At 43.5% G+C, this 106885-nt stretch overlaps 2 protein-coding genes across 7 annotated transcripts; both read left to right on the forward strand.

Moving 5' to 3' along the window:
* The first annotated feature begins 5448 nt into the window (after nucleotides 1–5448).
* Nucleotides 5449–71307, forward strand: FBXW11 (F-box and WD repeat domain containing 11). 5 transcript variants are annotated; one of them, XM_090151141.1, is made up of 16 exons: nucleotides 5449–5557; nucleotides 13311–13384; nucleotides 15817–15925; nucleotides 20561–20662; nucleotides 37807–37869; nucleotides 38922–39147; nucleotides 48200–48386; nucleotides 48913–49003; nucleotides 58802–58939; nucleotides 59538–59656; nucleotides 60636–60885; nucleotides 62035–62153; nucleotides 62756–62866; nucleotides 63818–63896; nucleotides 65351–65539; nucleotides 68855–71307. In XM_090151141.1, exons 4-15 carry the CDS (start codon nucleotides 20612–20614, stop codon nucleotides 65510–65512), a joined length of 1596 nt encoding a protein of 531 aa, XP_090007267.1. In that variant the 5' UTR covers nucleotides 5449–5557; nucleotides 13311–13384; nucleotides 15817–15925; nucleotides 20561–20611; the 3' UTR covers nucleotides 65513–65539; nucleotides 68855–71307. The 5 variants fall into 5 exon arrangements, with proteins under 5 accessions (XP_090007267.1, XP_090007268.1, XP_031453862.1 ...); XM_090151142.1 differs by lacking the exon at nucleotides 15817–15925; XM_031598002.2 differs by lacking the exons at nucleotides 15817–15925; nucleotides 20561–20662.
* A 5514-nt stretch (nucleotides 71308–76821) lies between these two features.
* On the forward strand, nucleotides 76822–93174 carry LOC149915876 (uncharacterized). 2 transcript variants are annotated; one of them, XR_016471444.1, is made up of 6 exons: nucleotides 76822–77181; nucleotides 89535–89673; nucleotides 89751–89891; nucleotides 90403–90544; nucleotides 92648–92804; nucleotides 93055–93174. XR_016471444.1 is itself a non-coding variant. In XM_090151128.1 (4 exons), exons 1-4 carry the CDS (start codon nucleotides 77072–77074, stop codon nucleotides 93084–93086), a joined length of 441 nt encoding a protein of 146 aa, XP_090007254.1. In that variant the 5' UTR covers nucleotides 76822–77071; the 3' UTR covers nucleotides 93087–93174. The 2 variants fall into 2 exon arrangements, 1 of the variants encoding a protein (XP_090007254.1); XM_090151128.1 differs by lacking the exons at nucleotides 89535–89673; nucleotides 89751–89891.
* The last annotated feature ends 13711 nt before the right edge of the window (nucleotides 93175–106885 follow it).

Consider the following 106885-nt stretch of genomic DNA (forward strand, 5'->3'; position numbering starts at 1 on the left):
CTACCCTTCAAATAGAGGGAAATTTCCCTCGATTCCTGGGGTGCCATGCCTGCAGGCTGGCTCCTGGAGCAGCCGTGGTCACCCCATGGATGTGGCAGCTCTGAAATCCAGGACCTGGAGAGCAGAGCTCCTGAAGGATGCTGTGTTTGAGTCTGGGCTGCTGAACTGTTTGGCAAGTGTTGGATTATTCTTTTCAACCCCTCGCCTCTAAAGCTGCAAGGCAAAACCTGTTTCTAACCCATGGTTTCTCTCTTTCAATATCAGGACAGGTTTCTCTGCAAAGCTGCTTCACTTCTTGGGCCACCTAGTTTCTGCACTGGCACAAAATTAAAGCATTCTCTAGCAAAGGGATCCCTGCAGCTGGGTTTCCTTGTTTTGCAGCCCTTGCTGTGTGCCCAGGACTGCTCTGCTGCTCTGACCCTGCACACCCCATAGCCTCTATGTGCTGACAGATGCTGCCCAGACTCTGGCAGCTCCGTGCAGGTAGGGCAGGGCTGAGCGTTAGGGCTCCTGGTGGTGAGGGTGCTCACAGAGACCCTAGCTGTGCAGGGCCACCAAAAACTGGCAGTCAGTTCTGGGCCTGATCCTGTTCTCAGGGACTGTCCAGACTGAGATCTTGGGGGAGGTGAAAACCAGGCTGTGAGCTGGGAATGCTGCTGGCTGAAGCCACAGCACTGCAGGTGAGAGATGGACAAGGCCTTTGGTTTCCATCATGCTGTGCTGCTCATGTTGGCATGGGGAAAATCCTCCAAAGATTTTGGGGTTCTCCTGAGCCACGTGCATCCCCAGGCAGCTGCTGCTTAAAGGGGGGCAGCTGGCACAGGGGCCACACACAGGCTTACAGAATCCTGCGTTTCTTGCCTGTATTTGGGGAGCTGCTTTCAGCCCAGATGGCCATAAGAAAAGCTCACGGGTGTCCCATGCCTGTGTGGTACCCACTGCTGGTGGAGGGCTGTTCAGGAGGGATGGACTCAGCACAGATCTCTGGGTTTCCCATAATGGGGTATCCCTGGGTGCTAGGGGCTGGATTTACCCAAATAAGAATGTATTCTTTGTGGACAGGAGGGCAGGAGGCAGGCAACTCACCTAAGAGCTAAAAGCGTGTGAGAAGTTGTTTTTCTATTAAGGAGAATGGAAAACAGAGAAGGGAAAGTGGCAGTAAAGCAAGGCAGGGAGAGCCATCCTCTGGATGCTGTTCTTGAGGAAAAACAGGCTTTGAATGGCCATAGGCAGCCTGGAACTGTGAGTCCTGCAAGTTGTGCTCCTGGGGCTCATCACACTGTGACACAACCATGTGGCCCCATGCCACAGTGCTCTGGGGCTGTCCCCAGGCAGGGAGTGATGCTCTCACTTTCTTCCCACTGTGCCTATGGCCTTGCTGTCCCTCAGATGATGCAGCCCTTGTGGAAGGCTTTGCTGCTGCTGCAGTTCTGCCTTTTCTTTGTGAAGTGTCTGACCTGGAGGATAGAAAGCAAGAAAGGAAACATTTGCTTAGAGATTGTCTCTGTTTATAGAAGGGCTTTTCTTATCTGTTTAAGGCTTTTGAAGTTGCTGAGCTGAGATGCTTGTATAGGAGCCCATCGTGGGGCTGGGCACACACCTGTATGTGGCTGCTTCTCATGAGGAGAAATCTCCCTTGGTGCCCCAAGCATGCCATCAGCCTGAGCAAGCTGCTGTTGACTCGCCATGGGAGGGCACAACTTCAGCCCTTTGCACATGAGATAAAGCATTCCAGGTGAGATGAGAGCAGTGGAGTCCATCTCTGCCCAGGTGTGCTCAGAAGCCAGGAACATGCTTTGGGAGGGCGGGACATGAGGATGCCTCAATCCTGCACCTAGGCTTCGTTGTCACCGCTGTTTCGTTACATGCCAACACACCCCGTCTCTTCCTTGTCACTCTTCCCTCTTTCACCACAACGATGTCTTATCTCTACTAAATTTTCTTATTTTATTACACCAGGGTGGATTTTGTTTGCTGCCTAGGCAGCTGTTCACAGCCCAGAGGAATTGCAGAGACCTTTGTAAAGCCGTGGGGTGCAGAGGTAGCACTCCTCTAGGCCCACCTCTGCACTTCCAGGTGCCTGCTAGGAGCTAGGACTGCCTCCTGTGGAGAAAATCAAGACATGTCTGGAAAGATGTGACAGCATGTCTACAGAGGTGTAAAAACAAATATATTCCAGGGATCCAAGTTACAAAATAATGAGGAGGGTGCGTGGTTTTGACTGTAATGGAGCTGGGAACAACCCTGAGCACTGCAGGGTACAGAGCAACACTGCTGAGACAGCTGGGTCACAGCCCTTCCGACTGGTTTGATGAGGGTTGACCACAGGTCTGCACGAGGTCAACTCTGCTCCAGCTTTGAGGTGATTCTCACTGCCCCTTGTCTGTACCATGCAGTTGCAGTGGAGCTGTGTGTGCAGCAGAGGTACAACCCCAGGGCTGCTCCAGCACACCCCACCCAGCCATGAGTCATGGGATCCGGGCACTGCAGCTGGGCACAGCCTCATTTCCCACACCTGATTTCCATTTCCTTCCCTGATCTGTTATCTCCACCTCTGTATTCAACAAACAAGACTACAGGAGGAGCAGGCACAGTTCTGAGCCTGTGTCTGGGGCAGGTGGGTGCCCGGAAGCCCATTCAGCAGCACTTCTGCCTCTGACAAAAGCCACGTGCAGTGTTCTTGTGCCAAGCAGCCCAGCAGCCAATGCAGATTTTGTTGCTCCAACCCTGCAGGTCCTGCTGTACAGACCCTTTCTGCAGCCTGAGCTCAGGGCTCTGTGCTGACCGGGGTTTCTGCATCCGCCTTAAAGCAGGTGCAGGAGTTGTTACACATTCAGCTCTTTATCAAAATTAATAATAAATCATCAAACCTTGTGTCATCCATTTTGGATATAAAATATTTATTTGAAGGAGGAAGAAACATTTTCATACTTGGAGTGTGCTTGTCCCTGCCCTAAAGAGAACATTTGCTTGTATCCTGCTCCTACCAGCTGTAAGTGAAGTAACATTGTTCTACCAGCAGGGGCATTTGAATTGTATCTGCCCTTGGTCCCCTGCACTGCAGTGCATTACTGATCATTGAGCAGCCTGCCATCCCTATCCAGCAGCTGAGCTCTTGATTTAGAGCACGCACCCACAAACGTGCTTTTCAAATTGTTGCAGTGATTCACCAGAGCAAAGTGCTTGACTTTCCCAGAGCCAAGTGACTTGGCAGAGTATTCTTTGTATCTTGGACTAAATTTATCTAAGCCTTGGTTCTTCATCCACCTCGTTAGGCCTTAGGTTGGAGGAATCTCTTTGTCTTGAGAAGCTTGCCAAGTGCCTCCGAAACAATTTTAAGTTACAAATACAAGGCTGTATGTCATGTAGTCTCAACCTTCCAGCACAAAAACCCCAAATCTGATTTTTATAACGCTTACTTTAATTACTGCTAGTACTTCTTTCTTCTTTTTTTTTTTTTCTCTCTTTTTTTTTTTCTTCCTGCCAGTGATTAAGCAAGTTACAGCTTTTTGCCCAGGCTTCCTCCAACAGCTTCTGCTGCAGTGCTCGAGTTCTGCAAGTCCTCCTGTAGTGCCTGTCACTGAGATGCATTAACCACGGTGCCATTCAGGCTGCCAGGTCATGAATTTACCTCCCTTCAAATCCCTGGAGGAATGTTTGCCTGTTTCTTTTCTTACATGTTCAGCAATGCTTTGCACTTTCAGAAAACAATACAGCAGTGCCTAGGTGTACAGTGGTGCTTTGTAGGTGGCTCTGTGACATGGCATTGTCCCGGTCAGCAAGGCTCTTCCCTGCATGTAATTTGAATTAGACCTACTGAATTTTTGCTTTGATGTCTCAAATATCTACTGGCTTGTTTGGTCCCTGGAGTGAACAATGAGAGCGAGCAGATCGGGATCTGCACAGCAACCAGGGAACAACTGCATTTGTGAGTCCTTAATTGTAGGCCATGGTGTGAAGGTGGAAAGAATCCAGCCCAGCCCTCAGTCCCCAGGTGTGGCAGGAGGGGTCTTGGGACATGGGTGCCATGGGGATGGAGAGTGTTGGGGTGAGGACTAGGGTCAGTGTGAGGCTGTGAGGATCCCAGGGCAGGCACACAGCCACGGCTGTGCTGAGCAAGTTTTGGCTGCAGCCGTGTAAATGTGGCAGCTCCTGGGGCACATCAGTCCCACTTCGTTCGCAGGGTGCTGGGCAGCAGCAGGGAAACGGGGTTTGGTGGGCAGGGAGACCTGCTGGGCTCTGATTGCGTTCAAATTGTTGTGTTCCCAGGCAGCAAATAGGACCCAAGGAAATGGCCAGAAGTTGTACCAGAGGAGCTTTAGGTTAGACATAAGGAAGAAGTTTTTCTCTCAGTGGTCAGGCACTGGAATGGCTGCCCAGGGAGGTGGTGGAGTCGCTGTGCCTGGCAGTGTTCAAGAGGCATCTGGATGAGGACCTATGAGATGTGGTTTAGTGCCTATGGTAACAGTGGTAGTGGGAGGATGGTTGGACTAGATGATTTTGCAGGTCCAACCTTGTGATTCTATGATTCTAAATTGTACAAGAAGCGTGTAGTTCTGATGGGAAGAATTCTTTATAGCATTATTACGAATAAAGTACACTTCTGCTGACAGAAATGCACCACAAAGCAGGTGTCGTGTCAATAACAAAGGACTCTATGTCATTTCCATCTGCTCTACTCCACGTTTTTTAACACTTGGCTCAGGTTCTAACAAGTAAAACGTGCTGAGGAGGAGAGCTACCGTGTGCACTTCCATCAGAAGCATGGCACCGTAGTGCTGCGCTGTTACACCAGATCCCTGCTGATGACATTTTTGCTTCCAATTTTCAACGCCTACCACTGCATTCAGTGCCTGCCGCATCGTCGGCTTGACCGTGCTGTCCCCGTAACACTGCGCAGCCGCTGGCGGGCATGTGGGGTACCGGCAGGCCTCAGCGGCAGGCGGGCACGCGGCTCGGGAGCGCTCCGGGAGCCGGAGGTGCCGCTGAGGGCCGCAGGAGGGCCGGGCCACCCCGCGCCAAGCCCAGGGCTTCACCTCAGCGCCTCTGAGGAAGGAGGAAACTAAGCGGGGCCGACTCCGAGCTAAGGAGAAAACCAGGCTCAAAAAGCGGAACGCAGCGAGAGCTGACCGCGGGCCGAGGCGGCACGGAGCCCCGCCGTCTCCCGGCCCGGCGCCATTTTCTCTCCCCACAGCGCTCACACGGCGGGACGCGGCCCGCCGCCACCGCCGAGCGCGGCCCGTCAGGCGGCGCGGCGCCTTCCCGGCAACCCCCGCGCGGCCGCGAAGCGCGCCGGGCGCCCCCCGCAACCAATAGGAGCGCGGCGCCGCGGGGGCCGCCGGGAGTTGTGGTCCGCTTCCAGGAGAGCGGGAGGCGGCGGGCGCCGCTTTTCTTCTGGGCGTCGTGACGTCACGTACGTGCGTGTGCGCGCGCGAGCGGGGGGGGGCGGGCGAGCGGCGGCGGGGCCTGGCGGGCGCGGGGCGGGCGGGCGCCGCGCGGAGCTGCCGCCGCTATGGAGCCCGACTCGGTGATCGAGGACAAGACTATCGAGCTGATGGTGAGTCACGGCCGCCCCTCCCCCTCCGCAGCCTCCCGCTGGGCCCGGCGCCGCGCTGTGGGCCCGATGGGCCCGGCGCTGCTCGGAGGTTCGTGCGGGCCGGGCCCGGCCGCGCGCCGCTCCTCCCGCCGCCTTCCTCGTTTGGGGGCCGCTGAGGAAAAAACGTTAAAACAAACAAACAAACAAACAAACAGCTAATTAAAGAAATAGAGAAACTAACGGGAAAAAAACAAACAAACAAACAAACGAAAAAAAAAAAAAAGAAACGCGCATCCGAATGATCGCTGTGTGAATGGTTGCGGGTTGGAGGCGGGCTGTGCGCCCGGTGCGCGGCTCCGGTCCGGAACTCCGGGCCCGGGGGGAGCTGCCCTTCCGCCAGCCCTGCAGGGAGCGGCCGAACCGCGGCCCGGCGGGAAGGACCCGCATCGCCGCCGCTGGGGGTGAGCGGCGCCGGGAGCTGAGAGAAAGAGTGAGAATTAGCGGTACTGCGACGGTTTCTATTTTGTGTCGCTGTACGCGTGATTTGCTGCTGCATACGGAATTGAGCACGACGCAATGGAGTTGGGTGGTAAAAGAAGCTGAGATGGGCTGTTACTGCGCTGCGAGGGGGAGCTGGGCGTTGTGGAGGCACCGAATGGTTGGGGTTTGTTAGCTAGCTTAGCGCCCGCTCACGCGGCAGCTCTGGAAAACGCCAGCTTCCCTCTGGTGTTGCCTGCTGTGGGTAAGGACGGATGGAAAGCCAAAAGGAAACGGCCCCGATGGCGTTTCAGTGCTCGCTGCCCGTCAGTGAGGCCAGCAGCTTGAAGGCCATCTCGGTGATCCCGCTGTCCCAGTGGATCTGGTGAGCTCCCTCTCATTGTCAGCGACATCAGAGCGGCTGCGGTGCAGCTGTGTGTTCCAGCAGCAGCCCCCTGCGGAAAGCTGCCTTCTGCATTTCCAACACAGCCACTGCATCCCAGCAGTGCTTTCCTAACTGTGCCAGAGGGTGCAAGTACCACCTGGCCTTGGGGTGCGTGAGGTGCTCTGATGGGGCTGGGAGGGACGGTGGCCTCACTCGGGTTTCTTGCTTGCCCTTTGTTAACACCTCTCCTGTTTGAGAAGCCTTCCCTGGCTTTGGCCAAATTGCCAATGGGCAGAAGCAAATGTAATTTCTGATAGCAGCCCTGTCTCCTTGTTACAGCAGCATCTTGGAGATGTGCTAAGGGAAAGGCAAATATGGATGGATATTAAAATTTTCATTACTTAGGAGGCTTAGGAAACAAATTTTTTCCTTTTTCAAAACAGTGTAAAATTTTAGTACGATGAACAATTAATTCTGTAGTTCCCGATAGAAATTGATATTTCATAAAGCATAGTTTGTAGTTTAATTTTCCTCCCAGCAAAGACTTGCAGAGAACCACTTGTGTCTGAGCAGAAATGTTTTACTGGAGTCGCCAAAAGCCCATTGAAATGGAGCCCTGGCACAAAGGTTCTGTGCTCTGCTGTTGTGGCAGATGAGATTCTCTGGAAGGTTTGCTGAAACAAACAGAGCAGAAGTAGAAGTTGTATTGACAGAGCTTTCAGTCAGCAGTTACAGTGTTTTATGCACTCTTGTATCAGTTGATAACAGCAGCAGTAAACATTGCAAAGCCAGAAATGATCTGAAGGTGCAAGACCTGATGGGATGCTCCTCTGTTCAAGAGTGTTATTGTCAGAAAGAAGAATGGGTGCTCGCTTATTTCAGGCAAGAAGTTGCAGCCTCCCACTGATCCAGGAGGCTGTATTTGCAGCACTTTGGGTGCTTGCTCACTGCCTTCCAATGCCAGGGCTGATTCCCCAGTACTGCAGCTGCAGATGGATGATGCAGGAGTTCTGAGAAGCAAACACAAAGCAGTTCTGAGTGGCTGATAAACAAGAGATAATGTGTTAACGTGTTGCATAAAGTCAGAGAACAGGGTGTTCTAGCCCTCAACTTTTCCTGCACTGGATGGATCATTTGCATTTATTTAAAGAAAAATCAGTCATAGAAATAATACTGGTCTATTTTTAAAGCTGAAATCTAAGAGAAATATTTTAGGGTTTCACAGTGACAACTTCTGTTTGCTGTCTGAAGTTCTAGCTAGTGTTCTGGAGTTGCCATCTTAGGACAGCTGGAGGCTTTAGCTATGATGTTCTAGCTATGGAAATCATGTCGTTAGCCTTCTAACAGTGATGAGCAGGTGATTTAGTGAGGACTTTCCGTGGCTTTCAGTTGTACATGGGATGGCATTTGGCCCACAGGCCTGTGCTGGCACTGGGGGGATGCAGGGCTGCAGTTGGGCTCGGGGAGCACTGTGTCCATTGGATGCACTGTGAGTGGGTGAACGATTGGCAGTGAGGAGTAAGGAGGTAATCCAGAACAGATGGAGGGCATGCCAAAATGATGCAAAGGGCTCTTTCTTTGCAAGGTTTCGGTTTTCTCTGTGACATCAGATAACAGGAACCTTTTTGCTCTTCTAAGGGATCAAACTTTCTGAAGGTGAAATACTGACAACAAATGATTTGTGAAATGTGGTTTTTTTTTTTTACCAACACTTTCTGAGCTGTTTATAAAATCTGAGTTCAGTTGCATCAAACCCATTACACGTGTTCGCCTTGAATACCTGCTAAAAACCCCATGGTTCTCCTTCCCTCTGAAAGCTGCACTGAGCCACGCTTTTGTTTCCTCAGCAGACTTTAAGGCAGGGGATAGTTTCTTAGTCTGCGTTAATGTGGTGGTACAAGAATGTAGAGGTATGGAAAATACATCTGTATACAGGTTAAAAAGTGACACAGGTAGGGGTGGAACTGCCCACATTGTAACATGTGGTTCACAAAAAAAATATATCCTTTTCTCCCAGAATCTTGTGCCTGCTGGGCACCCATGGGGCGTGGTTACTGGGCAGGAAGGCAGAGAGTGGCAGTGCTCCCACTCACTGAGCTGCCATCAGCTCTTCCCGCTGTGCCCCTGATGCGCTGTGCTGTGCTGCCAGTGCTCACCTCCTGCTGCAGAGCTGGTGGTTGGAGCTCTGCACAGCACTGCTCGATGTGGGGAGTGTGGAAGGGCGCTGGGAAGGAGGGCCGTGCTCAGCAGTACCACCAACATGTGCTTGTTTGGAATTTGTATCTTTTACATATGTGGAAAATATTCTTAGTGTGGCACCCTTGTTGTCTAGAATGTCTCTCTCATTATTGTCCAGTGTTTAAGTGCCTCTGTAAATAATAAATGAAGAACTATAATTCAATATGTTGCCAAAAGTCTTTCAGTTTCTCCTGGCAGAGCTTTGATGGGAGCTGCAAGTCTTCAAATTCACGAGGTAACATCTCAGAACAAAGCATTTCTCACAGGACAGCTTTGCCAGCAGCAACTTGTGTAGATCGTGCTGGTGCTACCTGGAGTTCCCTGGGTCACTGCAGCTGGATGTGGGGTGCCCCCAAACGGTGTGAAGCTTTACAGTGCAAAACAAATCTGAGCGTTCTGTTTGGAAACTCACGTGCAACAGCTGGATGTGTCTCGATAGGCCTATAACGTTCTGCCTTGTTTCTTCCCTCCCTGTCTGTATCAGTGCACGCCAAGCAGGCAGTTGCATTTTGTTCAGTTTTTTCCAAATGTTCTCAGATGAATCCTTCAAAGAGTTTGCTCTTGTGGTGATAGAGATAGTGATGGACTGGGCGATGGTCGTATTTGCATCTGGAACAAAGGAGGCACTGTTCTGGCTCCAGTGTCGCTGTTTTACTCTTAATCAAAGCCTGGGAGTAGATGGAGAGCCAGCAGGACCTTTGGAGACCTGTGTATTAACTAGTTACTGTGCTTTCTTTGCTAGGATAGCAGGCTATGCTTTACAGTTATCTTTATTTATTAGCTAAATGAGCAGTGTTCTGAGCTGTGTGTCAGACATGTGAGCGTGCAGCCAGCAGCATGCTGGGCTGCTTCATCAGTTAGGGGCAGAAAGGGAAATGGTGAGGGCAGGTGTCTGACATGGTGAGGTTGTTTGCTGGCTGCTTGAGAGGCACAGAAGAGCATTTGGGGCAGCAGATGTAAGATCTGTGCTGCTGCAGAGGTCATTAGACTGACAGTCACATTTCATAGTGCCCGTAAGAGGAAGGATGAAAATGTAAAGTGAATAGATTACTGTGACTTTGGCAGCAGTACAGAAAAATGGGAAGGAGGAGCTTAAGAAAATGAATTAGAGCTGGCTAACTGAATTTAAAGCCAGCAGAGCTATGGTGAAATGAGGGAAGTAGCCAGAGAAGTGTGGAAAGCTGTATCTTTTGGGAAGGGCTTGGTGGAACAGTAGGCTGAGTGGGGAACTGATTACCAAGGGAAAAAGGGCTGTGGTGAGTACAAAGATGCTCAGTGCAGGTAACGGGTGAGAAAAGCCAGCTGAAGTACTGCTTTGGATGGCAGCAGTTACTGGTCTGTTCAGATGGAGGAGAACTGCAGATGCTCCATTTGTAGGGAAAATTCTGAACCTAAGTATCTTTAAATTCTTTCCAAGGGAAGCTTGCAATTTTTTCAGGAAGCTCAATGCTGGCGTTTCACCAAAGGCTTTTTAAATCTCATTTGGGATTATTTTTGCCTCATTTCAGTTAAATTATCTAACATGACTCGATTTGCCAGCCTCTGCAACAGCACTGAGCACATAAGGAGCAGCAGCCAGAGTTGCCTTGGTGCCTGAGAAGCACGTGTGACCTCCAGCCCTTGTGAGCATCCCCAGGGAGCTCCAGGGCACTGCACTGAAATTGCACAGGCCCTGAATCACGCTGAGAAACCCAGTGTGCTAATGGCAGTGTGGGATGGGATCAGACCCACAGGCAGGTGCGTGCCAGCCTAGCCCTCTGACCTGCTCCTTGGTGCTCCTGTAGGAACTGTTAGGGTGCATGAATGGCGTTGGTGTGTTTCAGGCCGTGCTGGCTGTATCTGTCTGTCCCTTGGGGAGAGTTGTTGGATGTTAAGAATTTGGATCACCAACATCTCAGCAAAACAAACAGAGCTGTCTTCTTCCAAGCTGTACCCTGAGAGAGGCTTGGGGACATTCTCTGAAGGATGGATGTACCTTTTCATTTTGTGTGTGTTTCCTAAAACACCTTCACTGCTTGTTAAATCAACTTGATGTATGGCTTTTGATGCGTTACGTTTTATTGCGGTGCAGTTTAGAGGTCACTCTTACTTTGGCATTTTCAGTTTCATCTTCCTGTGCTGCTTTGAGTGCTTGTGTGGCAGGGTGAAAAGTGAGATGAGCTTCATAGGAAATGGATGGTGCAGCAAATGTGCCAGTGAGACAGGAATGGCGTGTGGGAGAGAATGAGAGACCACGGCTGTAAGAGGGCTGCTCTGAAATGAGCTGCTGTTATTGCAAGGGAGAAGAGAAATGGAAGGGAAACGAGGATATGTACTGAGTTGTTTAAACTAATGCTGATTAATAACAGTACTTACATTCTAGCTTTTTTTCTCTGGTGATGTTTTCTTTATACTAATGCCACTGTTTATTACATAATCTGATTTCACAGCTTGATTTCCATGGTACTGATAGTACTTCGTTAGTCACAGCAAATCCAGTTTTTCTGGAAAATCCCTTCTCCAGTTTCTTGGTGTGTTTATGAGCTCAGTGGGGTGACATCTGACAGCCTGCTCCATTTTCCTGTGTTACTTCCATGCATTTCCCAGTATGAGTGGTGCGTGACCGAGACCAAATAATGCAGAATTATTGCAATACCTTTTGTGCTTTAATAATAAAAAAGAGAGAAAGGAAATTAATTCCTTTCTCAAAGAGGCTAACTTAACAATGGGTGTGTTTGGAGGGAGGTGTGATGGTTCTTCATTGCTTTGCTGAAACAGGTCTCTGTAGGAGTTGCATCCCTGTACTTGTAACCTGCAACCCCAAAGTGTTTAGAGGTAAGCACAGAGTAGTTCCATATCCTGGGCCCACTCCTATACAAATGCAGACAGATTTCTAAGATCTAGGTAAATACCTGCTTGCTAGGAATAGGGGCGACCAGTGTGCTTTCTGTGTAAACTGGCATAAAGCTTTTGGGATCAATTCTTGGCTGTGCAGCGTGGCAAAGTTTGTTTCCTTCACTGGCCTGGCTGAGGCAGTGAGCTGTGCGTGGTCTGGCCCGGCTGCATTCTGTTTTGTGCTGCTGAGGGGTTCCAGAGTGTGGAATTTTGGCACAAATTTGTACAGCCTGCACTGTGTAACCCCTGGGGAGGTGTGTGTACGTCAGGATGGCTTGCACACTGATGTGCTGTTTAAATCTTCTGTCTTTTTAAGTCGCACCGATTGAAACATTTCAGACAAAAACGCACACAGCTCTTGGAAAGCCTATACTCAGAATCTGTTTGCAAAACTTAAGCTCCCATTACAGCTTGTATTTGATAGGAGATCTTTGAAGCAATTCTGTCTTGGCACCAAAGGACTAGCCAGGGAAACTCGATATTCTTGTTGTCTCCATCGCTCCTCCATGGAGAGGAGCTTCCAAGAGAAAAATCAGACCTGTGTTTTCACACTCACATTCATGCCTTTGTGTCTCTGCTGCTGACATCCTGCAGGCTCTGTTGTGACTTAGCAAATCAGTACATTTATATAATTTTGATAGCTGGCTGAGCTATATTGTACTCTTAAAGTTCTGAGTCATATGCCATGACATCTTATTGCTTTACTTGGCAGCATTAAGGTTCATGTATTGGATGTGGTATTAGACTTACAGCTCCGCTTCGCCCTTGAAACCTATGTTGCCCTATGGTTGATGCTTTACAAAGGGTCGAAAAGCAAAAAATCATCCCACGCTGAAGATGCTCCTTTCCTGGTGTACAAGGATTGGATTGGAAGGGTCAGTGTGAGAGATGGTGCTAGCTAATTGCTCTGTGGGCAGTGCAGCAATGTGTTCTAGAAAATGCTTCTGCTGTTTCTGGCTGTCTCAGACTTGCAGAAAGGTCTGGCTAGGAGTCGCACAGCCTGGTCTGTTCAGGGTAGGCTTTCATTATTCTGTTACATCTGTAGTTGGAACTTCCGCAGGCTCGGTTTTCTCTTAGGTTACAGTTAAAGCTACTTCAAAGGCTTTGTCTCCTACTGTAAGCATGCTGCTGGAGGTTCTGGATGAAGTCCTTTACCATCTTGCTCTCGGAGGGGTGCCCTTCCTCTCGGTCAGAATAGCGTGCCTTGTTTTGCTCTCTCCCAGCTCTGGGTTTTTCTGGAGGTGCAGCAGTACTGAGTGCTCTCATGCGGATGGATGGCTCCATTTGTGCTGCTGGTGCGTGAGGAAAGCTGGATCATTTTGAGTCTGGAAAAGGAAAAAAAAACAAAACCCAAACAAACGTGGCAATGAAATGCTTTGGAGCTTGTTTGTGGAAAAGTGAGGAGAGCTACTGCAGTGTTTTGCAAAGCCACAAACTCCCAGCCTGGCAGTGCTCGCAGCGTGTTGGTCAGGTGTAAGCTGGTGGATGAAGCTGTAGTAGTTACTTCACCGTAGGCAGCGCAGTTTCTTCTCATCTTCCTTGATCTTTGCAAAGTGAGCTGTTGCCCCAAAACAATTTGTTTAGGATTCATTCATTTAGAACGTGGGAAAAAACAATTTCTTGTCTGTGAGTCCATTTCTTTGTCTTAGATCCACCAATCCGATACCCCCACTAACGCAGGTGTTACTGGTAAGGTGTATTGGCCCTGTCTAACAGTGCTAGCAGTGCTTAATTGGGATTTCATTCAAGCAAGAAGTAGATACACCAAGCTGAAGATGATTGGCTGCTCTCTTTTAACAGAAAAGAAGGAAAGCCCATTCGAATCCCCTTTCATTCTGGATTGGTGGATCTGAAGCGCAGAAACAAAGTTTCAGGTAAGCAGTCACCCTGTACTATATCCTGCTGCTTCTGCTTAGATGAGTTTGTCCGCAAATTCAGTATCTGCTTTAACTGCTCCATGTCCCTCAGATAGCAGAACACACCAAGCTGCCAGTGTGAGATCAGAGTGAGGAGTGTATTCAGGGAAGACAGCTGTGCTTTGTTAGGATGCTGCTGATCTCCTCTGAAGGCAAGGCCTAGGAATGTGGGGTAGATGTACCATCTGCAGAGCTAGACAGCAGTACCTACAGATAAAGGGCCATTAAGCAAACACATCCCAGATCTTGCTTCTGGAAGGAGGAGGCAGCCTTATCAACGACTTGAAACTCTTCTGTTGAGTTCAGAAATTAACGGCTATCTGCTCTGATTTCTGGCTGTATTTTCTCATGAGTTCATTGGAAATGTAGAGAACTTCTCCACTCGTTTGTGTTACAAATTGCAGTGGCTTTGTCCTGCTGAAATACCATTTGAAGTTCTGTTCTGGGCAGCACTTGGAATCAGCATTTTAAATCCTTAGGGAGATTTCAGGTTCTGTTAGTGATGGTCCTCAAAGCGGTGCTGAGGAGGTGCTGCAGAGCTGCAGCAGGTTTGTTTCAGAGTAGCACTGTGGGTGTGTTTTGAGTCCTGTCGCTCTGAGACTTTGAAATGACTGCAAAAGGCTGCAGTATGGTGTCTCAGATAAGTTTGGGAGGTATGTGTGTGTGTTAGGAGGGAAAAGTCAGATCCCTGGCTGATAGAGAAGAATGTTACGTGCCTTGAATGTCTGGTGGGAAGGTGAGCCCCTCTCCTAAGGCCCAGCTCTGTTGTGAGTTAGTGCTTTAATGAACTTGTCAACTCATTTCTAAAGCGAGAGTGAAGCAGGTATGCCTCAATTCCTTTTGATATTAATAGCAATTACCCTAAGCTTTGAGTGCTCTTCTCTGTAGACAGCTATTAAAACAAATGTTATGGCCTCAATATTTAATATACCACAGAAGAAACTCTTGTAGGTGCAGCTGATACCTTGTATTATTTTAGCTGTGTGTTTCATTTGCTGGTATGGTATTTTCTGCAAAAATCATACTTGCATTTAATTGATGAACACATACATAATGAATTGCTTGTGCACAGGATACTGCTGTTTCCACGCTTGAGTTTTTGAATACTTGAGTGATTAAGTTAGGGTGAAGAAGTCCTGGGCATGCTTTTTAGTACAGTCTAAAAAATCCCACCAACTCTGAGGGTTAATCCTTAGTCTGACGCATTTCTTGCAGTCTCTCCTACTCCATCAGGTCATCCCTCACTTTGGAGATACACTGCAATAGAATCTCCTGGAGCATTTGCTGCCCTGAGTGTGCCCTTTTCCAAAATGAGAGAATTGGGAGACAGAACTGATCTTGACATCTCTAGTGATGAAAACTGAAATGAGAAAATAATTTAACACGCGCTGGGGGGAGGGAAGGAGAAGCTGTAATGTGTATTCCTGCTGATTAAGATCCCCAGTGTGCTGGTATTCAATATTGCTGAACTGCTTGAAACATGGAACAGTCCTGTCAGAGGCATTCAGAAAGCTAAGCTGAGCACAGATGTAAGTGTATGCACATTGCAGGCTTAGTTCTTGTCCAGGTTTTGAATCCTACATTTTTAAAAGTAAAGTGCAAGTCAGCTTTCAAAGGCTGCTGAAATATTGCCCTGCAACACGAGGAACACAAACACTGACAGTGTCTGTAGCATTTTATGACACACTAAGGTTGGATTTCACGTGTACTTCAACTCTTCCAAGTTAAAGTGCGCGCTGCTTTGTCCATATCTGATTTTTTTAATCAGGTTAATATTTGTTAGATTGCATTAGTCCTTAATAACTTAATACAGAAAAGAGTCAGAGCCAGCTCTTATAGTCTTAATAAGCTTCATCTACAGTTTTTGAAGTGTTTGACTTGCTCACTGTAAGTAAGTTTTACTATTTCAGTTGGCAGCACCAGGTCTCTACAGCTGTTTTTTTGCTCCGGTTCTGATTTACTGTTAGCAGGTGTGCTGCTGTCTGAATGCCTGTAACACCTCTGCTCCTTCAGCATAAGGGAAGGAAAGCCAGTTTTCTGTTTACACAGTGGCCTCTGTGTAACGTAGGATGTGCGAGTGCAGCAAGGACTGTTATAATTCTGAGCTTTTGAAACTTGGAGCTGGGATGTTGCGTATGAAGGACGTAAAGATTAACCTAAATAATGCATTTCAGAAGATTTAGAGTGATTTCACTTAACACTGTAGAATAACCATGTTATAAATGTATTAGGATTTTCTTTGTACTTTTCCATGTCCTCCCGAAAAGGAGATGCTGCATTTCACGACTTTTATCCTGATGAATAAATTATAATGGAGTAAGGTTGTTGCTGTATTCAAAAAAAAAAATGCATTTAATCTTTTCTCCACTGAACCCATATTCCTTTTGTAGCATTCGTTCTGTTGTAGCGAACGCATTCTTTGATCTTCAGGAGCAGAGCGGGACTGCATTGTTGATCACGCTTCTGTGAATTCATTGCCCTATGTAGAAGAACTGCGTGGTAATGGAAAACAATTTTTCAGATAAATTCTCATTTGTCTTGCTTTGAGCTTCCTGAGTTCTCACTTAGTGTTCTCCCCAAATGCAAGAATCTTACGTGCAGGTCTTGAATGACAGCTGGGAGGCTGAGCAATAATTTTTTTGGAATGGAGATCATTTATCTAAATAGATTTTTCTGATGGAGGTGCGACTCAGCTATTGGGTTCCTATTATTTTAATTGGAAAGGAAAAATCAAAGATGTTTGACAAGTTCAAGTGAGTTTGCTACTAGCTCTTCCAAACACAGCAAAGCAAGAGTAAGCCAGATCTCTGGTACAGATACCTCCTGCTTGACCTGAGAATGTGGCCATTCTTAAAGCAGAACAGCTGAACACAGGAGTTGTACTCTGTGCGTTGTGGGGGTGGTGCTCAGCCTTCCAAACAGCCGCTCAAGACTGGATGTGAGATTGCATTTTGTACGTGGAAAGGTAGTGATGTGATGGCACCGGTTCATACTTGTATGACGCATGTGAACACACCACATCTCTCAAGGGACAACTTGGTTTTGAAATGAAAATAGGAAGAGTACAAAGTCTTGCTATTGGTCTGACAAATTTTCTTTGGTTTAGAGTACCTCAGCAAAAATACCAAGTGTGCCAAAATGTGCAATGTAGTGAATGTACGACTGTGCCAAGCCAGGCTGTCACTTGTGGAACGTGCTTCTTTGTGTTATGTGCATGCCCACACACTTTACTTCCAATTAATTAATCACAATTACGAATATACTTTGACACTTCTACTTTTCCACTTGTGAATACTCAGGGTACTTGTTCCAACATGTTGGTTCAGCACTGTTTTGCTTATCAGTATTCTGAATGATAACTTCAGGTAAAGCCACCAGGTAAGACCTAGAAGACATCCCAGCTAGCAAAAGGGATGGGGTGCTTGCCAACTGTACCCTGCCGAGTGTAAAATAATACTGAAGGCCTTTGAACAGTTTTAACTGCTTTCTGTTTTTTCTCTTATTGTGGTTCATGCTGATTTTTGAGAAGGTTCTGGGTTTGATATTAAATTTGCCTTGGGAGCATTAAAATTCTGTAGTCATCCCATCTGAAAGTCAAAGTTTGTGTGTCAGAATCCCCCTTCAGCAGCACTCAAAATGGGCTGCCAATGGGTGTGTCATTCCCAGACAGAGCATTTCAAGTACAGGTTTATCAATAGTAATCACTAATGGAAAGAAAGAGACATCAATTCGATTGGTCTTGGCCTAAATAAAATGTAAACTGCACTGTAAATTGAAAATCTTGAATAGCACGAGTCTCTTACAACTAAACACCTAAAAGAGAATTCAGGGGGAAGACTGAGGTTTGTTGGCTGTACCTGGCCTTCCCAGTCTGAATCTTTGCTCTGTGGAAATGCAGAACAAGAGCTTAACCACTGAGGAGCTGGTTGGTATTCATGAGGAAGTTGGGAAAAGCACTTTAGAACATGGGAGCCTGTATGCTTTGCTGGGAGTTTATAAGCAGTTTTGATTTTGTAGTCAACTGTGTGATCAGTAAGTCATTGCAGGAGTGAATTCATCTGGTTAGCCACGCTTCTTGCCAAATGTATTTTCTGTTTTTCTGTTTGTAATTAAAAAGTAACTCCCTCCAAGCTTTTTTGACCTGCCTAGAAGCATTGCAGGGGCAGGGCTGGCTTTGCTTTAAGAACGGACTGCCCTGAGCTGTACACCTAGCACACTAAATTGAGATTCCTCAAGTTACCTCTGTATGAATAAATAGAATGTGATTTTGGTGAAAAATGTTGAGGTCACAATTCCTGTACTTTACAGAAGTTGTGGTAATAAGGGTTAGTAATTAATGCTGCCTTAACGATGGCATTGCAGCATTGCCATCACCGGATCGAAAATGTGTATTAGTTCTATTGGGAGCACAAGCTCAAGTCCATATGTGTTTCTTGAGTTAACTTAGTGAGCATTACAGAATAATATAAGAAAGAAATCACAAATGTTTCAGTTGGGAAGTAAATGTAAATTGTAGAGGCACCAAAATAAAAATGTTGTGGACATGTTACAGTGCTTTAAGAAATCAGTGCTTTCCACATATGGGAGGTCCTGTGTGAACAAACCCTTTGTGTTGTTTGGGGCTGAGGAGGTTGTTTTTACCCTTTATCCTAAAAGTTGTTACAATTCGATATATCAGAAGATGTTTTTCCACCTTTTTGTCTGGGATGTGCTGGGGCAGGAGCCAGCCTCTCTGGAACCAGAGCCTTGTGCAAGGACTTAGTCATGCAGCTTTCTCTTCCTTTTCCCGTTCCCAGTCTTTATTTATAGTGCTGCAGCTCACTGGGAACCTGCTGCAAGGCAAGTGGAAAGTGAGGGCAGAAGCTCAGGTGGGTGTTACTCAAAAAGTAAAAGTCTTCATACAGTGCTGTGCTCATATTTATGACTGACGGCAGTGATGCAGACAGGGTCGAGAAAATAACACGTCAGGGAAGCCTGCAAATATTTGCACATGTGAAGTAGAATGCAGTATTTAATTTGTAGCATTGTGCAATATCATTGCTACACTGAAGTGTCCAGTGTTCTTTATAAGTCCTTTTATTCAGCATTTCGTAATGCTGTGGAGAGGTTTTTGGTGTGGCTTAGACTCGGTGTGGAAATGGCTTCTTTGTCTAATGTGTTTTGAACTAAATTAAAAAGTTATTTTCAGGTTACCCACGTTGCTCTTCGGTTCTTCATACTGAGCTCACTGAGTGAGAGCCATTCCTAAGAACAAATGCAGTCTAATTACCACTTCATTTTTAGGGCAGAGCTGTAGACTTTCTGTGCAGTGTCCCTCATAGAATGGCTTGTGCTGAAAAAGACCACAGTGACCATCTAGTTTCAACCCCCTGCTATGTTCAGGGTCACCAACCAGCAGACCAGGCTGTGCAGAGCCACATCCAGCCTGGCCTTGAATGCCTGCAGGGATGGGGCATCCACAGCCTCCTTGGGCAACAGGAATCTTTTCTTGCTGTTTTGTTGAAATTCAGATAGTTGCCCTGGTAGCCTACAGCTGTTCTGGGAACTGAATTCCAAGGGTTCGTGTGATATGCCATGTCAAGTAGCTGTGAATACTGGGTTAATTGGTAGCTAAATGGAAAATCACATTTCTTTGAGTTTTAAATAATCTTTTAATAACATAAAAAAAGATCTATTTGATATCGAAGGAAAGAAAATATAAAAAAGCATTAATTTTATTGTTACGCCTGTCCATAAGATCTCCACATGTTATTACATGTGCACAGTGCAGATCTTCCATTTGGAGTTGCACCCTTCCTACACAGGAGTGGAGGAGAGAAATCAAGTGGGTTTTGGTGCTGCTGGGATCATTTCCTTCTCCTGGTTTTGCTTTCATTTCTCTTCAGCACAGAAGTGAAAATCATAGGCTTTCTTGTGCTTTATTCATAATATATGAAATAAAATTTGCAAAGAGGTTTTGCCCTCCTCAGCTGCTCTGGGTTCCCTCCTTCCCCTCATTACTAATTAACCACTCTCCTCGAGCCTTCACCTGCAGGTATTCTGCTCTCAGCTTTGACATCTGTGGCTTTTTCTTTTAATGATTTGGTATTTGTTACAACTAATTTGGAAGCCCACGTGAAAATTACAGGAAGGCAGGTTTCAGAGCTGGGTCTGCGACTACTTAATAGTAATTGAATCCTTTTCTCTACTTTATCTGATGGTTGTGTAGTGTACTATTGTATCCTTACAAGGAGCTGTGAAATAATACCATGGGGCTATAAAAGGTCTGGAGAGTCTTTCTGCATTGAATTTCTCCAGCTTCACAGAAGCATAGTTACAAACTTTACCCAACTTCCAGCGTCAGCAGTGTGGCATTGAGTAGTTTAGCATGGTTCTTCCCAGCTCAGGTGGTGAGGTGAGCCATAAATACTGCTGGGCTATAATTTGGCTGACAGGATACCTTTAACTGATAACACCAGCTCTTCCCCCAGTGTCCCATTTAATCAGGATACCGTGCATGTTGACTAAGCAGAGCTTGGTCTGGCAGCCTGAACTTAGTTAGGCACGGCTCCTCTTTTAACAAAATTACTATTTTTGGTTGTGTTGGTGTCCCACACCTAGGCTGTAACCTCACAAGTTAATATGGGCTTTGCTGTCAGAACAAATAAGCACAAATGGAGAAAGCTGAGACAGCGTGGGGTGCCAGACCTTCTTCACCAACCCCCAGGGCTGCGTTCTGAAGAGCTGCCACTTAATGAAGGGCTCCTGTGCTCCTCTTATCTGGGGTGGGGGTTGGGGGAGGCAGAAGCCAGCAGTGCCTGGCAGTCCCAGCGCTGAGCAGGCAGCTGCCCTGCACTGCTGAGCTGCTGCAGCTGGGGCACTGCTGGGAGGGAACTCAGTGGGCACCTGGGTGCTGCAGCCACGCAGCTGCAGGTGAGACAGATCAGCTTGTTATCCTCGCTAGGGCAGAGGGATGGCTTATTTCCCAAAAAGGATCTTCAGTTGTTATTTTACCCTTGGCCACTAACCTTGCGATGAACGTAGAAATGCTGTAGATAAGTACCCATGTGAACATACTAATGAGTTGCCTGCGTTGAGTGATTTGTTGTGGCATCTAACTGCTTCTTCTCTTCCTTCCTTTTTGTCACCCTGCAGTGTTCTGTGCCAAGGTCTTTGTGGCTAGGCTGCTCCAACCTGGTAGAGAGCATGTGCGCACTGAGATGCCTGCAGAGCATGCCCAGTGTCAGATGTCTCCAGGTGCCTTTCTTCTTTCTTGTTGTAAATGTTATGCGTATGCTGTTGAACTTTGTTAAACTCGTAGGACTCTGTTTAATCAAATTGTTAAGTCTGCTAAATGTTTTTTGTGCATCCTTTTTCTGAAATCTTCTACTTAACTGCATTGTAGGAGTGAACCTTAAGAGTGCTTTCTGTACAGGAGGTTCTCTGGGGGGTGGTGAGCTTTTGTGTTCTATTGCCTGTTTATGAAGTTGTGATATAAGTAGCATAGTTGTGCATGTTGCCTGCTACGTTTTGCTTTCTCGTTTAATTTAAAAAAAAAAAAAAAAAAAAAAAAAACACAACAAAAACCCGCAACACAAAATGAGCTTTGCCATTTCTCTTAAATTGCTATGAACTGAATAGCCTGTAATGTTTTTGTGATTTAATTTAGGAAGGATAAGCTTTTAATTTTCTACTAAGTACAGCCCTGGTTACAGCCTTACTTTAACATTGCACATGTTTGAATGCAGGGCAGTTAGCATGGAGCCCTGCAGCTTTTGGAGTTCACAGAGTCCCTTAGCACTTCAGCTGCTGAAAGTGAGGAGCAGGGGATGGGGGTGGCTCTTACAGATGGGGAATTGCTGCTGTTGCTTTACTGGTGTGGGAGGGACTGGAAAAGATAAATAATGAAAGGGAGTTCTTTGATACCAGCTCAGTTTTGAGCTCTCAAAATATTTACCTTGGAAAGTAAATGCAGAACATGTGCATTATCTATGTGGCACTTCCTGAAGCGTTTGGGAATGTATTGTTGGTAGCAGATGTAATGATTATTTCATATTGGTAACTTCTGTAATACAGTGGCGTTGTTCAGTGGTTCGGTCTGCACAAAATGAGTATTTGTGAGACATTGCTTTTGTGAATGAGAACGTAAGCAAGCTGAGCTTTGTTTGCAGTCAGTCTGTTTCCACTCAGACACGGGGTAATGTGAATGCTTTGCCTTAGAGAGTAACAGTCTGCTTGAGAACCTCTGGCATGCAAAATGCAGCTCTGAGTTTCAAAATTAAACTTTAGGATTTCTGTTAAAATACTTTTTTTTCTGTTGAAATGTTTTATGTTTTCGGTTTTTAAGTGAAGGGGAATGAAGTTTCTAAGGTAAACGTATAGATGGATAGTAGTTCCACAGGAAGTGGTACTGCATCGTGGCCAAACCCTGGTCACAGCAGATGTTTGTAATCATGACAGTGTGGGACAGAGGGTTGGAGCTGCCCTTGAAGTTTGGGCATGCAGCTGTGTGGAACGGCCTGAGAACGAGATAGCAGCAGTTCTGCTTTTAATAACAGGCTTCTAGGTGGTGGCTGAGTGTCTTGGTTTTGTGTCTGCAGGCTGTGAGGGGGGTAAGCTGCTGGGCTGTGTGTTGGGCTGGGTGGGCTCTGTCCGGGTTGGAGTCTGGATTTCAGTCAGAGCGTGTGTGTCTGCAGGTACCAATCTGGGAACTGGGAGGGCTTTTTATTAGTACTGAATTGAAATAATGGCAAACTTTGTTATTACGAGTGGTTTTTAACAGGTAGTTAGCTGTAAATGTAGCAGGTGCAAGCTCAGACCAGGCTGAGCATTAGATGAATTAATGCTGACTTCTGTTGGTATTATTGATTGTCGGATAAAATACAGAACTGTGTCGGTGAGTGCACTGCTGAGTACACAAAGTGTTTTGGGAAGGTGAGGCTGGAGAGCTGTCTTCAGCAGGCTGCTCACAAAGCCAGGTGTAGCCAACATCACTGCTCATAACAGTGTTCCAAAATAAAGGCCTTTATGTGTGTGTGCAGCAGTCACACTTCTTGTAGAACTGCAACCGAGGTAAAGAGTTGTTCAATTTTAGAAGCAGCTGTGAGGGATTTAAAGAGTTCTCATTTCAGGCATGTGACTCAGCCCCATGGGGAACTTGGAAGTGAAAGTGGCACCAGCTTTCTTTCCCCATTTTTTATTTTTGGCACCAGGACTTGCCTTTTGTTGCTCCTTAGCTTATAAGCCCATGTGTGGAAATGGGTAGGGCATGTCTACCTGGAGATATGTGATCAGTAATATTAGATTAATGATGATTAATAGTGAGTTTAAGGATGGAAATCGAGAAGCCCTTCAGTGGTGTGAAGTTATCAAAGCACTGTATCAGTTATCTGTGTGTTATATGTGTAAGGTAGTGAATGGTTCAAAAGAGGAAGAAATCCTAGTCTTAAACCTGGAGCTTTTGCAGTTTCTTCAGGAGGTTCTGCTCCATCTTAGCCCCTTCTAGAATATTCCAGAGTGGCCTCACACCAGCCTGGAAGAAGGAAGCTGAGGTTAGGTGTAGCAATGCCATAAATCCTAGCTGTGCTTCTAAAATCAAACTGTAGCATTCAGGCAGATGTCCTCTGGTGCCAGTAGGTTGGATGGCCATGTTCTAAATCTTTAGGTTGAGTCATACTTTGTATTCTGTGCTTTTCTCTTGCGGAGAAATACCTGCTTATTTTGTGAGATTTTCTGGGCAGATGCCCTGCCTGAGGCAGGGAGTCGGAATCGATGATCTTTGAGGTCCCTTCCAACCCAAGCCATTCTTTGAATATTTGCCCTCTTTCTGTGACCTGTTAGTGAACATACAGAGATAGATAATTTAAAAAAAACCCACAGCGTGGCTGGTGTTACTGCATGGAAAAACATGTACTGAATGCCACTTACCTGTTGAAAATACTATGGAATCTGAGGGCTTATTTCTAATCGCTGAATTGTCTTTAATAGTGTTTTAGTAACAAGGCATTCACCTTCCCATTCTGAACACACTTGGATTCAAATAGCTGCTGTTCTCATCCTATCTTTAATATAAATTTGATTGCAGGACTGAAAGCAGGCCGTTGTCTTACTTGAGTGTTCCTGCTGGTGTGCCCTTACTTGCTCATCCTACTCACACCCCTCCAACGTGGTTTCCTTGCTGCTCCTTTTTATTTGTTGTCTGTCAGACATCAGTCTTTGTTGTCTGCAGTGTCCCTTGCTTCCTTAGCGCTCTCCCAGGGCTGTGCACCACAGGGAGGTGGCATTGGTGTGGTTCTTGCCAGAGCCCTTCCTGCTTGCACATTACAGCAGGAGTGCATTGATTTACTCCCATAACTGGAAGCTGTCTTTGCAAAAATGTCTTAAAAGCCTTTTGAATTGACCAATTCATAATTTATTACTGCTTGGAGGAACTTACAATTTGCAAGTGAAGTTATGAAGGTTAGGGCTTCAATATTCGTTTCCTTACGATGGCATACTCTGCAGAGGAAATGATTTTTGGCGATAGGGAATCTCAGTGCTATCGCAGCTGAGCGAGGGCACGAAGAAGAAAATTTATTTATTGGAAAGATACAATTTAACATGAACTTGCCAACACTTTTATTTGTTTTTCTTCGCTAATTTTGAGTTTCTGGTGTTGGCGTTTCTATTCAGATACCAGATGGAAGTATAAAAATGGAAACTAGAACCGGAGAAAATTGTATCTGAAAACAAAGAATTGATTTATCGATATGAAAACTTCAGCATCTTATTTTTGTATTGCCGTGCTGTCATTTTCACAGCACAGATTCAGACACGGTCTTGAAGCAGGATTCTTGCAATCACAACGAGTGCAGTAGGTGCATTCTGTTCAAACCTTTTCCTACGGTGTGCAAAATCACAAATGGGAGAATGATGAATAGCCTGTCACCGTGCAGCCTGCCTCCTTCTGAAAATGTTATTCCTCCCTGCAGCTGTTAAAATGAGTTGTAATAGCCAGACAACTGCTTTCCTTCTCCTCTTAGGTTTGAAATCATTTACAAATATTTTTTTGACATGTTTTCTGGTATTTTGCCTCAAAACAGCCAGAGTGTTACTGTTTCTTCTTGGAAACAGTCCAACAGGTCCATTAAAAAGAAATGCAGATTTGATTCCTTTTCTTGTTTGTTTTTTTGGAAGGAACACGGCGTTCTCTCCAATCTCTGAAATATTTGTGCTTGCCCCTCTGCTTTAAACAGGCTTCCTTTTGAGACACAAAGCTGTAGAGCCAAGCCCAGTTTTTGCAGAAGGCTCTCATGTGATGGTTGGACTCTAGGATCATAGTGGGTTTTTCCAACCTTAATGACTGCATGATGTTCTGTGATTTAAGCTGTAGGTAGTGGCTTAGCACACCCACTGCTATTTTATGCAGTGGGATGGTGCTGGGTCTGTAAGCCTGATGGTAAATGCCCATTTTTCTCCCTGCTCATCAGCAGTGGGACTTCCCAGCATGTTTCTCCTGGCTGGGGCTGGAGTCTCCTCTAAAAATGAATAGCAATTGGGGATCAATTTTCAGCAGCTTCTCCAATCTTTTTTCAGTTCTGAACTGAGACAGAGGAGGTTTAGGTTAGATATTAGGAGGAAGTTTTTCACACGGAGGGTGGTGACACACTGGAACGGGTTGTCCAAAGAGGCTGTGGATGCCCCATCCCTGGAGACGTTCAGGGCCAGGCTGGATGTGGCTCTGGGCAGCCTGGTCTACTGGTTGGCGACCTGCACATAGCAGGGGGTTGAAACTGGATGATCATTGTGGTCCTTTTCAACCCAGGCCATTCTATGATTCTTAGTGTCTGCTGCAGGTTCTGAGGGCTGCTTCAGCAGCTCAGTTTGGTGTTTGCAGCACAGACAGCGATCACAAGGTTTTTACCCAGCTCTTGTATTCTCCTCTCACCCGTGCTCTGGTGCCGGTGTGTTTCTCACTGTGCATTGCCCAAAGCAAGTCTCCCAGGTGCCCAGCACAGCTTTGTGCTGCACAGCCCTGATGTGGGCTGGACACCCATAGGATGAGGAATTGTGAAGTGCGGGGAGATTTTTTTTTTTTTCCCAGGAATGATTTATTATCCAGAAGAAAGTGTTGCGATAAGCACTTTTTTCAGTCATCCTTTGTGTATCTGAGTGCTTCCAGTTTTATGACTTTAATTATTAACTAAGCCTGCTGTTTTGTCGGGGCAAGAAGAGAGACCTTCACTTTATTGGGTCAATTCACAGTGTTTATTTTTAAGCAGAAGAGAGCGGTTACTTGCTGGATGACTTTGAGTGTTAGCTGGTGAGCTCGTATTGAGCTATGAACCAGAGCTCTTCTTCTGTAGCCTCCTTAACTGAAGAGCAGAAGTGTTCCCTGATGTCAGACTGAATGTCTGTAAGTTTTGATTCCTGATCCCCCATCTTGAAATATTTCCATGTAATGCAAGCGTTTCAAGTTACTTGACTAGTGACTGTTAATTACAGGGCAGTTCTCTCACCTTTGTTTTTTCTTCAGAAGCTTTTAGTATTCAAAAATCAGCTGCCTAATCTGTAATCTTTATGGCTGTGATAGAGATCAGAAGGAAGTTGTAGTTCCTTGACCCTCTTTGTGATATTTCACTAAGCTGCACTCTGCAGAAGTCTTCTGAACATTGGAACAGAAATGTGAGCTTAGAAATGAGCTCCTCATCAGTCACTTGCTAACTTGCCTTTGCTGGTGTTTCTCTGTGGTGCTGTTAGAGATCCCATTCTGCCTTCTCTCAGGCTGGAACAGATCCCTAAGGAGGCAAGCACACTTCTTGATGATGGATTCACCTATCAGCCAAAGATGCTAGACCTTGCTTCAGCAAATCCCAAGCCACGGCTTCTATCTGCCACAGATAAGCATCATTTCAAGCATCAATTTGTGTTCCTCAGGAAAGCTAACACAGTTGTGCTGAGGCTGATGCATTTCACAAGCAGTGGGCGGGAGCTGTTGTTCCTGATAGCCCTTACAGAAGCCTGCATCTTGGAGAGCAGAGATGCTGGGCACGCCTTTGTGTGCATGCTTCCTCTGCCACTGTTGGAAAAGTGGGGTTTTATTTTTTGCTCCCTGCCCCTGTTAGGGCGCAAAGAAATCTGTGAAGTAAACTGCCATGTTCTTCAGCCTGCCTGCTAATAATGCCATGCCTGTGCTGGGAGGGAGTGAAGTCTGCTGTACCAGGGAAGAGGAGGTGCAAGGCGGTCTGTCCCATGTATGTCTGATGCAATCCTCATCCTTGAAAATGTCTGTTCTGCCTCCCTTCAAAGAATCTGCAAAGAAACAACAGGAAAGAAAATCTTCCTGCCAAGCTGGAACATTAAATATGTTCAGTTCCTTCAGTCAGTGCTGGTAGGTTTTGGGTCACAGGCTCACAGCCAGGACACTCATGGGGAATTGAGCTGTAGTGTTGATAGCATCATTACTTTAGTTTTCATGGATAGAATGGATGCAAATCACAGTCATGGATATGCCAGCAGTTGACAAACCTGACGGTACTGAGCCAATCTTCCAGACACCCACATATCAAATATGGGAGAAGTGATATAGCAGAAAAAGGAGGAACTGTAACCAAAACTTTGTACTGTTCTGTAGGATGTTTCTATGGCAAACGTGACTATTTTGCAACCCTTCGCTGCAGAGAGGTGTTGTAAGTCCTGAATTGATGCATGGCATTGAGTTGGTGCTTTTAGGGATTCTTACCTTTTGAAGCTGAACTCTTTCCTTTTGAGTTCTTAAGTGTTTTTATCATTCTTCAGGTTGACGCGTATTTCTTGATACAGATATTAAGCCAGATTTTAAGGATGGCCTGAACTATGCTTCTTGAACGACCCTGATTTTTTGGGGATCTACTCTGCTCTTTACTTTGCAGGGTTTTCTTTAATAAATGCAGAAATATTTTCTTAAAAAGTGCTAGTGAGAAACAGTGGACTTGAAAATTCTCTCTATACAATATTTAGTAGCTCATAATTAAATGCCCTGCTTGAAAAATTGCTTAAAGAAGGACTTAGTGGAGATATCTTTGGAATTGTGTTCGTGACTGCAGGATGTGAATGCACACTGCAGCTTGCTTTCAGAAGTCGTGGTGCTCTTGACTGCTAAGCTTCTGAAGATATTTGAACCGGAGGATTTATTCAAGACATGATACAAAAAAAGACATCCATAATGCGGGAATCCAGGAACAATTGTGTACTCTCAAGCTTAGGTGGATAAAGAAAGTGTAATCTGAAAGTCTTGGGCATGCATACGGTGTATGCTTTGGGAGAAACAGTACCAACATTGGGCCAAATGCCTATGAATTCAATATCTGAAGAATGGAAATCCAGGATGCCTCATGCTCTTAACTGCAGGGATTTTTATGTTTACCTGCAATGTCTCTTAAATGCTATGTAAGCCTTCGGCTATCCTTAGTGCTGCTAGTTGGAAGCAAAAGCCATTCCAGATTCCAAACCAGGACATGAAAACCAGAGCTCTGGAGAAAGCTCTCTGTTCAGAAGTATGCAGCAGTTTTCCTGCTGAAGTGATGTGAAACTCAAACGTCTTCAGAAAGTGAGGAGAGAATTGTTGGCCTGCTGCAGCAGTCCCAGCTTTGGTTTCAGGGCTTCGTTGCACAACGTGCTGCTTTTGGCTGTCACACTGCCTTTTGGATCCTGTAAAACTTCACCAGCTCTCTGTGGGGCCGGTGCAATGTGCCGTGCTGTAGCATGAATTGCTGAAGTGATGGATGAAAAACAATCCCCCCCCCCTCCACCTGAGACTTTGGGCATATCTTCCCCTGCTCTCAAATCCTTTTCTGTAGAGCCTTCAAACCAGAGACGTTCTGCTGTTAATTAACTGCAAGTTGAAGTTGCAGGGAAAAGCGGTGCTGACCTTGGAGGTCAAGAGCATTTAGACCTCCATTATATAAACCATGTGAAATCCAAATTAGGCACTTGCATGTTCCTTTTAATGCCTAGATAAAATCAGCACTTGAGTGTAGTGTTTGGCTAAGCCCAGGCAAGGCTGAGTGGAGATTTGGGAAAAAATGAGTATTTGATTTTAGCATCTTTTATTGCTGAAGGCTTCTTTCTTAACCAAAGCTAGTTCACAGCCTTTTTCTAAGAAAGGGCTTTCTCAGGGCTTTTGGTTGAGTATCAAAAATGCACTGAAATTGGGTATTAAGCTAAGACTTGTTTCATACACTTAGTAAGTGGTTAGGATTTCATGGATTAATATGGCTTCATTAGCTGCCAAATTGGAAGAACGTTGCTGTGCATCTTTGGAGAAAAACATGGACTTACAATGGCTCTTGAATGGCACTGGAATCTTTCTTGGAGCAGCTGGCTGGTTTTAGGCTTTATTTTTATTGAATATTTTTATTGTGCTAGCTTCTATAATGTCTTGTGTGTAAGAATGTTTCTTCCCACACTTCTATTTTGCAGAAGACAAATACTTGAGGTTACTGAACACATTCTGAGATTTTGCTGTTTCAGACTCCTCCATGTTTTTGAGTAATGTTTTTATAACTTTAACAGAAAAAAAAAGTCTGTGTAGGGTCCTCTTCAGAACATGGCTGCAGTTCTCCTGTTCCCTGGGGAGGGGTAAAAGCCAGAGAACAAGTTCTGGCATCATCCTGATGGCCACTGAAAGCAGGAGGGGATGAAAAGTGCCAGGTCTGCTCCTAGGAAAACTAGAGAAAGGACACAGGCAAGCTTAGAGAATCGATTGTTTAGTTGAAGCTCGTATTTCTGATTCTTAAATCCTCATTTGTCTGTCTTTCATGATAAAGAACTTGATCCTGTGGCCTTGTGGTTGCTGGGAGTTGCTCTGTGTGCTTCTGTGTGCAGTGTGTGTGTCTGGAGGTGTCAGGGGAAGCTGGGGAGGATGAGCACCAGCAAATGACAGCGGGGGCGGAAGGAGAATTGGTCAGATTTTGAAGAATGGCTTGGTTATTGGAGTTCTTTTAATAGACTGAAGTCTCTGATGCCCATTTGTGTTCTTTGTATGGCTTTTAAGGCACCGTTATGCTGGGAGCTGGGCTCAGCTGCTGTCTGGCACATTGAGGTAACTAAATTTGGGCAGAATGGGTTTCACATGGATCCAGAAGTCTGAAACCTAAATTCCCTCTGGGCATCCAGGAATAATCCTTCGAGTATTTTAGCTTTGCACAGGCAGCCAAATCGCAAATATATTTAATCTTAATATAGGCTGATTTATTTTGGATGAATCTGAAGGCGCCCGAGGATGACCCTGTTACCAGCTATATCTGAAATTTGCTTCTGAGATGCTCCTCATCCTACCTTTAATCTGAAAAACTTTTAGGATGGGTGAGAATTGTGTAGGAGAGCATGCGGTGCGTTCTCTGGCCGCTCGGAATGAGAGCCTGCAATGCACTGGAAACTCTGACAACTTCAGCTGTGTTTAATTCAGTTAGTTCAGAGATTACCACGCTCCTCAGTTTGAGGGATTTCAGCAGTGTCAGCAATGAGCCGGAGCGCTGTACCACACTGCAGAAGCACTGAGATGTTTCTGCTGCGGGCAGGAATGTGGCCGGCTGCATGCAGCACAGAGCCTGCCAAGGAGGGCTGGGCGCCTGGCTGAAAACAGGCAGGGCTTGTGAGCTGGAGGTATAATTCAACCTCTGAGTAGGCTGGCAGAGCTCTGCGCAGTCCAGCTGGTTGAAGATAAAGCCAGTTTTCAGCTGAAAGGAAAATGTGATCGGTGCGTAGCAAAGTTAAGCTATAAAAGTGAGAGGGAAAGCACAAATTAATGTGTGGCTTTGGAGGGCAGGAGCTGCTTGGTAGGTGCTGGTGTGGAGCCAAGGACTGTGGGCTCCCACCTTCCCTTCTGCAGGGCTCCCATCCTTACGTACAGGGAAGCAGTTTGCCTGATGTCCATGTTGGGCAAGCCTGCACCGTGGTGCTCAGAACAGTGCAGGGCTGTGACTCATCTGAGCCACAATTACACAACTCAGCGCTCCCTGTCCTTGCACATACAGCGTGTTAAGATGTGATGGATGCAGGCAGCTTTTGTTACCGACGCTTTGCTCCAGACACTCAGAAAATTAAATGAGAGCAGGGTGTGTTTGGGACAGTTACGCAAGGAATATTTTAGGCACCATCCCTGCAGTTACCTGTTGAGGTAAGCTCTCCCCTAAGAAGTGCAAAGCTGTTGCATATTTAAAAAAAAAAAAAAAATAGGGGAGGGCACAGGCAGTTTAAATCATCTGACAGATCAAAAGCATTCTCCTCCCTCTCTAATTTTAGCAATTACACCTGCTGCTGGAAACACTGGTGTCTCTTGGGATTGCAGTAATTATATGTTTTTTTTTCTAGTAGCATCTATTGAGTGAAAATATATGCATGCTGGAAAACAGCTGGTAATTTGGGCAGCAGTAGCAGGGTTTTCTCTTGTTCCAGCCTGAAATTGACTGCTAGTTTAATCAGTCAGTTAAGTTTTTATACCAAGCTACGATTCTGTGACTCTGATCTGTATGAAAGCCTGTGTCATGCTATTTTTGAAGTTGGAAAAGCCAGCAGAGTGGTTTTGCTTTTTCAGTTGCTCAGCAGTTGTGCTGTGCAGGTTGGGCTGTGCATTACCAAGCTCACTGCCCTGCTGGCAGCTGCAGGATGCCCTGCATGTGGCTGGCTGCCCACTGCATGGAGCTGCCAGTGCCCTGAGTCCTTCCCTGGGATCAGAGCCTTCGCTTGGTGTTTCATGGAGCTGGATCACAGCAGGAATTCTAAACTTGTGATTATTTCGGTGGAATTTCACTTTAAAAACAGGCAGTGTGGTTTAGTAATCCGTGAACATGGCCCACACTGACTTCTGAGGTTAACCTAATGTTAGATCAGATGTGCTAAATATTAAGAGATACACAGTCATGTATTTACTGAAGAACAGCAAATGAATTTGGCAGTGACGTAAGGCAAAGATTGACACTTTAGAAGCCAAGTTGAAGTACTGGTACTAATTGCAGTCCTCAGAGCATTCATGATTAAACAGGATAACCTGTTGTACACAGTTGTAGTTGTTAGTAGCCATTTGTGTTCTTCCTCACCTGCAGAATAACTGTTCTAGAGCGCTGGAAGTGCAGAAGCACTTGAGGTTTCCTTTCTCTGAGCAGAGAGAGGGCTGTTGGGTACTGGGACCTCTTCCTGATCAGGCAGGGCTTCCTGAAAATCAGGCCCCTGGAGGCTGTACAAATGGATATGTGAAAGCAATATTAAGTCTGTGAGTTGAGGTCCAAGCAGTGTTAGTTCTCACATTGTTATCCCATTTGTGTTTAAGGTATCTGCTGGTACTGAATCTTCTTGCAAACCTTTCTGTGGTTAGTCAGAGGCTAATAAAAGCGATGCTTTATTTTCAGTATGAGGATTTCCTTCTAATTTTGCCTTCAGCTGTTAGATCTTGGTACACTCTCAGTATTTCAAGTATATTTTCGGTTGAACTTCCAGCAATAACTGCACTACCTGGCAACTGGGGAGCCTGGCTGCTAGGGGAGGACTGAAGGCAATTGAGCCTGGTGTGTGTGGTTACCTAATGCTTACATAAACAGTTCAGTTTAAGCTGAAACAAGAAATTATTAGTACAGATCTCAGATATAGGTATGACCATGATTAGCAGAACTAACTTTCAATTTACTTGAAACCCTTCAAGTTGAACTCGATGACCCTCAGAGCTTTGTTTTCACAGTGCTTTGTAGTAGTGAGATGTGGATGAAGAGTTTTCTCTACCATCATATTTTCTGAATCTCTTTATTTGGCAAATTATTTGGCCGTGGGCTCCACTGTCTGCTTTTCATCTCAGGGGGCTGTTTTCATGCAGGTATGGCTTAATTATCTCACTAAGTAGAAAATCAGAATGAACAACAACGAACAACAAAAAGAGATGGTGCATGGCCCCATTTATTGTGGGCATCTTGAGCTGAGACCTGGAGCTATGGCGTTGCTGGGGCCGTCTCCTCTGTGAAGCCAAACATCTTTGTTGCCCTGCTTTCAGTAACTGTTCCTAACCTTTTATTACTCTGTTGATACAGGAATCTTTTATGTGCTTCCTCCCTATATAGCCTTTGGCTATACTTGCAGAGATTTTTTTGAGTCTATGAGTCTCTCCAGTTGTTAGCATAGGCACACTTTGTCAGCGGCTGCCTATTTCTGAGCTGGAATTCAGAGCCACCAGAGTATTTTGCATTCCTCTGCAGATTTGGAGGGACATCTTGTCTTGGAGAACAGATCTTGTCCTTGATGTGAGAAGAGCTGTTACGTGTTTTATGTGGCTTAAGATTGGTGGTTCTCCTGCTTCACTTAGTGTTTGGGCTCTCAGTAGTTAAAAGATGTCAAGTGTCAGGATGTTTCTCATAAACATAATTTCAGATTCCTGGATTAGAAAATAGCGACCATAACTTCCTAAAGAGGGACTTGCATTCATTTTAAAGCACTCTTAAGCCATCTGGGGCTTTCTGGCTATTTCAAAAGCAAGAATCCGTGAGAGGCACCCACCACTTGAGCTGTTAGGGATGTCTCGCTGCTTTTCTTCCTGATCCCCTTCCTGATGTCCCATTGTCATGCTGGCTGGTGGATGCCTCTCCTCCCCTGGGTGCTGATAATTAGTGCCTTCAGCAGTCCCTGCCTGGCAGAGCTGGTTTCAGAAGGCAGTGCGAGTCTGCAGGGAGCCAGCTTTAGCCTCTGTCTTCAACTTCTGAGCATCCAAGTATGTATGTAGTTACTTGTGTCATTTTTTCAGCTTCTGTAAGGCTAAATGTAGGCATGATTTGCTGAAGGAAATCAGGACTTTGATCGGTTTGTTCATCTTGTAGTTTTAACTAGTAGTTCCCACTCGCTGGAGAAATTTGTTAGAAATGAGAACTTGAAAGATTTGGCTTACTAGATTTCTGATCAGAATTACTGACCTAACGGTGGGGCAATGAAAGTTCTTGTTGGTCACCACTTTCCATTTCATTATGGCTGAGAACCATAATACTGCTATTTCATTTCTCAAGGTAGTACAGCTCCTGTCTAGTTTGGGCTAAAGCTACGGATCCATCCTCCTTCATACTCCTTCAGCAGGGAGGAGTTACTGGAGAGTCTCAACAATGTTGTTTGCCTGGCTGGGAGCTGCCGCAGCTGATTGTGAGTCTCGTCCCAGTTCCCAGGGTTATTGCTATCACCTCTGTAATTGCTCTGTCGGTACTGGAACTAAAACTGGGTTAAAGAACAAAGCTGCACCGTGCTGCTGCTGTTCAGTCGATTAAGTGTCTGAAAGCACTCCCAGATACAGAAACGTGGTGCAGAGCTCTCGGCTCTACCTGTCTGTAGCTAGCACGGCTGGCAGAAGACGAGATAGCTTTCTGCTGGGAAAGGTGCACCTCTTTTCTTGGGTTCTGGAAGCAAGACCTGCCTTGCTGGCATCCATCAGCAGGGAAATGGAGGTGCTTTTGTACCTGGTATCATACATTTATACAGCTGTGGAACTGTAAATCCTGGGGAGATGTCAGAGTTTAGTTGCTATCAGGTATGTAAGGATCTTGATTGACACTGTGATTTATGATGTTTTGTGATACCTGCAATATTTTTCCCTTTTGGAAACATTGATGGTTGTTTTTATTTTTTGAACTTTTTGGAATCAGATTTCTGAAGGAAATGAGCTTTACGTAGTGATGTTGCTTGTCAGTATTTCTTTCTTCTCCTTAAGAAACTTTTGAGCCCATTCGCCATGTGCACCTGCATCCCACAGAAGGGTGGAAATCCCAAGGACTGGAAGCACTGCGAGCAGAAAAGTTCAAGAAAGCTTGGAGTTCTTGCAGGGCTAGAAGAGGAACATGGGATGCTGCAGCACGGAGAACAGTTCGTGCACTTCATTGCGGCTACTGATTTACTGTTAGTGGGAATGGAGACGGGCTGTTCATGGAGTGACTTTATTCAGCTGAGCGTGACCGTAGGGCAGCATGAAATGTCTGCTCACACCCATTGTTACTGCGTCGCTGTCGCTGCCTTTCCTGGTAGGGGATGGAGAGTGCTTGTTCCAGGCTGACTAATTAAGGAATGACAGCTGGTTTGAAATATCATTCTAATTTTGCAAGAGCTATGAGTAAGTTAACAAGAATTTCTGGAAAAAATGAACTTAGAAGCAGGATTAATTGACAGTATTCAGAAGCTCAGTTTCTATTGTGAGGAGCTGCTGGGCTTCTGTGATCCTGGCAGTAGCACATCCTGCCTGTTCTGTCTGCCCGTGAGTGCTGCTCAGCCCCATTGCAGGGGCTCAGGGCTGCACAGCTGAGCAGGGAGGAGCTCACTGCCTGCACCCATGCTTGCTGCATGGGGAAACAGGGTGTGGATGATGTTACTGGTGCTCGGGAGCTACTGGGAAGCTGTGCAGGAGGGCAGTGGGTAGCTGTGTGTCAAGGCTGGGTGGGGTAGGCAGCAAGATGCAGATGGAGAGCAGGGAATGAATGGCATGATGAGGAGGAGCGTCCAACTTGTAGATGCCTATCTGCCTTCTTGCCTAATGGTTGGAGACCTTCCCATGCGAGGACCGGTGACACCAGCTGTTAGGAGTTCTGGAATTCTTCTGATGAGTACTGTGGATATATAGGACAAATTAGACTTGTCTGATTGCTTCTTCCTGGCACCAGGACAGGATCCATCTGGGCATCTTGTGTTCTGCAGTTAAGTCTTGGTGATGTGTTAGTCTGGGTACAGTGTGTAAATCCCATATGAGTTGGGACGTATGTGATCTGGAGAATAACCAGAAAAGTTAAATACTGTACAGGGCAGAAGTAGAAAGAATTTATTAGGAAGAGAAGATATAATAGGGAGCAATTTGGAGCAAGTTTAGGATAGGAGAAGGCAATAAACACTGTAGTTGATACCATTAAAGTAACGTAGCTGTGTGTTAAGTACGGTCTCATAGGCAGAGTTAAATTTCCAGCTAGAAGGGGATCCATGCAGTCTGCCCTCATCTCCGTGGCCCAGTCATTGAAAGGACATAGATGTGCCAGTCAGCAGCACTGCTGTGTGTGCCAGATAGTTGCTGTGGAACCAAGAAACTGTCCTTGGGCAGAACCATGCTGACCCCCTGAAGGACGAGGGACAAGTGGAGAGGGATGGAAGAAACACAGCCTTCCTATTGCTCCAGCACAGCAGTGTGCACACCAGGGACACAGCACCCCCTGAAAGCCTGCTACTCTTGACCCGAGCAGCGTCAGAGCCAGAGCAGAATTTCTGTAATAAGAGCTTGCTTTGTAGTCAGTAGCACAGTGTGGAAGTCTGAACATCTTCGTCAGGTTTTTCTTGTACGCTTTGTGTTAGAGTGCTGCTCTGTTGTAGCTCTGTTGTGTGTTCCTGGAATGAAATGCATTGTGTTTAGACCTTTATTCTTAGCCTACATCCTGGAAAAAGATAACGGTGACCTCTGAGAATTTTCCCAGTGAAGAAGCAGAAGAAAGCAGTGGCAGACACTCCGTGACCTACTGAAGGAAAGTGAGGTTGGGCTGAACTGATAGAATGTGGGATTTCTGCTGTACCCAAGCCAGGCAGGCAATGAGAAACTTCAAGGTTTGATACTCCCTGAGAGTTCCTCTTCTTGGCTCCTGGGTAGTGGCAGCTCATAGAATCAGTGCGTGTTTTTAACCTTAAACATCAAAAGAAATTGTGATGTTCCTTACTCACTTAGGTACATGCTAACTGAAAGCACTGTCAACAACATATGGGAATTTTTAAGTAGCATTTTAATATTTTTGATTTTTAAACTGAGAAACGTGCCTGGCGTAATTCCCTGGAGCCATGCCTGCCTTTTGGGCCAGGCTAGCTGGCCTGGACCTGCTGGGTGCCAGGCGGGCTGCAGTGAGCTGTACAGCACGGAGTCTCATGGGCACAGCTGTGCTGGTGCTGGGCTGACAGGGCCCAGGGCGTGCTTCTCCAGAGACCATAATTGGGAAGTGGGGCTTATTTCTCCAGTGTTACTGTTCTTATGTGTTCAGAAGTACTGGAACATTCCTATCCGGGGAGTAGCAAAAGTACCTTTACTGCCTTTGTCCAATTCTGGATTCCCTGCTTGCATCTCCTGGGCCTGTATTTGGTGTTGCTGTGTGTGCCAACACCAGACAGACTGGAGCATTCTATCACCTAGCAGACAGCTTTCTTAATGACGTCTTCCCTTTGTGTGAGATGTGATTTTCATATGTAACAGCAAGGCAGAAGAGGCTCAGGGTACTCTTCAGAACCAGCCCTGGAGTCAAGTGGTGGAGCAGGGCTTGCCTGTAGGGATAATGCTGTTAATTTTTGGTTTCAAGTTTGCTGATTTTGGTGTGGTTCACTCCTAATAAGAGAGGGATAGGGAGGCGAAGTGACAAATGTGTATTGATGTGGAACAATGTTTTAATTTGGGAATATAGTTGTTAAGGAGTTAAACCATAATCAGCAATGACAAGAGTAAAGGAGATGTGTGACTTATTTCATTGTGTGTTTGACTGGAGTATATTGTCCTCTTTCTGCTGAGAGAGGGGAAGAAGGATTAAAAAAAAAATACAGGCAATGTTTTAAGACCTTCAGGTTTTCTTGATGGCCACCTGGCAGTTATTCAGTGTGCAGTAGGGAGGGCAGGCTGGTGGGAAGCTCAAGTGTGGAGTACCAGTGAGCAGACAGAAAGAAATGGCAGCTGGGTAGTGACAGCAGAAGTGAGCAGGTAATTAAAAGAAGGAAAGATTCTTATAAATTCAAGTGACCTCTAAAAAGAAGTATCTGTGGCTGAATGTTGCTAGAAATTCTTCCATCTGTTGTTCTCGAGCAAAAGGGAAGATGAGGAGCAGGGAGGAGCAGCGGTGATGGAGGGCGAGCCTTGAAATTGGGGTGAAGGAAGCTGCTGACTGCCAAGGGGCCATGGCCACAAACTGATTGCAAGCTGCAGGAACATTCTGCAGAGGGTGATCCCTCCTCTCATGCTGAGCTAGGTCTGCAAAGAGGAGTTAATGCTCTATTGCATGCAAGCAGAATATCATGATTTTTTTTTTTTTTTAATTTTCAACTAGATGCGTACGATTTTGCTTTGGCAGAAAGTGCTAGTTGATTGCTTTGACAGGTTTAATTACTTTGGCCTGAGTAGGATGCAAGTGAATTTATTTCCCACTGAGAAAAGCGTTGAAAGGCTGCATGAAAACCCTTCAAAGAAATTGAAGAGGGGCTGGGGAGTTGTCTTTACAGTAAGTGGGTTTGATAAACCTGTCAGTTAAAAGGGGAATTTATTTACAAGACACAGGTTTTGTGGCCAGGAATCTCTGATAATTCCATTCACTGGGAAAATTAATTTTACCCGTTCAATTAATTTGCTTTTTCATCATGCTTGTACAGCAAGGAATTGCCATAGTATGAAAAACAGAAAATTAAAATCCTAATTCCGTTTTTCCTAGAACACATCAGTGATGGAGGATCAGAATGAAGATGAGTCTCCAAAGAAAAATACCCTATGGCAGGTAGGTGTGTGCATGGGGAGAGGTGGGCCATGGCTTTCCTTGGGAAGCTTCCACACACTTGTGTCTGCAGATGTGTAATCATCCTTATATGTAGGTTGACTCTATCATCCTCGAATTAGCTCAGTATTCAAGTGAAGGATGACATCAATGAACAATACTTGAGAAATGATTAGATCTTAAATTCTGTGGTTTGTGCTGACCTTGAAGTGTCACAGTTGTGCTTCAGAGGATATGTGTGAATACAGTCTAGCTTTTCAGAGCAGGTGACCTTTGTTTAAAAGAAAAAATCCAACACTTGTGCATAGAAAGGAGCTGCAACCAGTTGGCTTTGGACTATTTTGGGAATATTTAGAAGAGCCTCAGAAGCCCTTTTTGATGTCATAAAGAGCTCAGAAGAGCCTGGCGTGAGCCTTTGGTTCTCTTTGCTGATAAGTAGCAAGTCCTGGGGTGGTGTTCTGAAGCATCCTGATTTGTCACTGAAGCTCCCAGGATTTATTTTACATGGATGTCTCAAACATTGATTGAGCTGTTTTTCAGAAACAAAACAAGCATTGCTTTTTGACATCACATCATTCTTGGGCCTTGTTTGTGGGCAAACAGTGCGACAGTGACATGGAGGGTCTTGATGATTTTTATGTTAATTGGAGAAGTTGTAGCCAGCTTTTGTACATAACTGAGTGTGTATAATTTTAACTGCTAGAGCATCTGTAAAGCATTTGTGGAGGCAGGCTGCAGCGTGCAGCAAAGACAAACTGGCATGTGTAGTAGGAACCACTTAGTTTGAAAAATTTCTAAAACAGGTAAGGTCTTTGATGTTAAAATTCTAAGAGCTAGGAGAATTCAGATTTCAGCATAACTCCTGGTTTGGAAGAAGGGCCTTTCACTTGGCCTTATCTATGGAAGATGAGGTGCGCATGGCATTGCACATAGCTTGAACAATGTTTAAAAGTTTGATTGTTGTCTTTGTTTCTTCTCACGTTCTCTTTATTGGTGAGTTCTTAGAAGGCTGCTTTTGTTCATTTTAAGTATTGACATTTTGTTTCTAAAAACAGATAAGTAATGGAACTTCATCTGTGATTGTCTCAAGAAAAAGACCATCAGAAGGAAACTACGAAAAGGAAAAAGACTTGTGTATTAAATATTTTGACCAGTGGTCTGAATCAGATCAGGTTGAATTTGTGGAACACCTTATTTCACGAATGTGTCACTATCAGCATGGACATATTAACTCTTACTTGAAGCCCATGTTACAACGGGACTTCATCACAGCGTTACCAGGTAAGTTAATATTCATTTTACAAAAAGCATATTTATGAAAGCATTTTTCTGATACTTGGAATGTATGCAGACTTTTCTGAACATCCTCCAGATGTAGACTGTCTGATTTAAATAATGTGATGTTTCCTAGTCAGAGGAAATGCAGGAGGGCAGCTGAGTCATTTGCTTCTGTGATTAATTGAATTGGCCACTGGATGCCAGTGTTGTTCCACGAAGAGCAGTTTGAGTAGTATATCCTCAAGAACGGCACGTTTTCCAAATCTTGAATGAAAAGCTGCCTGCACAGATAAACGAATCTGGTTTGTCTTATCTTGTTGCTGACTCGAGAGCAGAAACAATTGGGGATTTTTTTGTGTTGTCCAGCTTTGATTCCTTTCTTCGGTTGTTGAGAACCTCCGGTGCTACAAACCAGAGTAAAACTTTGTCAACAGTTCAAATATGAAATATATTCTTACACTTCAGATATTCATTTCTTTGAAAAATATGAGCATTAATAAGTAGGTACACAAAATCTTTCACTTTTAATTTCCTATAAAACTGTGGATTTTTCTTCCCATTGATTTATGAAAAGTCGTCTTCTGAAAGGTAAATATGTGGACGTCATTCTCAGCGTGAGAAGTATACATCACATAAGTGGTCAAATGTGTTCTATTTGCCACTGGCAGTAAAATAGCACAGACTGACACCTGCAGTGAGTGGTCTATGGCTGTTATTCCATGAACGCCACAGCCATGAGCAGTGAGAGGGGATACAAATGGAAAGGATTGGAAATTGGTAATCTGGTAATTACCAGCACAGGTGAGGAAGGCTCCTCCTTCAGCTTGACCCTTACAAGTTCTCTGGTATCTAAGTTTTGAATGCTGCTATTTTGGTTTTTAATATTATGGTTGTAGCTTGGATGCTGTGGGTTTCTGTTCTCTATAGTGCTATATATACGTATATATGTGTGTGTTTGTGTGTGTGTGTATATATATATATATATATATATAAATATTTTTTTCCCAAAACTTGGATGAATTCAACTTTTGGAGGTAGTGATGAGATTTTGACTCGTCTGTCAAGCATGGTTGAAATTAAATTCATAGTAGCCAGAGGGATGAAGTAGGAGGATGAAGAATATAGGGTAGGACACGAAATAATACAGAATCTCATGTGCTCTATTTCCTTCTTATTAAAAGAAGAAAGTCTTAAAAGTATGAATGGAGGCCATGAATGGGAGGAAATTGCCTTTTCTCTCACATCTCCATTTCATGGAATTTCTTTTAAAAGAAGACTTAGCTTATCAAGGAATGTGCATAGAAAGGTGCTCCTCATTCTAACTGGAGAGCTCTCCTTTCAGTAACGGATGTTTCTTTCAGCTTGCTTTGCTCTTGATTTCCTGATTTCTCTAGGGGAATATCTGAGATGTAGCAAAAAAAAAAAAAAAAATGAAGTGAAATAGACCATCACAGTTGTCACGTGCAAGCATGAGCTTCAATTATACTTTTGTTTGCTTTTATGTTACTTGTCAAGGCAGATATAATGGAGATGCATGGTTCTTTTGTATTACATTTGTATTGCTGGGACATCTCTGGGAGCTTCCTTGCTGACAGTTGTTTTTACCATGTTTGTATACGTAACAAATAGATATTTGTGTTGACAACTTCTGTTGTCTGGAAGATGTGAATACTGGAAACTATTCTATTTTCCTGTGTCAGCCTTTCTTAAAGGTGGTATTGTAAGAAGAGATGCTTTGCTGGGGATGATTTGCTGTTTTCAGTTATTTTACTTTGATTAGCTTATGTTTGACACTACCTACAACACTCTGAGAATCAGCAGCCGCCTCATGTTTTTATTCATTTGAAAAAGTTATTTTTCTGCAGATACCTGTGGTAGAAAATGCAGTTTCCCAGAATGCCCAATAGAAGCCAAGTTTTCATGTGGTGCTGTGCTGCAGTGCTGCTGGCCGGGCTGCTGAGCGGGGAGCTGCCCTGCATGCAGGCACCTGTCTGAGAAACCTCTGCAGAAAATAGTGATGCTTGTTGCCTTTTGTCTGCACACAGAGTCTTCAGCATTTAGCTGGGAGCTCTGCGCTGCTGGTGTGCATTTATTACTTCTTGAGGTGCAATAGGCACATCAGTTCCTGTGAGAGCAGAAGGAAAGAGCTGTTAATTCTTCCCTTTCCATCAGCCATGAGGGAATCTGGATTTGTTTTTGTGTAGATGTGTAGAAGCTCCCAAGAGCTTCATTTGACATGATTGAAATCATTGCAACGTTAGAATGACATCATGTTAAACAGAAGATCGGTATTGCTTTTTAAAAGGTAGTTCTACTGATCTGAAGTAAGCTAAACCTGTGTTTTAAATTGAAATCATTTCTTCTTGCTACTGTCCCTGCTGATTTTCACTCCGGTGAGAACACAGGGAAGATGGAAAGTGTTGGCAGTGTCTGGCTTTCCTTTGCCTCAGTGGAAAAAGTGGTCATTCTGGTGAACTTTGTTGCAAGAAGTGGCAGAACGTTTAGTCTGCAGGTTCTGTCCCTGCAGGTCAGGCTGTGTTCAGTTTCTTTCGTGCTGCCGTGAGCCTGGCACACAGCTGATGCTGCAGGTCCCACCTGGATCTCTGCACCGATCAAAGTCAGCACAATTGCACGATCCCAGTGACTGCTTTGTGTCTAATGTTGGCCAGGCTCTGAGAGCTGACATCCCACATTTGGGTTCCATTGTCACACAAGGTGATATTTGCACTTTGAGCTTGGAAATCCCCATGGGTTTTAATTTTTTTAATTTACTGTTGAAATTCAAGCAAATCTTCATCTGGTACCTCTAATGAACAACAGCTGGCTTTTTTCACCATCTTCTATAAAACTGCAGAAGCTCTGCAAGAGATGTGAGGATTGGGAATAACATGATTTGCTGTTAGGTAAGCACACCAATAAATGCTGGATACGTTTTACTGAAGAAAATTCAAATGTTTTAGTCCCTAATTTGGAAACTGCTTTTCAAACTGAATATTCACAGACTTTTAATGTAAAACAGGCATTTGCAGCTGCTTCGGGCTTGAAGTTATCTGAAAATGAAGTCCTGCACATTGTGTGATGGGATTATCACAGGCCCATCTGAGCTGCAGTGTAACAAGCTGGTTCCACTGTGCAACTCCACATAAATATTTCACTTGACATGGCTTCGGTGTGAGTGAGGTTAATCTGCATGTCTTTGCAAGCAGGAAGAATTGTAAGTAGGCTTGGTAGCAAAGCAAAGAGGTTGTACATTTGTGCTTTGCATGCAGCTTTCAAGGCTGTGTGTACTCACAGGAGTTGGGATTGCTGTATTATAACAGCATCAGAAAGCACTCATTGCTGACCTTTACAAATCTATTTTTAACCATTATACAGGATTGTAGAAATTATGTGTCTGCTAATGGAGGGTTTCTACCTCGTAATTTGCAGTTGGTCCTTAAAACTCAGTGAAACGTGGGCTTCATAAAAAGCAGTTTGTATGTGTTGAAATGTAAGGTGTGCTGCCACAGACTGGGATGCGTAGAGACATTCTTGCTGTTGTGGAGCTGTGGCAGCCAATTGCAGCTAGCTTTTATGAAAAGCCTCGGTTAACTCAATGCAAAATTGATGAGTATTTGGTACTAGGATTGCACCACATGCAGGAGTCTGCAGCAGTTCTGGCTCTGTCAAGTGATAGGAAGCAGCCAAGCTCCTCTCCTGCCTTCAGACTCACCAGGCCTGAGGTCCTCTTGTTCCTAAAGCATTTGTTTGTTGATGGGTGCTTAGGTATTAACCCTCTTGAGAGCATTCCTAGCCTGAAGAAAACAAGTCTTACTAGGAAAGAAGGCTTTTGGTGTATTTGCAGTTAATTAGATTACTTGCTCTCCTTAGGAGCCATATTCCAGCCATAAAGTTTTGCTGTATTGCAGTGAAATGCTCTTTAAAAAATAGGATTCTGAGCAGGATATGGGTGCCAACCCAATGGCTGTGGGCTCTGCACATGCAGCAGGAGGACCTGAGCTGGCCAGAGCTGTGCTGCCTGCTGCTCCTCTCACCTAAGGAGCAGGGATGGTGGCTCCTAGCAGCACAGCAGCCATCACCAGCTTCACAGCGTCCGTGGGCAGTCAGCAAGTAGCTGCACATCATTCCCCTCAAGGACAGCCCAGGTTCTGGAGGGATTGCTGGTCCTTCAGGCTGCAGTTTGAGGTCAGTGTGCTGGCAGTTGGACGCTGCCTTGTCCTCAGCTTGGCTGGCTTTATTGCCTGCTAGAAAGTGCACCATGTCTTTTGAATACCTTAAAGTAGATTTTATTGTCTGGTAACCATCATATTTATTTAATGAGGTTGCAGTTGTCTGCTTAATTTGATTGCATTTCTGGACTTGCAGCATGAGGTGGATTTGGATTCAGATTTTCGCAACTGTTTTCCAAAGGAGTATTACTGCCTTTTCAAATGCAGCTGTTTGAAGACCGAACAATTACAAAACATTTCTGCTTTTGTTTGTCATTATTCTTAATCAGTTCTGCACAATGACATTTAATCTGGAGAACTGTCATTTTGAAAAAAAACAGTATTTCACAAGGAAAAGAAAACTGAAAGCACTTGGACAAGCAAAGCTGATGAATGTACACATTGCATTACTCGATCACATTTTTAAGTAGGGAAAGTAGTTTGTCAATCCTGTATTTGCTTAGCACCACAGGAGATAAGATGGAGGGCCAGCGTGGTGTTTGCTGCCTGCCATCGTGACTGGGAACCTGATGCTCTTTGGTAGTCTCAAAACAGCAGTGGGAATCAAACTCCCCAAACTGCCTAAGTGACACTGAAATTCTTACACAAAGGATTTCAAATAGTACGTATGGATTTCCAATAAAGGAGTGTGCTGTTTGCTGCTTGTACTTGGTTTTAAAATGCTTAATCTGCTGCTGGAAAGCAAGGGGTACTGCCCTCCTCACTCTAAAGACATTTCAGTTCTGCTCAGAGCAGAACTAGTTTTATGTGGTGCTTTCTGAAAGATGATCTAAGTATGGGAGAATAGGGGCTGAGGCCAGTGTGTGGATTGTTCAGTTCAGAGGATGCTTTGCAGTATGTCTTTTTTATTGGACTGACTATTGGTAACTCTACAGCTCCTTGGCAGTCTTGTCTTGCTTTGTGGTGAGGTAATTATTTAGTTCATTGCCAGGAGATGGCAGTAACAGATAAACTTTATGGTGGTATAAGTGTGTATGAACATTGCTTGAACGTCCTGCATTATCTGTCATGTTCTGCCTTGGGTAGTGAGACTTTGCACCTGGCATTTCCATGGTCTCTACATTTCAGAGACTGCTGAGAGCTGTGAGCAAGGTGACAGCAACAGTCGGGTGCCAGCATGGATGCTTTGTCTCATACCCTTCCTTTTTGAGTGTGTGGTTGAAAAAAAAGGCAGACTCGGGGTTTGCTTACAACTAATTAGCTAAAAACATTTAACTTTGCCCATCTGTGAATGTTAGTATGCCTATGTGGTGATTTTCTTTTTTTTTTTATTGAAGTTTAGCCAGTCTGGCAGCATTACACTTCTCAGGCCTGGAATTAGAGAAGCATCCAGTAGGAGGGTTTGTTCAGCATGGATCCTGCTGTCCCATCTTTGTGACAAGAGATACATGGTGATACTCCGACCAGAATGTGCCTGCTAAGGACAGCTGTTCCCTTGGTGGTACAACTTGGTTATTCTATGAACTTTGATTCTTTTGCTCGTTCACCTGCAGTCTTTCAGATGCTCAAGTAGAAGATTTCTTTCATACCTTTAAGGTGCAGATGATGAAACATTTGCCTGTCATCATTCACATGCTGCTGGCTTTTATGGAACCTAGACATAGCTGGAGTAGGTTATTCCTCTAACATAAAGAAAAATTAAGGTCATTTGAAAAGATTAGCTTTGTGTGTGCCTCTGCTCTTCAGGCAGGCTGCAGCTGATTAAACCCATCTTTCACATGGCAGAGACATGCCAGCATCCTGGAGCTATGGGATGGCAGAGCACTGAAAGTCAGTGCTCTTGTCCTGCTGTTTTACAGACATTCCGTTGGCATCAATGATTACCTCCCTTTTTAAGCTTGAAACATAGCAGCCTGATCCTGGCCATTCTATCAGTTCTGCAATTTCCTAGTGTTTCTTATTGCCTAATGACTTGCCTAAAGATCCTTGTGCAAATCATAATGCATCTGCAGCCCCACACCATGGCACCTGTGCTGGGAGAACAGCAAAAGCACCAACTGGGTCTCAAGAGGGAGAGCAGGGTGCTCTGAAAAGGGAAACGGTGTAGTGAAATGGGAACCCTGAGCTCTTCCACTTTGTACACAGACTTTGGTGTGTTGCTCTGTGGGTAATGTTTGCAGGTAACAGCAGTTAACTGCCATATCCTCTGCGCTGTTTGCTTGGGGAACTTCAGTGCTTCATGTGGAAAACTTTCTTCCTTTTCAGAACGCCGTGCTGGGAAAACACTTAGACAACTGTTGTTTGTGATTAGAGTGTTACAGCTGTACCTGACAGCCGTGTCCTCCACATAGGCTGATCCTTGTGCTGTTTGAGCACCACCATGTTGTTCTTAAGTTAGTTTTGTTGCAAGCTGTGTACCCTGTTGGTAGCACCTGTAACCTTCAGCATCAGAGAGCTGCTTACTCAGCAGAGCTGTCTTGTTTTCATGAGCTGTGTCCTTTGCTTTTCATTGTGAGTGGAGTTATCATCTCAATTCCCAGTGGTTTTGTGCTTTTAACTTTGAGAAAGGACCTTGCCATGATTACATTGCTCTGAGAATCCTTGGGAAAGTTGCCAAATCACAGTAACTTCAATGTATCCCTAAGTAAACAGTGCTTAGAATCCTTAAGTTGATAGATACTAGCAAGGTTGGGATGGAGCAACTTTCGCAATGTGTACCAATACAAGCTGCTGGTAGTGCAGGAGGTGCTGCTGCTCATAGCTACCCTGAGGTCTGTTTCTGGGTGAGGCTTCCCTGGCTTGGAAGTGGTTGGGTTCGAGAGCCTGCTTGCTTAGACCTTGCCACCATTCAGTTGTTGGAGTCTGTTGTTATGACTGGCATTGAAAATATTGTAGGAGCTGCCTTTTTGTAGTTCTCTGAATTGTTTGGGAGAACTGAACCAGGTGCTCTTCAGCTGCAGGTGTTGTTTTCTTTTCACTGCTGCTCAAGTTTACGAAGGCTATGCCCATGTACAGAGCACGGGAGGACTTAAGGAGCACTTTAATTCTTTACAAAAAAAAAAGTTTTTTTTCCCCCAAGTATTTTGAAGTAGGTCATCGTGAGAGAGAGTGGAAAATAAAAAATGATCATCTCCTACTTTGAAAGTTGCTTTTCATGTGTGACCAACTGGCCTACCTTATCTATGAAAATGTAGTTACTTCAGGTTTCTCATGTAGCAATTGAGAGCTTATGGGAAACCTACCAGTGATGTCTTGTTGGACCAGAGGTATTGGAATTGAAATATGAACAGGAGAAATTTGCTTGCTATTTTAGAATTAGTGGAATATGTTACATAAGTGGCTTCTGCATGGTTTTAAGCTGCTTCTAGTAGTTAGGATCATCCAAAATGTCAGTGTTTCTCCAGTCCACTATTAACTACTGCATATTGGCTTACTGCTGTCATGCCTTATGCTGCAGGTGGAGTTAGGGTATGAGAGTCTCCATACAGATGTTGTGTCTGTGACATCTCAGTACTTCCTAAGAGCTCTCAGTTGGAGCTGTGGCATTTTGCTTACAGTTCTGCCGTGCACATTGCTGAACTTGTTCTCTGACCCATCAAAGGCTGTGTGATCAGCAGGCAAACACGTGCCTCTGTTCTGCCATGGTGTGCTCAGGGCTGGGAGAATCACAGAATCATAGAACGGCCTGGGTTGAAAAGGACCACGGCGATCATCTAGTTTCAACCCCCTGCTGTGTGGAGGGTCACCAACCACCAGACCAGTGTGGCCTTAGATGCCTCCAGGATGGGGCATCCACAACCTATCCCAGCAGGTGAAGAGGAGATGCAAAGATACTGTTTGCTATTATGGCTGTTTTATATATGCAGTGAAATCTTTGAAGCTAAACCAGAGTTACTTTGGGCTAGCATGTATGGTTCAGAAGTTGAGCTACCATCTGTCACTATTTCAGAAGTACTTCTGGTGATCCTGAGCAGGCTTTAGTTGATTCTTAGAAACAATCATATTGCTGGGACAACAAATAAGTGCTGCACTGAATACGATTATGTTAAACTTGACGTTGTTTTAAAAAAATTATTCCTCTTGTATTTTTCTGTGGCTGCAGGAAAACTGCAGCCCTCCTCTGCTGGTGTTGCCCATTGGTAATAACTTCCCTGAGCATGGAGGCTGGTGGCAGCCACCCATGAATCAGCATAACTGCCTGAGGTGTCAAAGCTCTGCGTCCATATAATAAATTTGTCTGATGCATTTCCACTGCTTTCTCTTGCTTACATCAGGCTGAAGGGCATGGTGCATATCCAAAATTAAGGAGAGGCCTTGGCACCTGTAGATTGTAGAGTTGAAATACAAAAGAGGTTCCCATGCTTAATCTTTTTTTTTTCTTTTTTTTTTTCAGTCTTTGCTAATGCTTCTCCTGGAGATGTTTGTTGCTGTAGAGTCTGTCTTCTGCTAGGTTGAGTTATCTAATGTTACACGTAAGGCAGCTGGAATCAATATTACTTACAACCTTGTATTACAGATATTGAGGAATACCTGCTTCTTGGACCATGTAGCCCCATGGATTATGTGCCTAAAACATCCAGGATTCTGTCCTGAGAAGCAGCAAAATGCTTTCTGCTGCTGATGTGCAGTGGTGAAGCTTAGTTTGCTCTCATTCTTTCTGCGAAGATGGGACAGTCTAGTAGTAGGAAAGGACTAAGGAGGTAGATATTTTGGTGTACCTTGTAGGATTAATTTGAAACTGATGCTTCTGTGTATGGTATGAATAATCACATCTGCTCCCGTGCCTTAAATGAAGCTGTGTTAGTTTTCTCTCAGTGTACTGTAAAACGTGTTTAGTAGTTTACTGTGAAGTGATTGACATGTTGATTGCTTTTGTTTCTTTGTAGAGCAAGGCTTAGATCACATAGCAGAAAACATCCTTTCCTATCTTGATGCCAGATCACTCTGTGCAGCAGAGCTGGTATGTAAGGAGTGGCAGAGAGTCATTTCTGAGGGAATGCTATGGAAAAAGTTGATTGAAAGAATGGTACGCACAGATCCGCTGTGGAAGGGACTGTCAGAAAGAAGGTGTTGGTAAGTACCAAGACAGTAATTCATTTCTTACTGTGTGCTCCTTGATAGATTGAGCTAATTGTGAGCTCCACCAGAGAGCAATTGATAGTGAGTATCGCTGCAGTCCTTATCCCTTCTGTGGACTGTTGTGGCAGCAGCAGCAAAGAGCTTTTCATCCTTCACAAAGATATGTGAAGGTATCAGGTGTTCTGCTTTAGGAACCTGTTTCTCTGTGCTCTCTAGTGGTGTGCATAAGAAAGTGCAAGGCATGGTGTAAGAAGCTGTGCAAGAGGAGGACACCCTGCTGGCCAAAGCCTTGAGGAGCAGAAAGAACCCTCAATCAGAAAGCCATAAGGAAAACACCTGTTTCTTTTGAAATACAGCTGTCAGATTGTAAAGTCACAAGGGTTATAATTTCAATACTAAAAATTATTACAAGTATTCTGTAAGAATGTGTTGTAAGTTTTTGTTCTGTGCAGATTTTGAATTCCTTTGCAGGTTGGTTTCTTTGTGGTAAACTGAAAAATATGTTTCTGGTTCTTTCTAGGGATCAGTACCTGTTTAAAAACAGACCAACAGATGGCCCCCCAAATTCATTTTACAGGTCCTTATACCCAAAGATAATACAGGACATAGAGGTATGTTTTCTGACATGTAATATCTGCAGCAGAAATGATATTTCTGTAGTTAATGTTTCAAAGATGCATGCTGGAATGATGAAGCATATTATATTCATTTGTATTACTACTGCATTTTGGGCTCTGAAAATGTAAGAAATGCCCTCAGCAGCTTTAATGTGTTACCCTAAGCTTTGTGTTAACTCTGTCCTTTTTGCATTTAAAGATTCTGGAACTCTTTTGGGTCTGTGGTTTTTAATAAGACAGCAGTTTTAGGAATCCTTTGTACTTCAGAATGTTCTGATATATTTGTTACACTCACTTAAAACATGATCTGAGAGTTAACGCTAAATGCTAATCATTTTGAAGTGTAGCTCCTGTAGTAACTTGTTACTTGTAAAACCATAAATGATACAAATGCAGCTTTCTGCATTGGATGGGAATCTTTTTTGAAGATTTTTGTGTTAGAGAAATTAGTCCTACTGTAGCAAGCTCAGCAGAGGTATTGGTGGTAAGGAGGTAATAGAAATGAGAAATCTTTTGTCTGATACAAAAATGGTGCTTATCTTTCTGGAGTAACAATGTTGGGCTCACTTTTTAAAGATATTTCTGATAAGCATCATCTATTCTACTTAGCAGCAGAATGTTAGTCTTGCTCAGTTTCCTGTATATCCACCACTGAACTCTTCAGTGATACCTCAGGCATTATTGTACTTATTTCAACCACATGATGGATATAAAACTTTGGTCTGAAGTTCATTAGTGGGGAAATGTGTTTTGATGTTTAAGGCAGATGTGATCTAATGGAATCATTCTGCCATGGCAAACATGAGTATGTGTTGCTTGGCAATCTGTAAAATTATTCAGAACTCTTAGCCTATCTGTAAAATGTAACTGCTGCAAAATGTAATCCAATTTCCAAATGTTTTTAATCCCCGTTACACAATTTATAAACATCTAAAGATCAGAACTAAGGGTTAAATGTTGCATAGGCAAAGGAAGATCAAATTTGATACTTACTTGCTAGTTGAATGATGCACATCTTAGTATTTGAAAGGAGATGACTTGTATGTGTAAGGCATGGCAGTGGTATTATAGTGATGGTAAGCCCATGGAATTAAAGGGAACTCTTGATGTGATATTCTTTTGTTCTCAAAATTTTGATGTTGTTCAGTTAACAAAAATGGGAGGAAAGCAATGTGGGAAGATGGCCTTTGAAATTGTGTAGAATATTGAAGAAGTTCAGCGTTATTTTATCCCAGATTTTAGAAGTTATTCTCTTCCAGTACTCATTCAGTAAGGTATAAGTGGAATATCTATATAAATTTATTCTCGTTACTAGAGATGGAGTGTTCCTTTGAGGGGTTATGAAATTGTAGCCTTTAAACTTTGACAGCCTTAATTTTATTAATAATATGAAAGAAATTATTAATTTCGTTAATAATATGATTCTTTAGTTACTAGAGATGCACTGATAAGATACACAGAAATGGTGCTCCTGAAGTGGATGGTTCTCACTAGCAGGAAATGAGTAGGGGGGAAAAGACCAAATTCTCATGTTTCACTCCTTACCATTACTAATGCAAATATTAAAAGTAAAATATTTCAGTATCTTGAAGTGGAAGACTATGCCACTAAAAATATGTACTAGCAAACATGTTTCTTGAAAAACTCAATTTTCTTAAAATAATGGTAAATATATTAGACCTTCAAATTAAGGGGATTTTTGCACTGTGCTGCCTGGTAAGTAGCTAACTTATTCAAAATATGCAGAAAATATCAGTGTCAAGAAATAGTATTCTATTGAGCACTATGATTCTATTCCAAATTTCAGCTCATACATTTTTGATTTTTTTCATCATATAATGCTGAGGTGGATGATGTGATAAATGTTGAATATGTAAAGTGAGGAGTTACCTTGTGTCAGGTTGGAGCTGTAGAACATGCTGTTTGTAGAACACTAGGAACCACTACTACCTGAAAATAGTGAAGTGAGTAATGAGCATGGGAAATGAGTTGGCTTCTCATCTGTATATGAACTTTGAGTTCCTGCCTATTCCAAACTACCTGCCAATCCAGTTGCTTTTACAAGTTATTTCTGTAGTTTTTTGGGTAGAATTTCAGGTACGGTCAGCTAACCTCAAAGCTGTACATGGCCCATGGATATTACTGCAGAAGAGTAAGGCTGGAAAGACACTGGCGCTATAAGCTGTGGACTCTTGATTCTTAAATTCACTTTAGCAAAAATGTAAGCTTTTGTTTATCCGTACTCAGGAACCAAGTGCATCTTTGTCCAGTCTTCTGGAGTGGAGAAGTCTCTGCTTGAAGCAATGGCTGCTTCCAGCATCATCACTGTTGGGTTCCCATGGGCAGCATGTTTCCCACTGTGGGCTCTTGGGAGTGGCTCAGCTGGAAGTGAAGGCAGAAGGGTGAGGGTGGTGTTGTACCATGTCAGCTTTTGCCCTGCTTAAATGTTTCAGGCTTTTGAAATACTGCTGTTTCCAGTTTCCAACCTGGAGTGGGGTTGGTGTTTTTGCTAATGACTCTATTATTCATCTGCTTCCAAGAGCGTATTAGATTTTTTTTTAACTTATAAATCACCCTTTTAAAGCACTTTTCACAAATTGCTTCCCTAAAGAACTGTCAAAGGAAGCTTTTAACTTTGTTTAAAAATGTAGGTGGTGGGTAACAGTGGCAGCAAGACTTAACTGTAAGGGTTGGAACACTTCCTAACTCTCTTCTGCTTGGTTTTGATTTTGCCTTTTTTTTTTTTTTACGCCTTGAGTTATACTTTCCCTTACTTTCATACTTTTCCCATTTCTTCACTTCTCAAAGCAATATGCAGAATCTCTTAAATAAGACTTTCATTTTAGCAGTGTTGAAGAGTTTTCTATCTCTGAATATCAAAATGTTTTTTCTTTAAATATTTGTCTGGGCCTTTAATAAGATCTTCATTTTCTGTCAGAGCTTCGGCAGCTCATGATGAACCAAAGATGCAGACACTCCCTTCATCCTCCTACTAAGGCTGCTGTATTAGCACTGCAATGTGATTATCTTAGTATCTCTATTATTTTGCATTTGAGGGACTCTATTTCTTTATTCTTAATACAGTAAAAGCTATTTGATGACACAGAAAATCTAACCAGCCAGTATTTTACCTGTGGAGAATGAAGATGAAGCTTGGCTATGCTGTTCCTGGTGTGAGGAAGGACCAGTTTGCAGGAGCTGGTGCTGAACTGACTCTGTGGGTGGAGATGAGCTCTAAAAGCCATGTCCTCTATTCTTCTGATTGACTGACAGATTTGAAAAGTAATCTGGAGCTTGAATTAATGATTGAGAGGAAAACTGAGGAATGATAAGTAGCAAATGTGAATTATTTCCCTCAGTCTCTATTTGCATTTTAGGTCAAAAGTCCTCGCAACCACAAAATGTCATTAACTACAAGGTTAGGACAGGCTGTGATTCGGCAGATGAGACTTCCTTGCCTCTCTGAAGGTTTATTAGTGGCAGTGTTTGTTTATTTTGTGCCAAACACATTTTAGGAACATAATGTCACTTCTGAAATCATTGGATTTGAAAATAAGAGGACATTTAGAGATCTGAAACCAAATTCTTGGAAAGAGGTCTCTCCCTCCACTGTGAAGCCAAATATTTAATAAGGTTTCATTTCACAAGAGGTGGTCCAGCAATGCTAAATGTCTCCAAGTCCCACGTTGGATTGCCAAGCTTCTGTAGGACTTTTTCTTTTAGGGGGCATATCTTAGAAAACGGAACCTGGGTTTGTGAGACTTGTTTACAGAATTCTTTTGCTGCAAGGCATCCTGTGACTGGGTGCAGTCCTGAAGTGCTGTGTGATGGTCAGCTGTTTGGAGTGGGTCGTGTTAATGGGCGGCGTGCCAAGATGGGAAGCTTAATACTGCTGATTGCAGAACCCCGAGTCCCTGGATTTTTTCCATATTATTTGTGAAGCCCAGCCAACTATTTGGTTTTCCCTGCAGATCTAGCACAAGTATTCATGTGATGAGTTGAGAAGACTGTTTCATAAATGTTCCCCTTATTTCGAGAACATGACAAGTTCTCATCATGGTTCCATGGAAATTTAGGTCCACCTAATTCAGATTAGAATTAAAATGTGATTTTTGTTTTACGTTTTCAGACTTGAGCCACTTGAAAGGCACATCTTAATGTGAAACTGGCCCACAAACTGAGGAGGAGGAGACCAAATGGCACAGGCCTTGACTCTTGGAACTGAGAGGGGCAGAAAACTGGTTTCGGGTCCCCGTGTCACGGGGAGGATCCTTGGCTGGGCTTTTTTTCATTCCCTTTGCATACACCACTCCTGCTTTCCACAAATGGGCAGCCAAGGCTGCTGTTTTCTTCAGAAGGTTTGAAGGAGGGATTTCATGTTCCTGTTTGAGCATTTCAAATGCCCTCATGCTCTGGTAGGGGCTGATAAGTACCTGTTTAAATAGAACTGTATTTTTATGGCACTGTATGTCAGGTTGTTGTTTCGAATGGGAACTAAAAGATGCAACAATTTAGTTTTTCATCAGCATTGCACTTTGTCAGGAGTGTATACAGCAGCTGTGTGTCATCAGAGTACTTTGGAGGAGCTCTCTGCTTCCAGTGATGTAGCTCACATTTTTAAGACTTCCTCTCCAGGTCTGGAAGAGATGGATTTCTTGTACAGTTGCAGTGTTACTTTCCTCTCACTTCAATAGCAGGAGTCCATTTAAAGTCTCAGTATATTTTGACATTGCATTTGTAACCTGAAAGCTTGGCACTTCACTATGTCTCTGAGGTGTGCTGTGCATTGTTGGACACTGTAGATGAGGGGAACATCATAGAGAAAACCAGCAAGAGCCATCCACCATCCTGGGCAGTAGGAATCCTAGTACTAAATTACTGTTCTTTAGGTCTAAAACTTCTGTTTGTCTCCCCCCCCCCTTTTTTTTCTTTTCTTGCCTAAGGTATCCCTGATGTGTAACATCACTTTGCTACTCTGAGAGAACATCTATCTTTATGCTTTATAAAATAATCTTTATTATGCAGTTAGCTTTTTTCCTAGGGTTTCCCTTTTGTATTGCTGGCCTTTAGTACAGTTTCTGCAAGTCGTCTTCTCTTCCTCTGTGACAAATGAGCCTATTCCATTGTCCATATCTATCTCGTTCAACATCTGATTTGTTCTTTCTGTGGCTTTACAAAGGGTTCTGCAAGGCTGCAGTGAGAATTGGAGGATAGTTTTACTTGATGGGCCATTGAGCAACTTCATACGTATCAGGTTGGTTGCATGCAGAAAGACGACACTTCATCAACTTACATTGCTCAGGTTTGGATCTTATCTGAACAGCTGTAAATGACAGGAATGTAATTTTTAGGTCTTAATTTCTGTCCCAAAAAACCCATATGATTAAATTGTGATACTTGCTAGGAAAAGCTTCCCATTCCTTTTTCTGTAGAGTTGTTTATATTTTTGGACTCCACCATTTATGGCTTTTCTTCTGGTCTTGGAGTTCAGACTAAAAGTGATACTTTAGCCCAAACTGATATGAAAGCCCGTGCGCTATTTGGACTTGGGGTGGCTCAGTAGTACACTTCTAGCTCTTTGGCCTTGCTTTAATTTCAGTGCTCTTCACAAGGTAACAACATAGCCTCAATGTGCAATGTTCTTACAAGTCAGATCAGAAATCCAGTTACCAAATGTTCTTCCTTTTTTTTTTTTTTAATGTGGAAGTGCACCTTTCTTTTTATTTTACAGACATGTGCCCTGAACTTAAACTATTGATGTGTGGTATATTTTATATATGTTAATGGGATTATAATCAATCCCCGTTTCTCTGTTTGTTAGTCTTGCTTCTGTGATTCTTCATGGAGGTGGGTTTTATTCTCACTTGGGTATTCAGGTAAATACACAGGCCTGCCTTTACTTAGGGTTACTTGCTTGCATTTAATTACCACATCACTGTTTATTTCAGTTCCCAGTTGCAAAGCCTACAATGGGAAGCTTTGTCATGCAATGCTGTGTGGCAGTCAGCCCTGTGATGCCTGAAATGCTGTGCTTAGCACTGCTGCAGTAAGGACAGGACAGCCAGCACTCTGCAGGTTGCTCTTGAGGAGCAGTTTAAGCCTCCTGGGCAGTATGCATCACGCAGCCTTTTCTCATAAGATTCTTACAGACACTACAGAAGCTGCTCAACTTTTGCTGGCTAACAGCAGAGTAGAAACCCATCAATAAAGTTGGGACTCCCATCGGGGATCTTTGGGATCAGCATCCTTGTTAAGAGGTTTTGTGCTTTTTTTAATTTCCTAGAGAGTCTGAAGAGGAAGTTCCTCAGAAATGGAACTCTGTCATTCCATCTTTGCTTATCAAACCTTTTAACTTCATAAGGAATGAGATACTTGGCCCTCTTCACCCTGATGACACAAGATCAACTCTAAACGTGTGAAGAATAGGAGTTTGGGGCTTCAGCTGCTCTTGCTGTAAATGCCCAGTGCCTCGGGAGAATCCCTATTTGTGGTTCCTTTTCCTGCTGTTTTTGTTCTGAGAATTGTGTTTTTTCAGAGAACAGTCTCCTTGGTTTTGGGGGTAAAGATAAACCTGCTTTGCAGTAATATTCAGAAGGATGAAAATCCTGTTTTTAGCCAAGGAACTGAACACAGGGTACATCATCAAACATGGCAAAAAAAAACCCTGCTCTTAATAGATTATCCTTAACATCTGAAGTATAGCATATGTAATCCATCTGGACTAGCAGTTGGAACATCTTTTTTACTGTCCTTGTACCAGTGAACTTACCTTGTTGTGTTTAAGACTTGACTATTCCTCTGTATCGTGGGCTTCTCTGGGAGATTTTCTCTAAGTGCCTTTTTCTGTCCAGTTCTGCAGTTCCTCAGCTGCTAAATGGCTCTCCACAGGGCAGATGTTTTATCTTCACATTTGTTCCTTATCCCTTGTGTCCAGATTTTGTTGGTTGTGTAGCATACTTGCTGCTATCGCCGTAAGTGAGCATTAGTGAAGTGTGTGAAACTGTCTGCTGTGCCTGTGAGCCAAGGAGACAGAGCTCTGCACCGCTTGCTCTTAGCTGTGAAACCCATGTTTAGGGGCTGTTACCTTGGAGACTTGCTACAGAAAATGCAGTAGAGTGCTGCATCAATTGCTGTTAGGTTTGTTGCTGTAAGCATGCAAATAAATGGAGTCTCTCAGCGTTGACCCCATGATGCTTATAACAGTCTATAAAACAGAGCAGTTTCTTCCTCTCTGCTCATATGCACACACACACCTACTGGCTGTGTACGTAGTGTGTTGAGATATCTCCTGGAAGGACTGCAGCTGAAAACCTATTAACTGCACCATTCGGTAACGACCAGAAATCTCCTCTAGCAGAAGCTTTTATGTGGTTGCCAGTATTGTATTAAACATGTTCCTTTTCAGAGGGTCCTCCAGGTTGCCCACCCACTCAGCTGTATTTAGTCATCTAAAATAATGTTATTTCTCTATACGTACACATCTGTTTTCACTCTGTTGCTAATTTAAATGCTGCTGTATATTCTCTGTGTATTGTGGCTACTTTCCCAGCACACTGAAATTTACGCAGTGTAAGGGGATTTTACAAGTTCTCGAAAAACATGAAGTATTTTCCCACAGTAGCCACACTATATAACCTACAAATGAAATGATATCTACACGCCGAATTAAAATGTGCACCTGCATGTGACTTGCTGCTTTATGGTGCCTTCATGCAGATGTAAATAATACCTTAGTTTCTTTTATCTGACGCCAGCGTTTTCTTGTGGTAGGCTTATTATGTCGCTTCCTACAGTGAGCTGCTAAGAGTTAAACCAATGCTAGTCCCAAAATGTTTGGTCAGCATACTCCTACCAACTGCTGCTCTGATTAGAAAGCTACAGACAACTGATTGGTGGTGTTCTTAATGTATTCTGTAGCTGCCACAGGAACCTGAGGCGTGGAGGTGTTCAAATGGCGTTGTAGTGCCTGGAGGTCTGAGTAATCCAGCACGTGGTGCATAAAACTGCTCATTTCTGACCTTTCCAAGAACGTTCCTTTAGGGAAATTCTCCCTTAGGTGACTTCTTAGAACTGAATGTCTGAACATACATGGTTTCTGAAGCTATTTAAATTGGATCGCTTGAATCTGAGATACTTTATCTCCTGTGTGTTCAGTGTTACTGCATTTTTAAATATCTTGCCTTCAGATCTCTAGCTATAATTGTTTGTGCTATTAGTGTCTTAAATTCTCTGCTGTTTCCAAGGCTAGTCTATGAGCTCTAACAGTGAAGGAATTAACAAGTTGCAGTTCTGCCTTCCAAGCACAGGTGACAAATCTTCAGTTGAGGCTTGAGAGCCCTTCCTTCCTGACACGTCCATCTCATGCTGAGGAATAGCAAAATGAGCAGTCTGCTGCCTTCAGAGCAGGAGCCCAAGTGGAGCCAATGGCAGGTCTGAACAGCCTGAGCCTGGTTTAGTCTGATGATCAGCAGCAGGCTAGCTGGCCAGAAAAGCTGATCGTGAACTGGCAGATGACTTGCTATCTTAATTTCATTAGCTTCCCCAACAGATTGGAAGAGAATGAGAGGGATGAATAACTTGTCAGCATGCTTTTCCAGGAGCTTCCTTTAGTACTTCTCATTTAGACAAATTCCTGTGGTACATCAGGTTTGTATTATAATTGTGGATAATTCTCTCCAAGTTGCGTAATGGGAGACAACTGAAGGAGCAAGTGCATGGAAAACCAAGTGATGAACTGTTTTCTGCTAAAATAGGAATATTTTCCTGGAATTGAGAGGTCATAGTTGCACTGTACTTTTGTCTTTAATTATCATTTTAGTTGTTTTCTGATCTTGGAGAGGAGAGGAAGAACTGCATGGAACTGCAGAAGTGCCTGATACTGCGTTAGAATTAGGATTTGATTGTAAATATTTTTTCCAAACTAACTGAGAGTTGATCAGCTGCACCCTGGGATTCCATGCAGCACTGTGGAGAGCATCAGGGAAGCAGTCAAATACATGGGTTGTTCTGGTGCCTGTGCTGGAAAATGAAAAGCATTCCAGCCTCCAGGGTACTGAAAGTGTTGTCCCAGCACCGTGTGCAGACCTTCTGACCATAATCCCATATCTCATGTGTGTTTGAAGCCAACGTTGGTCTTTTCACAAACAGGAAAGCTGATGACAAGATGGAGTTAATTCTTGTTCTGCCATGAAATAGTTTACCTCCTTTTAAGGTGTCATGTCTGTTACCTGAAAGGAGGGGGAGGAAAAAAAAGTAAGTTTTAGCTGTTCTTCAGATTGTTTAAATTTTATATTCCTTGCTGAGGTTTTGGGGTTTTTTTTTATGCTTTAAGGTGCTTAGCAGAAATTTCTGTATCTCAGAATCCTTTGGTTGCATGACAGCTATTGTGGGAAATGGCTGGGCAGGGGCAGGAAGGTGCAGGGATCTGTATGTTGGTTACTCAGTGATGCTGAGCACAAACCATACAAGTTCTTTGCTGCTGCTATCAGATGACTGCATACTTATAAGGGGAAACTGAAATGCATCTTTCTGATGGTTCCTCTGAATGTTCTCATGAAGGCTGCTTGAGTATGATTTTCAGCACTGAATACTGCTTTTGTCATGACAAAATATGAAGGTCTAAATTCATGGTGTTTTAAATATTTTTATGGGTGGTTGGGAGAGATACGGATATAAATTTTGCATTTAAATCTTAAGGATGAACTTGAAAACAGTGAGAAAGATTTGCTGGGCCTCTTGGAGTAATCACGCTGGAGCATGCAGCCTAACTCTCCTTGTTTCACTTCTTGTTAGACAATAGAATCTAACTGGCGATGTGGGAGACATAATTTGCAACGGATTCAGTGCCGTTCTGAAAATAGCAAAGGTGTCTACTGTTTACAGTATGATGATGAAAAGATAATCAGTGGCCTACGAGATAACTCCATTAAGGTAAACTCTTTGATGGTCTTTTCTTTGTGTGTGAATGGTAGTTCTGTCTTGAACGGGAAGCTGTTTGTTTCCTTGTTGTGTTCTCTTGTCTCTCTTTCCAGCAGTGCTTCTCTCTTCAGGGTTTGTGAGGAATGCATGCCTTCTGTAATCCTGTAACGTCTTCACCTGTGTTTTACTCTAGAAACTTAGCAGACAGGCAATCAATACCACTTGCTACAAAGAAATGCTAGTGAAATCAGAGTTGCCTGCATGAAAGATGACTGTGTAGTACTTATTGCCAGCTGTGTCTTTTTGTCATTCCAAATGGTTGGCTTTCATGGAAGCTGTCCCTGAGTGCCATGACATTTCTTTTTGTAAAACAGGCTTTTGTCATTTTGTGATCCTTGGTTGTTTCACTGTAATGCCAAAAGCTTGCATCAAGGAGGCTCAGCAACTTAGAAGGGAGGACGAGGTCGCTGTCTGGACATGCAGCCTAGCCAAGGGTTCTTGCTGCTGTGTCCAGATTTCTTCCTTTCTTCTCAGTAGAAGCAGTGTTCAAGTTTTTTGAACCTATCTGCTTGGTCTTGGCAAGCCATTTATAGTTTTTATTTTTTGACAGATTTGGGACAAAACAAGCTTGGAATGTTTGAAAGTATTAACAGGACATACTGGCTCAGTTCTTTGTCTGCAATATGATGAAAGGGTTATTGTAACTGGATCTTCAGATTCTACAGTGAGGTGAGTGTTAATTTTCTTGGGAAAAAAAAGTTTTTAAAAAAAGTGAATATCAGGGTTGGGAATATTTGTAATAATCTCCAAATGTCAGAAAACATCCCTCATGTGAGTGTGATACCATTTTATTCCAAAAATAAGGTATTTGCACTTGGCAAAGCATCATATTCAGTCATTTTTTTTCCCAAGCCTGTTTCATGCTTTGTAGTGTTAAGCATTGTGAAGAGATGTGACCTGTGTCATTCAAAGCACAACGTGAATTAGAATGGCTGATGCACTGGTTACGTGGTGATTACCTCATTTAGGTTTCTTATGTCACCTTCTGACATACTTTCATTATGACCTATAATGAAAGGAGACTTTATATGTGGAGCACTTGAAAATGAACACAAGACTTCAAATATACAGATGTTGAGGTACAGTTCAGTGGAAGGGCCTTGAGTCTTGGTGGCTTGCATTGGTATATCAATATTGATCTATTGAAATTAAGAACTGATCATAGCAGTTACTGTCAGTTACTATAAAATCAGTAGTGCTATTCACTTGATGCAAGTCCACAAGGCTACTTCTTTCCAAATGGTAAAATTTGTACTAATTCTCAGTGATATAAAACTCTTAAAAAATAAAAAGTATATGGTCTTTATTTTTGATTTGCTTCATCAATTTGTACAGAGGTTCTAATCCACCTAGAAAGAAGAGTTCTAGAGTCATGCTTCATTACTGTGCAACCCTGTCTTTTAGCAGTGGTCCCAGCTTTGGCTTTTCCTCTTTTCCTGACCTAACTGCACACTGCTGCTAATTATTGCTTGTGACTGAGAAGTGAACCAAGATACTTCCCCAGTTCCTTTCTGCCCTTCCATAGCCTACAGAGGGTTTGCAAATGAAACCAGAGAGCTCTCTTGAAGATGGTAGCAGAGCTGTATGTGTTTGCATTGTATAATGCACATAGTTCCTTCATCTGGGATAAAATTCTTTTCTTTTGCAGAGTTTGGGATGTAAATACAGGTGAAGTTCTGAACACGTTGATTCATCACAATGAAGCAGTGCTTCATTTGAGGTTCAGTAACGGATTAATGGTGACATGCTCAAAAGACAGATCTATTGCTGTCTGGGATATGGCATCACCTACTGACATCACCCTGCGCCGTGTCTTGGTTGGCCATCGTGCTGCTGTTAATGTGGTAGACTTCGATGACAAGTATATTGTGTCAGCATCAGGTGACAGGACCATTAAAGTAAGTTGGCAGAACTTTCCTGTGGGTCTGAATGCCTACCAAGCCAGAAAACCTTCTGGAAGTTACAATTCAAATCGAGTAGCCAAAGCTTTTGTAAACAGTTCTATGCTTTTCTCCTTACCATTCAGCTAGCTGCTTCCTCTGACTAGTTGTTAATGTCTTCATGCGTATAACGAGTCTTGTAACATTTTTGTGGTTACTGTTGTGCAGCTCCAAAAAAGTAAAGCCTACTCATTGTTTGAACTCTAATCTCAAGACGGGTTTGTTTGTTAAATGTGGCACATTTTGTGCCTTTTTCCAAATGCTTTTTTAAATTTCAATTGGCAGTCCTGTTCCAGACATGAAATTTATCAGCAGTTGCCTTTCCATACCACACCTTCCCAGTTAAACCAGACTCTGCTGTGTTTAAAGAATTAAAATGCTGTACTTGAAAACTACTACATACCAGAAAATTTGACTTATCCAGAGTGTATTAATATAACAAAAGCGTTTCCACCCTTCCTTCTCTAGAACCAGAGCTACTCTAGACTGTGCCAAAAAGCACTTGGAAGTTCCATGTCCGAATATCTGCCAAGAAACCCGCTGCACTGTTTTGGAAATGATCTACTTTACATGAATCCTTTACATTACAACTTCAATAGCAGTTCATTAAAAATGGACAAATTTGATCAAAATACTTTAATGTTAAAGAAGAAACAGCCACCAAGCCTTAATAGGCTGTGGTTTTGATCTTCTCTTAGAAGCAGATTGCTAGCAATTTATTTGGTAAAAAAATACAGCTTATTTTTGTATATGAGGTAACATCCTCTTTTTTAATGGATTACTTACTTACCAAGATTCAAGTGCCATCAGCCCTTCAAGGTTGTTTGGACCAGTATCTACTACTTGCAAATACCGTCTTTCTCACTGACATGATGGACAATTGCAGAGCCAATGGCTCTTGTCATTGCTAGGCTCTGTAATGCCATCTTCCACCAACACCATGTGCCTCCTCTTTGCCTGTAAAAAACACTATGGAAGTTTTCATTCTGCTGTCCAGCAAAAGTCAGCCTCAGACTTCTGCTTATGAGTTTGTAACAGCTTCTGTTGGAAGTCAAAAGCCTTTATTGAGCATAATTCTCAGAGAAACATTCTTCTCATGTTTCATAGGTCTGGAGTACAAGTACGTGCGAGTTTGTTCGTACTCTCAATGGGCACAAGCGTGGCATTGCATGCCTGCAGTACAGGGATCGACTAGTTGTCAGTGGATCTTCTGACAACACCATTAGGTGGGTGCCAGCAGGCTGTCAGTATGTACCTGTGTGCATTTACACATGATAACAGGATTTCCCCTGATCTTTGCTGCAAACCATCTTCAATATGTCTTGCCATTGAAGCAGATGCTGTACGACTGGAATTTTATTCAGTGTGAGAGTTAATGTATCACATGCATGTGAAAAAGTGAGACTGAGGTTCAGACAAAGGGAAACAAAACTGTCTGTTCCTGTAGTTTATGACCTAGTAAATTGTTTTCTGCTTGAGAGATGGTGACGTTGGTCACTGGTTATCATGCTTTCTGAACCTCTAGTAATCACTGATTTATGCAGAATGGAAAAGTATGTTGAGGTTTCTTAAAATAATCTAGCAAATATACAACCTTTACTTACATGTGATTTTGAATGTCTAGATAAGTTTTTATGTACTGCAGCTGCAACATAGTTATATCTGAATTGCATACAGGGAACATCTCCTAGTTCTACCAGCTGCTCTTTGTAGCAAATTATGGTATTTTCTGCAGAAACCCCTTCAGTAGCATGCTTCAATCACTGTGTGTAAGGTGAAGGGGTAGCACTGAACCTGAAGTGCTCAGACTTTCTTCTGCTCTCTTAAGGCTATGGGACATTGAATGTGGTGCCTGTTTAAGAGTATTAGAAGGCCATGAAGAACTGGTCCGATGCATCAGGTTCGACAACAAGAGGATTGTTAGTGGAGCCTATGATGGGTATGTTTCTGAGAGCAATTTCTAAACGTTCTGCCTTCCTTAACAAAGCATTCTGAAAGCCTTTGGGCCTTGTTTGCAGTACAAAGGGTCTCTTCTGATATGACAGATGGATCATTATTGAAGTGGCTTCTACTTCAGCATATCAGGCTGCAGTTTCTTGTCTACTTAAAACTGCTTTTTTGGTGCATTGTAGTGCATTCTTTTGTTTCTTTCGTTAGGAATTGCTCCTTTCCAGGTCCATGTACTCAGAGTAGTTGATGCTTTCTTTTCAATTTTTGTTTGTTTCAAGACAGCAACTCTGGAGATATTTGTGAGGGCAGATATATCACGTAGGGCTCTCAGAACTGTTCAGTTGCTATATCTCTTAGGTTAAAGGCAGGAGCCCCACTGTGAGCACTTTGATTTGCTCTGCCTTGCAAGTGGTATTTTTGCTGTGCAGTAGATTCAGGACAATGTACATTCACGTCCAAATTCTCTGGTTCTTTTTCTGTATGAACTGTACTCCTAGTGAACAGTAGAGCTATTGAAAACAATTCTTGAACTGTGTTAGTCTCCAGCCTTTTATTAGGGCTTATCGTCTCACTGGGGTTGGCAGTCCCTGCTTAATTCCTGTTGGATCTTCGCACTTCATCAGTAGTGTTGTGGGCTTTTGAGTTCCTCTGCAGTTCCAAACTGGCTTGTGTATACAAATGTAGTTAGTTTGTCTCGAGTATAAACAGCCCACTTGGGCCATCACAAAGACATCACTGTATTTGCTTCTAAAAAGAAATACAAAACTGTCTGTATTTTACGAGATTCAGCTTTAGTAGTTTAGTGAAGATAAATTATAACGTTTTGCTTGATTCTGATAAATCAGCTGAAGGAAAGATCTGGAATTCTGTCTGTTGCTTTTAGATGTTTCTGTGCTTATGCTTGAAACAATGCTTATAACCTTCTTATCTTACTTCATAGCAAAATTAAAGTTTGGGACTTGCAAGCTGCTCTTGACCCTCGTGCCCCAGCAAGTACATTATGCTTGCGTACGTTAGTGGTATGTATAATTAATTTATTCATTTGAGGTTTCAAATTTTCTATTTGAAATGTACTCATGAAAGCATGGGGCATTTTATTCCCTTACCTTAGGAGAGCTGAGAAATTCAGGGGGTTCTCTGTAAAACCTAGGCTATTTCTTATGCTAAAAATGAAGTAAAATGTACATATCATCAATGACTTGAAATTAAGTTTAAATGAAAAATTAAGACATTCTCAGAGACTCTAAAAAATAAATCATGACATTGTTAAATCATTTTAGCTACTGGTGTGGTTCCCTAATAGCACTATCATGCTGGCTTTGAATTTCCTCCTGTTAAAGGGGCTGAAATTCTGTGAGTCTTTCCTCAACCTTTTTCCTAACCTTAACCTTTTTCCTAACCTTTCAGTTTGAAAGAAAGAGGTATGCAAAGAGAAGGGAGGATAAGTGGAAAGAATTACTCTCGTTGCCTCAAAAGACTATCAGAGTTGAGGCTGTTGGTTAAGCTGTGTTTTTCCTTGCATTGAGGGTTTTGGTTTCTGACAGTAAACTGAAATTTTATGCACTTTGTTTAAATTTACTTCAGGAATCAGTCAGACATTTCTCCAATCCAGTAACAACCCAAAGTTACTGTCTGCCTATGATGGTAACTGACTTATTCCAACACTATAGAAGTCCTTATGTTCCTAAAAGTATTTATATATTTTCTTCTTTTGAATAATCTTTCTGTGAAGATGAGATTTAACTATTCTTGTAATCTGTATGTGTATTTAGTTTTACTGGAAAAAGTTGCTTCTTTCCCTTCTGTGGGTACACTGTAGCTCAGCTTATAGTTTGAAGATCAGTCTGACAGCTTTAGTTAGTTCTCTACTAAAGGTCCCATACTTCTCTTAAATTTATTAACAAATTGGGTAAGCAAAAGAAAGAGGAAAACCTTTTCTGGACCTCCTTTCTGAGGTTTCTTCAAAGAGCTGATGGAGCTCCTCCACCTCCTTTCCTTATTGGCAGCATTTGGACATGCTCCATGAGCAAGCCATACTGATTCTTGCAGCAGTGTGTCCTGGATGAAGCCATGATGTGGTGTGTTAGTGCTATACAAAAACTGGGTTAGCAGCAGTGTTGAATGCAAAATCTTATGTAAGAAAACGAACCCCTGGTGTAGACTGTTAGTGCCAGCCAGTCTTCTAGATTGATGCTTCCTAATTGATAGACTGCCTTAGTCTTTAATTATGTCAGCCTCAACATGTGCAGTGGGCCCCTGCAGGGAGAGTATTTTATTTGAAAGCTGTGTGTTATGCTGGACAAAGTTTATGTATGAAAACTGCTTTTCTTTAAACTCAAGTGTGATTATAACTAAGGGCTTCTTAATGCACCAAAATTTTAAGACACCACTCTGCATCCAGATCTGTGTGAGCACAAATGTAACAAAATGTTATTCTCTTCTTCACCTGCTTACTGTTGTTCATTACTCACAGGAACATTCAGGACGTGTCTTTAGGCTCCAGTTTGATGAATTTCAGATCATTAGTAGTTCCCATGACGATACAATTCTGATTTGGGATTTCTTAAATGTGCCACCCAGTGCCCCAAACGAGACTCGCTCTCCATCTAGAACATACACTTACATCTCCAGATAACAGTCTGCACTTTACTACCCTCAGAAGGTAAGTCTTTGTCTCTTCACATAGAACATGTTTATAAATCTATCACTTCACCTGCAGGTTGTATTGCTCTATACAATAAACTGTTGTTTTCCTTAAGTAGAATTTTCTTATGCCACTTCTTGCATTACTTAGACTGCATGGTCATGCTTCAGCTTTCAAAACTTGCCACGTCGTGCTATCTCTTCCCCATGTCCCCTATAAACTCCTGTAGCATGGAAAGTTATTGGGTGTTTGCAGTGTTCTTGGAGATTTTGGTGCATTGGCACAGGTATTGCAAATATCCTGTGACATCAGAATCTTCTGGAGCTTTTGAGGCATCTCAGGATGAAATCTTTGTAACGAGCATCTTAATGTGCTCCTAATAAACTGAAAATACATATGATCTTTGGACAAGTTCTCATAAATGAGCAATTCTGTGATGACCATAAGTATGTGGGAGGACTTTCAGAACTAAAAATAATGTTGTGTTAGGCAGTGTGACAAAGCTGTCAAAAACAGAGCACGTGGACTTAGCCTATTTTGTTTTAGTTTTTCTGCTAGTCAGCTTCCTTTTGTTCTTCAGGCACAGTGGGTAAAAGCTCTGCTGTAGATCTGTTTGTTAGAAGAGTGGTTTCTTTTCCTCATGTCATCTACATTGCTGCCAGCAATTTCACTTCACACTATAAATAGCTGTGAATGCTGGGGCTTGGAAATGTAGAAATTGCCTTAGTAAAGAGCAGTGCCCCTTTCTCCAGTTTGCCCATGCTGATACTGGGTGCTTTCAAGGAAGTGGGAGCTCCACAACAAGAGGAATTAGGACTACTACTGCCTCAGCTGGAAGGATTTATTTGAAGTAGATAATTAGTAGTTGGCTTAAACACTGTGGCTCTTCGTGTAAGCCTGGATTTCCGTTGTCTATCTGTATGTGTTTATTCCTGCTATAGTAATGATCTCCTCAGACTTTTTTCCATTCCTTTTGTAAGATCTCTCTGGCTAGGAAACATCTTTCCATGTGAAGAAACACTTGGTTTCATTGAGATAGTTTCTTAAAAGTCACTGTCCTCTGACCTGTATGCATCCCTCAGGAAAGTGTTGGCTACTGTTCCTGCTGAGTGAATTCCTACTTATTTTGAGGAAGGCCGCCATGATGTCCTCTCTGGGTAGACATCAGATCCAGTGGCTTGTTAGGTTTGACAGAGAATCAAGGCCAAAAGCTGGGCATAGCTAGACTGAGTTTCAGAACCAGTAATTATTTAATATAATCAGGCCCATGACTGAGGAAGAAGTCTCATGCTGTAATGCAGTGTTAACACACAGAATCAGCAGTGAATGGAGCTTGCTTATTTTCTTCAAAATCAAAGGAAATATATTTACATCCAGCTCCACTAGAACTTGTGTGTAAGGTACATTTAAATCAACTCATTGCTCATGTGAACTTCAGTTCTGCCCTGCTAGTATGTTAGGGAATCACCAGTATTCCCTGCAGTATTTCATGCGTATGTCCTTATCCTCCCTGTCTAAATTAAAACCCAAAATCTGGCCATATTTCTTAGTGTCAAAAGAGATATTGCAGTATTGAATAAACATTGAGCAGCTCATTTAAGAAATTGTGATGTTAAGAACATTGCTGCAAGGGTAACTTAGTAAAACTCACCGGCTTCTTTATTCTTTGTGTGGTGGAAGGCCAACAAAAATTTGAAAGCAAGTGTGATAATGTAACGTTTTTGTTGGGTGGAGAGGTAGTTAAATATGACATTTTCCTGGGAGATAGATCATGAAGCTGTTCAAAACAGCGAGGTCCTTTCACACTGCTTCCCTATCACTTCCACTTCAAAACTGTGTGCATGGTTGTGTTCTTGTTGTGGAAAGCTTGGTGCCATCACTGATAGTTGTGTCCCTAGGAACTCTGTCTTACTCCGTAGACAGAGATGCTCTGTTTGGCTGCTGTGCCACATGGGGCAATACCTAGGTGAACTTCTGCTGTGGAAACTCCAAGGCTTGTTGAAGTTGAATGGTTACTAGTTTTGATTCATGGAAAAGCTATACGTAGTTTGTCTTAAGCACAAGAGGAATGTATTGGTGTCTTATTTTCTTTCCTGCCACATGTGACCCACAAGATCCACTGTCATGGAGATTTGTTGATGAAATATGAAGAGCCTTTGGCAGTGTGTTCTTCCTTTGAAATTCTGCACACTTGACGATTTTGAGCAGCTTATGTCTGACTTGTCTTGTGATGCAGAACTAAAAACACGCAGGGATATGATCCCAGGAATTGCTAGTGTTGATAAATGACTGTTCCTTAATGATGTTTCCTATACAGGAGAGATGCCGTGATGTCATTTTCTGAAGGGTTTTTCTGAAATCAGAATTCACAAGACATAAATCTACATACAATTATGGTCAAACAGCTAATATTTCATTATGACATTTAATGAAACAGTTTTATATGCTTTCAAACATTATAGTTTTCTGTATTTTGAAACAGCCCCACGCCCTTGGTTTTTTACAAGGCTTGCAATGTTATGCCTCTTCAAAGTGGATCATTTCTGACAGTCCTGGCAGTTGGCTGTGAGAGTTTTATTGCTTTCTGTTGAATTCCTGTTGTTTATTGTAACATGATAAAAATTGTTACCATATGATACTCTGATATTCTTATATTAAGCACTAGGTCTTGTGCTAGGGGGAAGGGATGCCACTGGTTAACATCTAAAGATGTTTTAACCTTTCGTGGGAATTTCATATCAGAACAGGGTAGTTCACCATAGTCCACAAAAGTGATTTTGGAAAGTGGTGAGTAAAACTGAAATTTGGATTTAATTATGCCAAGTATTTACTGGTCATGTAACCACATTTGGGAAACAAAGTCTAAAACTTATTTTGGTGTCTTGTCTGTTTGCTTAAAATCCTATGTACTAGAAGCCAAGTTTGTGTTTTGAGCAAAGCTTGTTCCTCTGCAGCATTGGTGGAGAGGAAAGTTCATTTGTCACTCTTTCAGTAAAGTGCTCAGCATTTAGCAAGATGAGCAGATGGTTCACCTTTTAGTTCCCCCAAAGGTATGTAAGAAAAATGCTCGTATGTTCAGAGCATATTGTGCAACAAAGGCACTTTCCCATGGAAGTGCATCCATCCTTGGAGGAAGGACTTCTAACACAGAATTATTTAAAGCTAAGTACCTCCTTAACACAGTAAGCACTGTACTCCTCACAGGTGTTTTGCTCTTGTAGTTTCAGCCTGGAGTGCCAAAGATGGTGTGTGCTTAACCTTCTCCTACGTTTCCAAAAGGTGCTTTTTGACCTGTGTGTTCTGTGAGTTCAATTTGTCTTTTGTCTCTTTCAGGGTTTCACAGTCTTGAACTACTGGATTTTGGCTCCTACATGCCTGAAGATGTTGATCGACAGCTAAAGTCAGAATTGGTTCTAGATGCTGTGTAGATGCAAAGCAGCACAATTCTATATCTAAATTTCTTAATCTTTCCTGCTCTCAGTGGTCGTCTTTGAATTTACTACAAATTCACTGACTTCGAGTAGATGAATTTCAGAAGCCTACCCTCCCCTGCAGTGAGAAATCCAAAGCTTCACATGTATATTGTCCGTAGAACCTGAACTCAGATGGCTTGTTTTTCAGAAATAAATCAGACGTCAAGAAAGGACTTGGCCTAATTTATATTGCTTTGCACTTTTGTCTGACTTTAAAGAAAAAACATTCTCCAACGAAATTTGGGTGCCAAACACATACCCAGAATGTACAGAGCTTTGCTTTCAAAGTCATCATTGTCCTTTAGACTTTGCTCTTATGACAGATTCAGAGCCTGTTTTGTTTAATAGGAGTGTACGTTGGACTCTTAGAAATATTTCTGAATTGCTCAGTAATATTTTTTGGATTACAGTTTACTTGTTTCTGCACCAATAATTTCTTTTAAATTAAAGATTACCTGTAATTCAGGCTAGGTTATCTAAACTAGTTGTATAGCACTGTCTTTTCCTTTTAACTGTGCTCTGTACGACAGCCGTCCTGCGCTTCCTAATGTTTGGTATAGTAAAACCTTTCCGTGTGTGCTTGCCTCATTTCAAATACTGTATAAGCATGTAGATATGATGTACATAACAGTGTAACCTCCAGGTGCTAGGAGTCAGGATTTCCTGACACTACACACTAACGCAAGCTGTGGTAGCACTTGGCAGCAGGATGTTCTAACTACTGGCACTGTAGGGGATAATATGAATTATCTAGAAATTTTCTCTGCAAAAGGAGGTTTTCAGTATTCATTAGGATTTTTTTAATGGGAACTACATATTTTAAAATGTAATTTCTAAACTTTTTAAAAATTAAAAAAAAAAAATGTTTAATTTATGTTCTGTATCTTATATTTTGTGCCGCAGTATTTACAGTTGTCTTTCTTTTACCACCAGTAGGTTGTCACAGTTGCCTGCTGACGTCCTTTAGCATTAGTTTGGCTGCTCAGTGGAGGAAGTGCCATGGGCCAAAGTGAAATTTATTTATGTTGGATTTGTAACCCTTCCTCATGGTGGAGTGGAGGTCCCTTCAGGTCAATGCTCTGATCACCATGCAGGTTTCCTTACCTGTAGCTCTCAGCTGTAACCATAACGCAGTGTCCTGGTCATGGTTTCTCTTTGTTAGCATGCTTTTATTTGGGAATCTCAGTAGTTTCTTTTTATGTTGTCATAGTCTCCCCTCTAATTTATGTGGTCACAAAACGCTACTGCATTTCTCTTACGTTGGAGTAAGCTGTGGACAGATGCAAACTTGAATATCGTACCTTCGTTAGCCGTGTGTGACTGTGCCTGCTGGTGGCTTTTCTTCACTGCTTCGGTCAGCGTGGAGCGCGCCTGTTTTCCTGGGGAAGATACGTGCTGGCACAGAGATGGATCACCACAGATTGATGTATGTCACGTGTTTGTGTCCCCTGGCAGCGCTTTGTTGGGTTGGAGATTTGTACCATCAGGAAGGCTGAGGGCTGTCAGGTTGCTGAGGGGCTGAGTGCAGGGAGGTGTTCAGAAACGAGTTCAGAGAAAGCATGCGTCAAGACATTGCTGAGATGGGCCAGCAGTGCATCTTAAGGTTTTCTCCTCTTCACGCTGAGAGAGGTGTTGGGATCGGTGTTAAACTCCCATTCCCGTGTTACAGCAACATCTTTACTTCATCAAGATGACCAAACGTGATGAAGTACAGAAGGTGAAAAATGTGCTCCTGATTGTCCAAAAGATCCCTCGTTGGGAGGTGTGGCATTACTGTGTGAAGGCATCTTACTTCCCCTTCTCATCTAATAGCTTTAACATCAAATGGTTTAAAATCTGTTGCAGCCCTGAAAAAAAAAACAAAAAAAAAAACAACAAAACCAAACATAATTGTTTCTGAAGAATGGAGTCCTTTTTTAAATGCATGTGTAAGATTTAAATTCCTGTTTTTTCCTGGGGAGATGATGGTATTTGAACATGCGGTCCGAACTTCTTTGTGCTTTGTGTAACATAGCAGTGGACTTTTGTGATTGGCACCCAAGGAACTCGACTCCTGGGATTCATGGTAGTGATCCTGGCTGCACTCTGGACTTTGATTTGCTAACATAATTGAGCAACTGTACATTACTGCTATATTAATGTTTCAAAGCACTGGGATAGTCTAATTCTAACTTGTAATTATGTTTGCCAATTACCTGTTTGGAAAGTTGGTGTATGAACAGCTTATTGAAACTGTTAAATTGTACAGATATCGTTCATGATCTAAAGCTTTGTACTGTGGAATGTGCTTAATAAAAAAAAGTTTGAACTTAATTTGTCAAATAAATGGATCAGTAATGTCATTAAGTAATGTTGGTATTATGCATTAGTTAATGCAAGGGCACGGTGGAATCTTGGAGAAACTCGTCTGCTTTGCTGCAGCACTTGCAGCTCATGCATCAGCAGAAGCAGCACAAGAAGAATTTCCTTGTTATCTATCAAGGATGCAGATATGGGTGTTAATGTTACCCATTTCCTTGGCTGCTGAAGCAATCTGTGCTCATGCTGAGCTCTATTCCCAGACAGGGACTCCTGGTGTTAGCCGTGTCTTAAAAACTGCTTTCCTTGGGTTTCCTTTTGCTGATGTGCAGTGCTGAGGTTGAAGAAGTGCTTTGAAGCTCCTGCATAAGGCAGGCGTGGTCATGTAAAGGGGTGTATCTGCCATCAGTCAGACGGTGACATGAGGAAGGTTGGTATTCCCTCCGTCCCCTGGTGTTCGGTCAGTTCTGTTTGTGAGTACTTTGCTTTTAAGTAATTGGAGAAATCATCTCTGCTGCTGCTGGGTAACGATTCATTTCTGATCAGTCCAACCAGAAGTGATTCATTCCACAGATCTGGTGCTGCCTCACTCTGGGAATGATGGCCAAAGCAGTTCCCTGCTCCCTTGATGTCCCCTCATGGTGTGGCCATCTGCTGACTGAGCTGTGACTGCATCCCCATCACAGGGCTCACCATCATCTCTTGGAAGTGCTGCTCTCCATAAGTTGTGTGCACCGACCTGAAATGCTTTTAAAGGGGCTGAGAGTGTGAATGAGGTTCTGGCAAAGCGTCAGCAAATTCAGTATTCTGAATTTACAATGTATGCAACTTTTATTCTGGCATTGGATAACTTTCCAAGAGACTTTGTTCAGATTACTGAAGAGAGAGGAAAACAAATCTGCATGTGTTAGCAGTGCAGTGGGGAAAGTGTAGCCTCATCAAAGTATTTCAAGCCATTGCGAATGTCTTGCTGAGTATCATTTCCCAAATAAACCTTAAAAGTTCTGAGCTGCACCTGCAGAGATACCTGGAGTACATGCTGTCAGGTCAGACTTAATAACCCATTTTAGTTGGGTGGGCTTTGGTTTTCCTTGCTTATGTACTCGTAACAGCCAGCTGTTAATTCCCACTGGCTTCATGCTGTGCTTTGGGGTCCATTGGCTCTTCACCCTTACCAAAGGTTGGGGGTGATAACGCTGTGCCAGGTGTGATGTGACTTCTGCACTGCTGTCCAACATCCTGTGAGCACTGGGCAAGCAGGGCGAATGTGGCCATGGTTAAGGATGGGCTGTTGAGTGTTCCCAGTTTGCGATAGCTGTGGCTGTTAAATTTACAGCAGAATTGTTTCTCATCCTGCTCGTTGCTGTGCCATGTTATGGCAGTGTGTGGTTTTGCTGTGTGTTGTTACGTGATGCTCTCAGGGACAGGGAAGCTGTTGTTTGCCCTATCTGCTAGTTAGCATGGTGGTGTGGAAGGGTTTGTGCTTAGAAATGAGACAGTGGATGTGTGCATTGTGTCTTTCATGGTGCACACTCGATGACGTGGTGGCAGTGAGCAGGGAGGTGAGGGTGCCTGGGCTGAGCACTGGGGCTGGGTGCTACAAACTGCCCAGAGCTTTTTCCTTGGCAGCTATAGAGCTGAGTGCTCCAGGTCCAAGTTCTATGTTTGGACTTGCTGACTCTCCTCTGCTGCAGTGTGGTTTTCCTTTGCAGATGTCTGCTCTTCGTTTACCTCTGCTGCTCACCATGTCCAGAAGCTTTATTATTTTTTTTCTGTCTCCGAGCAGCTGTGAGATGCAGAAATCCAAGTGGGGAGTGTGAGCAGGACGGCCTGGGCTTTGGGAGGGTGGTGGTTACCACTGGGAAAACTAGCAGAGATAGAATAACTGGAGGGGAACAGCATGTGCAGAGAGCACTTGGATGCGAGGGAACACCTTGCTTTCCTGTCCTGCATAACTCTGGTTGTATTTCTGCAGAACCTGATTGTGCCAGATCTCCTGCTGTGGGTCAGCGCCTACCAGGGATGGCAGCAATTACAGCTAATGAGTTTCAGGTGTTTGCTCTTTCCTGGATCAGTGGTGGAGCTGCCCAACACTGCCCTGCAACATAAGCTGGGCAGACACCAAACCTCTTTGCTAGTCTGGAGCTAGAAGTTGCTTCCTAACAGAGCAGGAGTTGATTAGCAGCCAGGAGGTGACCCTTGAAACGTTTGCCCTATTACAAATAACTGTTTCTGAAGCATCTATCTAGTGGGCTGAATTAAGGAAGCATCTGGAATGGGGTTTTTTGGCCTTTCTTTCCAAAGCTTTATAGCAAATTGTGCAAACACATGCAGGAAGCATTACAAAACCTTTGTATGTCCAAAGAATTAGCAGATGTTATCCCTCTACTCTTTCAGGGAGCGGGGATGAGCCTGCTTGCTCCCAAGGCTGGAACTGACCTGAGGAGAGCAAAATGACTTGGGTCAGCATGGAGCAGATGACCCTCAGTGTGCAGAGGTGAGCTCCCCTCAGTGCAGGTGCATTGCGCTTCCCAGGCAGGTCTTTATGGCTGTTATTCCTCCCTTGTTACTCTTTTTGAGCGTGGGTTCATGCCCATTCATGGGTTTGCTGATGTAAGTCCGCTCTCCGGATGGAAGGCTGCATCTTCCAGAGTCTGAATGGTTTGTGGGGTCAAGGCAACTGCTCCAGTGCACAGGTGGTGCTTTGGAAAGGTTGAGGGGGAATGGAGAGAGGGTCACCATGGCTGGCCCTGGGCTTAGGGAAAGCAGGGCAGGAGCTGGGTATGGTGTGCTCAGGTCCTCCCTGCTGCTTGAGCAGAACAACCCAATCCGAGGCCGATCTGAGGGTTTTTAAGGTTTCCTTGTACCCTATTTGTGGAGATTGAAGCTCAGTGCAGTGAGCCATCTGCACACCGTGGCCAGGGCTGTGCTGCAGGTAGGGCAGTCCCTTGGTCAGGCCCAGCACCTGCTGCACAGCCCTGCTGGCCAGTGAAAGTGCTGCGGAACACCTGGTGCTTCCTGGCCAGGTCCTCTCCAAAGTGCTTTCCTTTGGTGACAGGATGCTTCCCACCCTGCCCTGCATGGGTTTGGTGCAGGATGGTATCAGAGGGCAACAGAGAACTGGACTTTCTTTGCTGCAGGGCTGAGTATTGCTGCCAGCACAGTGGAAGAATGCTGAGCATCAGTGCCCCCCTGGGGATGCAACCTGAGCCATGGCTTCCAGCCTGTTCCTGGCTCTAGTTCTTCACCTGTCTGCTGCTATTTGCATGGCTTGACAGAGAAACATCATCTCATTTCCTGCAGTCTGCTTGTGCTCAGTTAAACCTTGCTTGAATCTGTGCCTCCCTCGAAGCAGCTGTGAGCTGTTCTGGGGGCAGAGGCTGCACTGCTGCTGCTCTGCAGTGGTTCTGCACCCCCAAACACACCCTGCCCATGTGCCATAGGAGCCATATTGCTGCATCCCCACGTGCCTCCTTTCACCTGGCAGTCTTTTCCCAAGACCCTCCCCGTGCAGCAAATGGTGACTTCTGCCAACCCCTTCCTCTGGGCACCTGCTGTGCCCTTGGTCTTGTGTCCAAATATCAGACTGGCTCAGAAGTGACAGCAATAACAGTCTGGGATGAAGCTGTCAAATCTGCCTCCTGAGGAACTGCTGTGCTCATACAATTCGAGAGGCCCTTCCTATGGTGCAGAAATGGGCTTACACCCCTAGGAGAAGTGTTGAAGGCTCGAGTCTTAATCACAGAGAGAAGAATATTGCAGATAATAAATTAAGAACGGTTACTACCAGGTACCTGCCGCAGAGCAGGAGGATTTGGTGCTGAAATCTCAGCAAGCATCACAGCTGGGGGTGCGTGCAGCAAGGCTTGGTGGCAGTTGTCCTCTAAAAGTTGCAGCTCAGCTTGGCCCAGGAAAAGGAATGTCTGATCTATTATTTGTATGGGTTATTTGAGAGAAGCTATAGGAATGGATCATCAGATAGAAACCGTCACTGAGGTGCTAAGATGGTGTGTAGCTCAGGGCAGCAGTGTGGCAGTGCTGAGAGGGAGGTGGCAGCGTGTGGCTGCTGTATACCAGGCCCACAAACCAGAACTGATGGGGTCGAAGCTATTTACCACAAGCCCTTCATGACTGAGGCAGTGTGTGGATGCTGGCTGCCAAGTTAGGCCCAGGATTGGCAACAGGAAGGCTGATGATGAGTGCTTGCACATGTAATGTGTGCTGAGGGCTTGGGAATGGGAGCTGTGATGTCTGCTCTGCATCACTCTGGTCTGCCAAAGGCTTTGATGTGCCCATGATTTGAGCTGGCTTCCAAATGTGGGTGCTTCCTGCAGCTGCCTCGGGCCGTCCGTTGTGTCTGGGGTCCTCTCTCCCTGCCCTGTAGTTTCTTTCCCTGCCTGCACAGTGACTGGGACATTTCCTGCCTCTTTTCCAAGTGAGTGTCCCTTGTGGTACTGTGGGTTTTTCCCCTGAACTCCTTCACTCCTGAAATCCACTCCTTCCCATCTGTAGGCCATTCCCTTGCCCCCAGCAAAGTGCTGCCTCTTTGCCCAGATCCCTTCCACCCTTTCAAACAGCAAAACCCATTTACCGATGTCATTTACCTGGACTTGAGCAAACCTTATCTCCAAACTGGAGGGATGTGGATTTGATGGGTGGACCACTCGATGGATAAGAAGCTGGTTGAAAGGCCGCAGACAGAGGGTGGTCATCAATGGCTCCATGTCCAGGTGGAGGCCGGTAACGAGCTATCCTGGGCTCCATCAGAAGAGAGGTAGCCAGCAGGGACAGGGAGGTGATTGTTCCCCTCTATTCTGCTCTTGTGAGGCCCCATCTGGAGAACTGTGTCCAGGTCTGGAGCCCCCAGTACAAGAAAGACAGGGAGCTGTTGGAGAGGGTCCAGAGGAGGGCCACAAAGATGATCAGGGGACTGGAGCACCTCCCCTATGAGGACAGGCTGAGGGAGCTGGGCTTGTTCAGCCTGGAGAAAGGAAGGCTGTGGGGTGACCTCATTGCAGCATTTCAGTACCTAAAGGGAGCCTACAAACAGGAGGGGAATCAACTCTTTGAAAGGGTAGATAACTGCAGGACGAGGGGAAATGGTTTTAAGTTGAGGGAGGGGAGATTTAGGTTGGATGTCAGGGGAAAATTCTTTACAGAGAGAGTGGTGAGGTTTTGGAACAGGCTGCCCAGAGAGGTTGTGGATGCTCCATCCCTGGAGGTGTTCAAGGCCAGATGGGATGGGGCCCTGGGCAGCCTGGTCTAGCATTAGGTGGAATGGTTGGTGGCCCTGCGTGTGGCAGGGTGTTGGAGATTCGTGATCCTTGAGGTCCCTTCCAACCCAGGCCACTATGTGATTCTGTGAAAGCCACCTGGCCAAACTCAGCCATGACAACAGCATGGTAGGAGGGCTGGGTGCTGTTGGCCCTGCCCACAGAAGGCAGCTGCTATTCTCCCCTGCCAAGAGATGCTTAGCTGCAATGCAGAGCTGTTGCTTCCACAAGTCAAAAGCCTCCAGGAGGACAGGAAACAGCAATCTTCCCTTCTGGAGAAGTGAGAGGATTGTGTATTTTTGGAGGTTTATTCTTGGTACTCACTGGAAGGGCTCCATGAATAGCAGAGGCTGTGCGTGCCAACAGGAGGAGGAATACAGACAGAAGTGAGCGCCGCTCCTGAGGGATGATTCCCCTCTGGATGCAGAGGACAAACTGTGAGACATTCCCAGTGTGTTTGTGGATGCCCCACACTGACAGCCGTTGCTCAGAGCTGACGTGCTCATATGAGATGTGTCAGTGCAGGAATGGCTTTGCTTCCATCCAGGAGCACAAACGAGGCGCTGGGGCTGCCAGGCACCGTAAACTGCACCCAAACCTCCTGCTGGCCGGTGTGGTAAGTCAGCCCCTCCTGGGTGGCCCTTTTTCTTCTTTTTTTTTTCTTTCTAATATCTGCAGACAGGTCTTGGACTGAAGTAGAAACAGCTTTGCTTGTCTGAATAATTTAAAGAACTGCGATTTCATCTTTTCTTTGGCACAGCTCAGTGCAAATAAAGGGAGATGCGTTTGTATCTCTTGACTACCCTCTTTCCACAGTCTAAAATCTTCTATTTTCTTTTCCTCCTTTTTCCTTTGAAGGAATCCTTTGAAGGTTTTATTTTTAATTTCCAAACACGTGCTTAGAAGGAAAGATTACTTTTTTCTGTGTATCTTCCCCTAAGACAGGCTGGCACTTCTTTGCTGGAGGAGCAGGAGAGCTGGGGATGGGGTCTTGAGCCTTGCCAGATGAGCCTGTTGGCTGGAAAGGCAGTGGGTGAAGAGGTGGTGCCTGCAGTTTGTGGAGGAGGAGACCACGAGGTGCCTATCAAGATATGTTGGTAGCAAAGACTGCTCAGGACCTGATGCATCTCTCCAGCAAAGCCTCGGACCTGATGTAGGGTCTCCACTGGAATTGATGGCCTCTCTCCCAACAGGAGCACGTGAGCAGCATGCCTCTGCTTTGCTGCCTGTTCCTTCTGGAGGTGGGAGAAAAGCAAGGTGGAAATTTGGTGCCTGCTACAGCCATGCAGGTTTATTTGGTGTCCCTGAGTGGTTGAGCCATCAGCATCCATCTGTGTGACCTCAGTAAGGCAGGAGGTGCCAGCAATCTCTGTATTCTCAGAGATGTTTTGGATGTGTGACAGACTTACTGTCAGAAGGATTGAGGTATGAAACACCTCTGAGCAGTGCCTGCAGGTCCTGTTATCCTAGAAGAAAAGCAGTTCTCTCACAGCCAAATTCCTGCCTTGAAGCAAAGAGACAAAAAAATGACCTGAGTTACCAGACTTCCATGTTAGAAGCCAGCAGTGCTTTGGGTGTGCAGAGCAGGCACAGCTCTGTGTCTCCCTACAGCTCTGGCTGCACAGCCAGGGTTTGCCCACTGTCAAATGCAACAGAGCTTTTCACAGTCCTCAAATCACTGACCCTTGTCAGGTGGGTCACCTGATCTGCCATGAGATTTATCCTCTTTCTGATCAATTATTTGTACTCTTTTGCCTCGAATTCCTGGATTTTGTTTGATGACTGTGATCTTCCCTAGGGCATCTCTGGAAAGCAAGTATGGAGCTGTGGGACTTGAGGTACTGCTACAGTACTGCTCTCAGCCCTGGATTCTTCTCATCTACAGGTCTAATGTAGCAGAAGGGTCAGTATTCTGGGAGAATCTGAGCAGCTGCTGTTCTGAACAGCAGTGGAGATGTGCAGGTCTCCAGTGCAGCAGGCTTTCCCAAGCTTGCTGTGGCGAGACGTGGCTGCTCTCATCATATGTGTCAGTTTATTAGAACTCCCAAATGGGAATGGTTTTGAAGGATGGGTGTTAGAAATAAATTTAGAAATAAATTTAGAAATTAAAAAAAAAAAAAGTCAAGAGGACTGGAATAACGCCATCTCTTGGGGTTTCATGAGCAAAACAGTCTAAGAAGTCCCACAACACTTAGTTTTGTTATGCAGATTCTTTGGGGAATGCTGTGACAAGCAGCCATGAGGCTTTTCTCTATCTGTAGCTCTCAGAGGAGTGAATCCTTTAGCAGTTACTCCCTGTAAAGCTCCCCCTGAGATGTGCTGCGGGGATGTTTTTGCCTCCTCCAGGTAAGGCTGGTTGGATGAGTCCAGATTCATGCCCTCAGCACCGGTATTTTTACAGCAGCAACCACGACATCCCATTGGATCAGGATCAAGGTGTTAGTCCTCGTTTCTAAGGTGTGTAGTGGTCTGGATTGCAGATTTCTGACAGCCAGAAGCATCCAGCCTGAATTAAGCAGCACAGCATTGCTGGCAGTGCAGAGCTGTTACAAGGGTGGGTAAAGCATGTCTGCGTGGGCCTTCCTCTGAGCTGTCCCACGTGCCTGGGGATGCCCAGCATTGTGAGCAGTTCTGTTGTGGGCACTGCTCCACCTTTTCTGAGTGACATGGGGATTTCAGCTTCTCTTAAAGGATGAGCATAGATAAAATGCACAAAAAAGAGGGGAAAAAAAAGAGAAATATCCTCTTCTCGCCTCCAACAGTGCTTCCCCTAACGGTGCCAGGCTGGATCCAGTGTGCAGGAATGCAGCCCTGCTCTGCTGGAAGAAGGGCAGAGGAAAGTCTGCACGTGCCAGACACAAACTCCATTGCTTAGCATCCTGATGAAACAGGCTGCAACCATCAGTGCAGCTTAAAACCCAAACTGACTCATCCCTTGGGAATGCTAAGATTGCATTTCGGTCGCTCTGTCAGGTCTTGATGAGGTTTTCCCATGATCCAGGCCCAGCCTGCTGAGGAAAATGCTGTGCTTTTTGTCAGTGGCAGCTTTTATTGCTGCCCTGTGTTGTGTTGGGCCCTGTGTTCCTGCAGCCTCTTGCTGCTGCCCTGCAGTGCGATGGCCTTGAAGCATTCGTTGACTTTCCCAAGCTCCAGCTTTTTCCTGGATACTTCAAAAACGTTTTTTTATGCTCTTTGTTGCAAGCCTGTTGTTAATAACTTCCAAACCAGGAAAAACTACTGCTGCGAAAGGCAGCATCTTCACTGTAGTTCTGTGTGTCTTCCATAGAAATGCTTGCATTTTCTACTTTTTATTGGCATCGACATCCATTTTTTATGTTGCTATTGACAAGAGGCTGTGATTCCAGACATAGGATGGTGCAGATCAGCAGCAAATACCAACATTTCTATCTAACACCCTCTTAGAATAACTAGCCACCTCTGAATCTGAGTATTATAACAGAATGAAGGAATCTTGGTGGCTCTTGAGTTAGTTGTTTGAGCTCCCTTAGCGTTCCCTCTATCAGCAAATATTCAGTACAGCCCCAACAAAAGCTATTTGCAGTGGCTGAAATAGCTAACTTTTAATCCTCTTGTTTTCTTTTAAAAAATATTCCAAATAGTAATTCAGCAAGTAGAAATTACAGCTGAACCAAAGAGAGATTCTACACAATTTTCAATGGGTTTTATGCATCTCTGCAGAACGTATTTGGATGTATCCATGTCGGCATTAGTAAGAACTACTTTTTGTCTCCTCTCTGATAATTAGCGAATACTGCTTTGCACGAGGGAGTATTTAGTTACAGCTGCATTTGTAAAGGTTTGGAGTTTGACCCCACTCTGTCCCAGTGTATTTCCTGCTGTCTGGGCACTGCTATGGACCTGAAGCAGCCCTAATGGGAGGGGATCCAGTTGTGTCTGAGGGCTGCAGGCTCTCACTGCCTGTGGAGCTGCTGGTGTCAGCATGAAGAAGCTTCTTGCCAGCAGATGAACCCATTGACCTTGCAGGTCTCTCCTATCAAACTATGACATCTCTGATTAGTTTTGCATATGTCTTCTCTCTGCAGAATGCTTGTCTGTGTTTCAGTGGCTCCTTAGAGGTGATCTGGGGGATTTGATTGAGAAAAGGTGCACGGAGCATCAGACACACATCGTTGCCTCCAAATCCCCCAAAATGATTTGGCAAATGCTATGTAAAGCCATCCTGCCGGCTCCTCCCCAGTGCTTGTAGGCTTTCCTTTACTTCAGCACGCGCTCCTGGCGAACACGCAAACCCTTGACACAGTTTACAGCAAATGCCACGAGGCTCAAGCTGCGAAAGGAAAAATCCAAACCACCAGCATTTGGATTGAAATGCACACATTTCCCTCCTGAATGGGATTGAGCTGAGCGGAGAAGAGAGAGGCAGGGCAGCAGCCAGGATGGTGTTGCCCCAAACCTCTACTTCCCCTTGGGCAGGATAGAAAATCATTGGCTTTTTGTATGGACCTCAGTTTTACAGAGGAGTGCAGGTATAAACAGGCTGGTAGGCCACGATTCGAGGTCTGGCTGACATCTGGGAAGGCCCATTTTGTGCTCCCTACCCCACCTTGGTGCCTTTTGGCACGAAACCCATGAAATGGAGTATTCTCATTTGTCTTTGCAGCCACTCTGGTCACAGCCTAAGGCATGGACTGCGGGCAGAAGGATGCAGAGGTGTTTTGGGGATGGGAAGAGCCAAGCAAGCAGCAGGATGAGCAGCCTTTGTATTCTGCCACAAGCATTGGTGGCAGGGAAAGTTTGCTTTGCAGGGATGTCTGTCCTGGTTGAACCCATTGTTTAGAGATACCAGTGTGGTATCCAGCGCCTCCTGGATGAAGGCAGCAATGGACAACCATGGAGACTGCCCTCTGCTCCTATGTCTGTGCCCATGTAGACCAGCTTTGTGAGCACAGGAGCTTATTGCAAAAGCTGTGTTCCAACTCTAGCTGTGTTGACAGCAAGCTATAAGCCTCATTCACACCATGCTGGTGAGGGTCTATATTTTTCCTCACGAAGAAATGAACTGTTGTGCCTAGCAAGAAAATGGTGGAGAAATCCACCATTGCCTTGGTGGTGTTAGCAGGAATAGTGGCAGCAGGGCAGCGGTGATGATGGCGAAGTAGTTAAGCACTGACCCTGAGCTCTGCATCAAAACTTGTGCTGGGCTGCGTGGGGTTCAACCAGCACTCCTGGCCCTACCCCACCTGAATCCTTGGGAGGAGATGGCTCTGCACCTTTGAGCTGCCTGTGAGCCAAGGGCACAGTTCTCCTGTGAGGTGGGTCTCCCTAAAACATGGCAATTGCCTTGATGTTCCAAGAAACTGTGGGCAGCAGCCTATGCAGGCCAGGCAAAGTAGTGCCTCTCCCTGGAAGCAACAGCTGCTTCTCAGACATTCTGTGTAGGAAAAGGCAGTCCAGAATCATGAGCCTTCGCCAAACGTGGGGATTGATCAACAGGAGGCTGAGCTATCACCCGCCTCTGCTGGGCTGTTGGGAATTGAATTCTCCATCAACCTCTGCCTGCATGTGGTAGGAGTGATGCTCTGTGAACCACAGTGCCTAGAAGCTGCATTTTAATGGCCAGCGTCCATCGAGATGAACACAGGGAGTATGAAACAGTGGAGGGCTAGTATTGAATGTGGAGGTTGGTGGCCCTGCATGTGGCAGGGGGGTTGGAGATTCGTGATCCTTGAGATCCCTTCCAACCCTGGCCATTCTGTGATTCTGTGAGGGCAGTGATACTTCTATCTTCAGGGCAGCGTTGGCTCCTGATTCCAGGCCTGGTCAATGGATGTGCTTCAGAAGTAAAGCTGAGTGCCCTGGTAGCCACCTGAATGCAGCCACCTCTGCATTGCTGGTTCAGAGACATCCCATCAAGGACAGACAATGCTTTGCTCGCTAATTGCGTTTCAGGACACATAATCCTTACTTCACACTTTTTCCCAGACAATATCTTTCCATATAATCTTAATGATTCCTGCTGCAATAACAAATAGGCAGCCCTGAGAATAACTTCACACTCAATTGCTCGTGCCAAGAATCTCACCACTTGGCCCTTCTCTGGGTGTTTTCCCTCCAATCCATCTGCACAAACAGAAGTGGGCCAGTTCTGCGCCTCAGGAATGAGGAGATAAAAAGGCAATAATTTATTTTTCCACCAAAGCTAGAAGTATTTTATAGAATTTGCTCAAGTTTTTGTTTCAGGAAATTTCATCATGTCTCCAGGAAAAAAAAAAAAAAAAAAAAAGCGTCTAATTGGCCTCAGATTTTCTAACTCCCTTTTCATTTTTGTAATATGAGGAGGTCTAGGTCATCTCAAGGTCACTGCAGTTAGTGTTGCTTTAGTGCACCTCTGTGGATACCTCCTTTCTGCAGCAGTTTCTCCTTTAAAAACAGCCCCAGCCTGCTGCTGTAACAGCCACTTTCTTTGGCAACCATTTGCATTCCTCCAGCATATGGAAATATTTTTTAAAACACATACCAGGGTATGCTGCTTATAGGTGAAACTCTCCGTCAGAAATGGAGCAAATGCTTCCAAACTATTTGAATGTTGTTATATATATGTAAAAGACTCTCTCAGCTTTTAGCAGAAAGCTGCCATTTCCCATTATCTAAATTGGAACCTTAGGTAATGTCAAAATAAAATGCTGCTGGTTATCGAATTAATAAAAATGTTTTGCTTGGGAAAAATTTAATTTCAGCACCCTCCCAAGACTTCCTGCTGTCCTGATGTGTTGATTTACATGGCTTCAAATGGTGAGCTGCATTCCGGCCTTTTAGCTTGGGTTTTCTGATCTGAGAAAAGATGTAGACTCAAACATTTCACCTTGGGAAGGATTCATAGAATCATAGAGTGGCCTGGGCTGAAAAGGACCATAATATCATCTGGTTTTAACCCCCTGCTATGTGCAGGTCACCAACCAGCAGACCAGGCTGCCCAGAGCCACATGCAGCCTGGCCCTGAATGCCTCCAGGGATGGGGCATCCACAGCCTCCTTGGGCAACCTGTTCCAGTGCTGCACCTAGAAAAAGAAGTGTATGCTGTAGAAACGTAAGTAAAAAGAAGGATGTGTATCTGAATGACCAGGTTGTTTTCTAAAAGGCAAGGTCCAAACAGGATGGGTGAAAGAAAGTATTATCCCTGTCCATTGCTGAGGAACTGTGGCATGGAAGAGAAGAGTAGTTTGCATTTTGTTGAAAGCCTGTGGCCAGATCACGCTTTAACCTCTCCACCCCTTATCTATAGCACAGCTTTCCTTTGGACATGGTCATCTCAGGCTGGAGTTGATGGGTGTTTCAGCTGTACATTTGCATCGCAGCTGATGCACTCTACATGTACCTCCATGTCATCTCCATTGGGTTTTGTCTCTTTATGTTGTTGGTGCCGAAAACTAAAAAAGGTTTGCAAATTCACTAATGCAGTGCCCAAGCAGGAATGGAAAGAGGTCAGGAGAGCCCAGGAGAGGGGTCAGGAGAGCCCAGGCAGGCACTTGCTAGGAAGGAGATGCTGGTGCACAGATGTCCGTTCTCCTTACATCCTCAAATCACAATAAGGCAAGGTAACGTTTCTTCTAATGCTGAGGAAGAGCAAACTGCAAGGGTCAGAGAGAGAAAAGAGAAGTAGAGAAGATGAGGCAATGCACTGCTAAGCGTTCTTCCATGGCAGGAGCCATGGTGCATTTCCTCAAGTATGGAATAGGCTTTGTTGGAGGCTCGGCAGCTGCCAATGCCTGGTTTTGCTTCAGTATTTCATACATTTGCCAAACTGCTGCTGGACTGGGGGGGGGCTGAGAAATGATTCTGTGCTAGGGAGTTTTATTACAAATAGGGTTTTGGAAAAAGGTTTGTATGGAAGTAGTTGTGTTCCTATGGGATTTTTTTTTAGGCAAGCATGTGGTTAAGCAAAGTGAGAGGCTGGATCCCGGTACTGAGATATGTGTTTATTTGTTTGGGGGAAAAAATGTGTGAGAAACCCTGAGATGCAGATGGAATCTCTTGCTTGCTGAAGGTGCCTGGTCCTCACTTCCCCATGGCTCTGATTTCTGGTCATATGTAGCAGTTCCCGGGAAATGCAATCAAGGCGCAGCTTTGGGGTGTGTGTTTGCATTGTTTGCCTTGCAAAAATGTTTTCATTCAGTAGCATCTTTATTGCTCAGTGGAAAAGCTGCTGTGTGCCCACTGCCAGTGATGTCTTGAGAGAGTTATACTAGCCTGAAAGGCAAGAGAGGTCAAACTTGGCTTTGCTAAAGATCACATTTCAGAGAACAGAAAGGCATAAATGGCTGCACTGGTTGTTTTGACTGGGTTAGGAATGAAAACTGGAGCAGAATTCAGAAAAATTACATATTCAGGGCAAGGGTAGCAATGAAAGCAATACCAAAATAAGCCCTGCATGACCAGGAAGGCAAATAGCAGCGTTTATTCTCTTTTCCTTCAAAGCACGTTTACAGGGCCTGGTTTGCTGCAGGGGTGGACTACAGCAGGCACAGGTTTAGCAGGTGCCTGAGCTTATTTGCACATTGCAATTAGAGTGATAGTGCTGCTTTGCACATGCACGTCCTTGCTCATGTTCCTTCCTTGTAAGCCCTTATGCTTGATCAGATTTTCATTTCTTTGTGTTAACTTCAGGAGATGCTGCTGAGCAGAGAGGCAATCCTGAACAGGTGGAGCAGAATTATTTCTGTAAAGAAAAACTTTAGATGCTGTTACAGGGCACAAAAACTGGCTGGATGTCCTCTTGAGTGCTTCTCTCAGTGTATTTGCTAGGATGCATGTTGTCCCAAAACATGAATATCTGCAATTTTGTGTCCTTATGTGTAAACTTCTTGCTTGTACTCGTTTTTCCTTTCCTTTGCGCTGCTCCTTCTGAAGGTTTACATTGTACTTTGCCTAGATTCTGGGTAAAAATGTAAACCTCCAAGCCTTTTGCACTGGAAGTGTTGTATTTCACATGTGATGAGGTTTAACACAACCTTAGGGATGTGAATCATGGGGAAGAACTGGAATAGCAGCAGAGTATTTAGGTGGCAAGAGTGAGCATGGGCTGGTTAGGCAGCCTCCCCTCTCCCACGTCCTGGAGATTTGGGTCCTGGTTCAGCTCGGATACTCATCTGCTTGTTCATGACTTTACATGAATCATTACATTCAGCCACAACAGGGCCTTCATCTCACTTTGGGGCCCTTCTCCCACAACCATAAACGAAGCAAAATTTTGTAGCTATTATTGCAGGGCTTAAGTTCTCCCTCTCACAACCAGACACATGGCCTAATATCTGTTGGCAAGCTGGGAATACAAAATGAAACACATTATATATGATCTATTTACAGCTGTATATGTGCTGGTGCGGATCCATCTGTGTTTCAGGCCATTTGCCACTTGGGGTATACTGGGAAGGAAGCCCATTCAGAAAACAAGTCTGCAGAACAAGGCATTTCTACGGATCATAGAATCATAGAATTGCTCAGGTTGGAAAAGACCTTAAAGATCATCAAGTCCAACCACGACCTGACCATACTGCAGTCTTGGATCTTGAATAAGGTCTTTTGCCCTCAAGATTTTGTTTTTCTCCTGCATCTGATGACCACTCAGACATTACACTGAGCCTGAAGCCAGGTGTTATATTTGCAAGGTTAGTTTCTACAGGATTTAGTCCTCATGTGTGGACCAAGCTGGGTGAATGGATTTTCAAGAGATTACTGCTGCATCCTTTTGAAAATACAAGCAGTGTACAGGGGCTGAGTTTAAGCAAAATGTTTGAAAACTGTGCCATGCTTGTTACTGCTGAATCCCGCATGTCGATAGATCTGAGGGTCTTTGCAGGTGGTTTGTGCTCCATTTATCTAGCTGCTTTTCTTGGGAGACCATCACGGTTCGTTTATACCTTCTGCTATGTTAGGTAAATAATACAATTAACAAAGATGCCAGGAATAACTGGCATATTTTTTTCTGTTGGTGAATTTCCTACAAGTACCTATTTCTAATAGTCTGAATTGCTTGCCTTTGGCTATTTGCTGTGAGTTACACAGAGTGATTAATCATGTTTGTTGGGTTCTTTTGTTGCGTTTTGCTTTTTCCTTCCGTGACTGAAATCACTGGATTCACAGAAACAGGAGGAGTGAAATGAGGAAATTCAAGTTGCCACATCAATGCATCCAGCATAAACGCCAGGGCCAACACACATTCATGTGGCAAGACTTCCACTGCTTCCACTACCTCCATCACATTTTGGCAACTCCTGATCCCACAGCTGAGCTTTGAACTTGTCCCATCTGACACAATCCAAGTACGTTTGCTCTGCTTCTTCTCCTTCATTGCAGTGAGAGAAGAGGCTTCCAGATGACAGTCCTTTTTAAGTATTTCTTGTGTGTGGAAGAACTTAATGGTCTAGATGGGTGTCTTGTTTGCTCAGCCGGTGCCTGTGTTGATTAGGAAATATATATATTGTCACACGGGCTGGCAGCAGGCAAAATCTCAGCTAAGACCCTCTGTACGTCCAAATCACTCACTCACAGGCTGGTGCATGCTCTGCTTTGGATGGGTTTGGGAAAGAAAATTGTCTTGTCAAATAAGAAAATCTGGGCACAAGATGGGGAGTAGTGGGAACTGATGTGTTCCTTATGTGTACAGTATGGAAAGTGCTGATTTAAAGGATGTGATAACGTGACCTCAAACCTTCAGCTGAGTACACCTAGGAAAGACATTTACAGCTGAAGTGGCTATTGTTCTCTTTGGATCTATATTCCCTGCATGATCAGTTTTCATTACTTACGTACCTGTTTGTTACACCTCTCTCTTAGCTGCATCACTGCACCTATTGCTTATAAATAGTGAACGCCTTCTAAAAGAACTTCTTCCAAATGTATGTCTGTCCACTTTTTTTGTGGGTAAATATCCTTTGCCTCCTTGTATATACATAGGTGGGTCAACTTTTTTTTTTTGGTCCCCACTGTAATCTCATGGGAAAAGATTTTGAAAAACTTAGTATGATTTTCTGAAGTCACTGTGCTTGAAGATTAACGTGGAGGTGCTGCAGAACCACTTCACAATCCAGCTGCTGAATTTCAAGCAGCTCAAGTCATGCCTCAGAGTAAAGATTTTTGAAGTGATTGATTTTTTTGTTACAGTAACTTCAATTTCCTTCTTACGTTGTCAGTCACAGAACAAAAGCCACATTCAACTGCAACAGTGATCCCAGGTAGCAGGGATGACGTGGAAAGCATTAAGAGATGGTCTTTGCTCTGGCAAGCCTGGAAACAACATGCGAAGGAAAGAATGAAGAAGAGCAGGAAGAGAGAAGCTGGCACTTCAAATTGCCCTTGTATTTCTTCAGGTTCATCCGAGTCAATGTGTTGGTCTTTGACCACACTTTAAACCTGGAGTCGTTTGTTGCACGCTTTCTTGCACAGTTTTTAGTTGTGTGGGGTTTCATATTATGTTTCCTTCTTTCTAATGCTTGTAATACTCAGTCCTGACTTTTGAGTAATCAGAAAGATTTGGGAAGAGGAGTGGAGTCTATTTTGAAAATCTCTCTTATTTGCGAATTATTTACGCCCTTGGATGGGATTTTAACGGCAACACTGACACTCATAACAGGTGCAGATCTATTTTCAGAGCTACAGCAAGATCAGCACTGTCTTTCAGCACCTCCAGCCAACAGCAGTCAATTCTCTGCCCAAAGCATCCCATGACACCGCATGTTAGTGTCCTGACTCTTCCCCAGCACAAAACGGGGCCCCACTGCAGAGAACATGAGCTTGGCACGCAGCTTGGAAATCATTTCTCTCTCGTGTAACTCAGCCACCTGGCTCAGCTATTGATTAAGTAGGTTGTTCTCCTCGCTTACTTTTGGTGCCAATCCAACCATGGTTGTCTTTTTGACGGTGAAAAAGTCAGTATTTGCTTATCATACTTGCAAAGAATTGCTAGCATTTAAATGGATTGGGCATGTCTCCCTTATCCCTCGTGAAGCAATTGTAAAGAGCACACGACTGCAGGTGTCTTTGGCAGGTGTTCTGTCCCCATCACATGCCCCCTTGGGAGCATTCGAATATTAGCTTCAAACTCTTCCATGGAAATGAAACATACTGAAAAATTCCGAAAGAAGAATAAAATATTATTTTGCTTCAAAATGAAATAACATCTCATAACTTACCAATATCATTTTGGCTCGTCTTCTCCAGTGCATGTTGGTTTATACACATCCATTGCCATTGCTGTAGTTGACATCTTGAAGAATACAAGTCTTCCCTTTGGGAAATGAGCTTTCTTCGGTAGCTTGTCTTTTTCCTTTTGGCTCAGCTGTGAAATCATGCAATAAGGTCATGCACAGAAAATAAGATCTTCAAAATTTCATTTGCTGCACAAAGCAATGATATTCCTAATGAACAGAAGTGGGAGATAGCTGTGAGAATATACCCTGACTATTTTAAGTGGCTGGTGAAATGTGTTTGTCTAGATGAATCATTTTAATATTACCTTAGTTCCTTCAACTGGGCTCCGAAGACAAACAGAAATAGAACAAAATATTAAATTATAAGTGCATTCCTAAGATGAAGTTAAAGAATTAAATAATAAATACAATTAGCAGGATGAAATTAGACTCTTTCAGGGATCATATCCTATTCTTTATCCAATTCTGGTGATTTGTGTGAAGAGGAGTTCCTTATGTGGGGGACTGCACAACTTTTGTGGTGTTACATGCAATTACCTTTTACTGCCCAGACAAACTGTCAGGAGCATTAACCTGAGGTTTTCCATTCAGTGTTCCAGACATCCCTCTCGAAAGAGCCCATAATGCAGCTTATTTATAGCTGACTAAAAAAACAATGCCTCCTAGAAGAAGTCAAAGTTCACAGGGATTGGCTAGCATAGCATTTTAAAACCTAATTCTCATCAGGTTGTAAGGCTGGGGTGAGGCCATAATAGGATACTGAAATGATTTTCTTTTTCAGGCTTGGCAATAAATTCCTTGACATCCCCTTATAGTTTTATGAGCTGGTAGATTGTCGTGTTGCATCAGCTCCTGACAAGCACCCACGAGGGGAGCTTCATGAGCTTGCACTTGTTGTCTGGCCACATGTGATGTCAGAGGTAAGTGGGTAGGTTTATGCCTTGCTTACCTGCGTGGAAGGAGATAGCCAAAGCAATCTATAAAACTCTCATTTTAGTGCCACCTGGGGCTGTCCTGGATTCTTGAAAATCCCAACACGAATCTTCAGTGCCAGTGCTAGTCTGTTTATGGAAATGCAGATGTGGAAGCCAAAAGCAAAGGAATGAGTATGTGAGGAGGAGCACACTGCCCAGGCTAGGTCAGTTCTGTGTGTAGACTGATATTACATGATATTGTAGCTCACTGTGATTCGTAAACTGACCTACTCCCATATCTCACCTTTTTTGCATTTGTTTGTTGAAAAAGCATTAATGTTTCATCCTCTGTGCCTTCTGTGAAGTGTTTCACATTCTGCTTCCCTTGTGCAAAGGAAACGAGTCAATGGACCAAAGGGAATGTTCTATCTGCTAGTAATATACGTAACAAAAATGCACACATGAACTGTCTTTTATTTCTCTTTCCCGATGAACTGCAAAACCAACACACACAAATATGTTTATACGAACAGGCCAGAAAAACAGCTGGTTCATCAAATAAAAAAGGGCATGCTTGGCTCCGCTAGGCCAAGCGTTCAACTGGATCCCTTGTATTTATAAAGTGAGAAAGTAGAGCATGTTTGAAAATGCAGGTGTATAAATATTTCTACCAGACCTGCTGGAGCATTTGAAGTTCCCCTCAGGCCGCTGCTCTGACTCACCGCTTTCCAACAGGCAGGGAATGCTGCCCTGTGGGCATCGGCTGTGGCTTCAGGGCTGTGCTGCCTTGAGGAGGATTTGCTGGGAAGAACTGGAGAACAGCCCCGGGTCTGACCTGGTTCTGACTCCGGGAGGACGATGGTGCAGTGAGCAGCAGGTGAGCTCTGGGATGGGTCTGCAGTGGAAGCGGTCGGTTGACCCTGTGGAGGTGCTTCAGGCAGATGTGGGGCTGTTTGTTTCCTTGGCCTGGCATCCACGGAAGGAGGCTTAACTGCCAACGTGGAAAAACCACCTCAGTTCTGAAGTCTGAACTTCAAAGGCGACCGTTCCATTTAATGTCACAACCCTCCTGGTAATCCTGAGGGGGGAGAGCAGAGCAGCAGCTCTGGCACTGATGCAAACTGCAGACTCAGTGCAAAGATCAGAATAGATGTTTCCCAGCTATGACCTCCTCCTGAGTGCTGTCGCTGCTGCACACGGCAAAGAAAATCCTTTCGTAACACAACACATGCATGCACAGCACAGCCAGGCACACACCTGCAGAGCCATAAAGAACAGATACACAACACAGGCTTTCCCAGCAATGCTCATGCAAAGGTTCTGTCTGCTATGAAATCAACCTGTGCTTTACCTAAACTGCTGCCAGCACTTGGGCAAAGTAAGGATTCCAATCTTTTTTCCCCTTTTCTGTGTACAGCTCGAGCAAGTGCAGAATGAAACAAAGCAATTATTACTAGCTGTTTCAGCATGTTTCAATGTTACAGCATTTTTTTTTTTTTGCTGTTATTAAATGATTTTTTTACATGGAAAATTTGGTGAAGGGATGAAGAACTTTCTGAGCCGAAGGGATGGGAAGATGTATATAAAATCTATGGTAGAATTTGAAATCAGAGGAATGTTCAAAAGCATGAAGCTCCAAAGCCAAGTGAATATTGTTTTTCAAACTTTAAAAGCAAAAATCTACTTCGTCTAGAAAGAAAATCCAACAAATTTTGTGCCAACTGAATTTTGCAGGCAATCTTACCATGACAAAAAAAGAAACACGATATAATATTAATTATTATTATATATTTCATATAATAGTTACATAATAATAATATAATTATATATTATATAATTATTATAATTATTCCACAATTAAAAAAAAACAACAAGCTCTTTATCTACAAAGCTAATGAAAAACTTTCAGGCCATCAATGCAAATGAGACGTTTCTCCCAAACTCCTGAGCCAATATTACTTCAGGAGCCTCGTGAGCAGTCTCTGCCATTCATTGCATCAATTCTTGTACTAGGAGGCCAAATCTTTATTTTTTGGGTGCTTCTGAGTATAAAATGAAGTCTGCATGCGAATGCATCGTGGCTGAAGGCCCGAGAAGTAGCTTTGTCTTTGAACAAAATGTTTAAGACGTGATATTGCTTTATGGAAAACTGAGGCAAAAATCCATTTTCCAAAAGGAGCTGGGCTATGCCCATGATATTTAGATTATGTGGTACTAAATTACCTTGCCTTGATTTAGAAATTAGAGAATATGGTTTCTTTAGTTTGTGGTGAAGGAAGGAGCTCTCTGCTGTGAACTATGCAACATTTCAGCTTGGCTGTTGAGAGTTTAATGTCGTTATAGCATTAGAATTTTTTAATATTAGAAACATCTTAGAAGAGCTCACCTAAATTCCATTGATCGAATTTCAATGATGGCATAATAACTGCCCTCAATCTACCATTCCACCAGCCCTGCCAGCCCAGTCATGTCTCTCTCATGCTCATCATGACACTAATGAAAGCCACTAGATGTCACTACTATATAGTAGGAATAAAGCTAAGATAATATTTTTTTGGCAATAAATGTCCTGACTCATAAGGAAGCTGGGTTATAAAAGCCATGGATAGTTTGGATTTCTTCCAGTTAAAAAACAAAACAAAACTTTTTTTTTTTTTCTTCTTTTACTAAAAATATTGGATTCAAGTTCAAAACAGTCATTTAACAAATAACATTGACTTGTATTTTAGAAGGAAAAATACTTTGAAGTTAATACCAAGTAAAGAAACGTGGTCTGTGGCTCTGAGAACTGTGATGATGGGAAAAATTATATCTGGAGGTCTACAGTGCTAAAGACAAGGCTTGACTAAATGTAGGGCTGGGGACATTCAGGAGTACTCATATTCTCTTACTCAACCAGAAGTTGAGGCAAAAGGCCAGTGAAATAATAGTAATAGCAGTAATAATATTGTATATTTATATGGTGCCTTTCATCTCCCAGATTTCCACGCTGCAGTGTCTAGCTGACTGCAGATACAAGAATCACTTTGCTCACCACCGATATGGAACCACCCTTGGCAAGGCCATGGCAGCCATCACACAGCACCTTGAGAATTACTGCTCCCATTCGAAGGATCACCAGGGCATCTTTGAAGCAGGTAAAGTGTATTTTGTGTCTGTCCTTATTGTTGGGGCCCATTCAAGTTCTCTCATCATGTTTCCCTCCTTTGGACTGGGAGGGTGTTTTGGTTTGTTTGTTCTGAGGCTTTGGTTATTGAAAAGTTGACAGGTGAGCTACACTTTTTAACTTTTCCTGGGAAGAAACGTAACATGCTCCAACTGACCATCTGGTTATTTCTTACTGCTACCTCACTGAACCATTACACTTTTCTTTTTGATGTTGCCTAGGCAAGAACCAACCAGATCCGACCCTGCTGTAGGTCACGAACATACTGAAATCCTGATGGCGGAAGATGCAGAGAATATATCAAATTCTGTTTGTGTGGAGAGACTGAAATAATAAGAAAATCCTCAGCTGAGGTAGGGGCTCCCTGGGGTCTCTTTTTAAGAACACTTGGTATGTGAGGTTCTTTTAAAATGAAATGGGGTGGGTTAGGGGATGACGTTTTTTTGCCCCATGTAAATCTACTGCCTTCCATCTGCCAGTGAGTGATCTGGACATCTTCATGCAGTTTGGTTACCAGCATTACATATGTTACTGCCTACTCTGCTCTTCTCCAATTATGCCCATGTTTTAGCATTAGTTAGAATGACTTAGGTGGATAAATCTCTTGTTTGCAAAGTGCTTTGGGACTAAAGGCACTCTATCAGTGTAGGCTTTTACTTAATACCTGGTATCAAGAAAGCAAACAAACAAAGAAAAACCACCAAACTCATCCAGAAGCAGTCACAGACAAGCACTGTAACTAAAACTGGAGCAAAGCTAATTAGCCTCCCTCCTCATGAATAGTACTATAGAGTTAGTATGTTCAAGGTCTAGGTAAGCTCCCAGACAGAGAAGGAATGAGACAGAGAAACAAGGCACAGGCAAGAATAACTCACTTCCTTGGCTCAAGTTACCAACAAAAGCATGAAAGTCTCAGCCCGTACTATAAATTATGACCTATCAGCTCAACCAGAGTCATAATAAGAAGGGAGGAATCAGATGAGTAAGGCAATAGGGGAAAAGCAAATACAATGAGTAACAGCAACAAGAGGTTAGTTCCCTAGAAGTTGTCTAACCACATTAGATAGCACAGCTTAGTGACTGAGTCTGAGCCCAATGTCTAGAGAATAAATCAAATGGTTTTTTTTTGTTGTTGATAAAACATTTTCTCCACAGCAGATGGATTTAATATTTCCTGGATCCATACTGTTCAAGGCTTGGAGTGGGGATGCTTTTCCAGGATTGCATTATTGATGGTTTTGTTTCCATGGGATGCAAACTCAAGAGAGTTCTCCTAGGACTTGTTGCTATAAACGCTTAAGTGAGAATTTTTCTCTCTTCTTTGTTTCCTCCCTCTATTTATTGACTTAAGTGTTTGCTCCTGATCCACTTCAACATTTCCAGGATGAGTTAATTCTTCCTACTCTTACTTCTTCCTTGCTTTTTTCTTCTGCTGCTCCCATACCTCTCAGCTGCCTAATTGTGGGATTTAGACAAGATCTTGCCAGGCTGACAGGGGTGGCACTGAGCTCTCCTCTCTCAGTGTGCCAATTTCCCTCTTCCCCAACTATCTTCCAAACTATTCTTTGCCCAGAGAGCTAAGAATTGTGGAGTATTCCCAAAGAGACATGAAGTTTCCGGGCTAACTCATCTCCAAGATGTTTTTTAACATGTGAATTGTCATTCAGCCATGTCTTATCTTTCAGCTTTGTCAGACGGTACCGGATTTAGAATAGACTCCAAGAGTGTAATTCCAGTGCTGTAAAGAAGCTGTAGGGAACTTTCTCCTCCATACAGTGAGCCTGTCAATTTGAGCTTTTTGCTGAACAGTTTACATTCTAATCAACCTGAAATTTAGACTGTTCAGGTCAAAGAATTTTTTTTTTTTTTTTGACAAGTCTAATTGGGAATATACCAAATATACTAACTGGGAATAGACCAGCCACTACAGAAACATAGATGCATTTCAAAAAGGTAGTCAAAACTAACCTACTAGTTTTATATATAAATATCTTCATATAAATGTCATGTTGTATGGATGCATATATTTGAAGACATGTATCTACCTTTCAATAGACAAAATTTTGACTTCTAGACAATTGTGGAACCAGGAAAACTGGAGATTGGCTGCATGCATGAGAGCTGCTCCACTCTCCCGAACAAAACGCACCACTTCTATTGCTACCAGCTCTGATTGGGCGAGCAGTGATTTTAAAGGCAAGAGGACAGCGTGGCAGTGAAGAAAGGCCAGCTTTGAATGTGAAGGAAATAGCTTTCCAAAATGGTCCATGACTGGCAGTAAATCCTTCAAAAGCCATCTTTACTCAGAAAATGTACTAACTACACACGAGTCAAAAGGAGACAGCAGCTTCTGTCCGGATCAAATACTGTAATAGTTTCTGTAGAATGCTTACTGCTTTCCTCATGAGATAAATTTTTTCATTAAGTATGTATGTAATTAAAAATCACAGACGTATATATGTGTGTATATATATACAACTAAGTACATGCTTTTCTGTCCTTCAATTGCACAAAGTGGGAATGACTGCAGTACATTTTTAATTAACATAAACATTTAGCTGTTACTCATTTTTTCCTTTAAACTAACTCATCACAAGGAGCTAAAGTTAATTTTTGACTCAGCTGGTAAGTCGTTCCTCTCTGTCCATCTCCAGCCTACTTTCTCTTACTGCAGCACTTCCTGCTAGGTATTCGTGGTGTTCGTAGGACAGTGTTATTCCACAATGACTAAGTTGTCCTGAAGTGTGTTATGGTTTAATAACAAGGGGAATTAGGTTTGCTGGTACCAAAACCATTTTATTATGACACATCCACAGACATAAAACCCTCTTGTGCAATAATAAAGGAAAAAAAAAGCTCTTTCCATCCGCTTGTTCAAAAGAAACCTCAAGAGATTAGTACCATAATAAGAAGAAAACAAACATGATTCAGTTTAGAAAAATGTAGTTAATATGTCTAAAGGAAAATGCAAGTACTTAATCAGACAGAGATTTGGGAAGCAGTAATATTGGACATGACTTGTAAGTAATGGGGAGACAAAAAATCAGGTGCTAAATTAATAATTGTGCTTTTTTCTAAGACGGCATTGGCATCATGTGACTTGGGGTGTTATGTTCTGTTGTGTGCATCCCAATTGGATGGAAGATACGAGTGAGTTGGTAGGGATTAAATAGACTTAAAAATAATCAAATGAGGAAGATTAAAAAAAAAGGGGAGAGGGGATTATTAAAAAAAAGAATGTATTGGAGAATTTGGTTAAGTGATGACGCAAGGGAGTGTGAAGGAGCTAAAATATATGAAAGCCTTAAAAGGGAAGAGGAAGCACACAATGCAACACATGAGATGCAATCTGAAAGACCTAGAGAGAAAGGACTGTGGAACCTCTGAAGAGTTCATTTTATTTAAACCAAATGCATGAAAGTACTGGGAAACATTAGAGTATATGACTTGATTAACATTTGAGCAGGAGGAGGGGAGAAGGGATAAGAGTAGAGAAATTAGGTCAGTCTTTTATATCTCTAATTTCAAGGCTGATTCAGCCTCATCTCACTAATGTACTTGGGGTTATCTTATCTGAACATCCGTGATCAAAAGGTTGGGTCAGATAAACATAGAGATGTTTATCTGAGCTCTCCCATAGAAGTACTGCAAACTTTTTATCTGGGGCAGATAAGTGGCTGTCGCCTCTGGAAATCTTCTTAGCTGCTAGAAGGTTTGAAAACAGAAGGTACAGCTTCCTATTCTCACCAGGCCTTTCAAGAGAAATATCCTCATGGCAACTGCAGATAAGGTAAAAAAAAAAAAAAAAAGGAAAAACTGCTACCTACATTTACTCCTGTTTTATTACTGCCTGCTCTAGCTATGCAACAGGGATGAAAAGACAACCTGAAGTTACCAGAGCCTACAGAGCATAGGAACTTAGCCCACCACCTGCAGTAAGCCCCTGGTCAGTGGCTTTCAGAGGCAGATGGGAAGTGAGAGTTCATTGAGAAATAACACATCCTCATTGGTGTGATGAGATGAAGGATGCCAACATGAATTCCTGATGTATTAGCATTTGAGCCATAGGCAACTGCCAATGGTTCCCTACCAAGCCAGGCCAAACAAAATGTCTCTCTTGAATATTAAAATTAGAAATGAGATATTACTCAGTTGGACATCACAACAGTATGGTTGCTCAGAATAATTCTAACAGGGTTAGGATTAACTCTCTTCCCTTCCTTTCTGGAGAGTGCACCTACTTGACCCTATTTTGACCTCTTCTAATCTGTTGCTATCCTACTGCACAGTCCTTGACAATGGAACTGCAATGCTTTGTTTCCTTGGAATTCTTAAGAAAAAAAAGGACAATTTTGTTTTAATTAGAAGTTTATTAACAGCATGTTGACAATGCACTGAGACTCCCAGGTAGATGCATCTAATACACCTAAGTCTGTCTGGAGACACAGATGTGAAAAAGGAGACAAGAAGACTGGGGAAAACCAGCCAGTGGAGCCTGCTGTTGTCTAATATAACAAATGACTAAGAGATGGGTCATATCCTAAAGTTTGCAGTTGTTTGTAGCACAATAAAAAACATCAGGAAGGAAAATCACGGCTGTCTTCAGGTGCAGGGCTGTGAGAAGAGGCAGACAGACGGACAGAATGTACCAAAGAGTTCTCGGTTCCTCATTTTGTTTTCTGTATCTTAGCTTGAATTTTTGGTTTGTCCAGCACTGGTTACCACGTATCCAACACGGCAGATCTTTGATGTAGAAGACACAAGGCTCTGCAGTTTGTACTAAAAAATTAGCCCTGAACCTGAGGCTATAGGGAACGTGTTGTAGATGGGCTTGTCCCAATAGGAGAATTATGACAAACACAAATAGCAAAATTTGCACTTCTCGAGCTCAAGTCTTTTAGTTGTGATTAACAACAAATAGGGCGGTGTGTGGCAGCAGAGCTTGGTTGTTCTGTCACTGCAGAACAATGAGCAGTAAAGCCTACATTATTATTTGAACCCGGCTTGGCCAGGGCTCTCTGCAGCTGCAAATTTGAAAGCAACATTGGAACTGGCTCTACTAGATATGACTGCAGTGGGAGTTTATGGGATGGAGAGGGATGATTGTTAACTTGAATTGCATACTTTCGGGTTATTTTTTCTTTTATTGTTGTTAATTTTTTTTTCTTGTTAAAACTTAGGACTGCTCCAATCAGCAGCCTGGCTGCATAGTGGGAACTGCACTGCCTGCCCACCATGATAACAGCTCTCTCCTGCCATGGCTGGCACACTTTTGTGCATGCACGGTCATCAATTTTTTGCCATTGGGTGAGACTTCTAGATCAAAGAGGTTTATGAGCAGAACCACCAATGTGTTTGAGGTTTGCCCATCACTGCACGATACTTCCCGAGAGCACATTTCCTCATTAAAAAGTAGCCAGACTTGTTCCTGACTGCATTATGGTTAGTTTTGATTCAAGGCTGCCTCCAGAATCAATGGGAGTGTGCTCTTGGAAAGTACTATACAGAGATGGGGAAACCTCAAACATTTTGGAGGTTCAGTTTGGAAACCTCTTTGGTCTGGAAGTCCACCAAAAGCATGTCATGAGATGGTTAGAAGGCTGGGTGGGGTTTACATCTGAGGATAGAGTGCAAAAGTGAGAATTGTTTAGTTTGGAAAGAGAAAGGTCTGGAGAGTATGTAAGTGAGGTGTTTAAGAAAGATAACATGACTATTAATCCCCTCCCCAAATTAACATTGCTCCCTAATATGAGAGCAGAGGATCAGTTAGTTAAAATGAAGCAGGGAAAATATTTCAGCATGGACCATTTCACTCAGACTGTAAAGACTGTAGGCAAGCAATAGATACAAACAGCACAATTTAGCTGAAATAGGGCTGATTTTGAGAGACTTGTGTGCCCCTAAACAAAGCTTTGCCTGCTCATCTCTTCTGTATGAGGACTGATGAAATAGAGTGGAGAATCAGTCCAAAATGTAGGCTCATAAGGCTGTTCAGTGAACAGGACTTCATTCTTAGTAGTGTATACGAAGGATTTTCTTAGTGCCTGATCTACTACAGACTTTTGTGCAGATTTCATAGAAACAGATGGGACAGTCTTTGGACTGTGTTCAGGCATTTAACATTAAAATTGAGTGTCTGATGGGATTTTTGAAAGTACCTTTTTGACAAAGTCCTCTTGGGATAGGAATCCAGTTTCCATCTCCTTTTGAAAATTCTGCCAGGCTTGTTATTTGCGTCCCAAGAGTTTACGCACAAAAAAATCTGCTCTTTTTTCACTGCGCCACAACAGGTTTGTTGGCACCTCTTCCTCTCACTGGTACCCAGTGGCACTGTATGTCAGTCCAGGAGGTGCCTAGATAGCAAATAAATAAATAAACAAAGAAGAAGGGGAAACTTAGGAAAGAAATCCTCACAGTTCTGGAGAATGGTTCCTTATCCAGATCCTTCGTAATAGCAGAGGTTGACAGTTTACTCCAAACATTTCTGGATAAAGTATCTCATTTTACTTTATCTAAACACCCCTTTTGTTCTCTTCAGTAAACTCATGACGTACTTAAAAATTTGCCAAGCCAAAACCAGGACGGAGAATATGTATCCTTCAATATTTTTTCCCCTTCTGTCTTCCCAGGCTGGAGCTACTTGGCAGTCTGTAATCTAGGTGAGGCAGGACAGAGGTGCTCACCGCAGGAAGGGGAGGTACAGTGCCAGGCAGCAGTCTGCTCTGCTGCCACTGCAAACATCTGTTTTGCCTAACCTGGTGAGAAGCCTTCAGTTGGTCATGAAAACAAGACTGCTGATGCGTGGAGATGTTTCTCTTACAAACCGTTAAACACAAATTACGCAGTGAGGACCTAGAGAAGGGCTCCAGAACTGCATCTGACACAAAAATGCAGAGTTATTTTACTTATCTGGAAGAAAACACAAAGGGCTGGAATAGCACTACTCGTGGGTAAAAGGAGTACAGCAGCTGAACACTTACCTGTAACAGGTATGAGATATGGCCTCATGAGATTGAACTAACACAAATCCACCTGTGATGAATGTAGCTCACCACTGGATGTCATTGTTTCTCTATAGGAAAAAATTAGGGATGCTTGTTTGGCAGCAAAATTGTTTTTTGTTGTTATTTTTTCCCCCCAAAATAAAGAGTTTCACATATGGGATATTGAGGTATTTGGCACCTTTTCCACTTGGCTACAGCAAGAGGAGGAACCAAATTACGCTTCTTGTTTTCTCAGGGTGGGGAGGGTTTACAGCCTTGAGGTGAATATGGTCTATCCTCAAATTAGCAGCTATTAGGCCAGATTGTCAGCTGGTGTAAATTGTACTGCTCTGTTGAGTCAAAGAAACGATGCCAACTCAAACAGGCTGAGAACCTAGCCCATTGTGCCTGCTTCTTTTCCAGGCCCACTCAAATACAGCCAATCCACCCTGCTTCCTCATACACCTCCTTCGTGCCCCCACAACTCTAATTTGCGTTCTCTTACAACACCCGTATTCCTTTGTTCTTTCTATTTCAGTCCACCTAGATTTTGATATCAGTCATTTTTGTGTATTCTTTCTGCTTTTGTTTGCGTTTTCCTCAAGATGCTCCTTCCAGATGCTAATCTGGAAAGATGTCCTGAGAGAGAGATGGTCAGCTGGAAAAAGAAGCAGGTCATATAGACTTAGTCCGGAATCTTGTCTATTCAACTTAACATCTCAACTTGGCTTTCTGGTTGTTCTGACTTTGCTTCTTATTCTGTCCCAGTGCTAATTCTCTGTGCATGCAAACACATTCACAAAACCCCTGTTTTAAACCTCAAAAAATGTATCTGGGCAGGTAAAACTGTAACGTGGAAAATAAAAACTATTTAGTATTTAACAAGCAGCATAGGATTTTACCTTGTTTTTCATTGATATGAAGATAGAGAAGGACCAAAAGGGGGTTAATTTTGGTGGAATCAGCAGCTTATCTGCTCATAAGGCTGTCAGGTTTGGGGGCTGGAACTCAGTGATCTCTAGAAGTCCCTACCAACCCCCACCATACTGTGATGTTGTGATAGGTTTCCTGCAGCAGATGCTCTGTGCCACCTTCACTATATAGGGTAGATTTGCTTTGTGTAGTATAAGGAACTGAATGACACCTCTGACAGTGCATTATAGGATGGATTCAGCTTTCTGAAGTGAGTGGTTTCCTCAGCATTCTTCTGCCCAAACTCAGTTTCACCAGGAGGCACTCAGGCTTGGTGGCTTAGTGTTCTCTCACTCCATCTTTCAATCATATTTCCTTACCTAGAATGAAAAGATAATTAAGCCAATTAATTATTCATATAGCAACAAATAAGCAAAAAGCTTTTGGCACTATAATGACAAGGTAGAGCTATCATTTTTATCGTCTTCATATCTATCATATGTCCATCCATTATGTGAAGGATCTTGATGACTGCTTTTCTGCTCACATATTTGAAGGCCTGCAGGATGACAGAAGCTGATCTGGCCATTGCTCTGTAACAAATCTTCCTGCCCACTTTGATATATGCAGTGCTAGATACAACGCTACTTTACATCATGCAAAGCTGTACCCCCAGAGTTGAGGTTAGTGATGAAGCTGGTTTTGTCCATTTTCTCTACTCCTGTTCTCCTGGTGTGGCAGCACAGCCACACGTATCCTGTATGGCTTCTTCCAAAGCTGCCAAAGTGGTTGGCTGTCCTGCTAGTAAAAACACCAAACAGAGGACAGGGAGTAATTCAAACATTTTGTTTTATTCAGGAGTTTGGAAGAGCTGAAGAGGATATCATTGCTACTCGATAAGTTGGCACGGAAAATGGAAAATCAATTCCAAGAGATGGTCTTCATCCAATTCAGGATCGATTTTGTTGTCAGTGAAGATAATTTGTAACTAAATAGAGAGCTGATGGAGCTGTTTGTTGGTTACATAGATTTAGGAATTAATTAAATTGTTCAACTGCGGAGTCTAAGGACAGATCTTAGAATTGTAGAATCATAGAATGGCCTGGGTTGAGAAGGACCGCAATGATCACCTAGTTTCAACCCCCTGCTATGTGCAGGGTCACCAAAAACCAGATCAGGCTGCCCAGAGCCTTACTCTGATGAAAAATAATTCTTTTTTATTTTTATTTTCCTGTCCCCTCTCTGGACTCTCTGGAAAGAGAAGGAAAGGGAAAGACTTGTCATCTTCCAGAGAGAGACTTTTGAGTTGAGATAAAGTGAGATCTTGAGTTTTAGAGTCAAAGCATGTATTAATCTCAAGTGTGGCTATCTCTTCTTTCCAATTAAACAGTAGTCTGTGTGAGTTTGGGATCTTACTCGCTGGAGTTAGAAACAGAAAGAAAAATTCTGACACTCCTCAGTGTTGTAGCAGGGTGAGGTATATGCTGCTTGTATTTCCCAATGAGAATTCATTTTATTTTTGTTTTATATTTTTCCTGTTTTATATGGACAAAAGATGTCTCTGGCAATGAGGTGATGAGGGAGCAGAGGGCTGTTTGGTGTGTCAGATGGAGCTGTAACTTACGAATGTTGGACGGCTCATAAAAAGGGCTAAAGCCTCTACCTCAGAGTGCCTCTCAGAGGATACTTTCTTTAACAGACAAGCACTATGCACACAGGATGCACTTGATGTGACACATTAGGATGGAGCAATCTGTATCAGGCAGCTGAAGAAAAATCAGTCCCAACCTCCACAGTGTCTGACTTTGGGTGCAGTAGATAAACACTTTGTTTACAGGAAATGTTTGAAATAGCTTTGCAGATCTGAAATCATTGGCAAATTGCATTCTAACATTGATACAGGAGGGGCTGGACAAGATGACTTACATTTTCAGAAATCATCAAAACAGATTCAGCAATATAAAGCCATCTATCTGAGGCTGTTCAATGAGGAAGTAATTTAACTGAAAATCAGCCTGTCTTACAAGGATTCCTCCTGGTCTTTGACATGCTATGATTTTCAGTTTGAATGCCAATATCAGTTATTTTACATTGAGAGTTCATTTCCTTATTTGTTTTGCCAGCTGCTCTCTTTTCTCATATGCTTATATTTCATGGTTATTACATCAATATCTTCTGATGCAATGTGTTCAGCTCCTTGCTCATTAGTTGGTTTAGGGACCATAACTGAAAAATAGTTGGTGTGAACACTGAAGAGGGAAGAAAGAAAATGTGAAAAATACAATAGAATGTAATATAGTCTTAAAGATGGAGAACAAATTGCTTCTCAGCTTTACCACAGTTCAGGTTACACACTCAGTGACATTTGTATATCTATCTCACTTGAAATCAGCAAGGCAGCCTGTGTGGATATGGGTTCCAGTAGTGACTCCTTTTCCTGGAGTTTTTGGCTTGTAAAAGCAAACAAGGCCACTACCAATAAGAGCTTTTGGCTCTGTCCCAGATTGCTTTATGGCTCAGAACAAGCAGATAGTAATATGAAACAAACAAACAATAAAACACATATTTCATCACATTTATTCTGAACATTTTCATTGCTAGGAGATCAAACCAAAATTTTATATCTACAATTCTTCCCCTGTTCCAAAACACACTGACACTGCAAATGATGTGGCAGCATTATTGCTCAACAACTGATGGTTTTCAGAACTGAAGTTTCTGCAGCACGTAGCACACAGCTGGAGGGATTTCCTAAAGCTTATCAAAGGTAATTAGAACATTGATTAGGACTTCCAGCAGAACGTAAATGGTTTGGATATTTAACTCCAGTGAAATAAATAAGGCGTAGGCTTCTCTGTAAATTTATCCATTGTGCCTGTACATTCAATTTGATGACTCACCACTGTAACACAGCTGCCCGGGCTGGAACGTGGCAACCATTCCGCGCTAACAACTCAACACGGCGGTTTATTTTTCTGAAGAGGAGATGTGAGGAATAACTCGTCCAATTGAAACTGCAAGGTGAGTCACAAAGGTGATGACAAGGATTAGCTTCCTGCAGCCTGGGCTCACGACTGCAGAAATGCTTTAGCAAGTCTTGCAGGAGACAACTTCACAAAGAGCTGGAACCCATCCGGGTAGCTGTCCGTCGAGGATCCCCGTGGAGTCTGATAGCAGCGTGGGCTTTTTCTATCTGACTATAAAGACGAGTCTTAAAAGGCTTTTGTCTGTGGTTGTGGATATTTTCCAATGAACGTCCCAGATGGAGAGCTCTTATCAATGACTTTGAGAATGCTCTGGTGTTCATTTTTAAAATAGCTTTATTATTTTCAGCTAGATGAATTACTAGGGGAGTTCAGTGTTCCTTTATACTCCCTTAAAGTGCAAAGGAAGAGTTTGTTCCTTAAATACTTGTGGTCAATCAGTAGAACTGTGATATCTGCCCCCTTTTGTGTGCCTTGAAAAGTGTCCTTACAATGCTGCTGGAACTCACTATACTGGAAGAAAGCAATTTGTCTCATTTCACATTCTGAACCACCACGTATGGCACAGCCACCTGAGCACTGATACGCTGCTCCAGAAGGGACAGTACTGGGGGCTTTACTGGAATGCCTGGTGTCCTGAATACAGTGACAAAGGGAACAACATATCAGAGTTGCAGGTTGTTTGGCTAACAACTTAAATTTCTGCTTATTTCCTCACATTGTAGCTGTGATCTGGTCATTTTGCAGCCACTACATCATTAAATAGAAGTTCATGCCAGTGAAAGGTATTTTAAAAAATAACTAAATCAAGTAGTAGATTTGTCTCATCTCCTTGTTCTACTTCCTCTAGAGTGATTTTCATTCATGTTCAGTAATATTCATGTGAAATCCAGTTGCCCAAAGTAAGCTCATTCCCAAGTGCCTAAAACTATTCTTGTGTCCTGTGATATATGTCACAGTTCTGACCTTGTATATTTGCTGTCTGGTGATGCTATTTTGGTATTTTCTAACACTTAAAAAACCAAGGATTCAATTAAAGACATGATAAGCAGTTTTCCAACACAGTACCCTGGATAGAGAGGCCAGAACAAGGGGATTATACAAGATGTCAGCTTAGACAAAGCTGAAGGTAGCCCAAAATAATTTAAACAGTAAACCTGACTGCACCAGTCTCAGAGCTAAAGCACAGACTTTGGTAATGACATCAAGGGCAGTAATGCACTTCTCATAGATGAAAAAGGAACAGGTAAACAATGGTCTCTCTGGCTTCTTTGGAAAACCATTTAGGAGCTCTCATATTATATGAAGAAAAAGAAGCAATGAGCACTGAAAGCATACTGCAGCTCTTCACCTGAATACTACTTCACATGAACAGATCCCCCAAACTCCAGGGTTTTAGTCAAGGAATGAAGTATCTCTCAATGTAATTAAGGACTGCCTCACTGGACCCTGTACATACAATAACAATCTTTATCACATAGTACCTTAAAGCCTGATGCAGGCTACGTTCAAATTCTCTGCACTCTGTTCTTTCAAAATGAAATCAGACACGTTTCCCGTTCTTTTGGGATGAGTCTCCCCTTTACAAAAAGTACTTTTTTTGTTGATCTGAGCAGCAACTGCTTTACTGGCAGTATTTAATGTTATATCACTAAGGAGGGTACAGTTTGTTCCTCTACTGAGGAGGTAAGTTTGTGTCATCCCCTCAGCCTATTCTTAATTTCAGCCAAGGTTGTCCTATTAACTCTTGCTCTGAGGACTGTCTTGCCCTGGAACCTGTTTTTCTGTGCTTACTGACAGCCTGAAAAGCACAATTATGTCCACGATTGTTAAGACTGGCAATGAAGAATTTTTTTGCAGATAAGGTCTATTTTTCTTCCCAATGTGATTCAATGCTATGATGTTACCCTGATTTGTCATTTTGGACCTCCTAGGTTATTTCGATGACAAATAAACTGCAGGTATGTTGAAGGGCCACCTGCTTGTCAGGTGGGACTGATGTAAATGTCTGAAGTACTTGCAAACTATATCCTTTTGTTAAACCTAATGTTACATATGTGGCTGAATGTGTTATTGCACTGTGTGTGTTGAGAAGCAACAGACCTGAATAGCATAAATGAGAAATGATGCACAAAGCATGTGAGTTTATATACTCCTTTTTGAGCCAAATACTTTACTGAGGGGATTAATGTGCATTTTAACTTCTGCAGCTGTTTCTCTGTGTTCATAAAAATTCAAAGTTCAGTCTCATGTTACACCATGGCAAACCAGATGTACTTCATGTTTCAGGTACAGAAAACTACAGCACTGAAAACTGCTCTCAGTTCACAGCAGCACAAGTGCAACTGGGATGAATTTGTCTCCCCTTGAGATTCTTTGTCCTTGTCTTTATAAGTCTGAAACTCCTCTGACTACAAGACCTTCTATGATACTAATTCCTTCCAGCATTGCCAGCTTTTACAGCTTATTCATAAGCCTTCTGGATTTGCATGAAGACAAAACACATCAGTTGTCACACTCTGTTCTTGCCTGTCAAGGGGAAATCTCTGTTTGGGTTGGATACCTTTCCTGCTTTCTTCTGCAAGCAAAACAGACATCTGGGTGCTGGGGAAAGCAGGCAGTGTTCTATTTCACCTCCTGAGGAACTGAGAGGAATTGAGGGATAGGAGGGGTCAAAAGGAAGGATAAAAAAATATCTTTGCCCTCCTCTGAAGAACAGAAGGACTACATTCCTCTCAGCTGCAAAGCCAGGAGGGAGGGTGTGAGGGAAAAGGAATTATAGAATCATCTCAGAATAACTTGGGTTGGAAGGGACTTCAAAGATCATTGAGTTCCAATCCTTGCATCGGGCAGAGTTGCCAGCCACAAGATCAAGCACTACATGAGGTTGCCCAGGGCCCCATCCAACCTGGCCTTGAACACCTCCAGGGCCTGGGCATCCACAGCCTCTCTGGGCAGCCTGTCCCAGCACGTCACCAGCCTCTCAGTGAAAAACTTCCCCCAACATCTTATCTAAATCTCCCTTCCTTCAGTTTAAAACTTTTCCCCCTTGACCTATCATAATCTACCTTTATCTACCCGTTTTCCCCTCCTGTTTATAATCTTCCTTTAAATAGGCCACAACGAGGTCTTCCCAGAGCCTCCTCCAGGCTGAACACCCCTAGCTTCCTCAG

Source organism: Phasianus colchicus, chromosome 15 (assembly GCF_987193195.1).
Source record: "Phasianus colchicus chromosome 15, bPhaCol1.hap1.1, whole genome shotgun sequence".
NCBI lineage: Eukaryota > Metazoa > Chordata > Aves > Galliformes > Phasianidae > Phasianus > Phasianus colchicus.

Excerpts from the sequence above, each read along its gene's own strand:
- FBXW11 (XM_090151140.1), top strand. The coding sequence starts at position 5,513 with ATGGAGCCCGACTCGGTGATCGAGGACAAGACTATCGAGCTGATG. Across the intron at positions 37,870-38,921 it reads AGAAAAATACCCTATGGCAG|ATAAGTAATGGAACTTCATC; the intron begins GTAGGTGTGTGC and ends TTCTAAAAACAG. Across the intron at positions 62,867-63,817 it reads GTTAGTGGAGCCTATGATGG|CAAAATTAAAGTTTGGGACT; the intron begins GTATGTTTCTGA and ends CTTACTTCATAG.
- LOC149915876 (XM_090151128.1), top strand. The coding sequence starts at position 77,072 with ATGAGATGTGTCAGTGCAGGAATGGCTTTGCTTCCATCCAGGAGCACA. Across the intron at positions 77,182-90,402 it reads ACCTCCTGCTGGCCGGTGTG|GCAGGGAATGCTGCCCTGTG; the intron begins GTAAGTCAGCCC and ends GCTTTCCAACAG. Across the intron at positions 90,545-92,647 it reads GATGGTGCAGTGAGCAGCAG|ATTTCCACGCTGCAGTGTCT; the intron begins GTGAGCTCTGGG and ends TTCATCTCCCAG.